This window comes from Pteropus vampyrus, unplaced genomic scaffold (genome assembly GCF_000151845.1).
Source record: "Pteropus vampyrus isolate Shadow unplaced genomic scaffold, Pvam_2.0 Scaffold152, whole genome shotgun sequence".
NCBI classification, from domain to species: domain Eukaryota; kingdom Metazoa; phylum Chordata; class Mammalia; order Chiroptera; family Pteropodidae; genus Pteropus; species Pteropus vampyrus.
In genome coordinates, this window is record NW_011888933.1 from 5,838 (window position 1) to 123,016 (window position 117,179).

Here is a 117,179-nt window from a genome sequence, read left to right on the forward strand (position 1 = left end):
AAGCCCACTGACAATAAAACCGATATAATGCTTTCTTATTGCATCCATACTAAGGTCATTCCAATTGCAGAAATGTTAAATTGTGAAAAATAATGTGTCTTAGAATCAGTAAATTATAAGAGAGAGAATTAACCCTTAAATACTTAAGCCATCACTATTTTGGGCTTTTGGATACTTTTCACACAGGCTATCTGCATCCGAACTGATACTGATTTAATTTTTTCTGCCTGTATGTTTTGCATCTGAAATCCTTGAGATTTCTGAGTCAACCTTCGTCTGAGAGTTCTTGTTTTAAAAATCAACTTTATTGACGTATAATTCTCATACAATAACATGTGCCTGTTTTAAGTATACATTTTGATGAGTTTTGACAAATGCATGCACCCATTTAACTTCCACCAGGATCAAGGTATAGAGTCTTTTTATCACCTCTTATGCCCATCCCACTCAAATCTCCCCACCTCAAGCCTAAGCAACTGCTCATGTGCTTTCTGTCATTATAGGTTAGATTTGTCTTTTGTAGAGCTTTACGTAAATATAATCACAATATTTAGTCTTTTGTATTTGGCTCCTTTCAGCATGCTGAGACTCATCTGTGTTGTCCTGTATATCAATAATTCATTTCTTTTTATTCCTGAGTAGCATACCATTATATTGAAGTATCACAATTTGTTTATCTTTTAACCAGGTGATGGATCTTAGAGTTATCTCCAATTTGGGGCTATTGCAAATAAAGGTGCTAGGGATATTTGTATACACAGGGAGACTTTTTGGATTCCCCTGTAACCATGGGTCAGTTCTGACCATTCTTGTACCCTGCCCCAGTTCCAAGAATCTTATAGCTTTTGCTACTTACACCTACCCTTTGTCTGCTTGTGATACTGACTAGAGCTAAATCTATCCTGAATAGGAATTGTCACCTTGAGCCCTGCTGCTTCTCCTATTCCACTTTCTAAACATGATCATAAAAAGAAGGAATTACGTATGCTTGAATATGACAGTGGAGGACAGTCACCCTAGGCATGGAAATATTGAGGAATAAACAGTACAGGCCTCCAAACTAGCTTTCTATTCTATGAGAGGAAGTGAGGAAAAAACTCTGGCTTTGGAGCTAGGTAGGTCTGTCTTCAAATCCAAGATTGGCCATATCTTAGTGTGAGAATCTAGAATACAATACTAACCTCATTTTTTTTGACCTGAAAAATGAATAGAACTCTCACTTTGCAGAATGTGAGAATTAAATGCATATACATATTCAGTCAACAAATATGTGTTGACAACGTACATGTGCCAGGCTCTGTCCTAGGCTCTGGGGATACAGCAGTAAGCAAAACAGCAAAAGTGCCTGACCTCATGGCGCTTACATTCTAGCCTAGGTATCAAAACAATAAAAACAAAAGAATTAAAATCTATGTTATGTTAGATGTCGACAGGTGCCATGGAGAAGAACAGAGCAGGAGCGGGGAATAAAAAAAAGCTGGGCTTTGTAACTTCACCTTGGTTGTGAGCTGTTTGAGACTAGGGTATAATCTTTCTTGTGTATCACTAGCATTTATCACAATGTCAGCTGTATATTAAGTGCCACATTCCTGTTTCCTGAATAAAAGGCCTGAAGAAAAACAGTGTTGAGGAAAGAAGTTTATCATGAAATCATTGTAATGTAGCTTACCTGGACACTTTCACAGGCTTCTTCTAGACAGGTAATAATCATGTCAGCAAGAATGGTGCCCTTCCCTTCTCCTTGCTCTTGCCAAGACTCCTAGCCAGTTATATATTTTTTCTTGGAAATCAGAATGCTTTTAATGAACTTTCTGAATAATGACATATCCTTGATTAAAAAAAATATGTCATTCTTCAGGCTTTTGCTGAATGATAAATGTAGAAAACAATTTGACAAATAGTTCAGTATGCCAATTTTTGTATTAAGAAGCTTTGATAGTCTACAGTTTCTGAAAAACTGGCATGCATTTCCTACCCCCGCTCCTCCAAATTCCCATTATTTTTAAAGTATACACTGAATACAAAAGGAAAAAGAAAATGTTATTTGTATGATGGCTTGATAAATTGAAATGTTTATTTAAGGTCTGAGAATTTGGCAGATTGCAGGACTATACGATGAAAATATAAGCAGAATTGCCTTTTGAATTATTACTTATGTAATTACACAGTTTAATACCTCTGTCATCTACTGTGAATTCCGTGAGGGCAGGAACTTTGTTTACTGCTACATCTTTGGCACTGACCACATATATTTGACAAATATATAAATATTTGGTTTAATAATTGATAATTATTTCATAGGAGAAAACCGTATCCTCACATAATTTGATGGCACTACAATTCCTTCAGGTTAAAATCTGAATTCCTGTTATTCAATATTTACTTAATCTAGTTGACAATGTACATTAATATGAGATATGCAACCTTTACTCAAATTCAAAGATACTATCTCCTGAACTATTGATGCCTTGTCTTCTTTCCCTGCCTAAATTCTTTTAAAATGTCCCCTCAGATAAAAAAATGTTCCTTTAAGCTATCTCAACACATGCTTATTTGACTTCTCAGACTGTTAATTAAAATTTTGGCGGGGGGGGGGGGGGGGGGGGGGGCAGGTGGGAGACTGGGGTGAAGGGTTGAAGAAGTACAGATTAGCAGTTGATGGTCACTGGGATGAGCAAGGCATAGGGAATGCAGTCAGCATTACTGTAATGGCTAAGTGGTAAGCCATAGAGAAAGAGCAATTAGGGGGATCATTTTATAAACTCTATATATGTTTAACCAGTGTACTGTATACTTGAAACTAATAAAATTAAAAAAAATTAATGCCATTTTTGCATTTCTGTTCCCATAGACTAGGACAGCCCTCTCTGAATATGGTAGATATCCAATACGTAGTTGTTGATTTATTTTCAGAACACATCATTAGTTTATCGTTTTTATTCCAATAACAGTAAATCTATTTCCCAAAACTTCTTTATCCCATATGAAGGTGAAATTGTTTTGAGCAATTAAAACGCATTCTCGCCTATAAATGCAGCTTGTCATAAAAATTACTGCAGTGAAGTCACAATCTACTATAAAGACCAGTAACAAGCCGGTTATTTTCCAATTCCAATAGTCCGGTATATCTTATGCTTTAACTCCAATTCCTTGGATTCTTTGCCCACCCCACACCATGATCTAATCCAATTAGTAAGTTTGATATGATGGTATTTGTCTTTCTGGATCCAAAATTCTAGTGCGCTTCATTCCTTAACTCATTCCATGTGTAAATTCGGAGTTTAGGAAAGCCCGTAATCCAACATCTTAAGAGCTAAATTTAGTGCTGTCTTAAAAAAAATAAAAATGAGTGCGTGGCTGGAGAAATGCCGGGTGGTAGTTTAGTGGTAAGCAGAGTGCTGGGCCAGGTGCGAGACTCTCAGAGATGTTTTTTATGTGTCCCTGGCTAGCTATCTACGCATAAAACTCCTTTTATTTGACTGCGCTACTGCAGAACGGAATGAACGCCAACGCCATTCACACCAGCTTTGTACAGCTTTAAAACTGCTCGAACTGGCGGCTCCTGATTTTTACCATAAAACGAGCCAGTTGGATCCAGGGCAGATTTGTCATCCTAGTTCAGGGGCCCTTGGGAGCCGTACAGAATTCTGACCAGGTTTGAGCACACAGCCTCAATAAAAGCAAACGCACAGAGACACGTAGACTTGGCAACTGAGACAAAGCTTTGTTAAAACTTGCCCCTCTAGCGGCAGGACGGGAGGCTCAGGACGCCAGGAGTCTGCGCAGCCGCCGCGCGGGCCGCAGGGCGTAAAGCAGCCTTTCTCCAGCGCTGTTTTTTCTGTAACAGTGGTACAGAAATAGCAAAGCAGGGCGGGAAGTCGCCCGGCCGCGTTTTTGTTGTGTTTGTCTGTTTTTCCCGGCTGGCAGCGGGCAAGGGGAAGGAGGAAGCAGGAATGACCCGAGACGCGCCCCGAGGGAGTCGCAGCGCCCCTGCAGCGGGGCTCGGGCGTCGCACTCCAACCACTTCCAGAACGCCCCGACCTGCTTCCGCAAACCCCGCCCCTGCCGGGGTTTCCCCACCACCCACTTCATTTGCATGGTGCTGCCCCTCCCCCGCTGCCATTGGCCCGGACCGCGCCCCGCCTACTGCCCCTCCACCACCACAGGGTTCCGTCCCCCGAGCCGCTCGGAGCTGCGGACAGCTGGCGGACTGTTAAACCGCGGCGGCGGCAGCGGCCGGGGTGGGACCGGGGCGCGCTCTGGAAACGAGTCAGCGGCGCCCTGGGTGGGGGGAGGCGGGCGGGCAACTAGAGATCACCTCAGCAGCCCCCACCACGGCCGGACCGAAGGTGCGGCGGCGGAGGGGAGCCAGGGCGCCCCAGCAGGCGAGTGGCCGGCGTCTCAGTGGCGGGCTAAGGGGGGTGGGTCTCCTCTGCTGGGGACGGCGGCAGCGCGGAGAAGGGAGAGCGAAGACTGCCGGGTGGACTTGCGGGCCAAGCGACCGACCAACGACCCCCTCACCCCCCGAATCTTCTGGGCTGTTGGACTCTGGGTCCCGGCACAAGATTGCGCTCTAGGGCAGGGGTCGGACCCCAGCCAAATTTAAACGGCTAAACCTAACAGCTTTGGCAGAAGCGGAGGGGAGGGGAGGAAAGGGGTGGAGGGAGGGGTGGGGGCGGACCTAGGCGCGGTCACGTGGTGCAGGGGCGGGGTTTGGCAGGCCTTCCTTTTGTTTTGTCGGGCGCGTGCGCAGAAGGCAGAACACGTGGTCTGGGCCTTCTTGCGTTGGCTGCCGCGCCTCAGCGAGTGCGGTTGTAGTGACCGTCGGTTTGGGGGAGCTGAGAGGCGGAGCCGGCTGTTAGATGTGACCCTTGTTTTATTTATTTCATAATTTGTTTTAGGCAAAGGTTGATTTGGCTTTTCGAATTAGATGGGATGGATGTGGGGAATCTAGAGAATTAGGATGTGAATTAGGATGTTTTTAATTTGTCGCTTCTTGGTGTGCTAAAGGAAAGATGTTGCTGGAAAATTTTAGGTTATTTGGTGTTTGGTAGCAAGAAATAAGACGTATTTGGGGTCATTAAAGAAACCGCTAGAAAGGAAGACGCCAGCTTTACAGCCAAGAGGGAAGGCACTGGATAGAGACGTTCTTGTAATGTTTTCTTGCTGAGAAAATTAGTGTTTGGTTCTTTTCTCCGCCCTCTTTGTCCTGGACAGATACACTCCCTTCCCCTCTGGTCAGCGGTATGGTGCTTTTTAAAAATTTTTTTTTTAAGATATGAGAAGCACATTATTTTTGATTTCCCCAAACCTCAAGTCAACTGGCAAGATTTAAGAGGATAGCTTCTATCGTCTTACTTTAACTGGTTTGCTTAACTTCGGGCCGAGTTTAGGTCAGTAGGAATGTTTTCAAAATACAGGATGAGGCAGGTTTGTTAGCAACAAAACCTCAGATGTTTAGCAATACTCTAGACAAAACTGGCAGTGTTTTTCACTAGGAAAAAGTGACTCTAAAAATAATATTGGAGAAAAACCTGGTGTTGTGGAATGTGATTGCTTGAGAAAGAGGCTTAGCAGTGAGTGGTCTCTGCCGTTTCCAATTCTTATTAGCTGTTTGCTTGGGCAAGTCACAACGTCTCGGATCTCAAGCTCTTGTTTTCTCTTGTAAATTGTTTCATACTATTGTCCCTGCCTTAAGAGATTGTTGTGAAATCAGATGCCTTGTGTTAGTAAAAGTAATTTATAATCTTTACCAACAGTACAAATACAGAAGTTGCCACGTAGTACGGTTTTATAACAAAAGCCAGATTTTGTTTTTTGCCAGTTTTTTTTTTGAAATTAGATACATTTGGATATCTTAAAAATCTGTTGTAACTATTATCTTTAATTGTTCCTCAGTTTCTACCTACTTATTCAGATTAGTGTCAAGGGTGCAGTCATTTTTTTTAATTTAGATACTACTATTTCCCAGCCCTCGAGCAATTTTTTTTTTACGTGAAACTTTTCTTAATCCAGGCCAATAATGCCATTGCTTGTTTTACTTTGTGTATATGTGCGTGTGATATGTGCCTTTTAAAATAAAAATTGCTTATTTTGTTAAATCTTATAAGATAATTTGGAAAATCAAGACAAGTGCAAATAAGAAAAATACAAATACTTTATATCTCTAGATAATTTCCTGTGTACTTTTCCTAAAAATGGGATCATTCATCTGACTACCTCAGAAACATTTCCACGTCATTAAGTAGTCATTGAGAAATTAATATTGGCAGATGTTTAGGATGTTTCTACTGTTTTGCTAGTGTAGATTTCACTATGGAGAATAGCCTCTTACATAAATCTTTGAAAAGTTTTTCCCTTAGAATTGTAAAAGAGGAATTACTGGTTCAAAGAGTGTGCCTTTGTGTGTGTGTAACTGTATAAACTCATAACATCACCAGATTACCTTCTAGAACGTTATGTTGATTAATACTAGTGTATGAGTGTGTATCACATTACATCTTTGTTCATAATATGGTATTAACATTAGAATCAAAACCTTGCTTTAATTTGCATAAAGACTTTTTTTCACTTAATGTCAGTGATAAATCTGTTTTCCTAATTTATTGTAAGCTGCTTGAGGGAAAGGAATATATTTCATATTTGACATGCCACAAATCACTTAGTGGGTGCTCAATAAATACTTGCCAGTTGGCTATTCACATTTAGCTTTTCCACCTCTGGAAGATCAGGAAATTATGTCTTGCTTTTTTGTCTTACATTGTTGGCAGTATACTTCGTAATGTTAATTCAGTGGTCCATTTATTACTGCTGGTGCGCGGGCACTGATCTTATCACAGTTGTCTATTAAAAGGTCCAGTGAGTTCCCATTGTCCAAATGCTGCATTATCTAGGAGTTCCATCCACCTTTGATGCCATTTATCATAACTTAAACTATTTCATTTCCTTTATTCATTCATTTACCTTGTATGGAATTCACTTAAAAATTTCACTTTGATCATTCTGGTTTCACTTGTAGCCATTTTTTTCTACAAATGGTAATATTGTACTTGGCTGTAGACAGTCTACAATAAAAATCTGAAGACAAATCATAATGAAAATTTTTAATATTTGATAATTTTAAGTTTTTAGAAATACTATTTCTCTGTGGATGTGAAGATTCTCAAGTATTGCAGAATTAAGGAAAATGCATTCATTTATAATATTGAGCGTTTGTTAATATTTTTAATGAAGTTTTTATTGTTTCCATTCCTATTAGACCAAGGATTCCCAAGCATATTTGTAAAAGTAATTAAAAAAATTTTTCTTTGGTAGTAAATCATTAATCGGTATTTAACTATGTTAAGTTAAATTGGAGCCAAAATCTATAGACTGAGCAAATGTGATAGTGTACTTCCAATTGTAAATTTCTGAAACTAAGTTCATGTACACAGAAAAAACAAATGACTCATTTATATTCCTATGAGTCATGCACTTATAATTGAATAGTAATAATTCTGCCTGAATATGACCTGTTTGATGTGTTGTGTGGCCACCCAAGTGGCTTTATCTTTAAATTCTTTTAGTCAAAAGAGCATTCCTTTTTAGGCATAGTTTTCAAAGTGGAAGTTTTTGTTATAAACATTGTTGAGTGCAAAGTACTGAGGTAACTGTACCCTGGTCACGCCAATTACTGCAGTGTTTTCTGCTGTAATTGAGAATGCTCATATATAATATAAAGAAATCTTGAAAACACAACACTATATTTTGTATTTATACCTTCCATTAATTCCTAGGTTTTAGAGGAACAAAATTATACTAACGTAAACTCTTTCTCATTACTTTCATTGTTTTAATTGGATTTTCCCTTATGAGTTGCAAATTAGAAATTGAGTTCCCGGATATTTCAGTAATGTTTGAAAGAGCTGTTCGTGTTTTGCTAAAAGGATTTTGTTTTTTTCTTACTCTTTCTCTGTTGTTATAATGGATCAACTATCTGAAACACATTTAAGTTATAAATGTGGACATAATTTAATATTTGTTCTTTTTTCAGGATTCTCCCATCTCAACATGTTTTGGTAGTTTTTTCACTTTCTTTTACAGATAGAAAAAATATGCCTTCTTTGTGATACTTTAATTCCTAGTTTGTGTTACTGCTCTGCATTTAAGAGAATTGGAATTTCCAGATTCCAGTTGAAAGAGTAAATGTAATGTTCAAGGGTCGATTTGGATAGGATATTTTCTGTGAACTATATGGAATATACATATGTGTGCTTGAATGTAAATCATAGTCAAAATCTGGAACAGTATAGGGATGGAAAATCATATTTGGTCCTTAATTTTTCAATGTTCATACTTAAGAGAAAGGGTGGTTCTTATCTAGATTGTCTAGAGATTATCAGTTTCAGCTCTGTGGACTAGATTAGCAGACTTCTGAGTTTCTTTAGAGAAAGTATGCCAAGAATTATTTGGTATATGTAACCTATATATTAATTGGTACAGACCTGACAAGTGTTATCAACTCTGTTTACATCGTAATTAGCTTGTGTACCGGCATCTTTTTTTCTTTTTTTTCTTTTCCTTCTCTTTGTGCATCTTTGAGGAATGACATGATATTTACTATATCTCATGTCCAAGGGATAAGATTGTATTTAATTAATGCTAAATTTATAAATATGTATGATTCATAAATCTTAAAGATGGTCACTAATGGAAACTTTGGAGACAACACGGGAAGGCTTTTTATTTGTAGTAATACTATCAGAACAACTAATTTCTTCTTTAATTCGCAACAAGTGTTCTTTGGATTGAATTGTAGACCAAAAATTAGAGTTTATGTTATAGACTTACTTTATAGTCCCCCCATTTTTTTTACTAGATTAATTTGATTTTATTTATAATAATGAACTTTAACCAAAAAGAAAAAAAGAGTGTTGATTCTTTGTAGTTTTAAATGTTTATTATTTAAAGGCATAAATCTCGGCTTGTCTTACTGAAATTTTCTCTCTGATTGGTATTTTTTATGAGACTTCTAAGAAAAATGGATATATATTGAGATCTGGACTGTTCACTGGAGGGCTATTTACTTGGTGGATTACCTGTAACAGTTTTAAAACAGATTTCTTTTTGTCACCCCCAAATTTTCTGGGCTGCGGATGTGCTAAGGAATTATTATTTAGTTATTTTTACTTAAACTGGAATGTAAGTTGAAAATTCTGTTGTTAACAGAATAACAGTGAAATTCATGCCCAGGAGATATAATTGATTTTTGGATTATCTAGAATTGTTACCTCTTGACAGATAATCAAAGTTATCTAGTTGCTTCCTTTTAAAAGGTACTGATATGGTTTCTTAACTTGCAGATTTTCTTCTTAAATTCTGTTAGCTTAACATTTTAGTTTCTGTATGTTGTGGTTAAAAGGAATTTAGTTTTTTTCTCTGTTTTATCCCTTCCAGATTCTTTGGAGTCCCAGAAATTCTTTTAGATTTAGACCTGTTTTGTCTGAGTATCTTGAGTGTATACAAAATAATCATCAAAGATGATGATAGTACCTTGAGTAAATAGAGTACAGTATTTTAGAAGCTAGAAAGAAATTTTTTAGATTTAGCTAAGATTCAAATATCTTTTTCTCACACAATTATGTGCATAATTAGAAACTGAATAATTAAAAAGTGAATAGTTTAATAGTGTGAATAATTAGAAAGATCAAGATGCTTCTTAGAAAGCTCTTTGAGGATTTGCCTTTTTCATATTCTTTATAACCTGAAGTATTATAGGTGCCTAAAAATACCAAACACTGTGTTTGGCTAGGAACTTTGGGGTCAGAAATATTTTAGTTAATGGTTGATTACTGTTTAATTAGGGGTACTTTAGACTTTGTACTGTTAACTACAGTAGTTCCTTAATCACTGTGACTATTGAGCACTTGACTAGTCCAAATTGGGTTTTTGCTAAGTGTAAAATAAACATTGGATTTTGAAGACTTAGCACACATACAGAAGAAGGTAAAATATCTTACCCAGATATTTTTATACTGATTACAGGTTGAAGTAATATTTTGTATAGAACGGATTCACTGAAACTAAAATTAATTTCATATGTTTATTTTTACTTTTTAAAATATATCTAGTGGAAAACTTAAAATGACCCGTGTAGCTTACATGATATTTGAATTGGACAGCAATGTTCTATACTAATGTTTCCTAGACTTAAGCTTCCTTTCATAATGAACTATCTCATGAACCTCCTTCCTTGAAATTTTAAAGTAATTTTTTGGCTGGTATTTATTGAAGACACTTATTTAAGGTCTTGCTATGTGTCAAATAATATTCTAGGTTATAGCAGTGAATGAAAACATTCAATTTCTGCTTTCATGTAGCTTTCATTCTAGTGGGAAAATATGTAATAATTTTGAGTAAAAATTTTTAAATATTAGATAATTTGTTGTGAGTGTGCTATTGTATATAATTTTAATACATTGCTTCATTTATCAAGTGATATATGCTATTTAATTACTTATGACATTTATCTTGCTTGGATTCTTTGAACTTCCTGGATCTGTGATTTGATATCTGACATTGGAGAAATTCTCAGTGATTATCACTTCAGGTATTTGTTTATTTCTCTTTTCACCTTGCGATATTCTCATTATATGTAAATACGTTTTGTAGTCGTCCCACAGTTCTTGGATGTTTTATTTTTTTGTCTTTTACTTTTGAAAGTCTGTTGACATATCCTGAAACTCAGAGATTTTTTTCTCAGCCATGTCTAGTCAAGTAATGAGCCCATCAAAGGTATTCTTATTTCTGCTGACCTCTAGCATTTCTTTTTGATTCTTTCTTAGAATTCCCATATGCATCTGTCCTTTCATGTTGTCTACTTTTTCCATTAGAGCCCTTAGCAAATTTGTTGTTTAAATTGTTTCAAATTTATGGTCTGATAAATCCAACATGAGTCTGATTCTGATGCTCTGTCTCTTCAAACTGTATGTTTTGTGTTTTAGTATGCCTTGTAATTTTTTTGTTGAAAAGAGGAGACATAATGTATTGGGTAAAGAGAACTCTAGTAAATAGGCCTTTGGTAAGATGTGGTGGGTAGGGAAATGTTCTAAAGTCTGATGATGAGGTCTGATTTGGGGGGAGCCTGTGCCCCTGGGCTGTGAACTTAACAAATAATCATCTGGTGGGACAGGATGTTAGAGGTGGGTAATTTTGGGTAGTTACCTTCCCCCATGTAGAAGGCTAGTATAGGCTGGAGTTGGGTATTTCTTTAATGTACTTTTAACAAAAAGCAAGACTTTTCAACAGATTTCTTAGAAAATAATATGTCATCTGTTACTTCTTTATCCTCGTTTTGACTTTAGCATTTCATATAGCTGTCCATGTCTTCTTTATATACTTTTAAACAATTCTGTATTCTGGAATTTTCTTCTACCTCACTGACAGACTTTTTAAGTCTCTTTTTAGGGTTCTTCTTCTTTTGTAGCTCATCTCTTTTGCTCAGATGAATCTGAGTTAACCCAAGAGCTTAATCCTGGGCTCTTTTCCCTTTGCTGATATTCTCTCCCTAGATAGATTCCTCTAGTCCTTTGGCTTTAAATACTATCTATATGCCATTGACTCCCCAAAATAATATCTCTAACTATGACTTCTTGCCTGAACTCTATACTTGCTTACCCAACTGCTTCTCCTTGGTTGGCTGATAAGGCACTTCAAAGTCAACATATCCCAAACAGAACTTTTAATTTTTCTTCTTCACCTTCTGTCTCCACAAGTCTGCCCCATTTCAGAATATAGCACCACTGGCCACCCAGTTGCTGAAGCCAAAACCTGAGTTGTATTTGATTCCTTGCTTTCCCTTAAGCCTGACAAAGTCTTAGCTGTCAGAAGTTTTGTTAACTCCACCTTGAAACATAGCCTAGATTTATCCATTTTCGTTTCTACTTCTATTTCCCTAGCCAAACCACTGGCACCATCTCTCCTTTAGATTACTTCAGTATCTTCCTAACTGGTCTCCTTATTTCCATTCTTGGAAGCTTTCTATTCTTCCTGCAGTACAAATTTTTTATTTACAGAACAGCCATAATAATTTTTTTTTTTTTTAATAAAAATGTAAATCAGATCATGTTACTCCCTTATCCAAATATCTTTAGTGGCTTTCCTTTGATTTACATAAAATGTCCATGCTTTGGATTCTATCTCTCTGATCTTATTTTCTATTATTATTTCTCTCTCTGGCTCATTATGTTCTAGACATATCTGCCCTTTGTTGCACAAACACACCGAGTTTATTCCTGCCTGAAAGCTTTCTATTTTTTCCTTGGAAGGCTGTTACCCCAGATTTTGGTTAGCCTGTTATTGTCATTTCAGGTCTCAGGCCAGATGTTACTGATGGAGGCCTTCCTTCATCTACACATGTAAATTCCTACCCCAATGTAGTCATGTTCTATCACCCTGCTTTGTTTAATTTTCATAAAGATATTATGGAACCCTTATTTGATGTTTTCTTATTCTTATATTTATTCTATATCTACTTGGATTGTAAGCTCTGTGAGAATAGAAACCTTATTTTTTATGTTCACTCTCATCTTTCTTGTTACCTAAGATAGTGTCTGTTGCATGTTGTTCAATAAATTTGTATTAACTGGATTATTGAAATTTAGGTTTTAGATTGACTATTAAATGGAGGTCGAAGTCTAGCTTCTTCCAAAAATAGACAAAACTATTTATGACACGATGTTGGCCATCTCTTCATTTCCTGTTTTAAAAAGTCAACTGGTTTATTTTTAAAACTTTTGGAAATTTTTATTGTTTTATTTTTAAAAGATGAAATAAGTTTTCAGCTGCCATTCGCAAGCACTTCTCTATAAATAACATGTTATGGTATGGATAGTCTTGATACACAAATGAAACCAAATGGCTTTACTTGTAGCCAGATACTCTCACTGTTTCGTTTTTTAAATTGGCTTCTGAAATACTGGAGACACCTTTAAGAACTATGAAATAATCGTGATCATGTGGAATATAGTTTATAGAACTAATAGAGATGATCTTGATGTGAATTTGCAGAATTATTTTTTTATGCTCTCAAATTAGTATTCCTTATGCACTTTGCCTCTAACCACTTGTCTATTGTGCATAAAACGAAATAATGCATGATTGAAAATAATTACAACTTAAAACTTATAATGGTTGAAACCATTATTCATAGTTAATGGTAAACTCAGTGACTTCCGGGAGTTTGCACATCTGATTACCACTAACTCCTGAACATACATCTTCTGCATATATATACCAGCGGCTCTCAATTATTATGTTTCAATTATTTTAAAATAATTTTTAAATGTTTATTTTACTTATATTTTAATTTTGTGGAAGTCCAATTTGTCAGTTTTTTCTTTTATGAATAATGTTTTTGATGTCATATCTAAAAAAAATCTTTGCCTAACCGAATGTCACAAAGGATTTCTCCTATGTTTTTTTCTAGAAGTTCTCTCATAATTTTTACATATAGGTCTATGATCCATTTTGGTAGATGTAACCATTTTTATATAAGGTATGAGGTATGGGTTTAAGGCTCAGTTTATTTGCATTTGCATGTCCTGTTGTTCTAGAACTACTTGTTTAAAAAGCTCGTCTTTGTGCATTGAATCGCCATTACCTCTTTGTCAAAAGTCAATTGACCAAACGTGTGAGTCTGTTTTGGAGCTCTCTATTCTTCCCATTGATCTATGTGTTCATTTTTTTGCCAGTGCCACACTGTTTTGACTATTGTAAGTAGATAGGTAATGTTAAGCCCTTTAGCTTTGTTCTTTTCCTCGTTTTGGTTATTCTAGTTCTTTTCCCTTTCCATATATATTTTTTATTTAGCTCCTTGATATCAGCAAAAAATTCTGTCAAGATTTTGACTGGGATTGTGTTGAATCTATAGATCAGTTTAAGAAAAATACATATAATAACTATTGAGTAATATAACCCTTGAACACAGTATAGCACTCAATTTAATTAAGTATTCCTTGATTTTTTTTCAGTATATAGATCTTGCACATATTTTGTTAGATTAATATCAAGGTGTTTCATGGTTTTATTTTTTAAATTTATATTTCCAGTTTTTCATTTATAGTATATAAAAACATAAAATGATTTTTATATCTTGACCTTATTTCTCTCTCTTTCTAAACTCTTTAGATTTAGGGTGTTTTTTGTAGCTTCATTAGGATTTTCTATGTAGAAAATTATGTCATCTGTGAATAGACATATCCAGTTTTACTTTTTACTTTCCATTCTATATGCCTTTTATTTCTTTTTTCTTCTGTTCTTCTGGACCTCCAGTATGATGAGGAATAGGAATGGTGAGAATAGACACCTTGCCTCATTCCCAATTTTAGGGCAAAAGCATTCAGCCTTTCATCATTAATTATGAAGTGATCTCTAGGCTTTAGTGTAGATGTTCTTTGGCAAGTTAAGTAATTTCTCTCCTATTCCTAATTTGCTGAGTTTTTTTCTCCCCCTAATCATGAAAATCATGAATAAATTTTGGATTTTGTTAAATACTTTTTCTTCATCTATAATTTTCTTTAGTTTTTTGATATGATAAGTTTCAGTGTTGAACTAGTCTTGCATTATAGAATAAGCCACATTTGGTTGTAACATATTATCCTTTTTATATATTGCTGTGTTTGTAACATTTATTTTAAAAATAATAATTGAAATACATGTTACTACTTATTTCTAAATCCTAGAACGCTTTTAAAAATCATGAGTCGGTTGTTTATTCTGTTAACAAATATCTGACAATTATTGCGTATCAGGTATTGTTTTACATGCTAGAGATTAGAATATTGGACAGAAAGAGGTCTGCCCTTAAGTTGTTTATGTGATATGGAGATAGTCAGAAGTGGTAGAGTTTATAATAATCAGGATATATTGTTATACACAATGGTTATATATTTAAATAATTTAAATGCTTTTATGTTTTATGATAACGTAATGTAACCTTTTTTTATTTACAAGAGATATATCTATTTTCATGAGTTTCTTTTGGCTTCAGAGTAGAGAGACTTACAGGCTAGAATTTTTTACAAGGATACACTCGGAATAGAATACAGAAGAACTTCATATAAATCCTAGACTGGGAACTGTGATGTAGCTGGGCCTTCCAGAGACTAGAACCCAAAAGTCTTCATACCTAACAATATTAGTTATCTATTGCTATGTAACAAATTACCCCCAAATTTAATGGCTTAAAGCAGCAGTCCCCAACCACTTTGGCACCAGAGACCAGTGCTCCTATGAGAATCTAATGCCTGATGATCTAAGGTGGAGCCGAGGTGGTGATGTTAGTGCCAGAGAGCAGCTGCAAATACAGATGAAGTTTTGCTTGCTAGCCCACCACTCACCTCCTGCTGTGCAGCCAAGTTCCTAACACGCTGCAGACCAGTACTGGTTCGCAGCCTGGGAGTTGGGGACCCTGGCTTAAAGCATTTATTTTTCAGTTTCCCTGGGTCAGAAATTCAGGCATGGCTTGGCTGGGTACCTCTGGCTCAAGGTTTCTCAGCAGGGCTGCAATCAAGGTGTTGGCTCAGGCTTCAGTCATCTGAAGGTTTGATTGGGAAAGATTCTGCTTCTCAGTTCACTCACAGGGCTTTTTGGCAGGTCATTGCTATCTGTTGGCTGGAGACAGTTTTTCGCTTTGTGGGTCTTCCAGCTCACAATATGGTGGCTGACATCTCTGAAGGAGAGTGAGTGACAAAATGGAAGCCATGTCACTTTGTCACCTAATTTTGGAAGTGACATCCTATCACCTCTGCTGCATTCTCTTTGCTAAAACAAGTCACTAAATCCAGTCCAAATTCAAGAGGAGAGGATTACACAAGGGCATGAAATACCAGGAGATGGGGATTATTAAAATCATTTTAGAAGCTGCCTATCATACCAAGTAAGCCCTAGATATATCACCAGTTTTTGTGTGTGTGTGTTTTAGTCTTGTTCTCTACCATAAATATGCCCTTGCCACTCTAAATATACATTTTTTTCCCCTTTTTGCTACCAACTCTAGTTCTTAACAATTAACCTGTGTATATTTGCTCTACCTCATTTTTAGGTTTTCCTTATCCTTAGTTTTTCCAGGGCCTGAGATGAACTGTACTGCCTCATGGTATTTCATCTCTGCCCCTGCTGCTAGCCACTTCAAGCATATCCTTAACACTCTCTTCAAATTTTTGAGTGGGAGTAGATGGGTAGGGAGGGGATATAGTATCTTTTGAATATGACTACTTCATCAGCAAGAACTGTGATTAATGCACTTTCTCTTAGCAATGTAGTTATCTAAATACTATCATAGATGTTTATAGATTAGAAGACATAGGTCATTGAGTTGATCAAATGACATTGAATTCTTAAAAATAATTTCCTGGTATTAGTAGCTTTTTTAATAATTATTTTTCTATTTCTCATAAAAGTAGAGTATAAAATATCCACTAAAACCCCAATAATCTGTTCATTTTTGTTTTTCTCGTTTTGGGGGGGATTTAGGGTAAATGAAAATCTGTTACATGTAAGATTTATTATTTTTGAGATATATAAAAGTATATACATTTTGACACATACAGAACTTGGAGAGAGGCTTACACAGACATACCTACATTTTTTGAAACAGTAAAGTATAAAAAAGGCAAACATATTTTTTATCACAGAATTAACAACCATTAACATTGGTTTATTTTACATTTAGTGTTTTTCCTCTAAGTAATAAAATTTTGTAGTTAAAATTTTCTTAAACTACTACTCTTACTTTTGTTTCATGGAACTTTCCAGTTGCAACTACTGTTAAAAGTTTAGTGGATATTTTTCTGGTTTGTTTTTCAGTCTTGTAAACAGTTAAATAGACATACATATGTATGTGTATATATATATATGGTATAGACATACATATGTATGTATATATATATATATATATATATATATATATATGGTAGGTATGGTTTTGTGTTTGTATTTTATTTACATGGTACCATTCTATATGTATTCTGCACTGTTCTTTTTTTTTTAACTACATACTGTTTTTGATGTTTGTCCATATTGTACATATAAATCTAAGTCATTCTTTTTAACTGCTATATAATATTACATCATGTTTTATTATCCATTCTCTTCTTGTTAGGCATTTAGGTTGCTTTCAAAGGATGTTTTGCTATTACAAACACTACTCTCCAGTGCACCTGTGAGAGACACATTTTCTACATTGTTATCACACTACTGAGTCAATTTATACAGTCCAAATAGATGTGAGCAATCCTGTTTACTCACATTCCCATAAGTGATATTTTCAAACTTAAAATCTTATTTTCAATTTGGTGCTTGGAAAACTGGCCTCTTGCTTTATTAATCTACATTTCTTTCATTATTGATGAGGTTGAGTATATGTTTAATGACCATTTGGATGTCATCATCTGTGAAATGCCTGACTACTCTATTTTTGCCCATTTATAGGAGTTCTTTATGTATTCTGGATACTATTTCTTTGTCTATTATATGTCACAGATATCTTCTAGTCTATCACTTGCTTTTAACTCTCTATTTTTTAATTGCATAGAAATTTTTGTGCCTTTTGAACATTCTTGCTAATCTTTGCAAAGAATTAGCTTTTTGGTTTCGCGTTTTTAAACAGGAATTAAGGTTGTACAGTTATAGCTGGCACATTGTATGGGGACATAAAATATGAGAGTGTGGCCATTTAAATGACTTTACTGTCATGTGTTGGAACGGAAGTTATGAAATCATAATTCCTAAGAGTTTTCAAAAACGTTATTGGTAGAAAATTTTTTCACTAACTAGTCGGTCTTTATAATTTCTAATGGGTACTGAATTTTTCTGTTTCAGAGCATATAGTTTTGTATTTTTTCTTTTCATAAAATACACAATTAAATTTGTTAATATGCAGTTAATCCTTAGTGGTTATCTGTAACAGTTCTCTCTATTTTCCAGGCAGAAGTAATAGCCTCTATTACAATAACTGACAACTATTCGTTTATGAAAAAAGAAAAAAATTATTGCTGATGCTTTTTCAGGATAAAATTTTTTGCACGTTGCAGATGAGGCGAGTTTTTTCACTGTCACATTATTTTTAACAGCTATGAAGTTACATACTTTTTTATTTGTAGGTGAATTCACTTACATCTTACATTTTTAGTATATTTTAGTTTTTGTTATTAATACCATTCAGATCGTGAAGTTTAAATTGAGAAATGGAGGTTTTGAGCAATTCGTTATATTTTTTAAAGATATGTAATTTTTATTCTGGGCTGAAAGTCTGGAATCGAATCACATTTTCAAATATGACTCCCAGATTCCAGATTGGGATCTTTTTCTTTTTACTCTATCTAAACATTATTTTAAAATGGCATCTTGAGATGTACAGTTGAGCCTTGAACAACAAGGATTTGAACTGCATGGGTCCACTTATACATAGATTTTTTTTTAATTGATACTGTAAATACTGTATTTCCTTCTGATTTTCTAAATAACATTTTTTTCTCTAGTCTAAGAATACATATGATATACAAAATATATGTGAATCAACTTTGGGGGAATCAAAAGTCGTATGAGGATTTTTGACTGTGACAGGTTGGTTCCCCTAACCCCTGCGTTGTGCAAGGGTCAGCTCTATTTACATCCACAAGTATTTGTCTAACACTTATTGTGCTAGATAGTGTGAAACTTTGGAGTTTTGAGTATTAGACCCACAGTTAGAGTGTAAGATGTAAGTGAATTCACCTGCTCTTTCCTAGTGTTAGGAGTTGGGAAATAAAGGAGTTTGGTTTTGTTCACATTTCAATCAAACATTAAACATGTTGCCCTTGGAAAATGTATAAGCATGAACCATTTTTTCTAGATATTTGATTATTTATTTTTACATTATTTTAGGTTTCCAGTAATTGTCTGGTGGATTCGCCATGACCCCAGCTCTGAGGGAGGCAGCAACAAAGGGTATCTGCTTTTCATCTTTACCAAGTACCATGGAGTCTGACAAGATGCTATGCATGGAGAGTCCAAGAACTGTAGATGAAAAACTAAAGGGAGACACTTTCTCTCAGATGCTGGGATTTCCAACTCCCGAACCTACTCTTAACACTAATTTTGTGAATTTAAAACATTTTGGCTCTCCTCAGTCTTCAAAACATTATCAGACAGTTCTTTTAATGACTTCTAATTCTACATTAAATAAATACAATGAGAATTATAAACAAAAGAAATTAGGGGAGCCCAATTGCAATAAACTGAAAAACATACTGTGTAATGGCAGCAACATTCAGCTCACTAAAATCTGTCATTCTCATTCTGAAGAGTTCATCAAAAAGGAATCTCTGTCAGATACCACAAGCCAGTGCATGACAGATGTAAAAATTATTTTGGATTCAAATATAACCAAAGACATTAATATAGATAAAGTACAACTACAAAATTGTAAATGGTACCAAAAGAATGCACTTTTGGATAAAGTTACTGATGCTGAGAGTAAAAAGGGTTTGTTGCACTGCGCTCAAAAGAAAATGGGGCCTGGCCATTCTGATGCGCTTATTAGTTCTTCAGCTGCTGTAAAAGAGGAGGAAGTGAATGCTCGTTTACTTCATTGTATAAGCAAACAGAAAATTTTACTTCGCCAGGCTAGAAGAACTCAGAAACATTTGCAAATGTGCCTGGCAAAGCATGTTGTTAAACACTATGATCAGCAAATGAAATTTTCTATGAAACATCAACTCCCTAAAATGAAGATCTTTCATGAACCTACCACAATTTTGGATAACAGTTTACCTAAATGCACTGAAATTAAGCCAGACATCAACTTATTGACTGCAGAGAAATTGTGGAATGATGCAAAAAATGGCTTTGCACGGTATACAGCTGCAGAAATACAAAGATTTGCACTGTCTGCTACAGGGCTGTTGTCTCATGTTGAAGAGGGTCTGGATTCTGATGCAACTGATAGCAGCTCTGATGATGATTTGGATGAATATACCATTAGAAAAAATGTGGCAGTGTAAGTGCAAAATTATTATTAGACCTTTTACTGTTCTGTATATAGCAGCAATTTTGTCTTGATTTTAAGATGTTAGATGGAAATAGATTTTCTAAAATCTTAATGCCATAATCTTTAAGTTATAGAACTAGTAAATTTTTTAAATGTTTCATTTGTTAATCTACCATGTGTGAATATATATATACTATTTAAAAATAAGTTACCCAACTGCTCTATCTAGGAAAATCCAATACAAGATTAATGAAAGCTAATTAGCTATAAGTAAGCATTTTTCCTATTCTTGAATATAATAGGTTATGGACAAGGCCTAAATTTTTGCCTAAATAATCTAGCCAATATGTGTATTGGCTAGATTGTATCTCAAAAAACAAAGTCTCACATAGGGAGCCTTCATTGACTTCAGGAGTTTATCAGTTGAGAGTACATATAGGTTGACCGCTACATTCTATTTTTATTTTTAACTATTTACATACTCGTAGTCATAGCTTTCAGCTCTGGTCTTTACTAAGTCAATTTTTGCTAGATTAATGTAGCCAAAACAAAACCATAATATCAGCTATTAGATACATGTTGAATACTTATTATGTGCTGGACCCTAGAGATTCCGTTGTGGGCTAAATATTCACAGACTCTACCCTCTTGGGAATGTACTTCGAAGAGAGGTTTCTAGATATTAAAAACAAAACAAAAACACAAAAATATTTTTACTTATTATATTAACACTCCAGAACAGCTCTATATGATAGAAGTTTCTGAGATGATGGAATGTTCTGTCTCTATGCTATCCAGTAGGCACTAGCCTCATGTGGCTATTGAACAGTTGAAATGTGGCCAGTGCAACTGAGGAACTAAAATTTTAATTTTATTTAATTTGAATTTTATTTAAATAGTGAGATAGAACATAGTTAATAGCATTCAGGGAGTATGTTAATGTCCTTCAATTGATGCAAAATACTGTATGCATATATGGTATTTTGAGAGGAAGAAATCTATTTTTATCAAATTATAAATGAGTATCAAAATTAGAAGATGAACATGTTACTTTTTACTAATAAATTGAACAGTATATTTTTATAGTAAGGAATAAAATGTAAAGCAAAGTGAGCATTCCAGTCTTTTGGTGTTCTGTTATCACTATATTTGAAATTTGTTTGAAGATGAGACCTAATAGTTACTGAGCACATGTTATTTTTCTGAATGACATTGTGCTATTTACATATGATATTTTATCCTTTCAGCAACCATGGGAGGTAATTGTTGTTATCCTCATTTCATTTAAAAAGAAACAGGTTCAGCTTGATTAAGTAACTTGCCCATGGACAAAAAGCCAAATAAATGGTGGAGCTAGGTTTCTTGCTCACGTATATGAGACTTTTAAGTCCATGCTTTTTCTGTTGGACTGTGCAGCTTTGTCAATGTTGTATCATTGATGATGATAGCCACAAGAATTATCAAGCACATGTGCACTGAAAAAGGTCCATCAATTTTTATATTTATAATTCTTTTGAAGTAATTAAAGTTTATCAAATTTAGTAGGTAAATTTAGTACATTATTTACTTTTTTGTTGTAGTCAAGAATAGCTAATGGATAGGTTTACCTATTCTAAGCTAGAAATAAATAAGTCATGTCTTTCTAGACTATTTTGACCTTTATTAGCATTCTCCTTCATTGCTTTCCTACAGCATTTAATATGCCATACTATTTATCATCAAAATATATTTGTCCTATATAATTTGCTAATATATCTCTTAATAACCCAGTACCTAGTAAGGGTGGAAACTACATTTTATACTTTTAAAAAATCTCACACATCAAGCAAATAATTACTAATAGGTCAAACATTTTTTAAGATGAGCATTTACCCCTTGAATTTAGTGAGAGAACACTAAGTTCAGACATTTATATAAAACGTACGCAAATGAAGAATTTCAAACTATTGAAAAAAATTTTATACAAAGCATCAAGCAATGTCTTCTCATTTTTTTTTTTTTTTCTCCACGTTAACTTTGCCAATTTATTGAGGAAAATTGAAGTAAAGTAGCCTGGAAAGAAATTGGATTCAAGCTTGGAAAGTTTATTTTTCATTCTTTTTTTTTCCTTCCCCCCCATAATCAACTGGAAGTGCTTCAGGGTTGCTAGACATACATTTTAGGAAAATAATGAATTTATAGAGTTTAATATTCAAGATACACATCTAGCTTTTTGCATTCCTGGCCACTTAATATTATGATGCCTTGGTTATTAAAGCTCGTATTTATATTTCTAGAAGTCAGATACATTTTGTTCTAAGGTTACACTCATCTGATCAACTCAAATCACTAATACTAAGTTTATAGAATAACTTTTTGAAATCTTTAATTCACTGATTATTTGATAATTTTTCAGGCTTCTTTGTTTTTTGCTATTTGAACTCTAACATTTCCTGATTTCTTTTTATATAACACCAAAAATTGAATATTAAATTCTGTTTGTTTTGAATATTTTTACTAATGCTAATAGATTACTTGTATGTAGGAACAGTCGTTTCTCAACATTTTACTAATTTTGATTAGACCGAATTTTGAGAACAAATAATAATTTTAATTATTTATATCTTTTGATGTGAGTATAAAATTGATTTCTTAATTTGTTATTTAAATTGAAATTAGTTATGTTTCAGGTTGTTAAGTTCATTTTATAATTTAAAACATCCTGATAAGGTTTTTTTTTTTTTTTTTATTCTTCACATTTTCCTCTTACATTTCTGGAAACTCACTTTTCAAATGTAGATGAATATTTTTAATACATATAATAATAGTTCAGAATTAAACAAGTGTAAAATAGGTAAATTAAATTTTCATTATCTCTATTGAATATAAATAGACTTCTCAACTTAAATCATAAGGTCTACAGTGTCAAATAGTAAAGTTGATTTTAAACAACTTAAGGGCAAGTATTACTTTTTTTTGTATTGTATATATACCCTCTGCCTAGCATTGTCTACTTTTTAGTGCTCGTTTTGTATTTGTTGAGTGAATAAATGAATATTTCTGTATTTGTATATGTAGTTGGAAAGATACAAAAATTGGGGTTGACAATCCATTAAATTTCTCTATGTTTTCTTCAATTCTGTAGTTTAATCTTTACTTGATTTCCCTGCCCTTTCTTGCTTTGTCTCTAGTACCAAACTAACACAAGATGTGTCTTGTACAATTTAGAACCAGCATGAGTGTGTGTACAATAATGAAATATACAAAAGTATGGACATTTAATAGTAATTATTTAACATTTGCAACTTTTAAAAGTTAATAAGTAAAATGTATTATATTTATCTCTAAAATCTTAGATTATATTATAAAAGCCTTTTCTTTTTTTCTTTCTTTCATTTTCTTCTTTTAAGTTTATAGCCCTGTAAAAAAAAAAAAAAAACAAATTCCTTCACTCTGACTAGGGAATTTAGCTGTAAAGGAATATGATTGTTTTAGGAAATTGGAAAGCACTCACATTCACCATTACCTTTGTTATTTTAAATATGTATTTTACTTGCCCCTTTTTCTTTCCTTCCAAAAATACAGGCAGTAGATTAATTGAAAACGACATTATTGATATACTTGAAAAATAACTTGGTTCAGAGACTAGTATGCATTAGAAAAATGTTTTAAAGTTAATTTCATTTGGAAAGAAACAGAATTTTTTTGTAGGTTTGAGATATAATCTTTATAACATGAATGGGACACCCACCCCCACTTCAGCTGCACTGTTCTCTGTTCCTTTGGTGAAGGAGCAGAGGTTCTGGGTATACTAGTATTAAAATCATAGCTTACTCGTGACCCTGAACAAAGGTTAAAGTTATTTTTAACCCCCTGAATTAGATTATTCTTTGGTCTAACTTAGATTCTGGAGATAATTAGATGAAATATTATATATGAAGTACCTATTCATAATAGTGCACTGATTTGGCAGCAATTAAAGAGTGTCTTATCAAGCAGTTTACTACAGTGGAAGACTAGAGTTTAATATTCCATGAGAAACTTGGGAAGCCAGTATAAAATACACACCTAAGTTAACCCATTTGTGAGGTGAAGAAGCTGGAATACTTGTGCATTAAATCCCATTAGTTAAGGTTGTTCCTGGTTGTGTTAATTCCCTTGCACTTCTGTTCTGCCACTTGGGTGACAAAGCAGGCTCAAGGAACAACAAAAACAACCTCAAAGAAATGCAGGTGCTGACACTTGGAAGTCAGATCTATGTGTGCTGAGCTGGTAAGTGAGGGGATGTGGATGGGTGACTGATAGACTGCTACAATTATTTTACCTCTCTTCTGGTTGTAAACTTTAGAGTTCTAGCATTTCTTTTGTTCTGGGAAATGACATAAGTTACTTTTGGGAATTATGTAGAAAAACACACATTTTGACACAGAAAAATATACTTCTTTGTCTTATTCAAGGAAACTTGCCAGTGTTTTCCAAGTCATACAGCCGTCTTGGCTGTTGGGAGAAAGACTCCACATCATTTCCCCAAATTAGTTCTCATATGTTTTTTCTTTAAGTTTTTTACTTTGGTATGTAAATAGTCTTGTTGAGGAAATTCTTTTAAACAAAATGAGACATTTACCGAGAAATAATTGTTGTTTAGTTATAAGCTGCCAGGTGAATCTTTCCAGATTGAAAGAGCTAATTTCTTCCAGACCTACGGAAATGAGTACTCATAGTTTTTTTTACACTTTCCTATTTTGCCAGTAGAAAGGAAAAGACGTAAAAACCAGGTAATGAATTTCCTTTTGAGAAACTGGATAAAGAACAGTATGAACTCAGTATGACATTGAGAGAGTAAAGAGACTAAGGGCATTTCATTAATAAATTGAAAATAAGAGTACCTTTATATTTGTATAATATGAAGTTGACAAATTGTTTTGCATTCATTATCTTTTAAATTTTCTCCACTTTGGAAATAGATGAGCAAGTCTGATTTTGTTAAGTTCAGTGAAGAACAATCCTAGAGAAATTGCAATAATACTTGAGTGACAATTTGTGAGGTTCATAGCAAAATTAAGCAGAAAATACAGAGTTCCCATTTGTTCCCTTCAGCCTCCTGCCCATACACACAATTTCTTTCACTTTCGACATCCCCCACCACAGTGGTAATTTGTTACAATCAGTGAAGCTGTATAGATATGTCATTATCACCCAAACTCCATAGTTTACATTAGAGTTTATTCTCGGTGTATATTCTATGGGTTTGGACAAATGTATAATGACACGTGTCCACCATTGTAGCATTATACACAGTAGTTTCACCCTACAGATCCTCTGTGTTCTGCCTATTCATTCTTCCCTCCTTCCAACCCGGGCAACCACTAATCTTTTTACTGTCTCCCTAGTTTTGCCTTTTCCAGAAAGTCATATAGTTGGAATCATACAGTATGTAGCCTTTTCAAATTGGCTTCTTTCACTTAGTAATATGCATTTAAGTTTCCACCATGTCTTCCTAGTTTGATAGCTCATTTCTTTCTAGTTCTGAATAATAATCTAGCTCTGAATAATAATGTGGATGTAGTACAGTTTATTCATTTACCTGTTGAAAGATGTCTTGGTTCTTCTAGGTTTTGGAAATTATGAATAAAGCTGCTATAAACATTCACATGCTTTTTGTATGGATGTAAATTTTCAGTTCATTTGCATAAATACCAAGGAATGCTACTGTTAGATTGTATGGTAAGAATATGTATAGTTTTGTAAGAAACTGCCAAACTCTCCTTTAAAATGGCTATACTAACTAATAGTGGGTGAGAATTCCTGTTGCTCAACATCCTTGCCAGCTTTTTATGTCAGTGTTTTGGATTTTGGCTGTTCTAATAGGTGTGTATCTTATTGTTTTAATTTGCAATTCCATAATATCATATGGTGTGTTTGTTCCTCAAACTCTTTTGCCAATTTTTTAATTGGGTTCTTTTTTAATAGTTGAGTTTTAAGAATTCTTTGTATATTTTAGATAACAGTTCTTTATCAGATATGTCTTTGCAAATATTTTCTCCCAGCCTGTGGCTTGTCTTCTCATTCTCTTATCAATGTCTTTTGCAGAGCAAAAGTTTTTAACTTTAATGAAGTCCAGCTTACTAATTATTTATTTCGTGAATCATGCCTTTGGTGTTTCTATCTAAAGTGTCATCACTATATGCAAGGTTACCTAGATTTTCTCCTATGTCATCATCTAGGAGTTTTATAGTTTTGTGTTTTATGTTTAGGTTTATGATCCATTTTGAGTTAATTCTTGGTATCAGGGTAAGATTTATGTCTAGATTCATTTTTTTTTTGCATGTGGATATCCAGTTTTTCCAACATCATTTGTTGAAAAGACTGTTCTTTCTCCATTTTATTGCCATTGTTCCTTTCATCAAAAATCTCTTGACCATGTTTATGTGGGTTTATTTCTAGAGTCTCTGTTCTATTGATCTGTTTGCCTTGATTACTGTAACTTTTATACTAAGTCTTAAATATGGATAGCATCAGTCCTCTGACTTTGTGGGTTTCCTTCAATATTGAGTTGGCTATACTGGCTCTTTTTTCTATATAAACTTTAGAGTCACTTTGTCAGTATCTACAAAATAACTCATGGGGATTTTGATTGGGATTATGTTGAATCTATAGATCAAATTGGGGAAACTAATATATTGACGATATTGAGTTTTTCTGTCCATGAAATGGAATATCTATTTACTTAGTTCTTTGATATATTTCATCAGAGTTTTATAGTTTTTCTCAAATAGATTTTGTATCTGTTTTATAAGATTTATACCTAAGTATTTTATTTTGGGGGGTGCTAATGTAAATAATATTTTTAATTTACATTCTACTTATTTATTGCTAGTATATAGGAAAGCAGTTGACTTCTGTATATTAACCTTGTGTCTTGCAACCTTGCTATTATCACTTAGTAGTTGCAGTTTGTTTTGTGTGCGTGCGCACGCACGCGTGTGTGTATGTGTGTGTGTGTGTGTGTGTGTGTGTGTGTGAGAGAGAGAGATTCTTTTGGATTTTTCCAATAGAACAAAGAGTATTCTGCCTTACAAACCTATATATTTTTTATTTCCTCTTCTATTCTCATTAACTAGGATTGTCAGTATCATGTTGAAAAGAAGAGGTGAGAGAATATCTTGCCTTATTTCTGATCTTAGTAAGAGATTTTGTAGTTTCTCAGCATTAAGTACGATGTAGCTATAGGTTTTGATAGATAACTCAACTTGAGGAAATTCTCTATTCAAGTTGAGGAAATTCTCTCTATTCCCAGTTTACTGAGAGTTTTATCATGAATGAGTATTGAATTTTATAAAATGCTTCTAATGATAATGATCTTGTGATTTTTCTTTTTGATGCAATGTGATGATGATGTGCATCTAATGATAATGATCTTGTGATTTTTCTTTTTGATGCAACGTGATGATGATGTGATGCCTGTTAATAGATTACATAATTGATTTTTGAATGTCAAACCATTCTTGCATACCTGGCATAAGTCCCATTTGGTCATAGCTTATGTCTTTTTATATATAAATTATATAATTTTTCATGTTAGCTTGAGAAGAATTTGTAATCTGTTGTTGGATGAAGTAGGCTGTAGATGTCAGGTATTTCCAGTTAAGTAATGGTATTGTTGAATTCAACTGTATCTGTACTGGTTTTCTGCTTGCTGGATCTGTGCATTTCTGAAAGACGGAGTGTTAAAGTCTGTAACTATAATAGTGGATTAATTGATTTCTCCTTGCAGTTTTGTCAGTTTTTGCTTTATGTAGTTTGATGTTCTTTTATTAGGCTCACATTAAAGATTGTTATCTTCTTAGATTATTGACCCTTTAATTTTATGTAATATTCCTCTTTATCTGTCATAGCCTTCCTTGCCCTGAAGTCTGCTCTGTCTGAAATTAATATAGCTACTGCCACTTTCTTGTGATTAGCATTAGCTTGGCATAATTTTCTTTATTCCTTTACTTTTAATCAGCATACGTCTTTATATTTAAAGTGAGTTTCTTGTGGACAGCGTACAGTTGGGTCTTGTTTTTGGTCCACTCTGACAATCTCTGTCTTTTAGTTAGTGTATTTAGAACATGTAGACCGTTGATGTTTAGAGTGATTAATGATATAATTGATTAACATCTACCATATTTGTCACTGTTTCTTATTTGTTGCCCTCATTTTTTTTGCTTTTATTGTTGTCTTCCATGCTTTTTCTGCCTTTTGCAATCGTAATTGAACATTTTATATGATTTACTTTCCTTTTTTAGCATAACAGTAATACTTTTTTAAACTTTTTTTAGTGGTTACCTTAGAATTTGCAATGTACATATACAGCTTATCCAAATTATTTTTTAAACAACATTAATACCTCTTCTTGGGTAGTTCGAGTACCTTAGAATAACAAAATAATCCTAATTCTTTTTTCCTCTCCCTTGTATCATTTTCACTTATACATAAACATATAAGTATTCACACATAACCACACACAGGCATACATAATTGATTACACTGTTGCTGTTATTATTTTCAACAAATCATTAGATTTATTATCAGATCCATTAAAGATAAGAAAAACAAAAGTTATTTTACTTTCACTTGTTCTACAGTATTCTTCTTCTCTAACCTATACAATTTTCCTTCTCTCTAAAAGAAAAACTTTTAACATTTGGCATAGAGGGGAATAACGTCAATATAGTGTGGAATTTGGCTTGGATTTTTCCCCAAACCGTTTTAAACGTAAATGTTTTGGAATGATCAAGGGGCAAGCTTTTTTACAACTAAAGAGTAAGCTTTAGTTGTATAAGAAAAATCTTGAAAATTCTGTGTAAGTACCCTCTTATATTGTAATAAAGTGCTGGTTTATTGGCTTTAAAAATTGCTATATGTTCCACTATCTTAAAAGGTCTGAAGATGTCATAAGTTCAGTTGAAGAAGCTGTGAGGATAGTTCCCTTGCATTAAATGAAAAATTTCAGGCTATCTAGATGATAGTTTTAAATTTTTATTAAACTGGTCTCTATTAGAGTGACTATCTTTAAGGACCCACTTTAAAGGAAGAAACATGATCTCCAGGATATGAATGAAGCTTTAAAGGCTGGCTTATTGATGCAAATGCCAGTGGAAACTTAAACTGTACTGATATTTTTATAAGGATTGTTATTTTGTTAGCACTCAGATTTTGAAATTACATAGGTTTTGAGTGGTCTGGCTCTAATTCTGTTTTCTTCCTAAATTCAGCTATTTTTATTTTATAGAACAGGGTTATCAGGAATGCACATATATGGTGTTATAGCAGAAATGCCTGTACTCAATTCTGGGTTAGTGACAGTCACCTTTCTGAGTAACAAGCATAGTCTAGTCAACTTTTACACCATTATTTTTCACTGCCCATCGTGGCCAGCAGGACCATCACAAGCCCATTTGTGTGCAGTAGAAGAAGATGCTCCTTCCACTGAGCAGATTCAGATTTGTAATTTTAGGGCTCAGAGTGCAGAACTCTTACTGGATTTTAGTTCTGCTTGCCCATTCAGGCAGGATCTGTGCAGTGTATAACAATAGTACCCACTTATCTGTGATTTCACTTTTCATGGTTTCAGTTACCCGCAGCCAACTTCAGTCTGAAAATATGAAATGGAAAAATTCCAGAAATAAACAATTTATAAGTTTTAAATTACACACCTTTCTCGGTAGCATAATGACATATGCTGCTCACTCCATCCTGCCCGGGACGTGAATCATCCCTTTGTCCAACATATCCACACCATAATATGCTACCAGCCTGTTGGTGACTTAGCCGTCTTGGTTATTAGATTGACTGTCTCAATATCTCAGTGTTTGTATTCAAGTAACTCTTCTAATGCCCCAAAGTGCAGGAGTAGTGATACTAGCAATTCGGATATGCCAAAGAGAAGTCGTAAGTGCTTCCTTTAAGTGAAAAGGTGAAAGTTCTTAAGGAAAGAAAAAGGTTATATGCTGAGGTTCCTAAGATGCATGGTAAGAACAAATCCGTGAAATTTAAGGAAGAAAAAATAAATTCATGGTAGTTTTGCTGTCACACGTTATGGCCACAGTGCATGACAAGTACTTAGTTAAGATGGAAAAGGATTAAATTTGTGGGTAGAAGACATGAACAGAGACAGATCATGCTCACCTGACTTTTATTACAGTATATTATAATTGTTTTATTATTAGTTACTGTTAATCTCTTACTGTGCCTAATAAGTAAACTTTATCATAGGTATGAATGCATAGGAAAAAAAAAACATAGTATATATAGGGTTTAGTACTAACCATAGTTTCAGGCATCTACTGGGGGTCTTAGAATGTGTCCCCCGTGGATAAGCAGTGACCACCATGGTTTGGTTTGGCTTCCTGAACAAAAGAGACACGCACATGTGCAAACTCACACACAGTGCTTTTTCAACTTGCTAAAGTACATGACTTCAGACTGTTCTTTTAGCAAATACATTTTGATCAGTTTAAAAATTTATTTATTTACTTTATTTATATGTCCCTAGTTATCAATGTTTGATATTATGCAAGGATTTTAAAAACATAGTTAAGACTGTTTAACAGACCATTAACTTTGAAAATTCTTTCTATGCAATGGAAAGGGGGGTAGTATTGATAGACTGCATGAGTATTCCCCAACCTCCCTTTGTTCTTTCTCTTATCTTTTCTTTAGCTGGAGGGGAGGGGGCGTATAGATGGTAGGAGGAGGACAAAACTAAGTTTGCCAGTCTGATATGTGAATCTTTTTAAACTTAATACTGAAAACTTTAGGCAGTTGATATACTGGGTTCTGCCAGAGTTTCAGGCAGAATCACACAATATATTAAGATTGTTTTGTTCCCTTTTATTTCTACTTTCTTTTGGAGAACTCTTTTTTAAGTTCCAGTCTCATTGTCCTTGGACATCCTAAATCCCACCCCTTAATTTGGTTTATCTCCATGCCAAAATTTCCTAACATTCACAACTGTTTTATTTTATGCTTGTTTGTTTTTTCTGTGAATGTATACAACTACGTGGTAGAATGTTGTTTTTAACTTTTATGTCAGTGAGGCTTAATTTTCTTAAAGACAATGAACATTTTAATGAGAACTTGTTAACCTAAATCATCCTAATGGCATAAAATATTTTTGAGGGAGGGGTGTATTAATGTATATGCTAAGCTGTCTTAACAGGAAGACCTCAACATGAATATATAGAATTTCTTCTGTTTAAGTCAAGAATTGGGTATGCTTCACAGGGTTTGCAGGGACCTGTTGGTTTTGCTCTCCTTTAAGATGCTGCCCTGCCTACATTGTTGAAACTAATTCATCTTCATCTGATTTCCACACCCAATCATTTTTAATGACAGAGGTTATACATTATTTTGGCTCATATCTGATTGTCAACTTAGTCACATACACTAACTGCAAGTAAGGCTGGAAAATGTAGTCTTTAGTTGAGTTGTCATGGGCTCAGCTAAAACTCGGGGGGTTATTATAAAAAAGGAGAATGGATATTGAGGGAAAATAAGCAATCTGTTTAGTTTGCCCCTTTGGCCGCTCAAATACACATATACCTCCTTCACATAGAGAAAAACATCACCTCCTGATGGGTGTCAAAGTCACACTCAGTAGGTGGAATAAATTCCTCTTCGTCAGATTCAGATGTGGTTCCTATGATGTGGTGACCTGTAAACTAATAGTTTTTCTAACCATCTTGCCCTCTTGTTTTCTGTATATATGTTGGAGTGGGAACAGGAAAGCCACAGTGAAACTGCCACTGGGATACACATGATAGATCATTCCTGGTCCTTATAGTAATTAATAAGACTTCTTACTCTAGAACTGGAGTAAGGTCTTGGTAGGATTCTAATTCTGCTTTCTTAAGAGAAATTTCTTTGTTTTCCATAGTCCCTGACTTTGCTCTTTGGGAATTGTTCCTTATCCATTATTTTTGTGTCTGTATCTGAAGTGGGTACTGGAGAGTGTACCCTTATTGAAGGCTGCACTACATTCTCAGCGTGCTTCGTTTTGGTGCAGATTTGGACTCCCTGAGTGTAGAGCATGTTTCACATGTGGTTTTATGCTAATAGAGTTTCCTCACAAATGTGGGTTTACATTCTGGTTGCCTCCAGTCAGTTACATGTGAAAATAACACAGCCAAAGATCTTATTTGATCATAGTTGTTAATCATAAAGACAAGTTAGTTTACTAGTTATTTTCCTCTCTCCCTCAGTTTAATGACTGCTACCTCAAGGCCATCAAAACAGTACATTTGGGTAGGAATTCATCTGATTCTTGTTCCTAAGCTGACTTTCACTCTGTGACTTAGAACTCTTTAAGAGAAATTCTTGGAATATATTTTTTTTGTCATCTGTAGAGAAACAGTGGCTTTCCTATACCTTCGAGTCCCTATATTATGGGATTATCCATTAAGTTAGAAGTAGGTCGCAGTCAGAGAGAGCCTTCCTAAACTGAGTTGTACTCCTTTTTTTCTCTGCTTGTAAACTAATTCTTGCCTAAATTCATTTATATTGGGCTTAAACAACAAGGAAAAGCCAATGGATTATACAGTTTTCTGCTTCTGCTAGAGCTATAGTCTTGTTGGTTACTTGGTCTCTCTTTGAAATCATCATTTTTTGCTAGTATAGTATAGTGTACAGAAAGGATAACCTATAACATTTCTTTCCTACTAGAGTAACTTAGAGGCAGGATACAGTAAGCAGTTGGTTTCTCTCATGGCACACGCTATTGGTCATAACAATTTCTGTAACATTTAGCATAAAGGCTACGTTGTAGTAAGAAAAAGATTTAAAGGTATAGTGGCTAAAGCATGATATAACTGTTTTTCTCACAGAACAGTTGAGAGATAAATGGGTGATCATATAGGCTAAGTAAAAAGCTCTGCTTCCTTGAAATTGTCCAGAAACACCTAAAAAAGGAATCTTTGAGCTACTTTTATCTTTTTTTTTTTTTAAGATTCTGGCCTAATATGCAACTATAGTATTTTTTAAGGCAATGAGATTTTACATGTGAAATATTAGAAACAAAATAGAGAGAGATCGCAAGTACACGCATGCATGCACACGTAAAAGTTGAGTTCTAGCCTTCATAGAATCAAGTTACTGATACTACACTTGCTCTTTGGCTGTAAATAACTAGAAAACTGGACAAAATATAGTTATTTTTCAGAAAATGGACATAATGGACATAAGACAGCAAAGAGCAGAGCTTCAGTGATCTCTGAGAAAAGAGAAACGGGCGAACCTTGTGATTGCTCTTGTTTTCTGCTTGATGGCACTTTCTGATCTCTGATGCAGGGAGAAGAAAGCCAAGTAGAGCATAGTGGTTTTACTTAATTGAGGCAAAGATTAAAGTTGGGAGGCTGAGATAGCTGGAGTTGGTAGATCAGAATACTGAAGTTGAAGGACCTGCTTAAGTAAAGAAAAAGCTCCAGAAATCTTCATGTAGTCCCCTAAGAGACTTTCATTGAATACTGAGCTATACATGTGTAGGTGAAACTCTAGGGGCAGACAAAGAACTGTTAGGAAGCCGTAATCTGAACCATTTTCATTGTGCATGTGGGGTTGGACGATGTTTGAGTTCTGAATAATCAGAGCAAAGGAACTTTACTGAGCATTTGGAGCATTTCATAGAGACCCCAGAAAGGTCACACTTCAAGAATATGCTGAATTAGCCCTAGTCGATGGGTACACTACACCTCTAACAGATTTTAAAGCAAGCTGGAAAGAATGAAGTAAACAGCAAGTAATTTAATAATCTGTTGAAAGAAATTTATCACTCTTTAAAGGAAGACCATAAAATCCAGAAATTCAACAACATAATATTCATAGCGTACATAATATGTGTTAATATACGTACACATAAATATATGTGTGTATATATAACACTAAATATCTGTATATCAACTACTTGACATGCAAAGGAGAAAAATCAGTAGAAACATACAGAAATGACACATGATGAGATTAGTTGGGAAAGACTTTAAAATACCTATTGTAAACAATCTCAAGTACTTAAAAGGAAAACACAAACTAGTGAGAAATTTAATGTACAGTGAAGAGCCACTAAACTTTTAGGGGGACAATATAATATCTGAGAAGAAACTTGTTTCAGATTAACATTAAGAGACTAGACATTAAGAAGTCTACATTTTAACATACAGCAACAGAAACTATCCAAACCAAAGTTCATAGGGTAAAAAGCCTAAAAGAAAATGAACATCAGTGATCTGGATACAATATCAGAAGTTCTAACATATATATAATTGGAGTTCTGAATAGAAGAGGGAGGGGAAAAAGAAAAAAATATTAGGAAAAATAATGGCCACAACTTTTCCAAATTTGCTGAAAACCATAAAACCGCAGATTCAAGAAGCTCAGTAAATCACAAAGAGGATAAAAACAAAATCATACCAAAATATATTGTAGCAAATCACTTAAGTTCTAGTGATGTAGAGAAAATCTCAAAAGCAGTAAGTGGGAAGGGAGACATTTTATATAGGGGATCAAAGATATACCAAAAAAATAAATCACTACTGACTTCTCATGAGAAGGCATGCAAGCTCAAAAACTGGAATGGTATATTTAAAGTGCTAAAAGGGAAAAACATGTCAAGTCAACCTAAAATTCTCTACCCGGTGAAATGATCTTTTTTTAAAAAAAGGCAAAATAATGTTTCCAAATAAAAGCTGAGAAAATTTGCTCAGTATACTGACATTACAAGATTAATGATAGTGAAAACTCTGATCTACATGAAGGAAAGAAGTGGCAAGAAATGGCATACATGTAGATCTGAAATATGTGGAGGCTACTACACATTTCCAAATAACTCATGGATCAAATAAAAAATCAGGATAATCTAAAGTGTTTGAAACAAAACTGAAAATAGCATATCTAATTTTGTGGAATGCAGCTACTAGATTACTAAAGCAGTGCTTAGATGAAAATTTATGGCTATAAATTCTTAGAATAGCAGAAAGGCATAAAGTCTGGTCTAAGTCTCCCACTGACAAAGCTACAAAAACATGAGCCAATGAAACCCAAAGCAAGAAGGAAAAAATTATAAAGCGTAAAATCAATGAAATAGAAAACACAAAAGCATAGAGTATCAGTGAAACCAAAAGCTGAATCTTTGAAAAGATTAATTAAGTTGGTAAGTTTCTAGATAGATCAGGAAAAAGATTACCAAGAGCAGGAAAAATAAAAACATCATATGCATGTTATAGGCATTAATAGAATAATCAGAATATTATGAGCAATTTTATGCCAATAAGTTCAACAAAGTAGGCAAAATAGACTAAGTGAAAGACACAAATTGCCAAAGCTGACACAGGAAGGAATAGAAAACTTGAAAAACATATCAATTAGAGAAATTGAATTAATAAGAATCTGATAGGAAACCAGCCCCAGATGGCTTCACTGAATAATTTTCTTGAAAATAATTCCAATCCTATACAAACTCCTTCAAAAAATAGAGGAGGGAACACTTCTTGACTCATTTTATGAGGCAAGCATTAATTTAGTTTCAAAAGCAGACAAAGACATTATAGGAAAACAGATCAATATCTTTTTTGATTGTAGATGCAAAATTTCCTTAATGAAATAGCAAATAGAGTCAACCAAAAAAAAAAAAAAATCATGACCACAAGGATTTATATTGGGAAGGAAGGTTAATATTCAAAAATCAAAGAAAAAAACATTTCCATTGAATCAAAAAAACTGACAAAATTCAAACCCACACATCATAAAAACAACAAACCCAGAATAGACATTTTATATAGGAGATCAAAGATATACTTTTAAAGTCTGATAAAGGACATTTATAGAAAGTATATAGCTAACATTACATTCAATGATGAGAGAGTGCTTTCTCTGTAAGGTCAGGAAGTAGGTAAGGGTGTCCACTCACATGACATAATTAGCGTTAACTGGAATTCCTAGCCAGTGTAGTAAGGTACGAAAAATAATAAAAGGCATCCAGGTTAAAAATAATAAAACTCTTTATTTGCAGTTTACATGATATATATAAAATCCTATGGACGCTGAGGAAGCTACTAAAACTCAAGTGAATTTAATAGGGTCCGAGGATATAAGGTCACTATACAAAAACCAATTGATGTTTTTTTACACTAACATCCAATTTACAGATGATACAAACTAGCATCCATAAACGCAAAATAGAGAAAATTTTAAAACTGTATGAAACATAGCTGAGAGAAATTAATAGTATGTAAATACACAGAGAAATAATGCCTTATACATTGATTGGAAGATTCAGTGTTATCCACCAGTAGATATGTAGATTCAAGGCAATCCTAATGAAAATGCTAGGAGGGTTTTTTTTCCCCCATGTGGAAATTGACAAGCTGATTCTCAAATTTAGAATAGTCAAAACAATATTGAGAAAGAACAGAGTTGGAGAATTTATACTACTGAATTTTAAGGATTAAAGTACAATAATAGCATGATGTTAAGATGTTGAGATAGATAAATATCCTAAGGAGCACGTGTGTAGTGTATTATGTATTATATATACAATACATATAGTGTTCATAGCCAGTCTTTATTAAGAATAGTTTTTTTTTCTATTAAAGGATAATGGAATATTTCAACAAATGGTTCCAAAACTATCCTATAGAAAGAATCTCAACCCTTACCTCATACAATACATAGAAATAAATTAGAATTAGATTATAGATCTAAAAGCTAAAACTCTAAGATCTTAGAAACATGAATAAGTCTTTTTGACTGTTAGGCAAAGATTTCTTAGAACATAAAAAAGACCTATCCATAAAAGGCAAGTTTGATAAATTGGACTTCACCAAAAGTAGAATCATTTGCTGCTCAAAAGACACCATTAGGAAAATGAAAGACAAGCTGCAGCATTTCCAATACATATAGTCTGACACAGGTCTTAGAAGAAGATAATTAAATGTGAGCGAAAGATTTGAGCACTTTGTCAAATGAAGTCTTAATCTCTTGGGAAGCATGAGAGGCGTATGAAAACATGTCTACATCAGGTGCTGGAGAACTATTGCCCAGGGACCAAGTCTGGCCCATTGACTTTTTTTTTTTTTTTAAGCGTAAACACATTCGTTTACTAACTTACAGGATAATGCTAATTAAACCAACACTCAGAAATATTGCATGAAAAATGTTTCTGATAAAGATAATTGAATACAGTAAAGAAAAAAAAGCAATGAGAGATTTGCTCATTGATGTGAGCTTGTTTATCTTTGCAGCTAATGCCTGTCCAAAAGGATGGTGGAATTTTTATTCAACTTTTTCATAGACCCGGGTATAGGTGACATTGTTCATGATTCGTTCCACCACTTATTTCCCATCTTCCAATTTTCTTGTTATTGTACTTTCCTTCTCATCCCATTCCTGGTATTGAACCAATGCGTCGTAAAGTTGCAGGCAATATGAGTTTTTCTGCCATCAGCTGTAGTTTCTTTAAACTTCTTTTCCAGGTTACATGAAAATTTGTTTTCAGTGTGCTCTCCATTTTTATGGTGATTTTTTTTTCTTCTGTCAAGTGATGATACAATCTGGTTTGGCCATGGCACTCATTTTTCACACAGCCTTTCCTTCTACTTCCCTCATGTACTCATCAAAGCTTTGCTTTCTTCTAAGTGATATTTTTCTACCAGCTGCTGAATGGAGGCCATGGTGGGTGTGGAGGTGAGTACAGCGAACAGAATAGAGTGTGGCAAGGGCAACGTGGCCCCCTTAATTGTTTCTGTAAAAAAGTTTTATTCAAATGCAGTCACACCCATTCATTTATGTATCATCTATGGCTGCTCTCATGCAATAAGGGCACATCTGAGTAATTGTTAAAGAGACCATGTGGCCCACAAAGCCTAAAATATTAACTGTCTGCCTCTTTAAAGGAAAAGTTTGCCAATCCTTTGTCTAAAGGAATCAAATTCCAGGGAAGGTAAACTCTTCCTAGGTGAGCAGATAGCAGTAGAGAAGGTTGACCTAATTCAATGTATTTTTCCAGGATAGCCCTTATGTTTTGGGGGATTGTCATTTTCCACAACTGGATCGTCATTTTTGATTTTTTAATCATGGTGAATTCATAGTTATCAGTGAGCTAAAACTTATGTTAAAGGCAAAATTAATTTATATCAGTTCCTCTTTAAGTCTTGGTAACTTATGTAATATTAGAAAACTGTCTTATTCTGAAGAACTACACTTAAAGATCAAAACAGGGATGTAGGTTCATGATGACAAGAAGTACCAAGAGAAATTGTACTCAAAACAATTTGGTTTAAACAGCTTGTATTTATTTCCTTCAGCAAGTTAATTGGTGACTACAAACAAGCAAGAATGGGGATTGAAGGCATGTGCTGCTGTTCTGCAGACTGACTAGTCTCACTGCCTAGGTGGTCTCTAGTCACTGATGTCTTTGCCTTGATCTTCACTGGACGGAGGAGTCCCTCTCCTTATGGCCAGCATGTGGTGGTCTGTGATCCGTTAAACACATCAGAGAGATGCAGGGAGTCAGTGTTCTTAGTGGTCTGGCAGGACAGTCTTATATGCTAATTGGGAAGTCTAGACACTCTGGGTATGCCTCATTCTTATTTGTTGTTGCATCGGCTATGTTCTCATTGGTTATACTCTAAATTATGTAAGCCATTGCATCATTGGTTATATAAGTTGTTTGCATAAGACGTGTTTTGACTTTAGGGTACAATAGGTATTAATCTCCTTTAAGTGAGATAGCCACATTGCTGATCTATAACATGTTTGCAGTGTTAATTATTTTTGAGAAAAATGTGTTTTCAAGCAAGAGAGCATTTTTGGTGGAAAAGCTTGTTTACTACTTTTAATTATAGCAAATGGATTTTATTCATGCCTATTAAAATGTAGGATAATGTATCCTTTATTGAAAATTTATAATGTATCCTTTATTGAAAATTTATTATTTTCAACTTCAGAAAGCCCCAGCATTATTTAGTTTACTTAAGTTTAATTCTTGTACTGATATTTTTCTATGTTAGTATAATTTAATGTAGTGTATGAGCATAAAAATGATTTTTGTAAATTTAATTTGAACATCAATATTTTTACAGTAGTACAATAACATGAACTCCATGAAATTTTTTTTCTTTATTTTATTTGACCATTAGTTAAATATCAGTTTGATAGCCAAGCAAAATTGCATGTCATAGGGAAATTTTCCAACTGGAACAAAATTTAATGAAAGTGTTTAAGATCATCTTTGATTTCCCCATGCTTACTACCATATCATACTTCTACAAGCCCTGTCAACTTTAAAGTGAACCTCGAACCCATCCTATCTTCATCTATCTCTTCTTTCATCTCCTTCTTCTTTCCCAGTGTAAGCCATTTTCATCTTTTATGGAGTGTTTTAGTCAGAATAGGCTATGTTTAGAGTAACAAGTTAACCTCCTAATCTCAGTAGTTTACCTCAGCAAAGGTTTGCGATGGCTTACATAAATTCCAGTGTGGTTTGGTCTGTGCTCCTCCTCCATCTTAAAGCTATGCTATCTGCACTAGTGGCTTTGAAGGTTGTCAGGTGGACTAGAAATGACAAGGTCACTTTTGCTTATAGCCCATTGGTCAGAACTAGTCACATGGCTCCAACCTAAGTGCATAGAAGGCTGGGAAATATAGGACAGCATGTGAAATATTTGGAGATCACAACTATCTGTGCCACACCCAGGTTATTATAGTTGCATCCTAATTGGTTTCCTGATTTCCTCTCATATCACACTTCAGTGCTTTCTCTACCTAGTAGCCAGAGTACTCAGAAAGATATTTTTGTTACTATCCTGCTGATAACTCCCTTTTTGCATAAAATCTAGCACTTTGCCATCACCAGTGCAACTACTGCATGATCTGGCCCTTGCCTTCCTCACTAATTTCACGATTGGCAGTTAGTGTTACAAGTATTATTTATTAATAGTGTGTATTTCGAATAGGCATTCTCTTTTATTTTGTCCATAGTTATAAAATCGTGATTTAAAAGAGTCAAATTTAAAACTTACAATAATGACTGTAAACTGAATAAATAATAATACCAAGAGAAGTCCTAATTTATATGAAGGTCTCCTCAATCACATTGTTGCAATTAGAATCTTTGAAAAAATAGCCTTTTGGGAACACTGATATAATGTAAAATCCTGTTATAATGGATAAATTCTATAAAGGTTAGTTACAATAATTATATTGTTTCTGACAATAAATGATCTTTTAGAATAAATGTTTTCTCTGGCTAACATATGGAAGATATTCTATTATGATTAAATGTGTTTTTAAAAAATTAATAAACTTTATTTTTTAGAGTAGTTTTAGGTTTATAGCAAAATTGAACAGAAAATACAGAGTTCACATATACCCCCCGTACCTACGCAAATATAACCTCCCCCACTATCACCATACTGCACCAGACTAGTGCATTTGTTTAAAATCTGTGAACCTACACTGATACATCATTATCACCCGAAGTCCATAGTTTACATTAGGGTTCTACTTTTGGTCTTATACATCCTAGGGGTTTTGACAATAAATGCAGTTTTTAGACAAATTTATCATAAAGTTTATGTTTTGTCACTAACTAGTTATTGCCCTTCAGTTGTATCTTCAATCTCTGTCATGTTTTTCTTTGACAGTCTGAAGCTCCTAATTAATTATTGCAAACACATGCACGTGCGTGCGCGCACACACGCACGCACACGCACACATACACACACACACGAACGTTCCCTGAAATAATTGTTTTTTAGGTGGAGTGGTTGGAATATTTTCATAAAGTAATTAATTTGTAATCTTACATACTAGATTAGAGTAGTGCCCTTGCCAAAAGATAGAGCTGGGTAGGGTTCAACCCTTATTTTTAAATATGCTTGAAAAAGCCTTTATATAAATTATTGATCATCTCTGGCCTGTGAGTGCTGGGAATCAGGTTTTTAACAAGCCATTTATTTTAATAAACATGTCAAGATCTATGTATTTGGCATGCTTATTTGAAATGTAGCAGAGCAGTCATATTTCTGATAATTTCGACAGTTTCTTTAAATTGATTTCAAGTAATAGTGATTTCTGTTTTAGCAAATGGAACTTACATATAGTAAAATTGAGTAGTTACAGTTTGCTACATGGATTTAGATCTGGCACAGTTCAAATGACTTGTCTGATACTTGATGTCTGCTTGCATATAAAAGCCTCATGTAATAGTTTTTACAAGGTGTTAGTATTGTCATTCTTGTTTTCTTTTCTTTGCTGGCCCACTCCTATTTCAGCCCTTCAGCATCAATAAGGTATTAAGTAGCAAAAGAGATTATCCTACTGCTGGATAAGTAATACCAAAAAAACAGGTGTTTGTGGGAAAGATAAAATTAAATCTGTTTATTTGATAAGAAGTTGATATGCCATTCTCGTATCATGTAATTAGATGTTTTGGAAAGGGAATTGGGATTGGATGACAGGAGTCAAGGAAGTTATTAAGCAGTCTCTGTGAAAACCTGATTGCCTTTGTGCTTTGACTAACAGTGTATGTCTTGTTCACAGTAACTGTAGTACTGAATGGAAGTGGCTTTTAGACAGAGCAAGAGTTGGCAGCCGATGGACGTGGCTTCAAGCCCAGATTTCAGAGCTAGAATACAAAATCCAGCAACTAACGGATGTTCATAGGCAGATTCGTGCCTCCAAGGTATTTTCTTATTTCTTAAAAAAATACTGTTTTAGTTTCTCCTTATTTCTCCACACAAAATAATTGTTACACTTTGCAAAAATGTAATGTTAAGATTCTTTTATATATTGATTGCTATAAATTGAAGCTATCTTTTTAATGCATTTGTAGTTATGATCATTTTATTACTTAAGCAATTCAGAACTGTTGGATTCTAGTTAATAGAAATGATACACAGTTTTTTGGTGTTAAACTACTTTGTTGGCATTTACTTTAACATATATAAGAAATTCTGAGTGTGTATCTTATTGGAATCTCCTTAGAGAGTTTTTGTTTATTTTGCTTTTTAAAAAATTATAAACAGTAAAAGTTCCAGAAAGCAATATGAACACCTGTGTACACACCCCCAAATTTATCAAATGTTAAATTTGCTAGTATAGGTTTAAGTTTCTAGAATAATAAAGCATTACTTGTACAAAGTACTTATGTAGCCTTTCCCAATCCTGGTCTCTTTCCCTATGTCACTGTAGCCACTATTCTGAGTCTAACATTTTTTGATATTTATTATTTTTTGTGTATGCTTTTATACTATTGGCACATAAATGTCACTGTATCTACATATATTTATTTTCCATGCTTTTAAAGTTTATATAAATGATACATATTACAAACTCTTTTGCAACTTGCTTGTTTTTGCTCAGCATAATATTTATGCATTTTTATACTTCCCAGTATGTTATTTAACTGTATGAGGGAATGGACTTGTATGAGTACAATGGAAGGCTTATCTCTTCTGTTTTTTTGATAGACATTTTTCAATTTTTTACGCCAGTAAAAACAGTGCTATAATGACTACCATTTATATGTTTTCTTGTGAGCCTATGGAGAGCTTCTCTTGGCAATAAATCTAAAAGCAGAAGTGCTAGATCTTAGGCATGACTATCTTCAACTTTCTCATACTCATTGATGTGATTGGATAATCAGTATCCCACTGGTCACGTGCATAAGAGCTCTTGTTTCTCCACATTCTTGCCAACATTTTATACTTTTTGACCTAATTTTTCCCATGTAATGGGTGTGAAATATTATTTTATTGCTGTTTTAATTTGTTACAGAATGTTGTGAGATTGGGCCTCAGTGTAATTAATTATTTTATTTTATTTTTTTGTCTAAATGCTAACTTATCTTTTTTATTTTTGGGGGGTGGCGGTGGCAGTGGTGGTTATGTGTTTGTGAGTTTGGATACTATTCTTGGTCAGTTGTAAATATTACACATCTCTCAGGTTGTACCTTGATTTTTCATGTTTTTAAAGTACCTATTTTTGAACAGAGAGTTTAACTTCAGTATAATTGTATGAATCAATGTTTTCTTCTATGGGTTGTGTCTCTCTGTGTCTTATTTAGGAAATCCTATCCCTAATATTAATTTTATATTTGTTCTGAGAGTAGTGACCTAACTTTCTCTTTTTCATGTGGATAGTCAGACGAAAACCTTTTTATAAATTATAGTAGTTCATCTTCACCTTCTAGTTTTAACCATTTTGTCACATTTTGAGTTTTCCATATATGTATGAATCTGTTACTGGATTTACTAATCTATCTTGATTATACAGCTCTATGATAAGTTTGCTTTTAATACAAAAGTCCCCCTATATTGTTTTCAGATTTTTTTCAGAAATTTGTGTCTTTTGATCCTAGAATAAATTTTTGGTTTTATTGATCTTCCTTTATCTCTGCGTTTTCTAATTCATTAGTTTTTTCTCTTTTATTTTTTTGTTTTATTTTTATTGGCTTTACTATGTTGTTGCTGTTTTATTTTCTTGACTTCATAACTCTTATTTTGGGTTCATACTAGTATCGCTTTGAATACATAATATATATTTAATTCTTTCATTGTTGTTCTGTTCTTAATATTTTTTATTTCAAATGTGATTAACCTTTTCCCCCCAAGATTTATTTAATAGTTCATCTTTATATTTCTGAACTCATGAAACCTTTGGTTTTTCTGGTTCTTTTTTTTTTTTTTTTGGTAATTTATTATTTAAGTATTTAAGTATAGCGTAGTCTGAACTAATTAGCCTGTATGGATTTCATTTTTTGTGACATATTACTAATCAAATCATGTAAATGCTCAATGTATAACAGAAAAGAATGAATATTCTTTATTTGTTGATTATAGAATTCTCTTTTTGTTAAACTGGTTGACTTTGTTGTATATATCTTCTATATCTTTAAAAATCTATCTTTCAGTTTCTGATATAGATTTGTTTAAAATGTCCCCTCATCATTGTGAATTTTTCAGTTTCTCCTGGTAATTCTGTTTTTGCTTCTTACATTTTGAAGTAATACTGTTTGGTAGATAGAAATTTTTTATCCTAACTGTTTCTTTTACAAGCTACATACGTAGCTATATGTAGCTTATAAAGTATATAGTTTAAAAACATCCACTCAAATTAGTTTTCATTTTTTATGTGCCCTTATTTCTCTTCTCTAGATTTGTGTCTTGTTTTTCACCTCTCTTTTGTTGGGTTGGTATAATTTGCTTCCTTCCTTTCTTTTCCTGTGCTGGTTTGGAAACTATGCATTATAGTTTTATTCTTTGTAATTACTCCTAATTTTTAATATACCTCCTTAACTACAAATAATTCTTACAATGACTAAGAGTATTCAGTATTTTTATACTTATTTTTTTTAACTTAAAACATGGACCTTAATACTATTTAACTACTCATTAAATATATCTACTCCAATCTGCTTATTTTTTTAGTCAGTAATTACATTTCTAACAGGTTTTACTGAAAAATGTACTTACTATTTTACGTGTTCTAACAATAAAATTAGTTACAGGTTAAGCTGCTGTTACAAAGTTTCCCAAATATAGTGAATTTATAAAGATGCATAATGCTTCAAAAGTGAGTGGGGGTGTTCAGGCTGGTGGGGCAACTTGGTTGTACAGGGTCATTCAGAGACTCAGATTCCTTTTATCTTGATGCTTGCTGGCCTCTAAGGTGTGTTGAATTTGGTGTTGATGTTTGTAGGAAGGTGGATAGGAAGATAGAAATAAAACCTTAGGCTTACTGGTTCTGTCTGTTGGATTTGAGGGAAATATTTTCAAGGACAGTTTCCCAATGGAAGTTTCCTATAAAATTATTGTAGTTACTGTTTTTCATTTTTACTGTCTTCACTTGGGCTTTCAGTTATAGTGATTTCCAGTCCTTTCAAGATCACCAAATAATTTCTCCTCTTTGATCACTTCTTTAAAGGATATCATATCATAAGCATTTTTATGGCAAAAAGAGTTCTAAGAACAAGTCAGGTTTAAAACAATTTGGAAATTTCCAAGAAAGTGAGTTCCCAGTTAAACTGATGACTAAGTTTTATGTTTGAATCTAGACAGTCTGGTTCATATTGCTTTGACTCGGTAAAAGTTATTTTAATATTCTGTGTGTTCTAAACAGTGTTACATAATTATTGTTAAGAATTTATAAAAGTTTGATTATATGTTTGTGTCTATTAGAATAAATTATTTTAAGGAAAGAAATATAAACTGCCTAGTAATAATTTATATGGCCTTATATTTTTCTTGGTTCAGGCTAGATGTGTATCTGGCCCTTTGTTCCCTTAAAAATCACATTATATTTATTTTATGGAAAATGACATTACAATTATGCTATCAAGATACAATATTTATTTTGGTAGTTTCTCCTTACATTTCTTAGGAATTAAGATGTTTAATTGTTTATTTATGCGTAATTTAGTTGTGCTATTATCCTGAATAGGGAAAAAGCACTTTCTTTGATCTTATAGCTTCTAGAGTTATTATAAGAAAAAACACCAAGAAGAGTAGTTATCTTGAGTGAGACGGAACTTTTATTTAATAGATCTTGAAAGGAAAAAGTGACAAACCCTTTCTTTCGGTTAGAGATAAGAGGGAGAGGAAGAGATTGAGCATGCTCTTTTGTAAATATCCTATTTCAGTAAGTGACAGTTTGTGACTGAGTAGACCTACTACTAGTAGACCTACAAGTTTTAGTTCTTTAAGCTGTCATTTGCTCCTTCTTTGACACACTCCAGGTAGCCTAAATTTTGCTTAAATTTTTGGGGAGGAGAAAAAAGCAGATATTAACACCTCTTCCTTGGTTTTGGAGCAGCTTTGTTAACACATTACAACTCTCATATTTCTCCTTTTCTCTGCTTTAGCTTTTCACTAAGACAACAGCTTCTTCTCACTCTCTGGAAAAATTTTTAAATACTTATTCTTGGTCGAGAGGCTGGCTAGCTTAAATGGTCTCTTTTGGGTTTTTCTTGTTATCCTATAATAGGGTCTTCCCTATTTTTAAATTGTACATTTTGAAAAAATAAATAAATAAATTTTCATTTCAATTTTTGCTTAAAATTAGCCTTGGTGACTTTATATAAATTATAAAATGTTGCTGAGGCAGTTGTTTATTTTTTCACACTATGTCTCCTCTGTGAGGACCCATGGAGTTGGGGTGGGGATCGCTAGTGTTAATACCAGAAACAATTGTTTTCTCTGGGGCAGTTGATTTGCTTTCATCTTTGCTAGAGTTTTCACTTGTCTCAGTCATCACAGTTCATCTTTTTAAAGAATTTTCCTGTCCTTGTTATTTACCTTGTTTTATCTATTGCTAGACTATTTCTGATATTTTTTTTTAATTCACCTTTATTGACAAACAAATTTGTATGGTATTCAAAATGTACATTATGATGATCCATGGGAGGGAAAAATCATGGTACATTCTTCTCACTGTGAGAGTTTTGTCTAGGGCAACAGTTTAAGGGGAAATAAATAGATTATGAAGTTGACTATGAATGTTTCCCCTGTTAAATTTTAAGGACACTGTTCTTCATTAAAGTAATTATAGTAGGCTCCTACTTAAAAATGGTAATATTCTTAAGGTTTAGAAATTGGGCTTTTGAAATTCAGAAGCAATTTTTCCATAGAAACAATGTTATAAGTAGGGATTATGAAATCAGTCTAGTTCACAGCAGCCTGGCCCATAATATAAACTGTAATCAAACCAAAGATAATTACATTTAAATCGATATGGTGAAAACGTGAATTTCTTTTACATGAGGTACTTGTGAAAAACCTAGTGAGAGACTTGTACAGACTTTGAGTGGATATTTCAGATACTTTCAAGAGTTTTCAAGATTGATGATGCTATATTTATCAAGTATAATTTAATTTTTAAAATATCAAATAAACAGAAACTTAAATGTATTTCTTCAGATTTCTTGACGGCCATATTTGTATGTACTAGGAAAGTAGTCATTGAGATATGATCAAAAATTGGATCCCTTTCTCTTTGTAAAGTTACTAGCATTTTTGTAAGTATAGGTAAAAAAATAATAAATAATAATTTATTTGTTACTCTTACCAATCATCAGTGGTAATATATTACTACAAAATAATAAAATGTACGTGTAATACCACAGCTGAATATGTTCATTTAAAAGTTATATATTCTCTAAATTATAGTATAGACTAAAACTACTCATATATAGCATGTTATAATCTATAGGCAGTTTCCATCCTGTAAATAGTACTTATACATGATATAAGCTGACCCACAGCAGTCATTTAATTTGTTCCATCTTGAAATACTGTAAACTTACATTAATGTTTTAGGCTGTTTTTTTTTATTACAAGAATATATTTTAGCTACATTGGACATTTAATACCATTTAAACCAGTCTGTAGGGGCTTATTGGCACTTTTAAAAAATCTGCACCTACATAGCTAATATATATTAATATTATTCTTTGCTGGGGGACATGTAGTAGAAGGGGTAGGAAGGGAGGAAGTTTTACGGTGACAACTGACTATGCAATCATGAAGATCGTATCTGTGTACTCCTTTTTCTCCTTTCTCTCCTGTCTCCGTTGTCTCTGAGAGACCTAAGAGTGGAAACAGTTGAAGTGAAGAAGCTGGGGAATGTGGGAGAAAGTTTAGCAAGCTCATTGAGGAAAAAATGTGTGTGTGGCAGGTTGTTCAGAGGCAGCTAGATCTGTACTTATTCCTCCAGTTACTCACATTTCAGAAAATACTCCATCAAAGTTGAAAACGTGTCTTTATTATTAACTCATCTACCCTATAGGCAACAAGAGCTTTGATTGGCCTAGAGAGTATTTTCTCTCATTGGTGTGTGCCTGCCCATGGTTGCTGGCTGGCAGCAACAGGTTTGGGGCTCCTTACTGGGGCTCTGAAAGGAGTTAGCATCATGTTAAATTGTTGTTTGGATGTTTGTAAGATTTGTATTTTAATTTATGAAATTGGGACTGTTCAAATAAGAAACTCAAATGGAAATGCTAGTGACCAAAATATCAGAAGATTATATCAAAAAATATTCTAAATTTCAGTCTGAAAAGTTCAAGTACTGCGTATAAGCCTTTAACTTTATTCTAAATATATCGTGCTTTTAATGTTAATAACTAAAACCAATAAGAAGAAAAATAACCACATGTATATAATTTATGACAATATTTTACAAGCCTAATCCATCAAACCATACATGTTATTATAGCTGCACATGTTTTAAATCAGCCAGTTTTTTACAAAGTTAAACTGTACTTTCAAGTGTGTATTTTCTGATTTCCAAGGGATAATAAGAAGCATGGTTTCAAGTGCACTGTAACATTAAGGTTGATTTAGCAGTAAATTTGTTTTGTTTTCATTTCAATTCTTTAATTGCTGTTTGCCTAGGGGATAGTGATCCTTGAAGAATGTCAACTTCCAAAAGACATTTTGAAAAAACAAATAAAATTTGCAGACCAAGCAACTTCATTAAACACTACAAGGAATCTTCAGATTCCCCAAGAGAGTCAAGATCCTTTACCAGAACAAGATTTTGAAATGTCACCAAGTAGCCCTACACTACTTCTTCGTAACATAGAAAAACAGGTAATGAGAAGTACGAGTAAAGTGTGAATCACATGAAATAACTTTTAATTGATTTTATAAATTATTCGAATAAATGTATGCTTCTGCTTGGAGTATGGGTTATTAAAGTTGGCAATTTGACATTAAATACAAGTAAAATATGTAGCATATGACTGGTCTCCTATTATATTGATATATAAGATTATTTAAATATAATATGTAAAGTGTTAGTACATAGCCATAGGATGATAACTCATTTATTGTACTGTTTGAAAAATCTTTCTTCTAACAAAATTGCTCATTATCGGACTTTTTTTCATGGGAAAGAACACTGGTATAACTTAATAGATCTGAATGGTTGATTAATTTAGTTGTAGAGATTTTTAGTGAAAGATAATATTGGAACATGGGTTTTATCATTGAAAAATGATCATGTAAATAGAAAGTTGAAGAAGTTCCTAATAAATTACTTTGATTCCAAAGCCTTTCCTGGTATTTAAATCCTATTATAGATGATTCCAGAAGTTTAATTATTCTGTCTTATATCCTTTGAAATCAAACCATTTATTTTTATTTAGTCTTAGGTGACTTTTTAACAAACTTGGCTTTCTAGGGTTTCGTTACCTTGCAACCAGACTGAATTTGCTAGAGTGTACCTGGTGGGGAGCTCAGCTGCATGATTACATTGTTCCACTGGGTAATATGGATTCACGCGTGCTCACACCTCATTTTTCTGAGTCTTTCTGACATACACTGTGAAATAATTTAGTACCAGTTTACTATTATCTTCTATCCTGGTGAGTCAGAATATGGTGTAACATCTCCCACCCCATATTTGTTAAATTTACAATTGCCTAGTTTTCCTTAATTGGAATGCATAATCAAATTACTTTTATGAATATTTTATAATTTAGTAAGTTATTTTTGTAATTATCATGTTAAATTGGAATGCCCTTTACCATATAAGTGGTGTTTTAAATTAGTATTGGTTGTATTCCCACTTCTTTCTTTTCCCTCTCTTCATCCCATAGGATCGATCTTCTTTCAATTTGACCCTACTTATTTCACACTCCAGAACAATGTATTTGTTTGGTCAGTCAGATCTTCTACTGTTTTATCTGTAGGTCACTATTTGTTCCTTGGAAAGAGATTTATTTATTTTTCTTTCTCCTTGCTAGCACCAATTTGTTTGATTGGACCAGATTTAATATGAGAACTGGCTAATTTGCAGGACCATCTGCAACATGAAATTGGATAGCCTTTCGTTGAAAACAATTTCTAAGAGTTTTAAGTTGGTAACAGCAGATCATTAACCAAGTACAGGACCCTTCTGAGTGCAGCCCTGTGCAGCTGCACAGATAGCTCTCCCATGAAGTTGGCCCTGTGTATCATGTTTATTTTAGGTCCCACTGTTGACAGGAGTGCCAGACAGAGGCTTTGGTAGAGAAAGGATGCAGTAGTTGTGAGAATAGCAGTAATGGCTTTAGACATAGGGAGAGCAGAGGAAGAAAGGAGCTGCAGCAATCATTTATAGAGGTCATTAATAAATTGCCTATGAACTGGTTATTTGCTCTTTAGACATATGCTAATAATGTTTTTATAGACCAATTTCTTAAAAATTGTTTCCAAATACTTACTAAGGAAGATGGTCTAGAGGCGAGTTAAGTGGCAAGGGTGGCAAGCCTGATATTACACATATTTTTCTTAAGATAATCTACTGGTATATAACTGTTCACTGACCATATTGGAACCAGATTTAATATGAGAACTGGCTAATATAGATCAGGTAATCCTCCAACTTGATTAAATTAGTTTTGTTAGGGGAATGTTTTGCTTACCAAACAATATTTATGTATCTCAAAAGCACTAAAAAGTTGGCAATTAAAATATGTAGTCTGACATCAGTTTTCAAAAATAACTTATTGATTCACAGTATTAATGCATACTTGTATTTTTAGATAATATATTTTGTTCATAAATTGAAAGTTGACTATAACTTTAAATAATTTAAAAAAATTTTTCATGCTGGGGTATTTACATTAGAAACCTTGTTATCAACAGCTAGTGTTTTGGCTTTTAAAGCTGACTAGTTTTTGTTTTCAGAGTTCACATTATGCCTCTCTTAATTTTACTTTTACTCTAATTTTTGCTCTGAATTTCCTATTCTAAATATGGACTCAGGTATATGAGTAGGGTGGTCATTAGGGTAAAACTACGGGTTGGTTGTAATGCTATACCTCTGGACCAATTAATCAGACATACCTGACCAGCAACTTATAGTGGCTTAGAATATTTTAGATGATGTTTTTAAAGGTGAAATAATAAGAGTATATCAGTGCTTCAGATTGGAAAATATGAGATACTCTATAAATTTATTTGCATGAATAAACTAATAAATGCTTGATAAGTGGATAAAGATTCAATTTGTATCACTTTCAATTTGAAAGTGAGCTTTAATCTAAAAATGAGTAATAATTTTTGACATGAAGTCATTAGGTACATATTAGTTTTCAAGAAAATAGTGAAAACATTTCAGGTTCTTTATTGTAAAAGATTTTTTGAAGAATTCAAATTTTAGGTTTAGTTCTATCATATTTTGTCTCATTATTTTTAATAGCATATTATTAGTTTCATACAAATGAAGAGTTTCAAAATAATAACTTCATATACCCCTCTGTTTTATAATAGAATATATTGCAGTTAATAAAAATAGTGAAATAAATCTACACATTTAAAAAAATGTGTCACACTATATTAGGTGAGGAAAGCAGGTTTTAAAAATTGATATGGCATGATTTAATTTAAATGGCGTGTGTGGTTGGGTGTGTGTCTGCGTGTGTGTGCACACATGTTTGTGTGTGTGTGTGTATACACACACATACTCTCATGTTTGCATATACTCAAAAAACTTAGTCTAGAGGGAGGGATATATACCAAGATATTAGCAGTGGTTTTCTCTGTGAAATATTATTACAGGTGATCCTCTTTTCCTTTTTAAACCTCTCTATACTTTCCCTTTTTTATATAATGAACACAAATTACATTTGTAATGAAAATAGTTGTCATTCTTTTGTAGAAATGTACTATTTCCATTGTTGTAACCTATGTTTATTATAATTGTTGTAGGTGGTTGTTTTGAGAATAACTTGATTATTATACCTTACAGAAATGTTACATATATTTAAGTTTGAGAAAAGAGCCAATGAAAATGTTGAATACCAAAAAATAAAAATAAAAAAACTGACATTTTTGAGTTAGGAAAAATTTGAGAAACTGTGTGGCATAGGCTTCAAGCCTGAATTTGAATCTTCGCTCCATTGTTACCAACTTTACAATCCTTAATCAGGCTGCTTAATCTTTCTTTGCTTCGATTTCCTCATCTGTAAATTGATCTTGCATATAGTAATGTCAGTGGTTCTAATATTATCTACTTTACAGGTTTGTTGTAAAAATGAGAAATATTGTAGTGCCTAGTATAGTGCCTGGCACATAGTACGCACTTAATAAATTATAGCTATGATTTTGTTACTATTAATTTGGCTGCCTCAAAGGAAATATATATAATAGTAGATACTATTAGCTGAGTTCGAATGTTTTAGAGGTTAGGATGATTAGATAAAGGAACTGAAACAAAAAAGGATATGGAAAAGGAGTACTTTAAAATGTAGATTTACTCATAATAAATGGAAAAATCAGCTGTAAAAATCATTTTTATGGATTAAAATATTTACTAAAAATATAAACATGTACTTATTTCATGAGAAGGTAAACATTTAATAGACACTAAAGACCTGAGATTTAACTCACATTTCTTGCTTAGCAGTAGTAAAAAGTTGACTGTTTTTCTTGCAGAGTGCACAGCTGACTGAGATCATCAACAGTTTGATTGCCCCTCTCAACTTGTCCCCAACTTCATCACCCCTCTCCTCCAAATCCTGTAGCCATAAATCTCTGGCTAATGGAATTTCCAGGAGGTAGGTATCAATGGAATAGTTTTGCTTGTAAATTTGACTTGCTCTTTTTACTTTTATTTTGTTTTTATCTTTTAAGTATTTCCGTTGTTTTTTTTCTTCTTTACCTCTATTAGAGTACAGTCAATAGACCATGGATACATTTTTAGATAACATCAAACATACATAATTAAGGTGACTATAAACCTAAGAGTGAAGGAGATAGCTTTCCAGGAAGTTTTATAATGTTTCTAAAAAAGACAACAGTGACATCATTTGCTACAGAATTACTGCTTTATTTAATACAGCTTCCATTTTGTACATTTTATGTTCTTAAATTTCATACTGCCTTTGCAATGTATTTAAAAAAAAAAAGACCTTAGTTATAGTTTGGGCACAGAAGATTGATAAATACCATTCATAAAATCCTGTTAAGTTTTACTTAGCCATTTTGTATGTCAGCTTTTACAAGATAAATTTTTTTCCGAATGCAGTTAATATAATAATCCCTATAAACTATTAGCAATTTATTGCTGTATCAGCAAAAATATGTATTTACTATGAATCCTTATCCTTTTTTTTGAGAAAAGCATTTATTCTCTTTTACTTGGCTTACTTTTCTCTTTGAATTTTTCTTTTTATAGATGCAATTAGAATTAAAGATGTTAATAGAATATAATTTTGTGTATGCATCTAATTTTTTTCCAATGAAGTTGTAATGTGGGCTTCTTTGCTTTAACTACCATAGAGGATTAAGTGTAATTTAGTATTGGGAAATAATTATATCAATGATTATATGATTTATTAATTTTAAAAAATTAAAATGTAGCTTGAAAAGAAAATATATAGCTTGGTGAAAATTTTTTAATATAGCTTAAAAAGAAAATTTATGCCATAGTGAAAATTACACAAAGTAGCCATCACATTCTTAATGAGATTAGTAGATATAAATCTAGTCTTACAATAAAAATGCTATTATTTGATTTTTAGTTCTAATTTGTTATTTTGAAAGTCTAAGTTTTAATGATTTTACAGTTCTATTTTTGTTGGGTTATTTATCCATCATTCTGTTCTGGAAACCGTTCTTTTATTGGTTTTGTTTTATTTTTTGTTGACTTTATATTCATTCCTTATATCACTGATGATTCATTTTGAAAGTAAAGATGCTCATGTGTTATATAGGATAACTATGATACCTTTATTTATGAGAACATATCCGAATCAAGAAAGTCATTATTATAAGTTGAACCATTAAACACCATCAAATTGGTGTATGAGCGTTGCGATTTGAAGCTAAGCCCATTTTAGGTAATGTTTTGTTAACTTAATCAGATATTACACTATTACACATATACTTGGGTATATGTGTATTTGTGTGTATGTATATATTTTCATTTTAATGTACTTGTCTGTATTTTTTGTCATTCATTCACAAAACATTGCATAACTATTTGTATGCCATATAGTCAAAGTCCTAGGGATACAAAGATGAAGAAGACAAAGTCTCCACTTTTAAATAGCTCACAGTCTAGTGAGTGAAACATGTAATTATTTAAAATATCATATAATAATAATGGAATTATATGCAGTTTTTTGAATATTTGGTTTTAATAGCTGTCATAGTTGAAAAAGATATCATATAAAAATACATAGATTCAAATGAAAGAATTGTAACATTGGCTATGTTTACTAATCATACTTTTTCAATCCTGTCCAATAATTTAAAGGTTCTTGTTGAAATCCAGTAGTAATTGCTATCTTTCCTGATGTCAAGTAGCTGTTCCGATAAACTACTTGGAAAGTATATTTTTGAAAGTTTGTAACGAGTGTAACACCTATTAAAATTCTTTGCTTGATAGATTTAAAAACAAATAGAAATTAGTTCTCCAGCTTTTTGAAGTTGCCGATATGTATTTTAATTAATTTTATTATTTTTACTAATTTATTAATTTAGGCAACAATAAACATTTTTTTCAAAATACTTTTTATGTAACAAATTTCTTTTAAAAACCATTTATTTTCACATTTATTATCAAAATATTATATTTCCCTCGAAGGAAAGATTGTTTTATTTTCTAACATTTGTTAGAAAATATAATATAGCTACTTTTCTTTAAAAAGATGAGCAAATTTAGAACATATAAAACATTGTTTAAAATGTATAATTTATCTCTAAGTAATAACTCTTTTTTTAAAAAAATTTTTTATTAGTTTCACGTATACAATACATTGGCTAGACATTTATATGGTTTATAAAATGATCCTTCTCTCCTCTGGTTTTCCGCCTAGCCAATATATTAATGCTAACTGCATTCCCTATCTTTTTAAATGCCTTGTTACCAGGTAACCAGCAAACTGCAATGTGAAACAAAAGATTCAGAAATTAAGTCCCATTAAAATTTTTCTAAAAATTCTATTTATGACAATATATACTATAAAACATACAAATGTATTTAACTTAGAACATAGAAACCAGAATATATTGCAGATAAGAAAGTAACAACTCTGAAGGGAAAGTAGAAAATTTTGAGAGTATATATTTGGTGGTTTTGTCAGATGCCAAAGAGAGATACTGAAAAATATGTCTTGGTTTTGTCAGTTATAAATTGAGACCTTAGCAAGAGCAGCGTAGTGGCATGATGGAGAGAGAAATAAGTGGATTAATAAGGATGAAGAAGATAGAGATGAAGTTGAGAGGAGTCCAGCCAACTTTCAAGGCTGCTGTCTATAAGGCTATAGTAAAATGGATGTAGAAGATCAAGTAAAGTATTTTTGTTTTTAAGATGGAAGGAATGTAAGCATCTCTATTAAAATAAAAAGAAGGGAAAGAGCTAGAGATGAGAATGTAAAAATACATATCACAAAGTTATAAAGGGACCTTATGGCAGGAGGAAGAATACTTGTTCTTTGAGAATGGCATGAAAGAGATTAAGATGGGTGTAGATGCAGTTGCTTATAAAGTGACTGTCCTCAAGTTAAGAGTGGCAAAGGGAGCTGGAGGACTTAGGTAAAGGTTTCGGTGGACATTGACAAGTAAAACACTGCATCTTCCCTTTGTTCCTCCCTCCTCCTTTCATGGTAGCACAAACAGCCCACCCTGGAGAAGGAATTTGTGTGTTTTCTAAAGTTGTTTATTTTTTTTTAACTTCTTAACTATATTGTGAAAAGTGCTTCATTGATATTGGTAAAACTAGTTCAGAATTTAATTTAAAAGTACTGTATTCTCTAATTGAACTCTTTAATAAAATAAGTGCATAGTAGTGAAATCTTATAAATTTAACAGATTATTTTACATTGCTCACATTTGAAGATATTACCATAGCTTTTGAAAATTAACTGGAGATATAATTCTATATTATAGTAATATATGAAAAAGCTTTATTTAAAGATATCTGTATTGAAGCAATATGAAATTTATGTATTTATGAGCCTTGACCCTGGGAGTAAAAAGCCAAATGAGGCCTAGTTTTATTTCTTGTATCTTGCTGTTTTTTCCAATATATTGTAATTTTTTTCTTCACATATAATTATAAATAAAGAAAATATATTTCAGACTCAAAGCTTTTCAAGAGTAAGGGCTTGTCTATTTACTATCAGACTTGACACTTAACCACAAAGCACCTGCTGAAGGTGTCCCTATTAAGCATATAAATAGTATTCATTCTATGTATTTAAGTAAATGTAAAGGTAAAAAAAAAAATTCATCATTTGAATAAGAATTTAAAAAATTCTGGTATGTGAACATAAAATTTACCATTTTAACCATTTTTAAGTACAGTGGCATTAAGTACACTTACGTTGTTGTGCAACAATCACCATCATTCATCTTCAGAAATGTTTTCATTTTTCTAAACTGAAACTCCCATTAAGAAATAATTCTCCATTCTTCCTTCTTCCTAGTCCTTGGCAATCACTATTCTACTTTGTGTCTCTTTGAATTTGACTACTCTAGGTACTTCATGTATGTGAAATCATACAGTATTTGTCCTTTTGCTACTGGCTTATTTCACATCGTGTAATGTGAAGCTTCATGCATATTGTAGCATGTGTCAATATTCCTTTCCATTTTCAGGTTGAATAATATTCTATTTTATGTATAGACCACATTTTGTTCAATCATTGATCCTTGGAAGAACATCTGGGTTGCTTCTACCTTTTGGCTATTGTGCATAATGCTGCTATGAACATGGGTATACAAATATCTGTTGAGTCTCTGCTTTTCATTTTTTGGATATGTACCCAGAAGTGGAATTGCTAAGTTGAATATCTTATTGTGTATTTTGAAAATGAGAAATTAGCGAATGTTGTTAATGATACTTCCAAGCCAAAAGCTGAGAAAAAATAAGAATCCAGAAAAGTAAGCACAACACAGTGATCTCCTTTTGTCTAAGGCCAAATTCTAATGAAATTAAATCAAGGTTTTGATAGCTTCGTGAGGAAGAGAGAAATCAAAGCCAAATCCAGAAAAATCAAGTGAAGTTTTAATAGTTTGTGGAGGGAGATAAAGGGAAAGCCCAGGGCCATGCCTATAGTTGGTGGAGAGATGAAATGAAATCCTCTCCATATTTAGCTGGGACCATCCTCCTCCAAGGGCTATAACCTTCTAGTAAATGTAAATCAGAAGGAAAATTGTTTCTCCTTCCCCACCCCTAGGGCACCATTGAATTTGCCTTGGTGCTGAGGCAGAGCAGAAGATAAAAAGAAAAAAAGCAAACGTATCTTTAAGATGGTCTGACCATGGTGGGGAGTTTCACATGGATTTTCAGTCCAAATTTGCATCAGTGAGTCATTCCAAGAATCCCTAGTTTAAAACAAAGATAATTAAATCTCAACACGTTACCTTAAACTGCGGTGATAAAGACTTATCCAGTTGTTGATTTTATTACCCTTGCCCCTTCTTTTATCTGTCAAATCTGTCTTAATCTGGGATGTCTGTTCTGTCTTTTCTAATGAAAATGTTCATATATACTTGTGAAAAGCAAATGGAGAATGGCTAAAGAAAAGGACCAGTAGCTATAGTGTATTTTTAACTGTCCTCTAGGACCCGAAAAGTACTCATTCAGTTATGAGTTTTGAGATACATACATACCAGCTGAAATGTATAAATTAGTACAAATGTCAGACCTAATAATAACAGTGCAGTAAAAAGAAGTTGCAGAATATAGATACAGGCAAAAAGTATATTTAACAGTAACAGGAAACTTGGTAATTTGCTATGATAAATAATATATATTTGCTTTATATGTTCTTAAAGGTCATGGTATCCAAATATTTATAGGCCTCTTCGTTCCAAAAATTTTATAAAATCCTAACCAACATTTGACAGTCATTCAGTCTCTACTGTAACCAATTTCTATAATCATAATTATATCTTAAAAAGTATATGCTGGGTCTATTAAAATATAGTTTACCGCTCAGCAGATCATTAACTAAGAGTTAAATGTATGTCTTAGAGTAAACATACCAGATACTGGGAGACAGTATATGGTTGTATGAGGGAAAAAGTATATGTTAAAACTTTTAAAACTTTAAAATAAACCAGTTAGGAAGATTTAAATAAAATTTACTACACGTTGCCTTTCTTGGATGATACTGAACTTAATTCATTTTGTTTTTGTTAACTCAGGTTCATCACTATGACCGTATCCTCAGGGGCTATTAAAATTAGTAGTTGTATAACTGTAAAAGAATTCACTTTATAGTTCACAAATACCTGAGTGACTTCAGTTTGCCAGGCATTGGATTGGGCACAGGGGCTATACAGTGTGGAACAAAAACAGAAGGCATCTTTGTCCTTGTGGTATAGCATCTAGTTGGGAAAATGACATCAATGGAATAATTACACAAATAAATGTAGTTTTAAACTGTGATCAAGTGCTTTGAAGAAGTTGTATTTTTAAGAATATCACTTGGAATCAGACAGATCTGAAGTCAGTCCCAACTCTGCCACTTGGTAGCATTGTGATTAGGCAGCTTTCTGAATCACAAGAGTCAGCTTCCTGGATGGAAACATAAGCTCCATAAGAATAAGAAGTTTTAAATATTCTGCCTTATTGACTACATTTTGATAATCATCTAGATTGGTGACAGTCACATCATGGGTACATAAGTATTTGTTGAATGAATGAAATATCTTTCAGTATTTCTTGCAAGTAATCAGCATTCCATTAAAAATTTTTTGTTGTTGTTCTTATTTGTTTCTTCTCCCTCATAGTCACATTGATATTTTAGTTGTTGCTCTCCTGGCCGTTTCTTGAAGTTGTGCTTCCACTTATCTAAATTAACTCTGGACTAGAAAGTCAGAAAATTAAAAGCGATATACGTATCTGTACTGTAGTAAGAGACATTGTCTAGTAAGAGAGGCGGCCTCTTAACAGCAACAGGAGGGAGCTTTTGTGCATATACATACTGAGACTTTTCTTTGGTTATTTAAAAGGCTTTTGCCATGTCTGCTGTATTTTGTATACTTGGCATTGCCAGATAAATAATCTCATAAGTGAAGTGTTCCAGTTCTTCTAATAAAGCATGTGTTCTAGCTTTGTGTCACATTGTATTATAATTTTTGTATATAAGTAGGTTAGAGTAAATTTAAATTTTTAATTTTTAAAGTTTGGTCATCCATTCTGTATATTTATTTTTTAGTGAATCACATAGAACTTACTGTTTAGTATAATTTTTAAAAAGAATTTAAGGTCAGTGTTTAAATATCTTAATGATTTTTTCTCACAATGTCTAAAGTGAATTCACTTGGTTAATTATTTTCCAGGGCATTTGCTTGCCCACTTGTTATTCATTGATTCCCAACCTCCATCTCTTATTTAGCGGCATTATTTAGTGGCATTATCTCCTAAAAGTCAGAAGTGGTTTGTTTTAGCTTTATTAATCTTGGCAGCAGGGTCTAAAATGAGTCACCAGGACTGAGCAACTGAATAAACTGAATCTTCAAACAAATGAAGCATTATGTTTTATCATGATAGAGATAGTAATTGGTTTTTAGATCTCATACTTTAAAATGAAGATAAAATGTTGTAAATGGATCCTTATTTACCCCATGGGGTATTATCTCTGAGAAAGTAAATGTGTACTTGAAATAAAATAAGATTTTTATTGTTGTTGTTGTTTGTTTTACTTTAATGAGTCCCAGAATATGATATGAAATTAAATTCCAGTGAATCATTGCCATGCTATTTATTTCCACTAATGGTAATTATCTCATGAAATGCAGCTATTCTTTTAATTGGGTATCCTAACTGAAAAACTGCAGTTGAACTGGCAAACTGATCACAAATAAAGTAATTCTTTTACCTTCATTATATTTTCAATAGTCACTTCTCAGTTATGAGAAAACATTATTTGTTAGCAGCATATTCCAGGCTGGAGTTTTTAACATAATTTAGGTTCCTATGAATGACATTAGTTATTAATGACATCAATAAGGAAATAAAACTTCCTCTACTGTGTTTTTAAATTAATGCCAGTAGGAATTATTTTCTTTGTAAAAATCTTGCTTTTCCCTTTTTACCTCCGTTAACATAAGTCAAAAACCTAATGTTTTAAGGAACATTTAAACGTTATATAACCACTGGTTGGAATATCATGTAACTATTAAAAAATTATGTGTATAGAAAGTATGCAATCCTGTGAACATGCTTATTTTGGAATGTTAAGGGAAAAAAATCAAGATAACAAAATCATTATACAGTATGATTTCATAGAAAAAAGTCTCGAAGGACATAAATCAAAATTTTAATGGAAGGCATAATTGTGTTTAGATAATGGGATTTTAAAAATATTATAGCTTTTATTTTTTTCAACTTTTATTTCCAAATTTTTCTTTAAAACCAAAAATAGAGATTAGTAAAATAAAAAGTCTCCATTTCAAACTGTCTATATCTCGTATGTCAGAAAAACAGTTTAGAGATTATATTGAAGAATCTGAACTATATCTCTCAAACTATATATTAGCTAGAAATGTTTGACAAACCTTATGTCTCAATTCTTAGAAAAATAAAACTATCAACTTGGCTTCTTAGTCTCTTTGTTCTTATGCTTTAAAAAGTCTATTTGAAGTTAAGAGCCAGAAATGGGAATGGCAGCACTGCTATAGTGGGTTTCTTTTTCTCTCTTTTATTGTGGAAAACTTTGGCATGTAGAAAGCACAGAAAAATGAATCCACATATTCCCAGCTTTAACAGTTCTCAAGGTATTGCCAACTCATTTCAGCTATTTCCCTTCTTGACACATTTTTTTCCTTATGGACTTCTTAAAAGCAAATTTGTTTGGCTGTTATTTTAATATATATTTCTTCAAAAGCTTTTTTTTAACCCATCATGTTATCATCTGCTTATTATTCTTATTCGCCATAATTTGTTACTATCCTGAAATTTTCATGCACCAAGAACCTCTATCCATTTTCAAATTTCCCTAGTTGTTTCAAAATCATCTTTTTTATGGTTAATTTGTTAGATTCAGAATCTAAACAAAGCTCATATAACATTGGGTTATTATATCTTCTAAGTATTTTATTCTCAAATACCCATTTAAAAATTTTAAGAAGTCCCTAATGAAAAAAAAAGACTAATTTTTAGATGACTTTGTTTTCTTCTTGTAAAAATAATATAAGCTCACTGTAGGAAAACTGGAAAATTCACAAAATACTAAGAAAACAGTGGAAATCACTTATATTGGTCAGAGTGTATTTCCTTCCTATCATTTTTATACATTATTTTCATAGTTGGGATCTATTGGAAGCACTTTTATACCTTATTTAATAATGTTATATCTGAAACTTTTTATACTTAAAATATTTTTCCATTTTAATGGCTGCATTAAGACATATCTTAATATTTTAGAATATGTATTTACCTTAATTTTTTTTTTTTTTTAGAGAGACCACATTTTATTTAGAATGTGTACTTCATCACATTTTCTTATTGCTAGAGTTGAAGAGACTTGTGTTTTTGGGTAAGGGGTATAGTTCCTCCACTTAGTGCTCAGGGTAGGTAGGCACTGTTTTCTCTATACCAGATAATGCCTGGATGTTGATCTATTGGTCATTTGAGAGGTGTTTAGTTTTGTCATTTGGAGGATAGATAATGCCCCTAGTGGGCCATTTTAGTAAGTTTACATAATTCCAGTTTTATAAAATTTTTTAAAAATTGGTTACTGTCATCTTAAGTGCCATTGAGTTATCTGAGTGTGTGATGCATTCATTTTCCAAACTATCTCAAGGGAAGAAAGATAGTAAATTCAACCATTAGCAGGACTTCGAGCATCAGGAAAAGTTTGGAAAAGGTGGCTGCCTACTTGCGTTGCTATCAGTTGAATTCATCAAAGAACTCCCATTGGTGAAAAGAAGAGACTTAAAATAGAGATTACGAATCATAGAAAAACAATGATTCTTAGGTGTGTATTTTTATGGATATATTAGTTTCCTAGTGTTGTTTTAACAAATCACCACTAACTAAGCGGCTTAAAATAACAGATACTCTATCTCAATTCTGGAGGCTAGAAGTTCAAAATCAAGGTGTCAGGCAGGGCCATGCTTTCGCTGAAGGTTCTAGGGAAGAAGGCTGCTTTGCTTTTCCTGGTTTCCGGTGGCTGCTGGCAGTCCTCCATGTCCTTCGGTTTTTAAACCCTCTCTCCAGTCCCTGCCTCTGTCTTCACATGACGTTCTTCCTTGAGTGGGTCTCCTTTTTGTCTCTGTATCTCTTGTAAGGACATCAGTGATTAGATTTAGGGCATACCCTAATCAGTATGACCTCATCTTACCTAATTATATCTGCAACTACTGTATTTCCAAATAAGATCATATTTTGAGGTTCCTGGTGCATGAAAGTTTTGTGAGGCCACTGTTCAAAGTAGTATTGTGGATGTGGATATTTGTGTATATGAGTCTATGGGGAACTGAAGGGTAGGATATTATAATCTCTGAGAAAGCACATTCTAATTCTTTTCTCCATTATTGATTTCTCCTTTTTCTTAGCTGTGTTTAAATATAAGAATAGATGAAAATGGGGCAAATGTTAAACCACTAGCCTACAATAGTATTTTAAAATTCTGTGTCGAATAGTTAGTCTCTGCTATTCCTTGAGAATAAAAGACAAAAATAACTTAATGAAATCATTTCTATGCTTTTATGATTCTAACATCCTAAATTTAAAACCAGGTCCAAAAGTTCTTTATTTACTAAAAGTATTTGAGTAGAGCATTATAATATTTATTTCAGTTCTTCTGAAAATACAATTTGGCTTAGGCAAAGGCTATTAAATACTTAAATAATTTACTATGAAAATTTTTCAACTATCTTTCACTGTATTTAAAAGAAAAAGATTGAAATTAGACTGTTCTTCCACATCCATCCACCATTACTACCACTACCAAAATGACACCAAGAAGTTAGTTAATATTTATCCCTACATACATAACTAATATCTTTTATTAATTATGTCATAAGTACATAATATTTGCAAAAGTTGATTTGGGTAGTGATTTATAATAAATTATCAGGTTGGAAGATTAGTTGACTCATTTCTAGGCGTTTGGTTCTCATAATCAGAGTATAGGAATACATGGTTTAAAAAATTCACTTGAAGTTTTTCACTTACATTCTATAAAAGCAAATTGAATGCCTATCGTTATCATTGATAAATATCTAAACTGCTAAGATGTTCTAGGATTGTAATAGAAAATCAGTGATTTCAGGGAGTTATTAAATAACTACTAGAGAAATTAAACAATGTACCTTTATTTTTGGTTTCTTATGACTATGTAAAACATTCTCAAATTACTTGTTTTCTCCACAGCAAATAGAATATTTGATAGCTGGCAGAAATAGATATGATTTTAAATCAATGATAGTGCTATGGAAAAACCAGATCTTATGTTTATTAGTAAATGCTGATTATTTTCTTAGCTAAAGCTCTCAGTCATTTTTGACTTTTTAGATTAGAATATTTTTTTAGATGATTTATGCCTTCTCTTTTACAAATCAAAACATCTTGTACCTCTCATCTGCTCATTCTTATCAATTTATCATGGACATACTTGATTATAAGGTAAGATAAAATAAGACACATCATATCTTACTATCTAAAACTTATAAACCAAAGAGAGATTTAAAATGAAACTCAAAGCAGTGTAAATATGTATCTTAATAAAATATCAGGAACTTCTGAAACAAGTGTAAACAAAACAGACAGTCTCTGTGCTACTTACAATCTAGAAAGGATGACCAGCTTTAATCAGATAATCATACGAATAAATGTAAAATTATCACCATGAACAATGTTATAAAGGAAAGGTGAACAGCGCTATCAGAGCCCATAAGGGAATTTGGCATAGTCTTTGGAGAGACAATGCAAGGGCTCAGGGCTTTCCTGAGGAATTTGCATTTGCAACGAGAGCCAAGTGATTATTGGAAATTACGTAGGTGAAGGAGGATGTGAGAAAATTCCAGGAAAAGAAATAACATGTATTTTAGAGTGAGTTATTTGAAATGAAGAGAGGTAGCACGGTTGCAACACAGGGAACAAGAGGGAGTGTCCTACAAAATGAGACAGGAGAGTGATGGCAGGGGCCAGACCGATCAGAGCCTTTTACATTAAGAATTTAAGTCTTTTTCTCAAGAGGAATGGGAAGGCTTTGAGAGAGTTTAAGCAGTGTGGGGATGGGAGGAAAGGATATAACAGGATTAGATGTTTTCCCAAAAGATTAGTATAGAAGGGACTGGAGGGGATGGGGAATATGGATGAGGGGAGACCAGTTATAAAGCTATTAGAGTAATCCTGGCACAAAATAGCTTGCACTTGGAGAAAGGTATAAGTCTAAACACCAACCCTCGCTGTTCCCTCCTCAATTATATAATTTATTTTAAAGCCAGATTATGCTATCTGCCTATAACAAAGGATTTTGGCTATTCTTTGGAGGATTTTTATTGTCTCTGAGCAAAAGCTTCCAGTTAGAAATATAAAGAAGTGCAATTTGTTGCCTCCCCTGGTACTATCCCACTTGTAAGCTTGCTATTTCAAAAGTCCAAAGATAATTATATAGTGATATGTATTGATAATTGTCAATAATTATAATATGACAGTACTTGACAGTAGCCCATTGCATGAGTTTCTGGAGTTTCCCAGGTGTACCTAAAACTCAGTGGGAATACTAAGACATATCTCTTATTGAAATGTTTTTTTCTTCTTCACCTCTTACTCCCCCCCCGCTATTATTATGACTTTTTTTTTAAAGAATGTCTTGTGATGATAGTGGCTTATATTGCTTTACTAATGACATCTTTGTCTTAAGTTCATCTTTTACTTAATACTTAATACTCTAGATATTCTATCATTATCTTCTGAGGAAACATAATTTTCTTATTCTGCTTTTTAATGAGGTTCCTCGATTGACCATCTCTTTAGTATAAAACATTGCAAAATAAGTGAATTTATCTGTCATTTAAGATTAATTCTTTACAACCTCATTATAGTTTATGCACCAAATTAACTTTGATGAAAACAATGTGCTTTATACATTGATTAGTAGCAACATAAACAGATCCACATCTTTCAATTTCAGTAAATTCCCCCATTTATTTGAGAAGGATAACTTTTGATGACACTTTGCAAAGATTCTTAGTCAGAAAGTATTAGTAGTCATCTAAGGATGCATTGTTTGCGGCGGGAAACAAAGAGTAAAACTAAACTTTTTTTCTTATGATAATATCAGCCACCTTAGAAACTTGAAAATACAACATTTAGTGATATAAATCAGTGGTCCCCAACCTTTTTGGCACCAGGGACCGGTGCTCCTTTGAGAATCTAATGCCTGATGGGTCTGAGGTGGGGCTGAAGCTGTGATGCTAGGTCTGGGGAGCTGCTGCAGATAGAGATAAAGCTTTGCTCCCTGCCTGCAGCTCACCTCCTGCTGTGCGGCCTGGTTCCTAACTGCCCACTGACTGGGGGTTAGGGACCTCTTGACATAAAGGGCAAGCTTTTCTTTAAACTAGCCTATGAGCCTCTAGCCAGTTCAAAAGCTGTGCACTGTTATTCAATAAGGAAATGGTGGCTCATGTTCTTTAGGACTAAGCCTCCTAAGAGGAGGGGGGTAATTAAGAGCTCATTAACAATTAAAGAGTTGTAAATAGAAGTTAGTCATCTGTGCCTCAGGCTGCTAGAATGAGAGCTCTTCATTTTCCCTAGACACTACCCAAGCAAAACCTTACTTTTAAAGAGCAATGTAATCTGCCTAAAGGTATTTCTAAGTTGCTGGATGAAGAATCTTAGTGCTAAATTTACTCCTACATTCCTGGATTCTAGCTCTCTGACTTCATCACCTCTGATACCAACTACTTACTGACACCTGTCTTCTTCCTGACCTTGACTCGCTTCGGTGCCAGCTACCCGACCTGTTCAGTGCCTAACTTGATATTCACTATCATCTATGCCTTCTGCTCACCTTTGACATGATAGCCCAGCTCCATGGATGGTTTCTCAAGAGCAAACTGTTACTTAGCACCAATGCACTTAGTTTTCTGTAGTAATACATATGATATGTCACAGAAAGTAGTATCAGGATATGAATTGGATCTGTTAATTTGAGAGTAGTATTAAACCTTTCTCAGATAGAAGATATGTAGAACGTTTATTAACTGAGACAAAACATTCTTGACTAAAGTTCTCTGCAACTAAAGTTAATATTTTTACAGTGAAATAGTTATCATCAGCTCTTTTCCCTATATTGGTCTGGCCAATAGTATATACTCCGTCATGTATTTGTTGAATATATATGGTAGTCACTGAATTCATATTTAATTATTCTCTTTCATTTTGGCAACATAAGTCATTCAGGTACCTTTAGTTTTGGTTTCTTATTACTGTGTAAAACATTCTTGAATTACTTGTTTTGTCCACAAGCAAACAGAATATTTTATAGCAGCCATAAATAAATATGATTTAAAACCAATGACAGTGCTATAAAAAAAAGTCTTATGTTTACTATTAAATGCTGATTCTACTTGAAACAGATAGCACATTTATAACTTATGTTGATTAGAATTTTTATATCACATATAGGAGATTAACTTGTTGATTTTAGAATACTACATTGACTAGCTTCTGTCTATGTAAATAAGGTTGAAATTGGTATGTTATAGTGCCTAAGAAGCTTAATTATTTTGTATATAATAAACTGGTATAAAGAAAGTTAAATTTATGCAGCCATGAGCATTAACTTCCTCCTGATGTTCTGATGTTTTGACACTTAAATATAATGTTTAAGACTGATTATAAAGTTAATATGCTTTTTTTCACATGTTGTTTGTGTGATCTGTTTATCATTGTGACTTCTATATCATTAGAAGTTAAAAAAATTCCTCAATATAGCAGGACTGCATTTTTGTTTCAGAATCCACTGCAATGTTATGTAGTGCTTATTTAAGAGCAGCTAAAAATGATGTAGCGATAAGACTCCAGCCCTTTTTAAATCTACACTCCTATGAAATCTCACCACATACAAAAATAATTTGATGTAAATATTTGCAACACTGTGTAATATTCACAAATTATGGATTTACAATGAACATTTACATTGTACTAGTGAACTCATGAGCATTTCTAACCAATGGGATATTTGTTTTGCAGGAGAAAATAGAAGTAAAAACTGTTTTCACAACTTGAATATGTAATTCCTCATTAAGATTGATTCTTTCACCAACTGTTACCACAAAGTTAGCTAAAATTAATATTCTTCTATCATAATAGATCAAGACAATTTACATTTAGTTTTCTTTGTCTTTTTTGTTTGTTTGTTTTGTTTTATTCCTTCCACTCCCCAATTATTTCATGGCATTTCAGTGCATCAGAGAATTTAGATGAGCTCTCTTCCTCCGGTAGCTGGTTACTTAACCAGAAGCACAGTAAGAAAAGGAGAAAAGACAGGACAAGATTGAAATCTCCATCCTTGACTATCATGAGTACAGCGGCTCGAACAAGGCCACTTCAGAGTTTCCACAAACGAAAACTCTACAGATTGAGCCCTACTTTTTATTGGACTCCAAAGGTAAGGTTGCCTTTGGGAAAACATGAACAAAGGTTTTACTGACTATATATTTCATAAAGATATGGAATGTACACCATTATTCAGAACAATTACATCTAGAAAGTTTTAAATGTATAGTTTATAAATGACTGATAGGTATTGACAGTATATTAATAGGATTTAACAAATTTTTAAACGTAGCAGTGTATTCTGAAATTTCTCCTATCTCCAATTTTTTAATCCACTATTATGCTTAAACTAATTTAAAGGAAAATAACATATCAAGGTGATTTTTAAAATTTTACTGGTAAGAGTAATAATAAGGAAAACATAACTTTACCTCATTTGTTTTTTGCTTAGTAAAGAAAATATCTGCACAGCTGCAGTTATTTGGGAAGAAATGACATTGCTTTCCTTTTTAGATTTGGTATTTTTTAAACCTGGTGAGTGTTCCATTTCCTTTTTCTAGAATATAAGCAATGCAATTTAAGATGTCAATGCTTACACATTTTACAAATTAAATAAACTTCACTAAATGCATTGATTTGGAAAAGCATATTTTTCATTTGTTAGCAAAATGTTAGGCATACATCTTTGAATGCATATCAAACTATGATGAAGGACAAAATAAGTTACCTCTAGTTCTTGTTGTATGACATGCTTTTTTCCTATTATATTTTTAAATAATATGACAAGGAAAAATTCTTGATACTGTCATTTAGTATTACTTCTGATTAGTACTACATTAAGTAATTTAAAATATATTTTTATAAAAATCAAGATGCTTTGTTTCAATTTTAAACCAATTTTAAGTATGATTTTATAGAATCCAATTATAAATAGGAGTGTGGATTTCTGACAAATTAGTTTTTATTAATAGATTGATTTTTACCATTTCGTAGTTCACATATTATTATGTGAAATAATATGTGAAATATTTTTTGTAATTAAGTATCATTTCATAATTTTTAGAAATTTCACATAATCAACCCAGTGGGAAAATATTTTCATTTAAAGTTTTTATATATGAAGTCATACTTAATTATTTTTATTTAAAGTTGCCACAAGCAATAAATAATATTTTAAATTGATTTTATAATTTCATAGTTATAAATAAAATTGTCTATGTAAAATATTTTACATATAAATATGCAATAATATACTGACTGGAAGGAATCTGCTTGAAAAATTTAGGGAGTTTGCTAGATGTTACTAAAATATAAATATATATACATATTCATATGTATATATATGCCTTCATAATGTAAAAATTGGCCAAGAAAGGTGTGAACAAATTTAAAACTTGTAGAAAATGAAGAAACAAGTGTAAGATTATTACTAGTACACCATATAATTTTTCATATTCCAGTCACAGTCTAAGCATTTTCAGTACATTATTTTATTTAACTTTAAACTTATAACTATGAGGTATTATTAATTACACCTTTAGATGCTGAAATTGAGGTTTAGAGAGATTAAGTAGCTTGCTCAAAGTCATACAGCAAGTAAGTAATAAGTCTAATTCCAAAGTCCATGTTCTTACCCATTATATTAATAACAATAAAAGTAAACCAAATCTTTTATGTGCTTGAAATCAGTAAAGACAATATATTTTTGGGTTGTCTTGTCTGGTTAGAGATATTACGAAATGTATTATAATAGATGGGATTTGAAAGATAAACAGAATTTTGAAAGGACATGGGGGAGATAAAGCATTTTAACTGAATAATTGGAACAAAGATTGAAAAAAAAAATGATGGAGAATAGCAAATGCTTCCACCCCCAATTATCTTTAAATTGCCAGGATAACAGTTGTTTACTTTTATAAGCTTAATAAATGTCATTTCTCTCAGGAACCCTTCCTTGACATCCCCACTATGGGGTATATATTGATATAGCATCCTATTATAATAACAATACATTATTTTATAATCGTTTATATTTCTGTCTTCTCATTACATTGTAAGGTTTTAGAGAACAGGGATGTATATTTCTGAATCTACAGGGCCTTGAACAGTAAGTGTCTAATAGTTTATGCTTAATAAATGTTTAATGTGTGAAAGAATTAATATAGTGGAACATAGGAAGATATTTAAAAGACAATGGAAAGTGAGAATTTATGAGCCTCTGTGTATGTGTGTGTTTCCTAAATTTGTCCTGTGAAAAAGTCTAGAACAGTAATGTCCAATAGAACTTTCTGTAATGATAGGAATGTTCTATAATTATCAAGCACATGAAATGTAGCTAGTGCAACTGAGGAACTTAATTTTAATTTATTTTATTTTTATTAATTTTAATTTAAATAGCCACAAGTGGGAAATGGCTACCAAATTGGATATGACAGGTCTAGATTCACACTTTTCCTAGTAGCTGTGAGTACGTCTGGCACTACAGAAAAGAACCAGAGATCTTTGGTGGAGAAATGGCTGATCTCTGGGGCTGGAGAAAAGAAGGGATAAGATGAGCCTGGAACATCTTAATGTTACCAGAAAGAAAGGAGGTGTTCAAAAAAAAAGAAAGAAAGGAGGTGTTCAAAAAAAAGAAAGAAAAATGAGGACATATCAAAAGGAGCTAGTTTGAAGAGGCCCCACTGATCAAATTTGGGGCTATTTGAGCATTGAAATAACTAAGGACAGTAATAAAGCATTGAAAACATAGGAAGTCATTAGTCCATGCTAATGAGAGAATGAGAGAGAGAAGGAAAAAGAGAAAGGGTAGACTTTTTCATACAATAGAATGCTGATTAATAAATGTGGAATGAGCAGTGAAATTAGAAAGTCATTGTAATAATCATAGTAAAGATTGATTGGGCAAGAATCATCAATGTGTGAAAAATCTGGGGTCAGTATTTATAATTTTGATGAGAACAGGATATTTGTATGGTCTTAAATATATGGTAGAGATCCAGACAATAACCTTGCCTGAGTAATCAGAACTAATGTAGCCTGTGAGAAGGATACAGTATCACTTTGTAGTTCTGGCTAGGGATACATAACTTGAATTTAATCATGAGGAAACATCAGACAAAGCCAAAATCAGAAAGATAATTATCAAAAAATGGCAACTGGGCTGTATTCTTTAAAAACAATGTTATGAAAGTCAAGAAAGGCTGAGGAATTGTTAAAGATAGAGAGACAAAAGATATATGATAACTAATTAATATATGATCTAAATCAGAATTCTTTTGGAGGGAAAAAAATTATTGGGACAATTGAGAAAACTGGACTATTGATGGTAGATTATATAAAAATATTTTACTAATGAAGAATTTCTTGAATGTGATAACTGTTTTGCAGTATGTAAGAAATATCCTTATTCTATAAAATACACATTAAAATATTAAGGGGTAAAGTGGCTAAGCCATTCATTTTGTGTAATAATTTAACCCCTGTGCATCTAGAATGGTACTAGCAATATAGCATTCTTGGCAGAATTGGGAAAATAATTTTTTAAATCATTTTCTATAGCACTTAACTCTAGTAGAGTACTAGAATATAAAAGCTTATTTAAGGGCAATTGAAAGAGGTGGGGGTCTTCTCTGCTAGGTAGCATGTAGTAAGTAGATAATTGGCTGATCATTATTCTCATTGTAACAACTACATGTATAAATTACAAAAAAAAATCATCATACTATTAAAGACATTAGTGGGACTTTCTATGAACCTTCAGAGAATTGAGGATGCAGGGCAAACTGCCACCCCAAAATATGGAGAGACAGGCAAATCCAGAGAGTCACAGCCAAGTTCTACTTACCTGGAGCAGAAGCCATAGGAACCATAAAGTAACTAGTAGGAAGACCTAAATGATAATTTTGATGAATTGCTTGAAGCTGAGTGTGGACTAGCTTGAGAGTGAAAAACTGGGAGCCACAGTCTTAGGAAGTCCCCATACTTTCATGGACTTTACTTCTAGGCAACTCACTAGATTCTCACAGTGAAGAGTCAAGAAGGAACCCTGGTGGCTCTGGCCTGGAAGAGGAAGGGTAACCTGTATGAAGTAAGCCCAGAGCATTGCCTATACCAAGGCTTACTCTTCAGGGGTAAAGACTTTACCAGAGCCTTATTCCACCTGGGAGAAGAGCAGTTCTCCCACTCCTGCCCCCTATAGCCTTTCGGTCTCACCTAAGATGGGATGGGTTGGAAAATAAGAAACACTTGTTAAGGTCATAATAGACCAAGAACACAGACCCACTAAAAGACTGAAATTTAATCATAAGATTACACTAGATTATGCTGCTATAGTAGATATGCTTCCTCTTCTCCACATTTTACCACTACACCAACAGGACTCCAGTACAATACCAGTGGGTTACAGCTGTAAGGCGTAGACTCTCTCTGAGGAGGAGTACTTAAGCCAGAAGTCAACAGGGGAGACAAAAACAAGGACACAGAATTTTGAGGCCTCTGGCACCTACAACTCTAGCAGACATTAAATATAGTCCAACTCTTAGCCAGATTAACATAACACCTCCCAATAAAGGTCTGTTTACTTCAGGTCCTATTACCTGATAAATCATGTCCAGCTTGCAACAGAAAATTACTAGGCATGCTAAGAAAAACACTCAAGAGACAAACCATCGGAACCAAATATGACAAAGATGTTACAAATGTCTTAAATAACTATGATTAATATTTTAAAGCCTTTGATGAATAAAGTACAAAACATACAAGAACACATGGGTAATATAAGCAGAGAAATGCAAATTCTTAGAGAAGAATCAAAAGTAAATGCTATGAATCAAAAACACTGTAACCTAAATGAAGCATGCCCCTCATGGGCTCATTAGTAGACTGGACATGGCTGAAGAAAGAATAGAATCAGCAAGCTTAGGCAGGTTAACAGAAACTTTACAAACTGAAACGCAAAGATAAAAAAAATGAATGAAAAAAAACCCAGCAGATCCAAGAATTTTGGGGCAATTTCAGATGATGTATCACAGGTGCAATTGAAATACTCGGAGTAATGAAAGAGAGAATGGAGCAGAAAAAATATTTGAAGTAATAGTACCTGAGAATTGTCTGAAGTTAATGACAAGACCAAGCCACATATCCAGGAAACTCAAGCAGAAGAACACCAAGCAGGATAAATATCAAAAAATAAACAACTAGGCATAACATATTCAAACTGCAGAAGACCAAAGACATAGAAAATTTTGCAAAAAGGCAGAGAAAACCATCTTTCTTTAGAAGAACAAGGATAAGAATTGCAGCTGACTTTCCATCAGAAATTATGCAGGCAAAACACTGTTTTGGGTTGAATTGTGTCCTGCAGAACTCATATGTTGAAGTCCTAACCCCTAGTACTTCAGAATGTGAGCCTATTTGGAAATAAGATTGTTGCAGATGTAAATTAGTTAAGGAGAGGTGATTAGGGTAGGCCCTACTTCAGTATTTCTGGTGTCCTTATAAAGGGAAATTTGGACACAGAAGCATGCACACAGGGCGAATGCCATATGAAGATGAAGACCGAGATCAGAGTTATTCTTCAAACCGATGAGCACCAGATTGGCTGCAAAAACCAGAAGCTAGGGGAGAGGCATGGAACAGATTCTTCTACCATCCTTAAAATAAACCAATCCTGCTGACACCTACATCTGACTTCTAGCCTCCAGAACTATGAAACAGTAAATTCTGTTGTTTAAACCATGCAGTTGTAGTACTTTGGGAGGGCAGACCCAGCAAACTAATATAGCGAACTTGTTTGGAAATATGATCTTTGTAGATATAATTAAGTTAAGGATCTTGAGATAAGGTCATTTTGGATTTGGGATGGGCCCTAAATGCTGTGACTGGTGTCCTTACAAAAGAAAGGAGAAAGAGATTTGAGGCACAGAGAGAGAAGAAGACTATGTGAGGATGGAGGCAGAGACTGGAAATACATTACCACAAGCCAAGGAATACTAGGTGCCATCAGAAGCTGAAATAGGCAAGGAACCATTCTTCCCTAGAGACTTCAAAGGGAGTGTGGTTCTGGCAACACCTCAGTTTTGGACTTGTGGCCTCCAGAACTGTGAGAAAATAAACTTATATGGTTTTAAGCCACCCAATTTGTGACAACTTGTTATAGCAGCTCTAGGAAACTAACATGTACAACGTACGAATTTGGTACCAGAAGTAGGGTGCTGCTTTAACAAATACCTAAAATTGTGGAAGTGGCTTTGGAATTGGGCAAAGGATAGAAGCTGGAAGAATTTTGAGGCATATGATTAAAAAAAAAAAAAACCTAGTCTATGATGAGAGCTCAGAAGGGAGTGAGGAGGATGGAAGACAAAGGTACTGTGTCATCTTAGAGAATACATGTGTTGTCATAAACCGAATGTTACTAGAAATATGAGCATTAAAAAGTGCTTCTGGTAAGATTTCTGAAGGAAATGTTACTAGAAACTGGAAGAAAGGTGGTCTTTGTTATAAAATAGTAGAAAATTTGGTTGAATAATATTCTATTGTTAAGTGGAAAATATAATTTGTAAGCATTGAACTCTTGGATATTTAGCTGAGGAAATTATCGAGCAAAGTGGAATTTGCACTCTGGTTTCTCCTTGCTGTTTATAGTAAAATATGAGAAGAAATAAATAAATCGAGGAAGGAATTGATAAGCAAGAAAGGAAACAGAACTTGATCATTTGGAAAAGTCTCATCCTGTTGCAAAAAATGAAGAGAATTCAAGGATATATAAAATTCAAGGACAAACTTTCCTGGATAGATTAGGCATGTGACTCTGGGGTCCAGCCATCCATCCTAGCAGAAGCCAGTAATAGAGATGGAGTTATCCAGAAAGATCAGGGGAGACCCACAAGGTTTTTTTTTAAATGTTAGGTCAACAGAAACACTACCAGCTTAGAATGAAAGGGACAGAGACTAGACAAAATGAATGAAGGTTGCTGGACCCCCAAAATTTCACAGGCAGGAAATAAACTGATAGAGATATCAGCTACAAACATGTACTACCCTTCAAGAAAAAGGATACCTACACAGTCAAAAATCCACATTAAACTTAAGTTGACCCTCTGCATACACGAATTTTCAACTGAGGACTGAAAATATAGTTGACCCTTGAACAACATAGGTTTGAACTGTGTGGGTCCACCTATACGTTGATTTTTTTTTTCAATAAATATGCAGTCGGCCCTCCATATCCCCTGGATCTTGCATCTGCAGATTTAACTAACCGTGGATTGAAAACACTATTTTCAGTCTGCAGCTGAGAGGGAAGTATTTAACCCCCTTCTCCCAATGACCCCATTACCTTATTAGGCTCAGGCTTAAAGACTTGAATTTCATCATCTTAACTGAGACTTTTTTGTGTGTGGCTTCTGTTCCATTGGATTGCGTGTCTATTTTTCTGCCAATACCATGCTGTTTTGATTATTGTCACATTGCAGTATAATTTGAAGTTAGGCAGTGTGATGCCTTTGGCCTTGTTCTTCTCAGGATTGCTTTGGCTATCTGGGGTCTTTTGTGATTCCGTATAAAACTGGTGATTTTGTTGTTGTTGTTGTTGTTCTATTTAAAAAATGCCATTGGGATTTTGATGGGGATTGCATTAAATCTATATATTGCTTTGGGTAATATGGCCATTTTAACTATGTTGATTCTTCCAATACATGAACACAGAATATCTTTCTATTTCTTTGTGTCTTCTGCAATTTCTTTTAAAAATGTCTTGTAGTTTTCAATGTATAGGTCCTTCACATACTTTGTTAACTTTATTCCAAGGTATTTTATTCTTTTTGTTGCAAATACAAAAGGAATTTTTTTTCATTTCTTTTTCTGAAATTTCATAGTCTATGGAACGCAATGCATTTTTGTACATTGATTTTTATATCCTTATAACTTTACTATATTTGTTTATTGTTTCTAATAGTTTTTTGGTGGAGTCTTTAGAATTTTCTATATAAAGAATATGTCTTCTGCAAAAAAGTGACAAATTGACTTCTTGATTCCCAGTTTGGATGTCTATTATTTCTTGCTCTTGTCTGATTGCTCTAAGCTAGGATTTCCAATACTATATTGAATGAGAGTGGTGAGAGTTTGCATCCTTGTCTTGTTCCTGATCTTAGAGAAAATGCTCTCAGTTTGTTTTTCTTCCCCATCTCTTTCATTGCCTCTTCCCTTTAGCAACCATTAGCTTGTTCTTTGTGACTGTGGGTATGGTTTTGTTTCGTTTATTCATTTGTTTCGTTTGTTTTTTTAGATCCTACACATAAGTGAAATAATACAGTATTTGTCTTGTTTTGTCTTATTCACTTAGCATAATACCCTCTTGGTTCATCTATGTTGTTGTAAATGGTAAGATTTCATTCTTTTTCATGGCTGAGTAATATTCCCTTGTAAATGTATATCATATCTGCTTTAGCCATTTATCTGTTGATGAATACTTAGGTTGCTTCATATCTTAGCTATTGTAAGTAATCCTGCAGTGAATATAGGGGGTGCATGTATCTTTTTGAGTTAGTGTTTTTATTTTCTTTGGATAAATATCCAGAAGTAGAATTGCTGGGTTGTACAGTGGTTCCATTTTAAAATTTTTGAGGAATCTCTATACTGTTTTCCATAGTAGCTACACCAATTTACAATCCCACCAATAGTGTATGAGAGTTCCCTTTTCTCCACATCCTTGCCAGCACTTATTTGTTGATTTTTCAACGATAACCATTCTGATAGGCCTAAGGTGATATCTCATTGTTTTCTTTTTAATTTTTATTTTTCAATTAGAGTTGACATTCAGCATTATTTTCTATTAGTTTCAGCATAGTGGTTAGACATTTATATAATTTACAGAGTGATCCCTCAATTAGTCTAGTACCTACCTGGCACTATATAGTTATTACAGTATTATTGACTATATTCCCTATGCTGTACTTCATATCACCATGACTGTTTTGCAACTACCAATTGCACTTAATCCCTTCACTTTTTTCACCCATATCTCATTGTGGTTTTGATTTTTATTCCTCTTATGATGTCGAACATAATTCCATATGTCTTTTGGCCATCTATATGTTCTTTTTTGAGAAATATCTGTTTGAGTCCTCTTCCCCTTTTTTAATTGGATTATCTCTTTTATTGGTGTTAAGTTATATGAATTCTTTACATATTTCGGATATTAACCCCTTATCATATTTATCATTCGTGAATGTCTTCTCCTATTCAGTACATTGTCTTTTTGTTTTCTTGGTGGTTTCCTTTGCTGTGCAAAAACTTTTTAGTTTGATATAGTCCCATTGTTTTTGTTGTTGTTGTCCAAGTCCAAAAGATATTGCTAAAATGATGTCAGTTTACTGCCTATGTTTTCTTCTTGGAGTTTTATGGTTTCAGGTTCTACATTTAAGTCTTTAATCCATTTTGAGTTTATTTTTGTATATGGTTTAAGAGAGTGATCCAGTTTTTTTGCATGTATCTGTCCAGTTTTCCAATACACCTTATTGAAAAAACTGTCTTTACCCCATTGTAAGGATTTATTTCTAGGCTCTTGATTCTAACCCATTGATCTCTATATCTTTTTATGCCAGTACAATGCTGTTCTGATTACTGTCACTTTGTAATATAGTTTGAAATTGGGGAGTGTGATACCACCCATTTTGTGAAGGTTTCTTTGGCTATTTGGAATCTTTTGTGGGTCCATGTACATTTTAGGATTAGTTCTAGTTCTCAGAAGCATGCCATTGTTATTTTAATAGGAATTGCGTTGAATCTATTTTGCTTCAGGCAGTAAGGGAATTTTAACAATATTAGTCCTTCCAATCCATGAGTGTGATATATCCTTGCATTTATTTATATCCTCTTCAATTTATTTAATATCTTACAGTTTTTAGAGTATAGCTCTTTTACTTCTTTGGTTAAATTTATTCCTAGGTATTATACTTTTTTATGTAATTGTAAATGAGATTTTCTTAATTTTTCCTCTGATTATTCATTATCGTTATATAGAAACACAAGAGATTTCTATAGTTCCTTAACAGAAGTAGTGATAGTGAACACCCTTGTCTTGTTCCTGATCTTAAAGGAAAAGCTTTCAGCTTTTCACTATCGAGTGTGATAGTAGCTGTGGATTTGTCATATGTAGCATTTATTATGTTGAGGTATGTTCCTTCTATTGTTGAATCCTGTTTGTTGGGAGTTTTTTTTTTTTAGATTACTACTTCAGTTTTATTGCTAGTGACCAATCTGTTTAGATTTTTCCATTTCTTCTTGGTTTAGCCTTGGAAGGTTATATGCTTCTAGAAATGTATCCATTTTTTTTTAGATTGCTGAATTTGTTGGCATATAATTGTTCATAGTATTCTTTAATGATTCTTTGTATTACTATGGTGTCGATTGTAACTTCTTTTTATAATTTTCTTTGGGCTCTCCTTTTTTCTTGCTGAGTTGGCTAGAGGTTTGTCAATTTTGTTTGTCTTTTCAAAGAATCGGCCTTTAGTTTCATTGACTTTTTATCTATTTTTTAAATTTCTATTTTGTTTATTTCAGCTTCAATCTTACTTATTTCCTTCTGTTTACTCTGAGTTTTTGTTCTTTTTATAGTTCGTTTAGGTGTAGAGTTAGATTGTTTATTTGGAACTTTTCTTGTTTCTTGACATAGTACTGTATAGCTATGAACTTCCCTCTTAGAACTGCTTTTTAAGCATCACAAGAAAAGTAACTTTCTTAATCTGATTTTTAAAAGGGTTATCTATAAACGTGTATGTTAAATATCACACTTAATGGTGAACACTGAAGGCTTTTTCTTTGAGTTTGAGACTGACACAGGATATCTCACATCGTCACTTGTATTTTACCTCTTCCTGCAAGGATAATCCAGTACAGTTGGGTAAACAATAAAAGATATATAATTTAGAATGGATGGATCAAAATGGTCATTTGTAGGCTGTTTTTGTACAAAATTCAAAAGAATAAACATGAATTATTTGAATTCATAATCAGTGTATAAAATTATTTTCCAGCAAAAGGTAAAATTAATTTTTAAAGATATCATTTACAATAGTATCAAGATTTATCAAGTACGTCGTCATATATCTAGTCACAGATATACAAATCCATTACAGAAAAACTTATAAAACTTTACTGAGAGATATTAAAGAACATTTAGATAAAGGGTAATATATATATATATATATTCATAATAGGAATACTACAATCTTGCAAAGAAGTTCTTTCCACATTGGCTCATAGCTTTAATACAATGCCTGTCAAAATCTCAAAAAGTAATTCGTTTTATGTATTTGTGTGGTGAGGTTTTTTTGTTTGTTTGTTTTAGAACATAACAAATCCACTTAAAAATTTATATGCCCATGCAAATGGTTAAGAGTAAATATGATGATATCTAAGAACACAGTGATAAGACTTGTTCTTCCAGGTATCAAATACTATTTTAAAGCTATAGGAGTTAAGGCAGTGTGGTATCGATGCAGGGGTTCAGCGCTTTAGAAGTAAACAGTGAAATCATAGAGAACTCAGAGACAGATTCAATGTACATGGACACTTGATTTAAGACAAGTGGTACTAGAGAGTAGTCAGGAAAGGGTAATCTCTTTATTTGTTGGATGGGTAGAATCTCTCTATTATGAAACTGGCATGTTCTAGTTCTTTTGCATACTTTTAATTGGTTCACATTTTTCTATTTTAGTAATTCTTCATTTTCTGACTATAGCTTATGGTTGTATATGTGTGGCAAATATCTTCCAATTGGCTGCTTGTGTTTCATTGTCTTTTCAATAGGAATTCTTCGTTTTAATGTAGTTAATTTTACAACTTCATGGCTTATTTGGATATTTTCCTACTTTGAGATCATGTATTCTGTGTATCTTCTAAAATGCCCTTTACTGTTTACTTTTACATTTAATCTTATAATCTACCACTGGATGATTATTATATATGGTCAGGGACAGAGATCCAATTACAGTTTTCCAGCACCATTTTAAAGAACTTACTACCTTATTGGTAATTTGCAAAAAAAAAAAAAAAAAAATCCAGTTAACGAGATACCAATTTATACCCACTAGATTGGGAAATTTTTAAAATTAGAATAATATCAAATGTTGGTATGGATTTAGAACAATGGGGACACAGTGTTGGTCGAGAGTAATTGGTACAAGCACTTTGGCTAATCGTTTGCTTCTTTCTAGTAAAGTTGAAGATAAACATACTTGTAATTTAAGATTACAGTTCTGGAAAGATATCCTAAAACTGCATAGGATTTTGTACATTAGCAGAACATGTATAATCCTATTCAGAGTAGCATTATTTGTAATAGCTACAAATTGTAAACAATCCAGTGGTCCATCAATAATAGAATTGATACATAAATTATAATGTATTCATATAATGAAATTCAGTATCACAATGTGTACAGAAACTTGCCCCGACATGGATGAGTTCCATTTATAGGCATTCCTCATTTTATTGTGCACCTCATTGTGCTTCACAGATATTGCATTTTTACAAATTGAAACTAAGACCCTTCATCAGCAAAAATATTATAACTTGCATTTTTAGCAATAAAGTATTTTTTAATTAATGTATGTATACTGTTTTTATAAAAAGACAGTGTTATTGCAAACTTAATAGACTATAATATAGTGTATACATAATTTTTATATGCACTTGGAAACCAGAAAATTTGTGACTCACTTTTTTCTGGTATTTGCTTTATCATGGTAGCATGGAACTGAACCTGCAGTATTTCTGAGGTCTGCCTGTATATCCCACCAAAATTAAAAAATATTTTCAAGTACATATATACTCATGTTCATAACAGCACTATCCACAATAGCCAAAATGTGGAAACAGATCAAATGTCCATCAGTGGAAGAATTGATGAACAAATTGTGGTATATACACAAAATGGACTGTTACTCATCCATAAAATAATGAAGTACTGATACATGCTACAATCTGGATAAACCTCAAAAACATTATGCTAAGTGAAAAAGTCAGACATAGAAAGTCACATACTGTATGATTCCATTTATATGAAATATTCAGAATAGATAAATCCTTAGAAATTAGTGGTTGTCAGGAGCTGTGGATATAGATGAGGTAATGGGGAGAAATTGCTTAATGGGCAAGGAGTTTTACTTTAGAGTAAAAAAATTTTTTTAACTGGATAAAGGTGGTGGTTGCACAAAATTGTAAATGTACTAAATGTCATAGAATTTTCACTTTAAAATGGTTAATTTTATGTAATGTGAATGTCATCTCAATTATTTTTTAAAATATGAATTAATGTGATATGAGATCATTCATTGCTCCATTGCTTGTAAAAGCAAAAACTATAAATAACCCAAATGTTCATCAACAGAATACTGGCTAAATACATTAGAGTATATCCATACACTGGAATACTATAAAAAAAGAATGAGGAAGCTTTATACAAACTGATGTGAAAAGTCCCTAAGATATACTGTTTACTAGGGAGAAAAGGTATAGAAGAGTTTATATAATATGCTATTTCTGTTGAAATGGGGCAAATTATACCTAGTAGTAGAATTACAGGGTCATATGGTAATTCTATATTTAAGTTTTTGAGGAACCAGTAAACTGTTTTCCATAGCAGCTGAACTATTTTACATTCCTACCAGCAATGTATGAGGTTCCCAAAATTTCTACAATACTTGTTATTCTTCAACATGTGTTATTTTGTTTATTATTATTATTATTATTATTATTATTATTATTATTGACATTCTAGTAGGTATGATGTGGTACCTCACTGTGGTTTTGGTTTGCATTTCCTCAATGACCGATGATGCTTGAGCATATTTTTGTGTGCTTGTTGGCTATGTGTATATCTTCTTCGAAGAAATGTCTGTTCAAATCCTTTGCTTATTTTTTAATTGAGTTATTTGTCTTTATATATTCTGGCTACTGGACTCTTATCAGATATATGTCTTGTAAGTATTTTCTACCATTCTGTAGGTTCTCTTTTTATTGCACCTAAGTTTTTAATTTTGACAAAGTCCAATTGTTTGTTTTTTGTGCTTTTGGTGTCATATCTAAGAATCCATTGCATAATCCAAGGTAATGAGGATTTACCCCTAAGTTTTCTCCTAAGATATGTATGGCTTTAAGCTCTTATATTTAGGTTATTGATCCATTTTGAGTTAATTTTTGTATGTGGTGTTAGGTAGGAGTATAACTTCATTCTTTTGCTTCCTAATTGTGAATATCTAGTTGTCCCAGCACTATTTGTTGATGAGACTATTTTTTTTCCATTGAATGGTCCTGGCATAATTAAAAAGGAATCATTTAAAAGCATCTGTTGATCAAAAGACACCACAAAGAAAGTGAAAAGAAGCTCAGACAGGAAGCAATATATAGAACATACAAAGGATTTGTTACTTTCTAGTTATATAAAGAGAACTTACAAAGTCAATAAGAAAAAGACATTCCAATAGAAAAATAATCAAAACATGTGTTTCCCCATAGAGTAAAAAGTGAATGGCCAATTATAGGTTGTTATAAACAGAAGAATGATGAATTGAGTTCATATAATGTTGAGTAATAAAGCAGGAAATTATACTTAACATTCTTCTGTCTATATGCATTTTTAAAGCATATAGATTTAATTAGTAAATTGTATAGGATTATATATACTTATTTGGAAAAAATATAAAGAAATCAAGGAAATGATAAAATTAAAGTTCAGGATAGCAGTTACTCCTGGAAATGTGAGAGAAAGATATGATTAAGGAGGCACAATATATGTAGTTAAGATTCAGATTTAGCTGCATTTGACAGAAACAAAATATAAGTTTATATATAATATACTTACATAAACAAGGTGTAAGTTGATATCTTTGTCTTGTAAAAGATAGAAATATTCTAGGCATGACAGCTACTCTATATGGTTATCTAGGAGCCAGGCTCCTCCCAATTCGTTTGATCTTTTGAGCATTACTTTCATCCATATGGTTATGGTGGCTCACTACCACAGCTATGTTACAAGTAGCAAGGTAGAAGAATGAAGGAATAAGTTACCTTCTTAAGGTCACTTCATGGACGTTGCACATATTACTTCTCTTCATGGTTCTCTGGCTAGAATTTAGTAATTTATAGATGCAAGGAAGCTTAACAGATGTGCTCAGCTGAAAATCAGGAGTTTTGAAGAGGGAGGAGGAAAGCACAGATATCAGGAGGAAAGTAGCAATATCTTCCACAGGCTCCTGCAGGCGGAGTAGGAGGAAAAGGCATCAGAGGTATTATTGGTATTGTTCTGTTAAAGTAAGATGGTGAGTATAGATGTTTTTTAAAAATTATTTTATGACTTCTCTATAAATTACATGTTCGTTTGTATATATGAATGTTTCATTATTAAAGTTAAAAAAATTTAGTGGATACTTTTCTGGCATTTTTTTACTTGAATTTTTTATGCAGCATATGGTATTGTTGATCACACCCTCTAAGACATTTGAATTTTTTTTGGCAAGAATCTCCTGTTTTTTCTCTTATTTCTCCATCCATTCCTTTTCAGCCTCCTGGGCTTCACTTTCTCTGCAGGGGGAAAAAAAAGGCCTTTTCCTAGATGCCCCTCACTTGTCTCCATAATTATTTAGGATAGTTTCAAATTGGCTAATGGGTTTCCCGGATTTGGAATAATTGCACAAGAAAAGTTATTATATGGTAAATATTCAGATTTTATCAACTTTTATTTATAATGCTCTAGCCATATATGGAAAAAAGGGAGTTTAGCACATTTTTTTCTTTGTAATTTAAAATAAATGTTCCATATATCTTTCTGAACTACATCATAAAAGAACATTTCTATAGTGAGTCAAAAACATCTTGTAAATGTAAAAAAAAACAGCAACCCCTGCCATACACACACACACACACACACACACACACACACACACACACACACAGCACATCATTACAATAAATCTTGGAAATGACTTATAATCATGTATATACATGTTATATCTTTTTATAAAAATTCATCAATTTACTTAACCACTGAGCTAGGTATGATTATATAACCTAAGTCTTGGCCAATGGAATATAAATGGAAGTTATTACATGATAAATTTTAGCATATATTAACAGGGACTTTTTGCCCAATGAAATAGTCTCAGGCACACGTGTATTTAAAGTTTCATTCACTTAAATTTTTTTTTAAACAAATAAGATAAAATTCAGTTGGTCAGCATTCAAATTTCAACTATATGTCAGGGATGGTGTCAAGTTCTGGGTATACAAGATTGAACGTAGTCCCAACACTCAGGAAGCTAACAGTCCAAACGAAATCTAGCTTATGCTATGGCAGAGATAGATATGCCCAAGGTGCTGTAGAAACACAGAGAGAAAATGCCAAAGTTAGCCAGGAAACTCAAATTCAAAGTTGAAAAACCTAATGTAATTTATAAAATAAAAATGTTTAAAGATAGCATCTTAAGATCTCAGTTCTAATAAGCATTTTAAATATCAAAATGAGTCCTAGTGTTATTGTAGGAGATAGAGGTAAGAGTGAGGGAAAGCATATAAGTGAATTCTACTAATTTTAAAAATATTTTCTCTATAGATTTTTTCCCATTCAATGTATACTAATTTCATGACCAGAAATATAATTTTAAAATCCAGCATTTAAACACATTATGTTTGTCTTACTGTGGCAACATAACTTTTTAATTTAGCAACATGGTTTTCTTAAGATTCCTGGACTCAAATCTTTAAAAACTCAAACTCATGTAACATATTGCATGTTTCCTACATATCTTTTTAAATAACATATCTTAAATTTAATGTAAACTCATAAAATACTCAGTACTTTACTATCGTTCCAATGGAGATATTGTCTGGCTTTAGAATTTACTGCAGAGACTAGTTTTATTCATTGGTTGTTAACAGGTTGCAAGGAGAAAAAGAGTACACACAACTCATAATATAGCACCTGCTCACCATCACTTACAGATCTCACTATTCTGGAGTGTAACCATTTTCTTTTGACCTAAAGCTTCTCAAACTCATTTGTTTTTATTATGACTTCATAAGATAGGATAAAGACCGCTTTTCTTAGACATTGATCTTCATTTTGAAAAACTGAACAGGGACTCCCTGTCAAGTCTCATCACATTCAAGGCCTTCAACAACTTTATGTTAAAGTCTTTCTCCAAGGTGACTTATTAAGTCAGGATTTCTTTCTGTGTTATTCAGATACTGTACTATAACTATTATATACTCTAATTCACTTTTCAGGCAAAAATGAAGTCTTTAAATTATTCTTTTTCCTTGCAGACTTTGCCTTCAAAGGAAACAGTGTTTTTAAATACTACACAAAAGCCTTGCCTGCAGTCAACTTCAGCGTGGAGTAGCTGTGAACACAATTCAAAGTCTCAGATATTAAGAGAACATGTATCAGAGTTAGATTCTTCTTTTCATTCTGTTCTGTCATTGCCATCAGGTAAGCCTCCTTATAAAACATTTAACTGAGTATTTTCTATGGTGAAATCTAATCCTATAAATACAAGGAACCTAATAAAATTTTATTTTGTCAATTATTTTCTCACTGGTTATTACAACTAAACAGTTTTTATAGAAGAATTAAGTTGTATGCTGAGTTAATGTCTTTAATTCCTTGGAAATTTTGGTTTACTTTGGGAAATAGTTTTTTGAGTGTTAAATTTTTAGCATTTTATTGATAACATGGCTATGCTGTTGAATTGTCTCAGTAAGTCAGTGTCTTTTTTTTTTTTTTATGTGTTACTTTTTCCCTGCCATATTTTATTCCTCCATTTATAACCAACATTGGATTTCTTAGGAGAGAAGAAAATTGTCTATATTTAGGGATAGTCGGTTCTTGAACCCAAAGAATATCTATAATCTACAAATGAGTAAATGAGACACATACATCCCCATTTCCCTAGGTGGCCTTAAGTTTCCGGTTCTTGGTTTCTGTTGGAACACTTCCGGTCTTATATAGGGACTAATGTAAATATTGAAGGTAAAAAAGGAAACATTCTGCACACTGGTTATCTCATGTTTGTCTCTCTATGGAAAGATATCTCAAATAGGCTTTGTTTCCTTTTCGGATTTTATTTCTAAGCATCCAGGCACTGCTCCTCTTTGTAAAGCTCCTCTTTGTAAAGTGTTTGTACCTATTCCTGCCCTGAATCTTAGTTTAATTTTTACCAGTATTAGAGTGCTTTAAGTACACCATACTTTGAAGTAATTTTCTGCCGGGAACTATTTTATTCCATCTTTGAGGAAACCTTAACAATAGAAACAAAAATATAACAATAATAATGCAGCTAACATTTAGTCTTAGCATACACTGGGCCCTATAAGCACATTACAGTTTCTTGTTTAATTCTTGCAACAAGCCTATGATAATAGATACTATTGTTCTTTTTATCTTACATATGAAAAAACAGGCTTAGAGATGTTAAATTTCTCATTTAAGATTACGCAGCTAATAAGTGATGGGGCAGGATTTGATCTGAGGTAGTCATGCTCTGGAACCAACCTAACCTTTACTCTTTACTGCCTGTTTTCTTATTAGTAAATTTGTTTCTCTGATGACATAACCCTGACAGTTGGTATAAATATCCTTCATCTTAATCCTCTTAATGTCTACTCTAATAAGATTAGCTTCCTCACCTACTAATTAGGGTTATTCTTGTCTTCTTATGTTCATTTAATAAAAATCTGAATGCCTACTGTATACTAGGTACTAACTAGGTGTTAGGAGTATAAATACAAACAAATCCTTCAAGGCACTTGCATTCAAGTTTAAGACAACTGAAATGTAAACTTGTAAGTGTAATAAAGCATCATGAAATATTTTGATAAATTACACAGGTCACACACAGTGTAGGTAGGCACTAAAGGAGGTATATGGATGGAACAAAGACCTTCCCTAGTTACATCAAGTTTTTCCACAACTCATAAAGAACAGTAGTAGAATAGATGATAGTCTCTTTATAAAAGTAAGTGATCTTTCTTTGAAGAAACAAACTTATGTTTTGGTAATTGGAAATATCAGAATCCTGAAATGTTTAAGCAGGTTTAGTTTTTATTTTTATTTTCATTTTGTCCTATAGTTTTTATATGATCACAGAATAGCCATCCTACCTCTGTCCCTTGGGGCAGACACTATGATACTCATGAACCCATTTTTTTTTTTTTTTGCATATTTATCCACACTTATGGATCTACTATTAAAATACATCATTTGAGAGAGAGATACTTCTTTAAAATCCAGACTTTTCCTGGGGTCTTTCCTTATTTATGCATTCATAATTCGTTTTCTTAAAAATAAATACCTTCTTTCAATAGCATCACTTTCAATATTTCAACTGCTTTATAAAATTTTGTTTGTTTCTTATGAAAATGTTTAAGTGTCTCTTAAATGTTTTTTAAGATGATTTTGGTTTTACATTATTGATTGAAGACAAGCCCTTTAATAAATGTGTGAAGCCCATTTTATTGCTTAGCTCCTCTTTCTATCATAAAATTATAGACTATAAACAGTGAATTGAATATCTAAGTCTCTATTTAAAAGAAGAGAGCTAGTTTGGCAGTAGGTTTGAATCTTTGTAAAAGATTCATCTTAGGATTCATAATATTAAACTAAGGGAATGTGAAAGTTGCTATTTTTATAGAAGGATACATCTGAATTATAGTGGTTTTCCCTCAAGTAATTAAAACCATGTAATTATATCTTTTGGAAACCTCATTATTTCAGATGCAAAAGTTGTGCGGTGGGATGGAATGGACTTAAAAAGAGTCAGACAGGTCTGTCTGTATGTTTTATTAAAGACCCTTTGGGTACATTTGTTTCATCTGTGATAGTATTTATTAATACTTACAATTTTGTTCATCTTATGAACTATTTTAGTTTATGAAGTTGTTCATTATTAGCATTTTTATTTGATTATTTAGTACATATAATCAGTAATTCCAAAATATTGCTACCCGTATGCTTTGAAAAAGTATTCTGCCATGTCAGAAAGTTGTGACTTTTCAAGCTTTTTCTCATTTGTCTAAGCTTATGTGCTATTTATAGAAAGAAAGCAGTCTTAATATTAGAGCCTATAAAAAGTGTTCACTGAAAATACTTTTTTTATTTTTCCAGATGTGCCTCTCCATTTTCACTTTGAAACATTGTTAAAAAAGACTGAAATAAAAGGAGATCTTGCTGAAAATAAATTTCTGGGAGACTGTATCATATCTCCATCATCTGGTATGTTATTTACAAATCTTGTATTTTATATACCTTTTATATCTTTCAGATACTTATACTTTTGTTTTCTAAGGAAATAAAATTTAACAAAGGAATAAATGTAAATCCTTAATTTTTAATATTCACTTTTCACAAATCACACACATGAATAAAAAATACACGAGAGTAATGCTAACAATGTGTGATACTTACTGAATGAAAATTCTTAAATATGGTCTATAAATATAAAAGGAAATTTAAATAAATGTGAAAAAAAAGCATTCCTGTATGGTAAAATTAATAAGGATAGCAATTATTCTTGTTGGTTTATATGTTTAATGCAATATAAATGAGGTTCTAATAGAATTTTGTCTTCTTAAAATCATTGTAAAGCCCATTGGGAAGAATAAACAAGAAACTATAAAAGGAATTGCTGGAAAAAGTATTGAGAGAATCTATCCCGACCACATAAGGAAACATGACAAAAATCTGTAGTAGTTAGCATAGATTCTGTTTTGCATACATTTAGGAAAGTAGATCCATGAAGCAAACTACATAGCTTATACTTTATTATATAAGGGAAAAACTGTAAATTAATGAGAAAATGGAGAACTATTCAGTAACTACTATTAGTCTTGTGGGGGACAGTTTGTTTGCACAGTTGTTTCATATGTATCAATTCCAGCTGGTTCCAAGAATTTTAAATATAACACTAAAATTATAAAACTAAAATTATAAAACTTGAAAACTTATGAAACGTTTATGAGTACTCTGAATGGGGATGGGGACACTGTCTTTGCTTGAAAGCAATGAGAAGTATTTTGACTATCTGCAGAGCTAACCAAAAAAGCCATACAAAATGTTTACTTCTCAGAGAAATTATTCCAGGTGAAATAATCATCTACCTCAAAAACTCAAGAATCAACTGAAATACCTATTAGAATTAGTGTTCTGAAAAGTAGATTTTAAAATTCTAAAAATCAGTAGCATTTATAAATAGCAGTAATAACCAGTTAGAACAAGGAATAAATTCTAGGCACACTGACAATGAAAATTTAACATATATAAGATTAAATTTAACAAAGGCCTACATGAAGAAAACTTCAAAAGTTTACTAAGGAACATAAGAGTATATGCCTATATGGAGAGAAATACCCGATTCCTGTCAGAAGAAAGTATTGTAACTTAAGATGTCATTTTTCCTCAAATTAATTTATAATGTAATTCTAATCAGAATCACACAAGTATTCTTATTTTGGAACAAAAATTATTCTGAAATTTACATCAGAAAATATTGAATATCCAATAAAAAATTTAAAAGATCAATAAGGAGGTATCAGATATCAAAATGTATTATAAAGCTATAATCAGTAAAATATTGTGATGCTAATGGAAGCCAGACCAAGGACACTGAAGAAAAAGCCAAAGAGTTCATTATATGATAAAGATATTATTTCCTATCAACGTGGAAAGAATAGTCTAATCAATAAATAATAAAAATAAACTATTCTTAGGAAGTATTCCTTATATGCCAGTAGTGGTTGAAAGGCTTTATGTTTATTAGTTGCTTTAATCTGTACAACCCTATAAAGTAGGTATTATTATTTTTCTCCTTGACTAACATTACCCAAATCACAGTTGAGTAGTGATAGAGCCAGGATTCAAATCCAAGCAGTATGACTCAGAGTACATGCTTTAAACAACTGTTTCTTTTGTAATTAGTGGCATTAAATAATGACTTGGGAAAAGATAAAATGAGATTTCTACCTTACGTAGCACATTAAAACAAATTTAAGATGGATGAATATTCAAATACGTTCCAGGTGGTTTAAAGAGTTGAATGTTAAAAATTATATCTTATGAATTAGAAAAACTAGGTGTATTCAATAATAATGAAAAAAAGAATAGCTAACATTTACCAAGTACTTTTGTGCCAAACACTGTGCTAAATGTTTACTATTTCTAATTAATAAATTCAAATATTATAAATATCAATTCTGGCAAGACTGTAATTAAAATAGGACCCTCATATATTTGCGGTAGCAGTAAGAATTGATACAAGCCTTTTGGTAAGTATGATATTCATTACAAGGCCTTTAAAGTATATATTTTGTTTAATAAGATTATTGATAAAAACTTTGTATACTTGCTCACAATAAATGACTAAACTGTTAACTCTGTATTCTGATCCATTTCTACGAACCTAGTCCAATTCTAAATATGACACCACTTTTATTAAAAATATATTTAACATATTTGTCATAATAAAAAAATGCAAACAACTTGAAGGGCATAGTAGGGATATGGTTAACTAACACAGTGGAATATACAGCTTTTAAAAATATTGTAAGTTCATATAAGAATGAAAACATTTTTTAAATAATGTTAAGTGATGTAAGAAGGACAAAAATGTTTTACTTCTATGTGTGGTACAGTTATAACCATGTAAAAATGTTTCTTTTATCATTAAAATGCAATGCCTGTGCCTCTTGGGGATCCTGATTTGAACTCAGCTGTACACACACACACACACACACGTGCACACACACACAGTTTTTGAGACAGAAATTTGATCATGGACTGATGTTGGATATTAATGAAGTGTTAGTTTTGTTAGATGTAATAATGCATGTAGTTACATAAACACACACATACTTTATCAGTTTGTTAGAGCTTCAAGGTGACAGATGTAGATAACATATGATGTATGGGATTTGCTTTAAAATACTCTAGCAAAAAAAAAAAAAAAAAAGTGGGAGAGAGATGAAACAAAATTGGTTACCAGTATGTAATTGTTGATGCTGAATGATAGGTACTTAGGAGTTCATTATCCTATTCTTTGTTGAAATTTTTCCACAGTAAAAAGTTAAGAAAAATGAAAACACTAAGGACACGAAGCAATTTCTTATCTTTAGGGAAAAAGACTAAAGAAATACAGGAAAATATAGGTTATCTTGTATTACTTTTTCATAATATAATTCTACTCCTTGGAATTTATCCTGAGACTAAACTTTTTTAAAAATAGAAAAAAGTGTATGCAGGAAGGTGATAATTTTAAGAATGTCCATAATAGAAATAATACCATGATGACACCCAGCTCTAACAGCTAAAAAACAGTTAAATTATATTGTCTCTAATCAGAGGAATGTTAGGCAACCATCTGAAAAAATAACAATTATGAGTGTGTTATCGGATTAAAAAATACAGTCATGTATTCAAATAAAAATTATTACATTTGAAATATGAATATGCATTATATGACTGAAAGGAAATATGCAAAAATGAAATTTTATGCTATTAGATAAGTAAGGTGATTTTATTTGTTCTAATGTTGCTCTTTTATCTGACTTAAAAATAGAGCAGTGTAAATATTTTAGGCACAAAATGGTAATGCATCAATAATGTAATATTAGTAATAGGGAATTAATAGAGGACATTTGAGTTGAATGCTTTAGTATTAGGAAAATCAATGAAGTATTCTTTGTATTTCAATCTCTCCTCTCCAAATAATTAAGCATTAATTAGGTTTTATCATATCTGTTTTAAATAGCTAGTCATTAATTTTTATTTTACTGTTACTGATTTCTATAGAATTAAGTAAAACGAATTCAACATTTATTGAGTACCTATTCTGTGCCAGGTAGACTATTAAGTGCTGAAGAATCAAAGGTGAATCACAGGAAATCAAAGAAATTGTAATAAGGGAAGCAGACACAAATAATTATTAGAGGATGTGATGGGCACAAATATGATAAAAGTATTCTAAAAAGAAGAGAGGGTGTATGAATGTGCCTAGGCAAAGGCAGAGGAAGGAAAGGTTAAGAGTCACGGGAAAAGGGCAACAAGAACTCCAGACAAGTGTAGCTTTTAATACTTAATTGGAATTTAGAGGAAGAATGAGAAGTGTTCAAATCATTGCTTCTTAGACTTTAATGTGTAAATTACTTGGGATATCATTAGAATGTAGATTCTGGTTCAGTAACTCTGGAATGGGGGTCTGAGATTCTGCACTTCTAATAAGGTCCCAGGTAATTCAAATGCTGTTGGCCCATATTAAGTAACAAAGTTTTAAAATGGAAACACACACATGACTTGTCATAGTGCCATGAGACAGTGTGATGCATTCAAGCATATATAAAATGGCCTGGTATTTGGGTAAATTGTGTGAAGGTGAGTAGCTGGATATATATGTGCTTTGCCAGACCTTGGATTTATTTTGGACTGCCCATTAAAGTGGACAGCTTTGACAGCCCTGCTGATGTCAGATAACAAGGAAGGAGAGAAAAGACAGAGTATGGATTAAAGAGTGAGCAGATGGTTAGTTACCAATTGTGAAAAAATACCAAACAAAGCCAATTTAAGGGCCTGTACTCATCAAAATATTCAGTCACGAAAGATAAGACAATGGAACCATTTCAAATGCAAGAAAACTTTAGAGAGACCTGACAACTGAGTGCAGAGTGATCAGAATGTTCTATAAAGAACATTATAGGAATAATTGGTGAATTTTGAGTAAGATCTACATAGCTACTAGTATTTCTTGATTTTGATCATTGTGTGGCTGGCTATTATAAAAGAATTTCCTTGTTTTTTAAAAATACATGTTGACATATTTAGGGTATCATGTCAACAACTTTATTGCAGTTCAAAAAGATAAAGCAAATATGATAAAATGTTAACATTTGGAGAATCTAAGGAAAGGGTATACAGGACTTACTTGTACTATTGCAAGTTTTCTGTAGTCTGAAATTATGTCAAATTAAAATTTATTACTTTTTGAGTGGACAGATGAGAGAGGAACAATAGCCCACCCACAGGCAAGACAGAAACCTAGGGCTCAACCTTCTTCACCTATGTTCAGTGCAGTCTTATATATTTATTTCAAATCTGGTGCTGTTATCTTCATTTCTACCACTCACAGTCCAACTTAATGATCCCTTATCTATACTGCTGAAATAGCCTTATCAATTTTTATTTCCCTCCAATCTCTGTACCAAGTGATCTTTTCAATATGCAAGTCTAATGATGTCACACTTGCCCCTCACCCCCATTCCCTTCTTATATTTCAGAGAGAATATTCTTAATAGAGAATGCCTAAAGCCTTGCCTACATAGGCTGGCTCCTACCTATTTATGGTTCGTTTTCACTGTTTCCATACTCTGTACTACCTAACTGCTGTTGACTTGCCAAATTTGTCCTTTCCCTGCTGCCTTTCACCTTTGTACATACCATTCTCTTTCTTCCCCTTGCCATCAGATATTCTGTTCATATTTGAAATCTTTCACTTTATCTGGGGAAGTGTTTCCTAGAGCTGTCATACTATTATATACTCTCATTAACTTCTCTCAATAGTAGTTTTCTATTATACATTAGTTGCAATTGTTGAATAATGTCCGTAAACTATATTGGGGCAGAGACCATGCCAGTTTTTAGTCACCATTGTTTTCCCAAGGTATAACAGTGCCTGCTGTGTAATTGGATCTCTATAAAGTTATTGAATAAATAAATGAAAAGGATGGAAAGGAAGGCAGGAGATAGAAGAGATACTGACTGGGTCGAGGTATGTTAGGATGAAATCTAGGAGAGGATTTGAGAGCAAGAACCCAAAGGCTGGGAAGGTTACTATAAATAGGACAGATAATGTGTATAATTAGACGCTGAATTGTCATATATTTCCTACTGTTTCATTAGTCCCATTGAAACCTAACAAGACACCAAGAAGAAAAAAAGTAACTGTAAAGAAAACTTTTGAATAATATTCAATAAAAAGCATAAGCTTAGTGTTTTTTTCTTCAAAATGTTTGATGTACTTTTAGAAGGGTGGTGAATTGCTTTTAGGAGAAAGGTGAACTGTTTGGAATTTGCTTTCAAATACTCCAGAAATAATTCTATTAAAACAAGTGAGCATTACTGAAACACCTACATGTGCCAGGCATGTATACATTTTAAAACCTAACTTATAATTCTAGTTCTTTTTAGAAATGAGTTTAGAATTATGCCTGCCATCTTGTTTTCTATTTAATATATTTCACTGCAGTCTTTTTTGGGGGGCGGCGGGGGAGGGGGAGAAATCTTGGAGGCCATTTCGTTCTAACATTTTCTCTTAGTTTTTTAAAGTCACTGTTTTCCTCATCTAGTTTTGGTTTATGTCTATCTCTCATTCCTTTGCAGTAATGTTTTTATCCCTTCTCTGATAATTTTTAGGGTATCTTTATTGTGATGTGCTGTATGATTTAGATTCCTCCCCCTCTCCCCATCTGTGACACTCGAGTTGTTGAAATCTTAGGGTATCATTGTTGAAAATTTTTTGGCTATCATTTCTTCAAATATAGCCTCCCATGCATTCTCTATTATCTCCTGTTATCCCATTTTGGTTCGTCCTTTTTCATATTTCCCATCATTCTAGATTCCTTTGAGTTCTGCAATTCCTCTTCCAACCCACTGATTTTGATTTCCAGCTGTGTCCCTTCCATTATTGAGCCCCGGTAGTGATTATTTTAAATTTGAATTTTCAATTTCTAAGGTCTTTCTAGAGAGACCTTTTGCCTGTTTCTGTTGGCAATATTAGTGTTTTAAAGGCTTGCTAATCTGTATTATTTTGACCCTTAACTATTTCTTGAAATTTGTTGTACCTCTTTGTTTTATGGTGTTGGTATTCAGACTTTTGTTGGAGTCATGTGTTCTCATCTTTAAAGCTGATATTCAGTTAAGACTATTCTGTCACTATGGGATGCTCTTCATGAAAAGGGTAGAAATTTGCACTCTATACCATTTTTCAGAGGCAGTTAGGGATAGGCAGGATATGTTTCAAATGGGGCATATGGGCATTGCCTTATCTCTTCACCCATCATTTTTCTGCTCAAGGCTCCCAGATTTTTTCTTAAAACAGATAATCTCTCACCAATGAGCCTGGCTGAGGTGTTGCCATGTGTTGGCATCCTATTAGATGCTCCAAATAATTGTCTTGCTTCGTTTCCCTTTTCTCCAGGTCTAGAGCACTTTTGATGTTGATCACATTTTGGGGGTAATACTTTCCCATTTGCTTTTTGCATTGAGTTTGCTCTTGTCTAATTCCATGTATTAGTCTTTCAGAGATTCCTCACAAATTCTGCTTTATTTATTTTTGCTTCCTAGTATGGATGTATTTATACAGATCTGTGCATGTGTCTATGTAAAAAAAAATAATAATTGTCTAATTTTTTGAGTGCTTTGCTATCCTGAAATGAAGACCCAGTTACTGTTGGTAGGCCACATTTTTCACTGTTGGTTAGAATTTGGCACTTCAGCCTATATGTTTTTTCCATTCCTTTCCATTTCTAAACTCTTCAAAAAATAATCCATTTGATTCAGTACCAGAAATATGGGGTTCAGACAATAATCATGATGAAACTAACATTTATGAATAGTTATATATACTTATGTCTAATGCCTGTTCTCCCTATTTTACAGATAAAGCAACTGAGGCATAGAGATATTAAATGAAAGTTTTAAAAAATTCATTGCTTTAAAAAAGTGAAAGAATGGTGGTAGGCAGTCAGAGGTTGATGAAATCTGGTTCTTGCTCTTGAGAGGTCCACCTGTTGTGATTCTGCAGAATCTAACTTGGTTCTGAATTATTTCCAGCTTTAAGGGTAAGCAGGAAGTTAAAGATTCAGATCATATTCAACCAAGATTTACAGACTGAACCAATCTTCTCTATAAAATCTTGTAATTTAGAAGAATTACAGGATTTTGTAAGTTGAAAACTGTTCCCTTTTTATCCCCTTCAAATAATGGAGCAACTATAGGAAACTGGGCAATTCCTGAAGATGTTTTTAAGGAATCTTATTCTAGGTATTTTCAGGTTAGGAGTATTCCAACTTGGTACATAAGTATTTATTGTGTTAATTTTGAATGGTATATTAATATTCTGCAAAGACATAAGTAGAAACATATTAACATGTTCATTATCGGTTTGTGCTAAGGAACTAAAATGTCACATTTCCTTTCCATTTGTTTTAGTACATAAGACTTCTCTGAGTCAGTGGAGAAATGGATATTCTCCTACATGCAAGCCTCAAATAAGGTCAGAATCTTCTGCACAGCTGTTACAGGGAAGAAAGAAAAGACACTTGAGTGAAACAGCATTAGGTAGGTTAAAATGAGGATTATTAGCACTAGCACTAAAAACTGAAAATTCTGATCTCCAAAGAACCCTAGCTTCATGAGAGTTTATAATCCAGTAGTCACTAACTATACAAAGCATCTAAGGTCCCATGAGCATTAAACATATTCATGTAGTCAGTTCAGAATTATTTGTGGACTGGGCATCCATCCACTTTATGGCAATTAAGAATTTCCTTCCTATGTTCCCCGACTAGAGTTATCTTCTACTATCATCCAGGACAGGATTTAGTCTTCAAGGTTGTGTTCTAGACTCAAAATATGTCAGTACAAGGTTGCCTTATAAAAATTTATTACCATTTTTGGTATCTACTATGGAGGTATTGATTCACTGAAGCTGCTTCAGACTTTTGAGCAATTGTAAGTCAAGGTAACTCAACCACCTAGTTCAATTCCCTTTAGGAATTTATAATTTCATGATCTGTATCTTTGAAACTAGAACTCTTCTAATAATGCGAAATAAAATTTTTGTGGGGATTTGAGACAAGATAGTTCCACCGTTACTGCAAATTAATACTAAAACCTGGGAAGATATATATTAAATAGCAAATTATCTATATACTCTTTTCAATCTTATTTGTTGTTCCAGGGGATATAATACTATACACATTAGGTAAAGTGTGCCCTAGATGTAATATGTCAATATGCCCAATAAATTAGAAAATAATTACATCTAAGATGTACTGGACTGTGATGATACATGATGGATTTAACACATTTATCACTGTCTCTAGAAATCCCACCATAACAGGTCAAGTCACTACCTAATAATCACTACTTGATCAACCAGTGTGGCACAATATTAAACTCCCAGCCACATCCAGAGATCTCATTACACTTTTTAGTGCCTCAATCTTAAGACAACCAGCTTTTGAGACATTTTCATACATGTATACTGAAACAAAGGAAAACTTCTATCTCTAAGAGGCATGATGAAATACAAATTACCTAAGATGTAAAACATTTCACTTGAATTGATAGATCTAAGTTCCAGTTTGATGAAAACACAGGGGTCCATGTAAAATGCTTTATTATCAAGAACTAGACAACTCCACGAAGTGTAGGATACCTGGTCTTGTCTCTTTAACTAGAAAATATGAAAAGACAAACTCTTCTAGATTATAAGAAACCTAGAAGTTAAGAACCAATTTCAATATGTAGATTCTGGCTTGAAGAAACTACTAGCCATAAAGAACATTTTGTACCAAGTAGGAAAAGGTAAATATGGACTGGCATCAGATTTTACATTATACAGAAAATTATTTTTTACAATCCATAACAAAATAAACAAGGGCAGTAAATAAGTGAATAAATATATACTCAAAATAGGGAACCAAAACAAATGGAATAAAGGAACATGGAAGAAAGAGAAAATACCAAGAATAGAAGTAAACATAATAGGAGAGAAATTTCATTCATGAAATAAGATGCTATAAAAAATTAAGAGAAAAGGAACTTAGAAATCAGTGCTTTAATAGTAGAAAAAATTTCAAAAATCAATACAATGGTCAGAAGACCAAGTTAGGGAAATCTCCGTAAAGTAGAAAAGTCAAAGATATGAAAAAATGAGAATAGAGAATATAATGAAGAGGTAAGTCTTGCAAATGTGACTTTATGTGATTCACTTACATGTGGAATCTAGAGAACAGGATAAATGAACAAACAAGTTCATAAATGCAGACAGCATTTTGAGGGTGGCTGGGATGGAATGGTGTGGAGATAAATGAAGGGAGGAAGGGATTAAGAGGTACAAATTAGTAGTTACAAAACAGTCCTGGGATTACAGAGTACAGCATGGGAAATATAATCAGTACTATTGTAATAACTATGTATGATGTCAGATGGGTACTGGATTTAATCAAGGTGATCACTTCATAAGTTATATAAATGTCTAATCACTGTTGTACACCTGAAACATAATATTGTATGTCAACTATAACTGAATATATATATATAATGTGTGTGTGTATATATATATCCATATATATATTCATATATATATATGAATTTAAAAAGGATAAGGCTTGGAGGTTCAACCTCTGAATAACAGGCACAAAAATATGGACATAATTATAAAAATACTTCAAGAATAATATACAGAAAACAGGAACAAGAGTAAAGGGAAAGGAGGAGATTAAAGAAATACGAGATGAAGTAGGTAAAAACTGTCAAGAGTCCAGAAAGTGTAAATAATTGTGACAGGACTGTAAGATATTGTTTTTGACCTGTGCATTTAAAAAATAAACCAATAAACAGATAAGAATCACATATTCCCCAAGTAGAAAAATAGTTCTAATACCTGTAAGTCATGTTAATGTTTGACATTCTCAATGGTTCTTTCCATGGCAGGAGAAAGAACTAGATTTGAAGAATTTGCTTTTCAGCACACAGAATCAGGACCTCATAGGAATTTTACTGCTGTTACTAATGTCAATGTTATATCAAGAACCCAGAATTCATCATCACAGGTAGGTTTTTTGTATACTGAACTCTATAAAACTGCTTTATAGTTAAAACTGATTTGAAAAAAAAATCATATTCTATTACCCCTATTTACTAGCACATATTAGCACATTTAGATCTTATTAGGAAGCAATAAATTCCATAAAATTTTTTTAGTAGGAAGCTAACTCTTCATTAATCCTTGGTTATGGCTTTTCTGTTAAAAATTTAAACTTTATCATAAGTATCTCTACTCCTTAATGTGAAGCTACATATTATCTTGCTAATAAGAACAAGCACCTGTGTTGTTCTTATTTGTTGTTGTTATTTGGTCAGAGTAGAAGTCAAAAAGTGAGAGGATTTAGGAAACAAGGGTGAAGCTTAGGGACCAGGAAGACATAAATGAAGATTGTAATAATGATCTTTACTAAATGGCTCTCCAAGTATTTCAGAGACTTTCCTAAGAAAAAGTGAGTTAAATGATCATTTCATTGACATTTAGGGTGCCTTATAGTAATCTTTCCTGGTAAGTTTTACATTTTAAGGCATTCCTATTTTTATGGTTATAAATAGGTTTGTAAGTGTGCATGCACAAATGTACGCTGTACACGTGACAAAAAAAAAAAAAAAGGATTGTACTGGTTTACAGAAGATAGGTATGCTTTCTTATTTTTCTCAACATTTTATAGGCAGACTTTTAATAATATATTTATATAACTTACATAACAGGTACAAGCCATACTATCTTTATATAACTCATGAGAATATAATCACATAACTAGGTACTACTGTAATCCTATTTTGCTGCAGAATACTACACGACGGAGACTACGAAGTGAGAGTTCTTATGACATAGATAATATTGTGATTCCCATGTCATTAGTGGCCCCAGCTAAGTTAGAGAAACTCCAGTATAAGGAAATACTTACTCCAAGGTATGTATACTTACATTTAAATTTTTTCTTTCTTCTTTTTCTTGAATAAACAAATTTTCAGCGTGAAGTTAAAAGTTTAATAGAAGGTGCTCCTCTCCCCCTTCCTTCTACTTGTATAACCATGAAGGAAAAATGGTGAAAGAAACCTTTACAGTACTCATGCTGAAAAAAGTACCATACAATATCACAACTTTACTTCTTACTTTTTATTAATTGGGAATTCCTAAGACTTATTTACTTTATTAGCACACTTTTTTCATTGAGTGGTATTTAGTTAACTGTTATATATATGGCATTAAAAGGTACTTTAGGAATATAAATAATTATATTAACAAATAATCCTTGCTCTTTAAAATGGAAGTTTACAAAAGGTTGCAAAAAGTTCAAAGAAGGCCACGGCCTTTGCATTGGGTATTCACACTGTAAGATAAAACCTGTGACAACAAAAATAAGATCTTTACGTATTGCCAAGTCAGCAATAAACACATTAAATAGATGAGTGGGAAGGTCTGGGAAAACATCATGAAGGAAAGGAAAGGTAGAGTATGTTCACACAGGGAGACCACAACAAAGGCACATGGACACATGTGCAAGGCTCAGCCAGAGACTGAGGTTTTGTGTAGGGCAACAAAAGAAGTTAGAACCAGACATTGGAGGTCCTTGAAAGCCATATAGACCTGTTTCCTACTGGCAGTGAAGTTCAATTCTTTAGCAACGATGAAAGCAGTTTCTAAGAACCTGAATCTGGTACCAGGAAGAGGTTAGAAAGACACAAGCTGAGTGACAACTACAGTAATTTCCACTGTTCTCTATTATAGCTAATTTCTAATTTTTATTAACAATTTCTTTGAGGTATTAAGAGAACTCAATACTCTAGGAGGTATGAGAATTCCTACAGAGAATCTGTTGATATATTCTATCTACATAAGAAATAACATTTGTTATTTGTGGTTATGATGTTCTATAGCAATAATCATTTTCAATTCACGGTGGTAGGCTAGAGCTGGATGGTTGAACTAATTGTTTAAAATGTAGAGGAATTCTGTGATCCAGTTATTGAACTCGAGAGGCAAGCATGGGAGTCTTCACACAATGAAACTGGCAAATGCTACAAATCCGCATGTTTTTTATTTTGTTTTGTTTTGTTGAGCCAGTTTATTAGCAACTACTGACTTAGAGCTGTTTGAAATTGGTTTGTATCTTCAACAGCTGGAGGATGGTTGTTCTTCAGCCTTTGGATGAATATAATATAGGTGAAGAGGAGGTAAGTTGCCTTTCACTTAAGGGATTTTATATATTCTAAAGTCTGCTTAATTTAATATTTGAGGAACGAAAAGGAAATATAAGCCCTTTAATGTACACTGATTTTTTTTTTCTTTTTACTTATGGAGGTTCTTCATTAAGGATATTAATTTGATTAGAAAAAGTTTTTGTGCAAATCTGACTGCAAAGACAATGTATAAAAAATAAAGAAAAGCCAAATATAAATTATACCGTTTGCTTATTATATTAGTTGTTAAAATATTGTGAATTTATGTGAATCTCTATATTCATTCCCAGTATTAAGTCATATTTTCCTTTATGAGGAGATTGTCTTAATATTCAAGCCTACCATATTCAAAATCTTGGCACAAATTGATTTTGAATTAGAAAAATTTTGGACTTTAGAAAAACAATGTGGTACATATATCATGTAATACACATAGGGAGTATAAGACAGTTCTCCTAATCAAGTATTAATGTTTCTACATGGAAATACTTATAGAAAGTAGAAAAGCCTCACATTATTTCATATCAGGCTATGTCACCAAATGAATGAAAATGGATTTTTAAAGATTTTTTGAAATTGCAAGAAAGGGATTATGTAAAATGTATTAATACAAGAACATATTATATAACCAAATTCCAAGTGATGGCCTATAGAAGCAATATTATGTAAGACATTTTGTTTCTGTAACAATCTTTCTATACTCACTGATTGTGTTTTGAACTACCAAAATTTACTTTTTAATGCACTCTTCCCTAGTTCAGAATGATCCTAATCCAGAAAACCCAAATTCTTAAAACACTACAACCAAAAGGAAAAGGCAAAACAAACAAAAAAACCACACTACAACCGTCTTAAAACTCCAGATAAGTCATTCATTAAATTAATTCTCATTTATCTCAGTTTAACTTTTCTTTAATATTAATGTTTCTAGAACACTGTACTCCAGAATGGGCAATCAATACAGACTTTTGAATAAAGCTTTAAGAATATTTTATGTAAAATTAAAGTACTAAGAGACTATTTATAATCTAGGAAAGTATTCAAACATGACCCAATAATAAAAAAGTTTAAAAAAAAGTTTTTAACTCCCTTTTTTTAGGAATCAGAAGCTCATCTCAACATTTGTTCTCTTGATTTATATTGCATTTATTTTATTTTCTTCCTGTTGTTTTCTTGATGAGGAACTGACACCTATTTCAAAATGTTTCTGATAAAAGCACAACTTTTTATTTCTAATTCCAGATAGAAGATCTTTCTGATGAAGTCTTTTCCTTACGACACAAAAAATATGAAGCAAGAGAACAAGCCAGATGGTCACTATGGGAGCAAAGCAAGTGGCACAGAAGAAACAGCAGGCAAGTGTTATACATTTAAAACCCAAAACCATGGGATCCATGTGGAATCAACAAAAATCCTGTTTGAAGGGAGATCTCTAAATAAGAATATACTGTATTTGCGCACTAGACGTGAAACACTGCATATTCTAAGCTCACACTCAAAATATATTTGGGCAAAATACACAGTGATGAAATGAGTTTCTGTGTTTTACTACACTTATTTCTCATGCTCATTGTCAGCCTCAGGAATAGCTTTCCTGAGCAAATGTGATAATTCTCCCTAGAAAACGAGGTCATTTCAGTGTGCTGTAATAGTGGACCTAACACTATTAGAATCTGGTACTCATTTTAACATACCTATTTCAAAAGTTTTTCTTAAAACTCAAGGAAACTATCCAGTCTAAAAAGCAAATATTCTAAATATTTTAAACATGACTTTGAGGGAAAGGGGAATAAATCCTAAAAAGCAAATATTCTAAATATTTTAAACATGACTTTGAGGGAAAGGGGAATAAATCCTAAAACATCATTAGTAATTATATATTTGAGAAAATCTCTGGTATTTTATATTTACATTTGACTATTTTTTAATGTAGCCAAAAACTTAAAAAGCAAAACCGTGTGAAGTCTAGTAGTCACTTCAGTGTAGGGGCATCTCTCATTTAGTTAGCACTGTTAAAACACATTTCTCTGTCTGGGTCTCAAGATATCCAGATTTGTTGTAAATCCTTATTCCGAAAGTTATCCCAACATCTATGAGATTTCTCATCTTTCTGCACATTCCAGAGATTTAACTTTCCAGAAGAACAGAAGAAAATGTGAATCAAGTCCTTCACAGATGACATTACAATAATCATAGACTACTCTGGAAACTCTATATTAGGGCCAAGTAACTGCCTTTTCTTGGTTTTCCAAGAGGAAAAATAAAAAAAAAAGACAAGCCAAAAAACAAAACCAAAAACATTATACTTTGGCAAAAGACTTCATAAAATACAATTTAAAAGTCCATAAAATATAACTTAAGAGTCCTTAAGATATGAAGATAATACCATCAGGAAGATCAGCAGATGAATTTTTAAAAATCTTTTGGGCAGGGCTCTAAAGAAAAGCTACGAAGTTAAATTGATTTAGTGACACCTTGGTTTCATAAAATGTTAAGACTCAAGAAATATTTTCTTGATTTTCTTGCCAGAGCTTACAGTAAAAATGCTGAAGGACAGGACCTGCTTGTGAAGGAATACCCTAATGACTTTAGCGGTGGTCAGCACTGTGCTGCTGTAAGTCTTCAGAGCCAAGATCTGAGTGCACACGGTTCACCTTCATTAAATGAAAGTCAAGAAATCAAGGTAAGTGTAATCTTGACTAGTTAAGCTTTTAACTGCCTCTTATCCTTTTAAATACTTGTTTGTAGAAATTCCTTGTTGCAAATTAAGGATTTGTCATTACATAACAAATTCAGTATGATAATCCAGTATGTAATGCTGGGTATGAATCAGGATCTGTATTCCAACATTCTAGTTCCATACTAACTACAAACACTTTACCTTTTTTATGCAACGTGTCAGTACTTAATGCCACCTACTCGTTTATCAGTTAGGAAATGGGGATTCTATCAGTTTCATTACAAAACAAATCTGATTAATGAAAATAGCACCTGGCACATAGTGAATGTTAGCTGCTATTTCCCTTCTTCTTATAAGAGATTTTTACTTGCCACCCCATAGTTCTAACTTCAAGGGGAGTGTTTTCTAAGAAGACATATATAAAGTTCTTACTTTTTTCTTCATAAGCAGGTACTGGAAAAGAATATCTAGAATGGAGAGAGTGGAGCCTACGGATATTAATAGCCAAGTTATAGAAAGCTCAGAGAAGGAAAAGTCAATAGGTATCTGTTAAAATGGGATGCAAATGGAGATACTGAAGTGAGAGGTAGAAGATCAAAACACCTTTAAAGGGGCTTTCCCAAAGTGCTCCTAGGCTGAAAACGAAGACCAGTGCCCTGTAGTGTTTCCTCTTCATGGAAGAGGCAGAGTAAACAATTCCCAAAGGTCTCTAAACAATTTTGAGTTGGTACATATGTAAGTCCAAATAAAAATTTGTATGTGTTAAAGAACAAAACAATAGTTACAACAAAACTGACATATATAGATTACTTGACACATTGATTTAAACAAATTAGTTGAAACTGAGCTGAACATGTTTTCCCTTTCAGTCTCTGTGGTGGGAACGACGGACTTTTCCATTGAAGGATGAACACACAGAAGCCTTATTAGGCCAAAATGAAAACAACAATCAGACTGAAAGATCAAGCCCAGCTTTCAATGGTGAAATCTTCTGTACCAATGTACCAGATAACAGCCGCCATCCAAAAAGGCAGGCAGATGGAATGGAAGAATACAAAACCTTTGCTCTAGGACTTACTCATGATAAAAAAAACAGGTGACAGGAAACAGGTTAAGAAAACTGTGTAATTGAATGGAAAAGAGGAGAAAAAATAAGCCCTGTTCTCCAACTCCCAATCCCTCCAGTCACAATTCCAGAGTTAAGAGCATGTACTGCACGTATTAATCTTTTATGCGATTTATGCAACAGGCAAGGTATGTCTCTTTTTCCTTCTTGAACCACAGGGGTTAACTACCTAGCTTTTCACTTACAGACAAGTGCTAGTCATTTGTTTATGATGCAAATCACAAGCACCAAAAAATTAACTGCTGCAATTTGATTTCAAATCATATTACTGGGTAAATAATTTTTAAGATTTTTACACCCATGCATATATACATACATACACACACACACACACACACACGCACGCATAGTTTAAAAAAAAACTGTAGTGACCACTCCACTTAAAAATGCATGTATGAACTACCCCCATGAAATGTAAGCTGCATTACAAATACAGAAGCACAGGTTTCCAATGATAATGGACACCTAAAGGCTTGACTATGGAGAGGGAATTTTTTAAAAAACATGTTTAACCAATAGAAGTTATTTATGGAAATTTCTATACCAGATAACACAATATTCCTTTATTTGAATCACTGATATCTGTTGGACTAAACATAGGTTATTTTCTATGCACTCCTAATAGAATAAGAAGCAAAGTAGAATTAAATGTTGGTGTTTTCTAAAACTCACAATTTTTAAACTCAACTTGAGTTTTTATCTATTTTATGTATCTCATGGAGAGAGAAGACATCAACTTAAAATGAACAACAGGAAAAGTCCTGTCAGTATAAAAAATATTGTTGTATTTCTAGTTAATTTGGTCATTCCTTACCATAGCTTATTCTACTCAAATAAGCATCTTCTTACTTGTATCCTAGAATGAGAATTAAAACTTTTCAAAGGATAATTCTTCAATATTGGATACTGGAGTGTACATTAAGGAAAATTCCTTTTGAAGCTATTACATTATTTTTTTTTCTATGGAAAAGTTGAGGACAATTTACATGAATCGCTTTTTCTCATGTAAAAAAGGTTATTCAAGTTGTAGTACCCACGTTAACTGACAATCCTGGCATCTGGCCTAGCCTCGGGATGACATTAAATTTTTGTTAGGGATTGGAAATTATGCTAGTCCCTTTAGAGAAGGAAAAAAATTCAAATTCAATACTGACAAATTTTTGCTTGTAGTTTTACTGTACATTTATTTTTTTAAAAAGAAAACAAAAGCCAGACAAACCCAAGTTGTCCAGGCAAATAAACTCAAATCTTTCTGTCATGTCTGATATTATAATCTTCTATGTAAGTTTTTTAATTAAAGTTATTTCTATATACCTTGTGTTGTCTGATTTGATTAAACACCACCTATTCATAATACAAAACTTTCCTAAACAAGCTAAAATAAACACAATTAAGAAACAAATTTTTACCTTGTAATGTAGAAAAAAACCAAGCAGCTCTACTCCAAGCTTGTGTTAATGTTCTTATTTTTCAAATCATATTTCTTAAAACTTGTAATAGCCTAAAGAAGTTTAATGACACTGGTCATGTTACTTCTTGCCATATCTATTACATAGCAAGAGTATTTACAATAATAAAATGGCTGACACATTTGTTGTCAAAGTACAATCTGGGATGCAATTTAAATACTTAGTTTATGGATTAACTCTGTACCTTGTCACCTCTTAGCCTACCTGATCCTTCTTAGATTAATAAAATATATATCCTCAGGGTCAAAATCCATAGTTCCAGAATATCCTCAGCCACCTGGTTCTGCTACAGAATAAAGTTAGACTGGAAATAAGACAATGTTAAATAAAAGCAGCTTCATTTACCTAATCCACTCCCAAGGCCTCCATTTGTAAAGAGTACAGACCAGAAATCCTATGCCCTACAGGACCCTTTCCATGCTATCAGCCTGCTTGTTGTATCTTCATTTTTTAAATGGGGACAAAAATACCCGTCCTACCACTCATAGGAGTGACTTGATTTAATGAGATTATATCAAAGTACTTTATAACCTACAAAACATAAACTTAATGATAGCTTTATACTGAGCATCCTCAAAATTCTACTATCCTACAATTCTAAGAGTAGAAGCTTTACATACATAATAGTATCTCTTTTAATGCTCAATACAACTCTGCACAGTTGTTATAATTACATTCAATGTATAAATCAGTTAATAGAAGCTCAAAAAAGTTAGTTGATTTGATTTGCCAAGATCAAATACTTACAAAGGGGAAGAGGCAAGATTCAACTCGATTTTACTTCCAAATAGAAACTTTTCTTTCCATTCTGCTCACAGCTAGCACAACATTATTTCACGTCCTTAAGCATGGTGGGTGTGATTAAGAACAAGGTGAGGTGGTGGGGGAAAGCACTGAATAACCTACCCATGCAGCAAAGCTCACAAAGAAAACACCCTGATAAAATCTATGCTTGTATATTAGAACCAACCACCTGAAAATCTCTGGACTTTGTCCATTGTTTTTATAGTTTTTATATCAAATATAAGGTGCAAAGTAACAAATAGCTGTTTAGGAACAAGAAAAATATGGTATGCCATCCCAGCCACATTCAAACTTAGATTTTTCATAAGTTCCATTCTATTCGTCAAAAATGACATTAAACAGGAAAAACATAAGGACTTTCCTGCTTTTAGGAAACAGCCAAGAAACAACAGTCTTTTTAGAAATGGAGAAAAAACATTTTTTTTTCATAGCTAATATGCATGCCTTCCTTAGGCATTCAGACACACCTTAATACAGCCATATTACTCTTTATAAAAATCAAGTTTCCCAGTAAAAATGGTATTTTATCACACTAATCTTTAAATTCCATCACTAAAAAAGTAACAATACACACCAATTTCCAACCTCTTGGAACATTCTGCAAAATAGATGTTAGTCACTGGAATGAATAATTGCTCAGAAAAGCAGCACTTCCTCAATTGTGATAGGATTTGGTAGTCAATATTCTTGTTTTCCAGTAAAAAGACTTCATGACCAGAAACATTTAACTCCTTGTTTTCATCGATCAAGAGAGCGTTTTTGAGCAGCTTCAGAGCAAACATTTCTTAACAGGTTGATCACAGATCTGGGGTCTTCACTCCTCATAATGGCACTGCCAGACACAATCATGTTAGCTCCTGCCTGGAAGAAGTAAACAACTTAGGTTATGCCTCAAAGGAAGATGCAGAAAAGCCTAAAACCATCTGTGGAATAGAGTTCTACTCTTGTATCTGTCAGTCAGCCCTTTAACTGTATAAAAGCCACTTTGAGAAGAACAGATTTAAACAATCTGGTTTAATGAAGAAAGAAGTTATAATGCTTAACAAATGAGGATGTGAAATTATTTTTAGATGTGTCTAAAAAAACACTGACTTTTTTTGTAATTACCCTAAATAAGTTATACTGCATCTTTGCTAATATTTAGGTAAGGTTTAAAAACCTTTCATCCTCAACTCTATTAAGGTTTTTCTAATATATACCAATGACTCCTGAGCTACTAAAAAAAGTCCTATCATTTAATTTTGAATTATGTATATGAATTGGTAGTCTAAAAAGGCAATTATTGCTAAAATGTGAAACTATCCATAAAATATGGCAACATTAAATATTAATTTCTCATTTTGATGCCAGAATGAGATGTCTTTTTACTTATGCTTCATTGCATTCCAGAATGGTTTTGAGGTGGCTTAACAATTTTCAAGATATTTCTAAATGTGAAAACAAAAGAAATTAAAGAAAAGCAAATAACTCAAGTCCAAATTTATCTCTAAGTTTCCTAGGATTTGACTCAAGGAGAGAAACCCTATCTGTTATATGATTCATTACCAGAAGGGGGACTATTGGAAGAACCACTAAAGCTGAGGAAAATGTCTCCATGAGACACTGTCACTCAATGATATAATGTACTACATCTCTAACAATATTCCACATAAAAATGAAAAAAAAAAAATAGTTTTATAGAGTTACAACTTAACACATCTCTTAATGTAAGCAGGAACAGCATAAGGGCACAGATCAGTAAAAAGAATTCCGCAATGGGTCAAAGGATATGTAAGCTCACAAATCATTTGACCAGCTCCTCTTCCATAAATATTTATCATTCAAGTTTCTGATAAGTATAAAGCAGAAAAGTGAAGCATTTATTAAAAAAAAAAAAAAACCTAGAAGTACAGATTATATACCATGTTGCTTAGCAAAAACAGGCCGCATGCGCTTTAATCACCTGCAGTGCTACAGGAAGGTCTGGCGCCCTCTCAGTGAAGCTTAGGAGTGCCATTTACCTTGGCTAACTACTTGGAAAAACTCATCCCACACTACTTGGAAAAACTCATCTACATAGTGTGTTAGAGGTATCCAGAGATGAGATCAAGAATTTCATCAAAAATGGCTCTTGTGAGTTCTTACAAGGAACAAATAGGTAACTAATACATCTCTAAGTTCTAAAGAATAAGATTCTTTTCCCCTTTATAAGAAGGTAAGTTTTCTTTCCCTCTTTGGAAAAATGACTCATTCCAAAGCCATGGAGCTTAATAATCTTCTAAAGGCTGGCATTCTGCATATTCTTTTTCAAAAAGAACTTTCTTCAGTATTACTCAGATAACTGAACTTACTATCTAATGATTATGTGATTTTTAGAATATTCACTCACTGGTCTCTATTCTCCTAGTTCCTACATTCAAACAAAAAATACTTCTCCAAGAAAGAAAGGCAATTTAGGAAATGTAGGGGTAATCTCTTTGGCCCACAAGACAATGTCCTGGACATTACATCTGATGGGAAATTGGGCTAGGTCATAGTTGAAGAGCAGTCTCACCTCTGCACATTTATGGATTGTGTCAGGACCCACTCCACCATCGACCTCTATATCCAAAGACGGGAACTGGGTCCTCAACCAATGAACCTAGGCATACACAAGGACATAAATAACTCCTAAAGTGAGTATCTTGGGGGGAAGGGAACAACAATCAAATAAACAAAAAGACAAATAGCCAATATCTGCCTCTAAAATAGAACTCCAAATGTCTCATCACATAAGTTTATATGAATAAATTATGACTTGGGAAACTTCCTTTTTAATATACTGAAACCGATTAAGTTTTATAAGCTTTGTTCAGTTTGGTAAATGGCAATTTGCCCTGGCTTTACATAGACTATATTTCATGGAAACAAGACAAAGACAAAACCCTCAATATTCAATGAAAACTCCCAAAGCTCTAAAGGCTAGAGAGAGAGTGGATTTGAAAGAAAATTTCAAGATTAAGATGTACTATCTTCTCTAATTTCCAAATCAAAATCTCTTACAGCATTTATCATACTGTATTACAATGATCTGTAAGCATTTCCATCTCCCCGCTTTCAGAACAGGATGTGTCTAAATATGCAAGTGGTTCAATATATGCTTACTGAATGAACATACACAATAAAAGCCTCACCCCAGAATAAAATATTTCTTTTACCTTTGGCATCATATCTTCCATGAATTTCTGCCCTCCAAACCCAGGTTCCACTGTCATAACCAAGGCCATATCTATCTGATTAGCCCACGGTGCCAAATACTCAACTGTAGTTCCTGGTTTGATGGCAAGGCCAACCTGTGACAGAGAGAAATTTGCTACATCACATTAATAATTACTTCCACATTATATTATTGTGGTGTATCAGGTTCAATAGAAATGTCTATTCTTAAGTAATACTCAAAAAAATTATTACACATTATTATACTTACACAAAAAGTAAGTTATACTTAACCTCTGGTTTTCTAGCTGAAGAACAGCTGCCTAAGTCAGGTCTTATCTGCCTATCATTTCCTGTCTTCCACCAAATCTTCCTATAGTATAAAACACTACTGTCACTGCTGACCTCACCTTCATCCCATTCTCCCGAATGTCTTTAATCAAAGCCCCTGGGTTCTCAGTAGCTTCGAGATGAAACGTATATTGATTGGCTCCTGCTACAGCCATTGGCTTTACCCACTGTTCCGGCCTCGACACCATCATGTGCATGTCTAGAAAGAAAAGACACATCTCTTAAATACTACTGAAAGGAAAATACCTGGCTCATATTATTGAAGTCTACTGTTTTTGATACTGCACATATACTCTTCTGATATCAAAATAATTGTTAAATAGTTACTCTTCTGTATAGCTAGCCTTTTATCCTGAAGATAAGGTTTTGATTTAACTCATTTACAAAAAGGATATATATGTATTTTTCCACAATAAGCATATTTCGTTGTATATGAAAAGTAATGACTAGAAATCAGGAAACCTAGGTCCAAGTCCAGGAAATGCCATGCTAAAAAATTTGAAAAAGTCATTATCTATGGAGACTTGCATCCTCATCTATAAAATAAGAAAGCTAAATAAACTGATTCTCTTCACAAATATTTTATTGAGCATTTGCCACACCATTAACTAATCTAGGTCCTAGAAACAGAGCAAAGACAGGCAGAAATCTCTGCTGTCATGGGGATTACATTTAGTCTGAGAGACGAACCATAAAAAGATAAGTAAATACAACAAACACTAGGATGGTAGTTAATAAGATCAGTGAGGCAAAGGATGAAGCAGGACAGTACAAAGTTCAGCAGGCCATCAGGTTTCATTCCAAATGAGACAGGGAAAACACTGCAGGATTTTGCATGTGGAAGTGGCAAGATCTGACTTAGAAGGCCATAGCAATAATCTAGGTAAGGAAGGATGATGGCAGCAGAAGATGGGAGGAAGTGGTGGGATTCTGGGTATGTTCTGAAAGTAGAACCAAAAGGAGTTGCTGTGGATCAGATGCGGAGGGTGTGAGGGGAGTCAGGATGGTACAAGGACTGGGGCCTGAGTAACCAGAACACACCTACCTTCATCTGAGAGGCAGAAAACTACAGGAGGAGGAACGGATTGAGGGGGAAGGACATGTTAATAGAAGAAGTCTGACATGCATCCTAATTCTAAAGCTTGAATCATATAAATGTTGGCTAAAATGGGCATGAGCTTCTTGAAGATCATGACTTAAAACACAATAACCTTTAAGGAGAAGCAGAGGGCAGCTTAAAAGAGGCTAAATCAAGAAATAACCGTTGTGAAGAAGGAAAACAGTAAATACTCCTGTGTCGGATGACGATAGTGAAAGAGCTTTGAGTTGTTTATTTTGCTAAAGGAAGCATATTTCTGAAATAGCTGAACTACATTAAAGAAAAAAAATTCTAGTATCAGAACTCACGTAAGATGATAAAATATAGTAAGGCTTTGAAAAAAATGTCAGGAAAAGAGTATACCACTTGACTAATGAAGCCAAGATTAAAGCTTATATTTCTAAACTAACGAAGGTCACAAAAATAGAATATGTTAAAAGATATATTCTTTTGTGTTTCTTATTTCTTTGTATTATAAACAAGGAAAATTCAATATGCTTTAAAATATCTAGTTTACTCATTCCTTAAGTTACCAGACTGCTATGTCATTCAATCTTTAGCACGCAGTAACCACTAGCACCTTCACTGGAGACTCTCTAGTGTTCAGGGAGTGAATGGTTCAGTGAATTTGCCTGTAGTGAGCATACTAAGTGAGCAATTCTCAACTGTTCTATTATCATGCTTCCCTTATTTACATTCTTTAAAATTACTGAAGACTCCCAAAAATGGTGTTAATGTGGGTTATATGTTTATTAGTATTTACTGTATTAAATTCAATTTAAGAAAAAATTAAAGTCTACTTCTTGGTCCACTTTAAAAAATAATAGTAATAATAAATCTATTATATGTTAATGACGAGTGGCATTATTCTATATTTTTGTGAGTCTCTAATGTCTGGCTTAACAGAAGACATCTGTATTCTCACAGGTGCTCTGCATTAGATCTATTGCAATATGTTGTTTTATATGAAAGAAGAAAATTACATGAAAAAGGGGGAATACATTGTCTTCTCAGACAAGTGTGGATATTCCTCTATTTCTACACCAAAACTTGACAAGTGGTACTTTTATAAAGGTTAGCTTCCATGTGGAATCTGTAAATTCTACCAGTGAACTTTTTGTACTTTTTTTACACTAAAACCCATCGGTCTATCTTATACTTTGAATGGATCTTTTAAGTACTAGTTCACTGAATTACATAGGTCTTCTAAATAGTGACGCATTTCATTATATACTATTAAAAAATCACATATTATAGCACTACAGATCTTAACAAAAAAGCTCTAAGTGCTATGAATCTGTCAAGCTCACAGCAGTAGATACACATTTTCCAAAATTCTAATCTTCACTTGCAAGCTCTATCAGTGGCAACAAAAACTAATTAGTATTTTCCTTGAAGTGAAGGCTAACTTACTGTTAAAGAAAATGTCAGTAAAATACCCAAGTCTGATAACCATAGTTTTTCCATTAGTTGTACTTTCAAGTGAAAATAGTGTTCATAAAAAAGCAGCTAGTTTAGTTCATAACTCAAACAATGGTGCCAGTGGTTTCTCTTGAGAAAACCATCAGCCTCCAGCATGCAGCAGAGATGATTTATATGTACTTCCCACTTTGTCACAAAAAGTATTAAAAAGACATGCATTCCAGGATCAAGATTTACTAAAATCAGTAATTTGCACTGTGTCATCAAGGATACTATGAACAAACCACAATGAAGAATGCGATGACTACTTATATAGTTCAATACCATTGCCTTTACTTGGGCTGGGGCACCAGCAGATTATAACTCATTAGCAGTATTGCATACAACTTGTAATTTGGTTCCTAAAATATATTCATGTATCGATTATGCAACAACTACAGCCAAGAATTAAACAAACAAAATGCTTCTTAATATAAAAAGAAGACACAAAGCCCAAACATTAAAGCACGTGGAGTCCATCCATCTTTATTTTAGACACGCTTCTAGAAAGACTGATGAGCAAGTTTACCAGCAAATAAACTAAACGCAGGTAGAGAAAGCAGATTGTGTGTGGTAATAGCAGTAGAGCTGGTAAGAGGAGAGGCACTGATAGTAGGGGACACAAATAGCAGTGAGGAGTTGACACTAGGAACCCAAATAAAAGGGAGAGAAAAGAAAAAAAATATGTTTTTAAATCCACACCGAGCCAGATGTAGAGGACTCTATGACTACTCTACAGTTGGGGCAAACAATGCTATTTATTTCAGCCACCTCTGAGTTATAAGAACAAATTTATATTGGATAACTCATTTTCCAAAATGTAGTAAAAAAAAAAATAAGTTTAAATAATCAGAGAATTATATTCCATCATTTGGAAATTTCAAAATGGTGAACATGCTGGTGGAACACTATTATCCTCACGACACGTAAATTAGGTGATAATGTACATTTTCTTTGGTGCAAAGTGGATGAATACTATAGACAGGCTATGTCCAACAGAACTTTCTACAATAATGGCAATGTTCCATAGTAGCACTACTATACAGTAGTCACTAACCACATATGGCTACTGAGAACTTGCAATATGGTTAATTTTACTTAGAAACTAATGCACAAAGAGTTGGCAAGTGAGGCACTGGTAATTTAGTTTATTTTTTTATTTTTAAAATTTTTTTAGGTGACGCAACCCTTGGTTGACCTGACAGATTGCAAGGACCTTGTCGGCTTACAATCCTTATTTTTTACGCCTATAGCACCTAGTGTTCCTGGGTGTTCCTGTTCCCATCCAAGTACTAACCGGCCGACCCTGCTTAACTTCCGAGATCAGATGGGATCTAATTTAGTTTAAAAGAATGACATGTGAACTAATTAATGTCCCATGAAAAGTAACTTTTAGGTTATTATGTGATCTTAATCCACATTATCCTACAACAATGAAGTGGGAAAATGTATAGGCCCCACCTGCAGAAAGCTCCAATTTGCATGAAATTGGCTTCTACACCATAAATCAATCAATTCATACATTCCTTTAATAATTACATTGAGCCCCAATCCTGTGTCTATGTTCAGCTCTAGGAAAACCATAGTAAAGTAGATAAAATTTATGCTCTCATGGAATTTATAGTCTGACAAAATAACCTCAGATTAAAGAAGTTCTAAGAAGAAAAATCAAAAGGTGATATAACTGCATAGTTAATATAAGATAGGGTGCTTAGAGAGGCCTCTCTGAGGAAATGACAAATGATCTGAGGCCAAAAGATGAGGCAGAGCTAGCCAAGTGAATAGTTTTCTAGACAAAGAGATTAGCAAAATTGCCAAGGCCCTGAGTCAGAAAGAGTTCAGCTTATTATAAGCAGCCAATAAAGCCCCAGCACAGAGAGAGAGGGTAAAAGGGTTCTAGATAAAAATGGAAGTTGAGAAATCAACCATCTATTTTCCCTTTACTTGAGGAACACATCTAGCTTCAGATGGCATAACACCCACTTACCAAAGAAAGGGTCCTGGCCTAGCTGCTTTCGAAGGCTTTCTACCACAGGGTGACCAAAGGTGATGTTGGGAACAAAATGCCTACAAGACAAACAAAATCTTACTCTGAAAATGTTTTCAATTAGTTTCGGTATTTTTCTCAATATGTATTCTGATGGGGGTAGATGGGATTGTTTGTGATTGCACTATTTTTCAATTTAATATTTAACATCAGTATTAAACGATACTAAAAATATCTGGATAATTTTGGCTTTATAAAGCAGTTATCTCCTTAATATTTGAACAAATCATAATGACACATGATTGAACTCTATAATTCACAATCATTGACAAGCAGAAATGGAAAGACGACAAAATCAAAACCCCAGAAGTTGTATGACTTGCCCAAGTCACATACCAGTAAAGAAGTTCTGGACTCTAGTTAATATGGGTTTTTCAAGTCCTAGTTTGTCACAGGCTGCCTGTGGCTACTTTCAATCCACCTCTATCGCAGGACACTAAATGACAATTTAAACTTTCTTAAAGACTGTCAATAAAGAAGCTTATTGTGTGTATTAAAAACCACCATTTACTGAGGGTTTACAATATGCTAGGTATTGTACCTTATAATTCCTTTCATCTTCCCAACAGCCTTTTGAAGCAGATGTATTATTACATAAAGAGCAAAGGATAAATAACTTCCCTAAGTCAACCAGTTAATTATTTGTGGGGGCAGGATTCAAATTAAGTCTTCGAGGTATCAGACTCAAAGTACTTAACTGTTATCCTACTCCAGTTAGTCCTTGTGTTCTATCAAGTACCATGCTAGGTACTTCAGAGAGGATTGTATTTTATTTAAAAACTATGCGAGAGTTCTTGCTTAGCTCAGAAAAGATTACAATCTCATTTGGAAGAGATGCCTAATGACTCACCAGAATTCATGTACTACTGTTATAGTATAGTTGTTGGCACGAAGCCAATGCAGCGAAGGACCACATTTCCCAACACCCGCTATATCCATGTGACTAGTCCTCGTCAATGGACAGTGAGATTAAAGTGAGGTGTGTCACTGCAGAGCTCAGTAGGTTAAGTGGTATTCCTTTTCTGCTCTCATACAGGATGGAAAGGATCTATGACCCTGAATTTCTGCATGGAGGGATATTCACACTGAACTATTTGTTTTATGGATAAGAAATAAACTTCATAATGTTAAGCCACTAAAATCTGGGCTTTACTTGTTAAAGTAACAGGTATTAACCTATATGAGGATTGCAAGAAAAGATACACAACAAGTAGGCAAATATGAAGTAAAATGGTTCCATAGGCAAGCAGTATTGCACTTTAAAAGAGGGGGGAAGATCACGAGATTTACAGAACAAAAGGATTTGTACAGGTGGGAAAAGAAATTAAGCAAAGGCAGAAATAAGCAAGTTATAGTCAAAGAAAGGGGAAGATGGTGTTGACTAGCTTGGCTAATGTGAAAAAGGGAGAAAGCAGACTGTGTGTCACAGTAAGGGTATCAAATGCCAGGCTCAGTGTTTGGACTTTATCTTGCTGTAAATATAAAGTGAGATTTTAAACCAAGAAGCAAATAAAAAATAAGATGCAAATAATAAGGTAGGAAAATGGACTGTGCAGTAAATTGAAAACAGGAGGGAAGAGGTGTTGGCAAATGGCAAGGAACAGTAAGAATGGAAACGAGGACAGGTATAAGTGATTGGATTTGTTAATTGACGAGATGTGGGGAGTTGAAGGAGAGAATAAACCATTTTTAAGATTTTAAGCTTAGACAAGCAGAATGTGTGTTAATAAAAAATTAAAATTTATATGGGTTAAGCATCATTCTAAAACACTTTCCATGTTAACTCATTAAAAACTCACAACAACTCTATGAGCTAAGTAGTACATTAACTGTATTCTACAAATGAGGAAAAGAGCCCAGGGTCACATAACCAGACAGCGCTGGAGGCAGGCGTTAAATGCAGGCAACCGGGCTCCAAAGTCCAAGCTCTTTACTATGCTAACCTCCCTCTCCACCAACAAACTAATAATTAACAGAAAAATAAAGTCCAGGTGAGGGTGACAGACAAGAGAGAGGGGGGTCAGGATTCAGGACACATCTGAAAGGGACTGATAAGGTGGATGGGTACACTTTCACTCATGGGCAAACTGGCCCTTGGAGATTGGGTTTTAGTATTTAGGAAATCATTCTACCTTTTGCCTAAGAACAATGACAGCTAGGGTAACAGGTAAGAGGCTTGTTATGTTTACTTACAACTTGGAAGTAAGGGTCAGAGAAGCAGGCAATGAGGCTTATAGAATATTATACAACTCTGGAATTGAAAGATTTATATTTCATTCACTATTCTTTTAATTTTTTGTGTGGCTTTAGAAGTATAAGCATACCTTGTTTTGTTGTGCTTTGCTTTATTGTACTCAATAGGTGTTGCCTTTTTTTTTTTTTTTTTTTTTTTTTTTTTTACAAACCAAAGGCAAGACCCTCCACCAGAAAAAAAAA

At 33.1% G+C, this 117,179-nt stretch overlaps 2 protein-coding genes and 1 pseudogene across 13 annotated transcripts in view; 1 reads left to right on the forward strand and 2 right to left on the reverse strand.

Annotated features, from left to right (window-relative positions):
• The first annotated feature begins 4,217 nt into the window (after positions 1 to 4,217).
• KANSL1L (KAT8 regulatory NSL complex subunit 1 like) lies at positions 4,218 to 105,651 on the forward strand. 9 transcript variants are annotated; one of them, XM_011369618.2, is made up of 16 exons: positions 10,564 to 10,588; positions 17,965 to 18,076; positions 18,904 to 20,017; positions 41,561 to 41,702; positions 48,409 to 48,606; positions 52,438 to 52,559; positions 67,382 to 67,586; positions 84,797 to 84,962; positions 87,636 to 87,743; positions 95,724 to 95,852; positions 98,235 to 98,353; positions 99,138 to 99,262; positions 100,472 to 100,526; positions 101,775 to 101,887; positions 103,062 to 103,215; positions 104,082 to 105,651. In XM_011369618.2, the coding sequence occupies exons 3-16, from the start codon at positions 18,933 to 18,935 to the stop codon at positions 104,310 to 104,312; spliced, it is 2,952 nt and encodes a 983-aa protein (XP_011367920.1). In that variant the 5' UTR covers positions 10,564 to 10,588; positions 17,965 to 18,076; positions 18,904 to 18,932; the 3' UTR covers positions 104,313 to 105,651. The 9 variants fall into 9 exon arrangements, with proteins under 9 accessions (XP_011367919.1, XP_011367924.1, XP_011367925.1 ...); XM_023536303.1 differs by lacking the exon at positions 10,564 to 10,588 and adding an exon at positions 15,414 to 15,916; XM_011369617.2 differs by lacking the exons at positions 10,564 to 10,588; positions 17,965 to 18,076 and adding an exon at positions 4,218 to 4,385.
• On the reverse strand, positions 37,094 to 38,894 carry LOC111745336 (annotated as a pseudogene).
• A 1,354-nt stretch (positions 105,652 to 107,005) lies between the features above and the next one.
• The window catches only part of RPE (ribulose-5-phosphate-3-epimerase), a 15,603-nt gene continuing 5,429 nt past the window's right edge, over positions 107,006 to 117,179 (reverse strand). For 3 of the 4 annotated variants that reach the window (XM_011369624.2, XM_011369625.2, XM_023536308.1), the window contains 5 exons: positions 114,684 to 114,763; positions 110,196 to 110,335; positions 109,788 to 109,922; positions 109,145 to 109,231; positions 107,006 to 107,472 (listed from right to left, as the gene is read on the reverse strand). In XM_011369624.2, the coding sequence (XP_011367926.1) occupies positions 107,350 to 107,472; positions 109,145 to 109,231; positions 109,788 to 109,922; positions 110,196 to 110,335; positions 114,684 to 114,763 (565 nt within the window). In that variant the 3' untranslated portion in view covers positions 107,006 to 107,349. Of the gene's footprint in view, positions 107,473 to 108,412; positions 108,440 to 109,144; positions 109,232 to 109,787; positions 109,923 to 110,195; positions 110,336 to 114,683; positions 114,764 to 117,179 lie in introns of those variants that run through there. The other variant, XM_023536307.1, reaches the window with a different exon arrangement.

Excerpts from the sequence above, each read along its gene's own strand:
- KANSL1L (XM_011369617.2), top strand. The coding sequence starts at position 18,933 with ATGACCCCAGCTCTGAGGGAGGCAGCAACAAAGGGTATCTGCTTTTCA. Across the intron at positions 20,018-41,560 it reads ATTAGAAAAAATGTGGCAGT|TAACTGTAGTACTGAATGGA; the intron begins GTAAGTGCAAAA and ends TCTTGTTCACAG. Across the intron at positions 99,263-100,471 it reads AAGGAAATACTTACTCCAAG|CTGGAGGATGGTTGTTCTTC; the intron begins GTATGTATACTT and ends TATCTTCAACAG.